Here is a 144,179-nt window from a genome sequence, read left to right as displayed (position 1 = left end):
AACACCTTTGGGGTCAAGGCCACGTCCCAGCTCCCCACCATCTCGGAATCCTCGAGCTGAGGCTGCCCTCTGAAGTGCTACTTTGCTGCAAGTCAGGGCCCCCTAGTTCAGCAGGAAGGCCTCCAGGCTGGCACTGCCCTCTCTTGGTTCCTAAGAAGTTGAGTCCTGTCTGCAGCAGGAGAGCAGGAGTTCCCTGGGGCCACAGCCCAGGTCTCCTGCCTCAGTAACTCCCTTAGCAATCCTCCCCTCCTCCCCACACACTCCTGGACCAGACACATAATAACCATTCAGTGGGACTTCCCTGGTGGTGCAGTGGTTAAGAATCCATCTGCCAATGCAGGGGACACGGGTCTGAGCCCTGGTCCGGGAAGATCCCACATGCCGCGGAGCAACTAAGCCTGTGTGCTCCAACTACTGTAGCCTGCGTGCCTAGAGCCCGTGCTCCACAAGAAGAGAAGCCACTGCCATGAGAAGCCCGCACACCGCAACGAAGAGTAGCCCCCGCTCGCCACAACTAGAGAAAGCCCACGTGCAGCCATGAAGACCTAACGCAGCCAAAAATAAATAAATAAACTAAATAAATGTATATAAATAAATAAAAGTAACCATTCAATGAACGCCTGGCTGAGTTTCTGACGTGATGGTGGCTGTGGAACTGTCTTCCAACTGCTGGCAGTAAGCCATAGAGTGAAGAGAGCTGATGACTACAGAACGTACGGGGAAGAAGCAGCAGTCGTGTAGTGGTTAAGAGCATGGACTCTGGACTGGAATGCCTGGGGAGAGGAGACTCTGCTACTCAGAAGCTGTGTGACCTTGGGCAAGTTACTTACCCTCTCTGTGCCTCACGTCCTCATCCATAAAATGGAAGGTGGCAATAGTATCTGTGTCATAGGGTTGCTCTGATTATTAGGTAAGTTACAACATGTGAAGTGGTTAACACATAGATTTTATGTAGCATGTTTATTCTTTCTATCTCCCTGAGGACTGATAAACTTAGATGGCTTTCTGTAGCCACTGTGCCACAGAAGGTCATGAAAGACTTGAGGTCATTGGTGCTCCCAATTTTATCACCTGTTACTTTGTATCAGGCCGTTTTTCTGATGTCTCTCCACCACCTACGTGCTGCACCAGCCGCCCTCACTCCCACTTCCCTGCTTTTGCGCAGGCTCTTGCACTATTCTCATCTCCCAGATCCCACCCATCCTTTAAGGGCCATGCTAAACCCTCCTCCTCTTGGAGGCCTCCCCTATTATTCTAGTCCTCATTGACAAACTCTTCTCTGAATTCCAGTGGGACTTAAAAAGAGAATCATATAACTTAGTCCTTGATTATGTTGCCTGACGTGTTTTCTCGCTAACTAGGATGACTGCTAATTTCTACAACAATAATAATAGCTATCATTTTTTGAATGCTCATGCCGGGTACTTTGATAAAGCACTTTACAAGGATTATTTTGTTTCATCCCCCCAACAATCCTATAAGGTAGACCTATTTTACAGATGAGAAAACCGAGGCTCGGAGAGGTGAAAAACTTGTCCAGAGTCGTGGAGGTGACAGTGACTGTGTCTTCAGCATTGGCATGTTCCGTAGTGCCTCCGTAGTACTGTGTCAGGTTCACTGTGGGGATAGACTAGCATTTGCCACAGTTCTCAAGTCTTTTTGGAATTCTAGAGCCAAGGCTTCTCCAAGACAAGACTCTGGCCATCAGAGTCACACTGGGGACTAGGTGCCCATGGAAGGGCTCCATTCCAGAGCTTCAACCTTCTCTTGCTTTCTTAACACTCACTTTGTAATGCTTTTAACTAGATGTGTGAGGACTGGAATAAACTCTAGCACATACTCAAAGAGCTGTTAGCTCCCTCTCACTCCTATTTCGTCTTTATTTTGTTAACAGACATTGTCAAACTAGCTATACACTGGCTTAGCCAAGAGGCAAACACTCATTCATCCACCCATATACATCCACCCGCCCACCCAGTCATGTATTGTTTTATCCATTCATTCACTACTTTCTGAGCGCCTGTTCTGCAATGACCACAGAGCGTTGTGGTGTTATGGAGAACAGAAAGATGAGTCAAAGGAGCTAAGCTGCCCCTCCAGAAATGAGGCCATATGTATAGATAACGCCTGCGCAAAGCAGAAAATTCTGTGTGCCTGATAAGATAGTATAAAGGGCTGTGAGAGGTCACAGGAGAGAGGAATCACTCCTGCTGGGGTGTCAAGAGGGGAAAATAAAAAGGTTTTCTTAGAGGAGGAAGTGTTTAAGGCAGGCCTTGAAAGATGCCCGGTTTGAGATCATGCAAAAACTAAAAGAGGGATCCTTGAAAGAGATAGCAACATGAGGGAAACTGGAGACATGGGGAAGCACTGGGTCTGTCTGGGGACAGCAAATACGGCTGAACCGAGGAGCTCATGACGTTGAGACTGGTTTGGGGCAGGAGGTCGGGGGCCAGATTTGTAGAGGCCTTGAACTTAGACTAGGGGATTCCGAATGTATTCTGTGGGCAACTAGGACTATGGAATGCTTAGAAACATTTTTTAAAACAAAGAAGTGACGGATCCAAGCAGTGCTTTGGGAAAATGAATCAGGCTGCAGGCTGGGAGATGGAACAGACAGGAAGAGGCGGTCCACAGAGAGACCAGCCAGGAAGTTATGGCAGTAGTTCAGGCAGGGGATTGTGAGGCTCTAGACTTGGGCCTGGGGCCGAAGATGGAAAGGGCCAAGTGGGAGGAATCCTAGAGGCAGAATGTGCAAAACAGAACTTGATCTGGAGACAGCCCCCCCGCCCCCACCCCTCACCGCTGGGGAGGGACAGGTAGCAGTGACAGGAGAAGGGGAAGCAATGAGTTCACTTCTTGCCAGTTGAGGCTGAGGTGGGGGCAGTAGCTGGCAACAGAAATTTGGGAGCCATTTGAGCTAGAGGTGGTAGTCTGCCCTATGAGGTTGCCAAGGGAGAAAGAAGGTCAAAAACCAGCATCCTGGGAAACGCTAGGGGACTAGAAGAAAAAGGGAGCCGGAGATGGCACGAAAGGGAGGGGGAAGACTAGATGGCCAGGTCCCTGAGGGGCTGGGAGTGTATCTAGTGATTCTTTGTATTTTCAGTAAAGGACCTAATACACAGTAAGTGTGCCATAAACATTGAGAAAGAGTTGCGGGGAGGGATAGGGGGGTTGAGAAAGGATGTCATGAAGCCAGGAGTCCATCGCCCAGAGAAGGCAAGACATGCAGAAAGGAGTGACAGCTCGCCAGTTTGGATGTCAAGCCCTGGTGGCTTCTGAGAGCATCTGCAGAGGAATAGTGAGGCCTCCTTGTTAGGGATGGGGGTGGGGAGAGGTGGCCAGGGTGTACAGGCAGGGGGAGAGGCACTTCCAAGAAGTGTGACAGAAGGGCAGGAGGGGGTTAGGGGTTTGCAGGAGATGAGCTTGGCTGAAGGATTTTTAGGAAAAGGGAGACCTGAACACGTTTGTAGGCAGTGGAGAGTGAAGAGTAGAGAAGAAGAAAGTGTGGCTGCAGGAGAGGGAGGGCACTTGAGGGGGGAAGGTCCCAGCAGGGGAAGGGGAGAGGGATTGGGTCCAGGCCCAAGTGAAGGACTACCTTTGGAAAGAAAGCCCGAGCTTCCCTGAAAGGAAAGGAAAGGGAAAGTTGGGTAACGACAATCTAGGGGCCTTAGGAGCGGGCCGATCGGGAGGCTTCTATTTTCCCAGGAAAAGTGAGAGATAAGGTCATGTACAGACCCTACAGGTGGGTTAGGCAGAGGCTGAAGAGAGTAGAAAGGACCGGAACAGTGGGGGGGGGGGGTGCGGGGGGGGGAGTGTGGCACGGGGGAGTGGGGGGAGAATGGAGAGCTTCTTCGTGTCCTGGAGCCTCAGGCTGAACCTGGAGGTGGCCCAGGCAACCTGCCCTCGAACACCAGTTGCGGGTGGGTACAGAGTGGGGTAATGACTGCCTCTCAGAGTGGTCACTGCCCAGGGAGGGAGAGGAGGGGTCCAGGATGAGCCAGGTCACAGGTTACAAGGTCTTGCACTGAGACCCCCACTCGCCCGTGCACGAACACTGTCCCACAGACGCAGCCACTCGGAAAGACGATTCAGAATAATGATGTCCCTGCTCTGTCCCCTGCCCCTTCTTCTGCACAGCTGGCCACAGCGCCGTGCCCATCCCCTGGGCTGGGTCTCCTCGCCTTCTGCCCTGAGCCACATTCCTTCAGGAACCTGCACCCCAGCGCCTGGTGTGTTAGAAAGCACGCTGCGGAAATTGTTAATGTCTTACCCTTCGAGGGACATGGCATTTTAATTTGGGGCTAACCCTGAGGAGTGAAGGTCTTACTCGTTAAATATTAAGCCAGCAGGGAAAATGTTTTGGGGTGGAGTAGGAGTGTGGGGTGGGGGGAGAGGGAGAGAGGGAGGGACGGAGGGGAGGGGGAAAAGGGGGAGGGAAAGAAAGGGAGAGTGTTTCTGCCTTCTCCCAAATCACATCACGCCCCGCAAACGCTTACTCCACCCACTCGTAGCCCCTCCCCCAAAGCCAATTTCCTCGCGCGTCCGCACCCGTGCACACCCCTCGTGCGCTCCCAGGCCCGGGCGGCCTCCCGTGGACGGACCGAGAGGGCAGACTGCAGCAGGAAGGGAGGACGCGAAGGGAGGAAAGGGAAAGAGCCGCGGAGGAAAGCCAGCCCAGGTGGCGGAAGGGCCTTCTCCGCTGCCCCGGCGGCGCCCAGTTCTTCCATCTCGGACCCACCCTCCCCCAGCTGTGCAGCCGCGCCTTATCTGAGCCCCCAGCCGGGCCCCACCTCACACCGCCCGCCCCGTCTCCATGGCAACTAGAGTCGCTCGGCCCTGATGATAAGGCCCGCCCACCCATTCCCATGGGCGCCGCTACAGGTAGGGGCTGAGCCGGCCTTGGCTCCCTGGGCTTGCGGAAATGAAGGCTCAGCCGGCAGAACCGCAGCCTGGTATCCTCCAGTCCAGCTTCCCAACCTGTTCTAAACCAACCATCACTTGCTCTGGGCCAGGGGCTTTCACCCATCCTCTCTAGCTTCACCAAAGCTCATGTCTCCCAATTAGGAGATGAAAATGTGGTTGAGAGATTGACCTGCCCCACGCCCCCCATGCCCCCCACGCCTCGGCCCATTGAAGCCAACCTGGAATTCCTACCCAGGTCTGTCTCAGGTCAAAGCCAATGAATGCTCTTTTCAATGGGTCCCCAAAGATCTCACTTTCATCTGAACTTGGGATTTGGGGTCCCGTGTGCTAACCTTATACCGTGGAGCCACCAGAATCCTGCTTCGTTGGACTGGCCTGTGGACAAGGAGCAGAGAGGCTGGGGGACGCGGGCTCTGTGCCCTGGGGCAGGGACAAGCCAGGCTGGAGGCCGGCCTTGCACATAGTAAACGAGTTGCGAAATGGCTGAGCTGGCCCTGTGGGCGGGGGTCAGGTGGGCAAGCATTCTGCCTCTCTCCGTTTTCACCAGTTTCATTCACAGTGGGCCAGCCTGCCTGTGCCTCCGGGTCCCGTCTTGCTCCTTCTGCTTTCCATTCCCTTTTTCTTTCCTTTCTTCATCTTTCTTCCCTTGGCTCTGCTTGCTTCCCTTTCACCCTCTCTCCCTCCCAGCCCCACCCCCGCAGTTACTGTGGCAACAACTCAATGCCAGAAATAAAGGCAGGATCCAGCTAGGTCACCAGTTCCCAAAACAGCATACTAGGGTGGAGAGGGGAAGGGTGGATGGGAGCAGACCAGCCCAACAGGGGAGGCCCCCGGCATACCCTGAGGGTGGGGTCTGTGTCTGTGTGTGCGTGGGGAGGGGGCACCCACAATCGCCCCCAAAATCGCCCCCAAAATCGCCCTGCTCCGGGCCGGTGGCTCATCAGAACATCTCTTAACCTCTGCCAAGCCTGCGCCTGCGCCTTTTCTGAGCCTGATGCAGCTCCCACTCCCCTCCTCTCATTTTATGCTTCTCCCGAACCCCCATTTTTAAGCCCTCCTCTATCTGCTAGGACTAGGGTTGGGGTTCCTCTAATGCTAACCCTGAACAGCACCCTCTCGCACTCTGGTGAAGCATCAGGCAGGGGCAGGTGGGCCCAGAAGCAGGGTCCCAGCCTGGGAACCCACCTGCTCAAGGCCCTGCTCCCCGTTTGCTTCTGATGACAGCAGGAGCGGGCCCGGGCGCCCCCTTCCTTCCTCCCTCCCCCCCCCCAATATGCATCTCGTCACACAGTTTCTCTTAGCACTCTCGCTTGGGTTTCTGTATCCTCTCTCTGCACACCCCTGAAGAAGGCCCTCTTTCTGCGTCCCCCCTCCCAGCCCCTCAGGCTTGCTTGGTCCTCAGCTTGTTCCTGCTCTGGTCTCTATTTATAGTTGGTCCTGTTGGCGGGTTGTGATGTCACTTGTACAAGTTGATTGATAGGGCTGGGGGAGATGCAAGGGAGATTGCCTCCCAAATTCAGCGTTCTGAATCCTGGGGGCGTCCCTATTCTGGTCATGACACACACGCGTAAGCTCTGATCGAGGAATTCCTCAGACCTGCACCCCGCCAGGTGGACAGGCTGGCCCCGGCGTTGGACATGTGGCCATAGCGAGGCCAGCAGCGCAGAGGCCAGCCTCCCCCGTGGGCACAGGCACTTCACCCACACAGGCAGCCCCTGCCGAAACATGGTTGCAGAACGCACGCCCCCGCTCTCCCAGTGAGGCACCCCCCACGCTGACACGCGGTGCCTTTGACACCCACTCACGCCACCCACCGATCCTCCCCTTGGCTCCGGTTCTTCACGCTCACAGCCACCCACCCCACGTGCTGACACCCCGTCCCCGGCACAGAGCGCCTACTCACCCATCCCGTGGGTGCTTCCTGGGCCCCACCCCTTCCCAAAGCAAGACTGCCTGCCTTCTCCTACACCTGTCCCTGCACCCCTGCCTCTGGCAAACTCGGCAACCCAGTGCCCTGGGAAAGAACCACCAGGTGTGCCTGCCCGGCAAAGGGCGCCTGGCCTGCCAGGCCAAGGGAGGGTCAGAGCTAGCAAGGGGGTGCCTCGATCCTTGGAGGCCTGCATGTCTGCTCGGCCCCCAGCGCCTGCAAGCACTTCAACAGTCGGCACCAAGAGCAGCGTGGTCAGGCCTGTGGCCATGCCCTGCCACCCAGCCTCATTCTGCATTTGATCCTCACCCCAGCCTGGCCAGCTGAGGGCTAGAAGGAGGCTCCTCAGGCCCCTCCCCGCAAGGAGCAGTCCCCACACCAATGGCATTCAGGCCTCTGAGTGAACTGCTCCCCCCCCCCCCCCCCCCCGCGACAAGAGCATCTGTGGCATGGTGGCGGGAGACGGGCAACGCCCCCTCCCCTTCCACCACTCAGCAAAAATGGCACAGCTCTCCAGCCTACTCAAGGCGGAGCCTCCACCCCCATCACTTGGACTTCTGACCAGCACAGCTAGGGGAAGGGGTCCCTGGGTGGCAGCATGTGACACCCCAGCCCCTCTTCCCCGAATCAGAAGGAGGTTGGGTCAGATCAAACCCAGCTAGTCCCAGGGTCCGGCCCATTCTCCCACTGAACAAGGGGCCATAGCTGACACCCCCACCCCCACCCCGGGACCCCTGCCACCACCCAGAGCCTCACTTCTAGGCGGGTGTTGTGGCCAAAGTGCCCACAGAGGGGAAGAGAGGCGGGAGACCCTGCCACCTACCTCTTCCCGGACAGGGTGGCCCAGATGCTCTGAGGCCCCAGGGTGGGGGCAGGGGCAGGCGCAGATCCTGGGGCTGCGGCTTTTCCTGAGAGCCCAGGTAACAGGCGGCTCTTCCAGGAACCCGGCGTGCTTTCCCAGAGCACAAATAACAAGAAAAACGCCGGCTTGCGGTGGGTGAGTGGGTGGGTAGCCGGCGAAGGAGGGGACTTACCCTTCTGGGCCCCCACCCCCTCGCCGCCACCCTGCTTCTCCGCCAGCCTGGCGCGCAATCCCAGGGCCGGGTGTGTGCGCCGGTGGGCAGGCCAGGCGGGGCGGGCGGGCGGCCAGGTGGGCGGGCCGCTGGCTCCCACCCACCCCTGCACCCTCCCCACCTCCAGCTGATAGCGTGCGGCCACTGGCCTGCGGGTGTGTGTTTGTGTGTCTGCTCTTCCACCTCGCTTGCTGCAGCTCAATCCATTTCAAACAAGAGGACCATTAACTGGGCATCATGACGAAGCAGAATCGGAAGCAGACTCTCGGCCAGCCGCTGGCCTTTTTCCCTTTCCCACACCCACCCCCAACTTTGCAACACACGCTCACACACACAGCCCCTCCAGCCTCCTAAACAGCCAGAGTTTGAGTCAGGGGGAAGGGGCTCTACTGATAACAGAGGGGTGACAACACCCGGTTTCCCCAAGCACCTGTATCTCCCACTCATCACCTACCAGCACCACAGAGGCCTCTGGGGTCCCTGCCTCCCTGGGGTGCTAAAGCGAATAGATGGTGAGGGGCAGGGGTGTGGGCTAGATGCCAGAATTGGTTACCCAAGGATTAACCCTCTCCTGGGGAGGACAGGATAGGAGGATTCGAGAAACCAGGTCCCCAGCACAAGAGACCGGGTTGGCCCTTGGGTAACCCAAATCCCCTGGGGACAGAGCACGGTGGTGGTGGTGGTGGTGGTGGTGGTGGTGGTGGTGGTGGTGGTGAGTGGGAAGGACCCCAAGCTCTCTCCAGGGCGGGGTCTTCAAAAGAGAAGCTCTCACCAGGTGATGTCCAGGTCCCAGCACTGAACTACAGGAATGTCTCTGGGAAAACCTCAACGACTCCAGGCCCCTGTCATTGGCCTTTTGGTTCCCTCTGGGCTTAGAGCAGAGCCTGGTTCATTTGTGACCCCCGGGAGCAGGGGAGGGAGCCCGGCCAGCTGACCCTGGCCCCAGCCCGGCCTCCTCTCCACCTCTGTGCAGACTTGCCTATCTAGGCAGCCCTTACTGTTGCCCTGGTAACCGCTGCCCACAGCTGGTCAGCTGATGGTATCAGCTGTCGTTGGGGAAATCTAGAATCTGGGGAGGGGGCTCTGGGGTATCTGAATGGAAAAACCACAGGGGGGAGGGTCTTGAGAGGACAAGTGAGAGTGTGCCCTGGGACCTCTTTCTCAAAGAGAAGAGGACCGGAGAGGGTGGGTAGGGACAGGAAGGGGGGAATGTGTCTGGGTTAGTGGGAGACAGAGATGAATCCTGAAGGATGGGCTCCAGAAAGAAAGGAGAAATGAAAAAGGCAGGTAGCTGAGTGGCTGAGGAAGAGTGGAAAGAATCTGGGCTTAGCTGCTGGACGTAGGCCAGAGGTGGGAGAGGGGCCTGTGGAAAGGTACTAGAAAGCCTGGGAGTGGGAGAGAAATGCAGGATCCATCGAACGATGAAAAAAAGGCCAGGAGATGATGCAGGAGGAGGTGCACTTTTGATGTGGCAGGAGCGGGCCACAGCCTTAGCAGAGGGGAACCAGGCCTCTCTGGACAACCAGGCCGGCCTCTCAGCTTTCGGTCCCTTCAACCCCACCCTTACTGCCCTGTCCCCACCCTAGTGCTGCACAGCCTCCCTCCCCCTCTCCAGGAGACCAAGTGCCAGGTAGCCCTTTAGGATTCCTGATTTTTCCCACTATCTCGGTTCCTTCCCTGTTTTCATGCGCCACCCACCCCCCAAGACCCCATTCCAGGATATTTGCCTTCTGGTGCAAGGGTCCCCAGAGGCAGGGCTGGAATGAGCGGTTGCCAGGAAGGACAGCTGTGGACAGGGGCCTGGAATGAGGTGGCTCAGGAGGAATGGGTGGGAGTCGCTGGGCTGGGAGGAGGGGAGCGTTCCTCAGGGAAACAAGCACTCTGGATAGAGTGGGGAAGCCTAGGGGAGAGGGCAGGGGGAGGGGGAAGGGAGGGGGTCTGCGGTACCTTCAAGGGCCTGGGGCGTGGGGCTCGGCAGCTTCCTCGGTGACATACACCTCCATCCCTCAGCGCATCTCCTCTCCGCCTCCCGTTGCCAAGACAACCTGCCGGCTCAGCCGAGGAGGCAGCGGCCGGCAGGGAGGGGGGAGGAGGCGGCTGTAGATCCTACAGCCTCATCTTCAGCAATGGAGGGAGGGGGCCTCGGTGCTGGGGGTGGGGGTGGGGGAGCTTCAGGAGCCAGGGCTCCCACTGAGCCCCCCCACCACCACTCTCCCGTTCCCTCTCCTTCCTTAACGCTCTGGGATTGGCTCCTGGGGCGGCCTCAGGAGAACCTTAATTCAGGGCCAGATAGCAGGTCGGTCTTGGGAGGCACTGGGCCACGTCCCCCATCCCAGAAAGCTCAGCGTGGAGTTGGGAAGAGTGATAGGAACAAGGGAGGGATGGCTTATGTTGAAGGGTCGGAGGGTGGTTTCTGGCAGGAAGGAGAGGCCCCGGGTGTGGCTAGGGTGGGCGTGTGGGCCATGGGCTGAGAAGGTCAAGAGCCTGGGACAGCGCTCTTCCAGTCCCGCGAGGCCCATTCCCAGTGCCCCTCACTCCATAGGCATGTCCTTCCAGGGGCGGGAGAACACCTTGGGCAAAACAGTCCCCCTCGAGCCAGCCCTGGGACCAAGGGGACTGCAGAGTTAGGGCTCCCTCTGTCGACCTGAGGCTTGGTAGCTGTCAAGGTCATTCCTTGCTGAGGGATCCTGGGGTGGGTGTGTGTGTGTGTGTGTGTGTGTTTGGAGCGGGTTGGGACGGGGGAGGGCACAGCCAGGCCAGAAGACCCTTCCCTCGCCTGCCAGGCTCTGCGCCCCCCCCATCTTTGGCCTCGCCCTATGAGGAGACTTACTCTGCCTCTAGGCCCCTCCTCCTGGGAAGACCCCAGGCTCCTCAAGGCCAGCTGAACAGTCGGTCTTCCCCCACTGCTTGCCTGCCACCCCAATAGGCTGGGAGGACAGGGGAGGCAAAAGCTTCCCCCCGGAAGCAGGCAACACTGAATACCAGGTGCCTGTGAGCCCAGGCCCTGGGGTGGGCTTCCTGGGCACGGCTTGGCCGCACCCAACCCAGCAGGCTGCTAACAGGACAAGCGTACCTTTAGGCTTGAGGATGGGCACGTGCGTCCACAGCAGGGGGCTGGGGTTCCTGCCCCTCTCAGGCGGGTGGTCCCAGGCCCAGGATACCTAGTTCTTGACTCTTTTCCCCAGCAAGGTCACTGCTGCCAGAAGTCCTGACCAGACGCTGGCCCTGCCGCCTGTCTTCTCCCCAGGGGCTGTGCGTAGGTTTCTCTGTCCTCTCTCCAGCTCACTCCAGTGCCCCTGCCCCGCCCCCTGCACCGACCTGCCCGGGAAGGTCTAAACATTAACTCCTGGAGAGGCTGACTGGGCACCTGTGCACCTAAGAAGGGACAGTGACAGAGAACTGGGCCAGCAGAACAACAGGAAAGACGAGGGCCTCCAAGTGACCCTTTCCCATCAGCTTGGATGACACGTCCCCCACCTCCGATCACTGGACTGTCTCACTACTGGACCCCAGAGCCTCAGCCCCAGCAGCTGCAGCACACCAGCCTCTCCCCCGAACCCTAACTCCACAATTGCGTCTGGCCCTCACTGTCTCCTCCTGTCACAGCAGAGACCCAGCTCTCCATAATGTGGCCCAATCCTTTCCTGCCACTTCTGGCTGCAAACCTTCAGGGCTAGCCAAGCCGATTGACTGCTCCCCTCCCTCTCCCACAACAGACGTCACATCTTCCTGCCTTGAAGCCCTTCTTCCCATGCTGTTTTCACTCTCAATATTGCCCCCTGGTGGGTCTTCTTTGCTGACGGAAATCCTGCTCCTATCTTCAAGGTCAAGCAAACCCAGCCCTTCCCAGTGCCCCTGCCCCACGTACATCCCAGACCCCACTGTGCCTGGCTGAGGAGTGGAGAATATCCCACTCGAGGTGTTAAAGACAGGTGAGAGGGCTTCCCTGGTGGCACAGTGGTTAAGAATCTGCCTGCCAATGCAGGGGACACGGGTTCGAGCCCTGGTCCGGGAAGATCCCACGTGCCGTGGAGCAACTAAGCCCGTGCCCCATGACTGCTGAGCCTGCGCTCTAGAGCCCGCGTGCCACAACTACTGAGCCCGCATGCCGCAACAACTGAAGCCCGAGGGCCTAGAGGACATGCTCCGCAACAAGAGAAGCCACCGCAATGAGAAGCCTGCGTGCGCACCGCAACGAAGAGTAGCCCCTGCTCGCCTCAACTAGAGAAAGCCCGCACGCAGCAACGAAGACCCAATGCAGCCAAAAAAAAAAAAAACCAGAGAGACAGGCGAGAATCTGGACTGTGATCTTGGAAGAGTTAACATCTCTGCATCTGAGCCTGCCCACACACAACATGGGAACAATCTCACCCCGCAAAATGAGGGGCTCCATGTGAGCACACCTTGCACGTTGCCTGGCACATCTCTGGAGCTCAGTACACAGCAGTGTCCTTATCTCCTCCCCTTTCACTCTTTGGGGATGTACCAAATGCTGCTTTGCTGTCTTAGGGGTAAGAGACAGATTTCCAAAAGTCCTCAAAAGAACTGCCTTTTTATGGGTTGATCCCCCCCGAATTAAATTTCAAGTGTCTTGAGAGCTTGACAGGGGATGACACACTATCTTGTCCATTTTTTAAATTAATTGAAGGGCTAGCATATGGTCATACCTTGTAGGGAATACACAAATATTTGGATTAACTGCTTAGGACCCCTCCTGCCCAAGTCCTCCTAAGGATGGAGCTTGGAGGCAGGATTCTGGCTTTTCATCCTACCTCTACCTTCAAGGACCACAGGGTGTTGGGTCAATGGCCAACGACTTCCTTCTGGGTCTTCAGTTGGTTTATTTCCTCAAGAAATACTTATTCTGTGTAACGTACTGTGCTGGGTGCTATGGGGGACGCAAAGACTGACTAGTTCTACATCTGAGGCCTTTGCTGTCCAGCGGAACCATGACACGATCATAGGTAAGTACAGTTCTGAACGAGCTGGGATTTGTGCCTTAAGGCCAGGGCAAGTCAATGACCGGAGGGGCTGGGGGCAGCAGAGACGGCCACTGCCCCTGGGAGAGTGAGGGGCGTCTGTAGAGCCGAGGACATGGGTGTAGTCTGGACGTGCCAGCATTCTGGAGAAGGGCGTGCAAGGCAGTGGGAAACTCATGAGCAAAGACGGGCCCAGCAGGAATTCCCTGGTAGTCCAGTGGTTAGGACTCCACGCTTCCACTGCAGAGGGCAGGGGTTTGATCCCTGGTTGGGGAACTAAGATCCCACAAGCCGCGTGGTGTGGCCAGGAAAAAAAAAAAAGATGGGCCCAGAGTGTCTTTTGGACTGCAAGGGTTGCAGTTTTTTTTTTGTTTGTTTGTTTTTTTGTGGTACGTGGGCCTCTCACTGTTGTGGCCTCTCCCGTTGCGGAGCACAGGCTCCGGACATGCAGGACCAGCGGCCATGGCTCACGGGCCCAGCGGCCATGGCTCACGGGCCCAGCCGCTCCACAGCATGTGGGATCCTCCCAGACCACGGCACGAAGCGGCACGAACCCGTGTCCCCTGCATCAGCAGGCGGACTCTCAACCACTGCACCACCAGGGAAGCCCCAATGGCTGCAGTTTTGCCAGCATTCTTGAGGGGAGCTGGAGGGACAGGGCTAGCGGGGGGCCTTGGCAGGACTGGGCAGGGGTTTGAAAGCCATGCTGAGTCTGTTAGTGATGGCGTGACTCGGGCAGAGCTGTGGTAAGGTAAGGTGAGCTGAACAAACTATGCGATGTGCTGAGGGGTGTGTGTGTGTGTGTGTGTGTGTCAGGAGGGAGAAAGACCGCTGCGAGAGCTACCGCATTCATTGAGACAGATCCCAGTGAGGTCCGGCCATGGTGCAGGGTTCCAGAGTTTGGAGGAGAAAGCAGTCGTGTGAAAGGGGGTGACAGCTGACATGCTGGTTTGCTCAGGGAGAGGAGAGAGTGACAGAGATCTCGGGGCACGTTTCTGTGAAGAGGGGCCAGGAAAGAGAAGAGTCCACGAGCCGGAGAGAAGGAAGAAAGGACCGCCTAGAGCAGGTGAGGGAGGAAAGAGCTTCAAGGACAGGTGGTCCTCGCAGCTGTCCAGGGCTGTGAGGCTGAGGCTGGGTGACTGGGAAGTCACAGCCAGCGGAGTCTGAGGGACGGGGTTGAATAGAGAGACGTGGCGGGGGCTAAAATGTGAATGGATTCCCGCCCCCTGCCACCGCCCCGACTTCCTGCTTCGGCTCCCCTCTGCCTCATCTGGCCGTTTGGAGGACAGGACAGGGAAGGCAGGATCTATATGTAGGCTATTCTTAGCCAGAGTTCTTGGTAATCCTAAACAGGCATAGGATTTGAGGCACGCTGATGCCGCCGCCGCCCTCCCCCTGTCACACCCTCCCTGAAACGGATGTGTTCAACTCACCCTAAGTCTTCCTGCACTGTGTCCATCCCTACCCGCACACCTGCTTGGAGCTTTAGGGCGCCCAGAAGCAACCAGGGTTGCTACAGCCATCAGAGGTCCACGGGAAGCCTCCTTCCTGCCACACACACAGATACTTTATATCCCGCCCCCCACCATCCCATTATTAGAGACCCATTCCTTTGCCTTCTTCCTTTTAGCATCTACGAAATCACCACCAGGTAGGAGGGAATGAGGTGAAGAGACTTGCCCAGAGCATGAAGAGGCACCCTGGGTACGGAGCCTGGAAGCACCAACAGCTGGGAGACCCAAGGCCGCAAGCGGGCGTCAGAGCTGCCGGGCTCGGGCTGGGGGTGGGGCAAGGGCCCCAGGCCTCCAGAGCGGCTTTCCTCTCTCACCCTTCCCCGTTCTCTGTCCCTCCCTGCCAGGTCTCACCTCAAAAAGCAAGAAAGGAAACAGTGAGGGCTTTCTGGAGCCGTCCCCCAGAGGCCTGTCTGTGCTGGGGAGGTCAAAGAGAGGGAGGGAGGGGCCGGAGAAAGGCAGAGAAGAAAGGGGAGGCGAGACAAAGGGCCCCATCCACCTTTGAAGCTGTCTCTAACCCGAGCCGGTGTGTGTGGGGGGGTGGGCCTGAGCTTTAAAGAATGTCTCAAATTCCTGCGGAAATCAGAGGGCTTGTAAGAGCTCCCCCTCCCCGGCACACCTCCTTCCCAGCCCCCCAAGTCCAGTCCTCCACACCTGGGGGCCCCGACCCCTTTGTCCTCAGGTAATTGCTGGGCGTTGCCCCTGCGTGGAAAATCCCATTGAACTCGCCAGTTATCAGCTGTAGCTCCAGACCACCCTCCCTACACTCCCCTCCCCTCCCCCGAAAACGACCCCCAACACGTTTCCCGCAGTCTTCAGCAGGATTAAGACTCTTTGTGATTGGGGGGGAGAGGAAAAAGCAACCTGGTGAAAAGTGATTATGACAAGCCGGAGGGAGAATGGCCTGGGGCCCGGGGACCTCCCTCTTGGCTGCCGCTGTCTAAATTGCCTCGAGTTGGGGGTGTCAGCCTTGGCTCCGGTCCTCACCCAGGGAGAGGTGAGTGACCCCCGCGCCCCCCAACTTGGACTACGCGCCACTCGCCTCCCCTTTTGACTAAACCAGACCCCCCCCAGCTTCCCATTCTTTCTTCATTTTTAGGCCACTGTTGGGAGAAATGGGGAGAAGAGATGTCGTTCATCCTCCTTTTTCTCTCTCCAAAATCCCCCTCCCCAACATTTTCTCAGAAAGAGGAAGGAGGGGAAACTGAGGCTGGGGGTCCGTGCGCAGAAGAGCGGGCTCAGTGAGGTGTTCCCCGTGAAAAGCAGAAGGAGGGGCGCTGCTAGGAAGGGGCTCCCCAGTGGACAAAACTAAAAGCCGCGGCAAAGGAGGAGAGAGGCGGGTTTTATGGCCTCTTAGTTCCACTCCCCAAATGCACACCTGGAGCCATCCGGAAAGCCCCCCCAGAGGAGCTCTGGCCGCGGAGGGGAGGGGGAGGGGGAGGGAAGAGGATTGCCCCTCCCCCACGCCCGCCCCCACGCCCCGGGCCGCCGCCTCTAATCGCCTTGTCCCCCCAGGTGTGGCCCCCGCCCCGCCCCCCCGGCGGGGACCTGGGCGCACTGTACGCGGTCTCGCCCTCCCTCCGCTTCCGCCCGTCCGCGCCTCCTCCCCGACCCGACCTCCTCACCGGAAAAAAGTAATCTGGCTCCCGGCGAGGAGGCTGCAGCGTCCGCGGCTGCCCGGCCCGCGGCCCCGGCCCCGGAGGCTCGGACCGGCCCCTGGATTGGGGTTTCTGCGCCCCAGCAGGTAGCACGGGACGCGCGGTGCCAGCCAGGAAACCTGAGCCCGCGGAGGAGGGGCGCGCCCCGGGCCGCCAGCCTCCCGCGGGGCGGAGGTGCGGGGCCTGCCGGGCCATCCCTTGCCGCTGCTCCTGCCCCCCTTGTCCCCTGCCCCTGCGGGGATGTGCGGGGCCCGGCCTGGCCTCCACCTGTCGCGCCACCCCCGGGCCTGCGCGCCGGCCTCCTCTTCTCTCGGAGGAGCAAGTTTGTCCCCTGTTCAGCTTTGCAGTTGTTCCCACCCCCCCACCCCCTTCAGATAACCCGTTTGCAGGAAAATGGTTTTATTCCGGGGCTGGGAGTTGGGGGAGAGGGTGCAGGCCTGGGTAGTGGAATGTGAAGAATGGCCAGCCCTCTTTTTTTTTTTTTTTTTCTCCCTCTTTTTTTCCTGAAACCAAAACAAAAGTCCCTTCCTACAGCCTCGCCAGGAGGAATTTGGAGGCTGGGGGGCAGACTGAGGGAGACAGGGGCAGCAGAGCTCGAGGAGAGCCACCTCCAGACCGTGTCTGCAGAGCCTTGAATCCGCTGACTTTGCCCACTCGGTTCAGGGGAGCCTGACCTCGGGTTATTCTACCTTACCCTTCTGGGGGGCCTGCCCCGCCCCCAGGGGGCCACACCAGGGTGGGGCCCTGAGGAGCCAGCCCTGGTTAGTGGCAGTCCTCCGCCTTTCCGGGCGGTGGGGGGGGGGACCTCTGATGCTCGGTGGTCCTCAGCATCCTCCTTGGGGGCTCTGGCTCCCCTGCCTCCACCCCAGCCCTGTCTTTGGATTAGGAAGGGAAGGGGATGGGAAGGCCCATGAGTGAGGGGCGGCTGCCCCCCCCCGGGGGGGGCGGTCCCTGACTATGTCAGGGGCTGTGGCCTCCGAGTGCGCTTGGTCCGGCGGGTGGGGGCTGAGCCCACAAACTCGAACTGCTTCTGCCTCTCGGCGTGGTTGGGGAAAGGCAGCTGGCCCTGGTAGAGGCGCTTGATGAAGTGAGCCTCTCGCTGGTTCTGGCGGCTGCGGGAGGCCTGGCGGGGCCGGCCCTGCCGCGTGAAGGCCATGAACCAGCCCTCATGCCGTGCATTCTGGAAGGCTGTGTAGTTGTTCTCCAGCACGATCTCTGTGAACACGCAGTCTTTGCTCTTCCCGCTGGGCTGCAGGGGGAGGAAAGGGAGTTTGTCCGCCTACCCTGGCTGGCTAGTCTGCCTTATGGACCTATGTTGTAGGACCGAGGAGGGAGCGACAGGGGCTGTGCGCCCAAGAATTCCTGCCCGGTGAGACGGGCATCCTTGTTGGCGAGGCAAAGGAGGGGGCAAGGAACAGGCTTTGTTGGAGTCAGATCTGAACTTGAATACAGCCTTGTCCTTTGGAGGTTGTACACCTTGAGCAAGGTATTTAGCCAGGCTGAGCCTCAGTTTACCCAGCTGTTTCATAAAGATCAAGGTAACTGTGCAGTTCAGTGCATACCCAGTGGGCACTCGTATATACAAGAACGTTCCTTGGTCTGCGTGAATGGTGTTGCTGGGTGGAGGGGAGGGACGCGACAGTCTGATGAAAAGAAGGGAAAACGTCTGTAGAACACCAACTGTGTAAAGGGCCAGGCAGCCACCCATCTGGCTCTATAGAGAATCTTGACACCGTGCCCATTTTACAGATGAGAAGGCTGAGACTTGACAAAAATAAGCAAATATTTGAAAGCAGCCAGAATCAGAAGCCAGGATTGGCTGATGCCAAAGGAAATGGAATTCTCCCTGCACAGCAACTCTGGACCCACGATTGTAGAGAGTGTAGCTAGTGGTTACGCTAGTAGGCAGTTAGCACGAATCTTGTTACTTGGAGCCCGGGGACCCCACGGACCTGAGGGGGCATGGCTTCCGGCCTCTCAACCCTGATCAGCCCTTAGCCCTCAACACAGAGGCTGTGACATGATGTAGGTGCTAAAATTCTTCCTCATTGACGCTGGGAAAGTACCTCATACATCAGAGCCAAGGATTCTTATGGATCAGCCAGTGTCCTCAGAGGGCTTCTAGACCCACAGGGACTGGAGAGACCAGAGAGAGGCCGAGTGGTGGGGTGAGAGCAGGAGAAGTCAGAGCCCTGGGTGCGGCCCAGCAGAGGGCGGTGGGATACTGTTGGGACCCTGCATGCCCCGACCCGGGAAGATGGATTCGTTCATTACTCCTTGCCCTCCAGGCCTCACCTTCCCGATGAGCTTGCCCCTCTTGTTCATACAGATGTATTTCTCGCTCTCAGCTCCCTTGATGCGCACCCGGCTTCCGAAGGTGTCTGTCTCCACTATGAGCTTGGCTGGGGAGGGGGGCGGGGGAGAAAGACCTCTGTCCCTCGGGGCTGCTGGCCCAGGGGTGTGCAGGGAACCCCTACCAGCCTGCCCTCTGAATTCAGGTGGGGGGCCCTCGGGGCCTCTCCTCCTAGAGGCTTCTCCCTGCTCTCCCCCTGCAGCCTCCACCCTGACCCTCTGGGGATGGACCAGGCAAGGCTGGGCAGGGGTGTGGGGGGCCTCCGGTGAGGGCTGGGCCTCACCAAACTTGTTGCCGTCCTCAGCGGTGGCGGAGATGCGACGCCCAGTGACCTGCACGTGTTTGCCGCTGGTCCGGCTGTAGAGCTGGTACTCGCGGATCTGCCGCCGGCTCAGCTGGTCGGTCATGGCACCCTGGTCCCTCACGTACTGGTTAAAATTAGGAGACGGGTGATTCTCCCCCTTTGCGGTTACCAAGGGAAAAATAGTGTCAATTTGCTTTGGGTGACACCACCGCAGGTCCATCCAGGGGAGGGGTGCGGAGGCGAGTGTGGTGGGGCAGGACATTTGCCCTGAGAAGTAGAGGTGCAGGGGGCATCTGGCCGTGACCTTCCCAGGCCAGTGTGTGAGCCAGTCATCGTGACTTGGCTCTTCGTCTGCTCTGGAGCACAGGACTGGTAGCTGCCCAGCTCAGGGGACACTTGGTGATACAGCTCAGGCCTGGAATCATGACTCTGGGAGCTGGAAGGAACATTCAAGCTGCTGGTCTAGGGAGGAAGTGCACAGGGCTGCACAGCTGATTAGTGACAGACGCCTGTCCTGCCTCTAGGACGGGAGCTTGTCTCCTCTCCAAAACTCCAGGGGCTTGGCTCTGTTAGCCAGGGTGACCAGATGTCTCTCCAGTCCTCCACAGTGGCCTCGAAGGAGCCCACGCCCGGCACATGCACACACACACGTGTGCACACTCATGCACACACATACATGCACACACAGCAGCTGGTCTGTTAGAGTCACTGCAGACCTTTTTGGGGGCTCTAAGACCCTTCTCTGTAGGCTCCTGCAGGGCCCCTGGAAGCATTTCTTTATAGCACTAACCAAGGACTCCTGAGCTCACGCCCATCTCCCCTGCCGCTCCCCCGGGTGCTCAGGGCCCTCAGAGAAGCCAGTGCCCCTTCCAGCGTTCCTCCCCCTCTAGGGATGTGGTGCTTCCTTAGCAGAGGGTGATGGAGGCGGTGGTGAGAGGTGCCCTCTGTGGTGGCCCAGTGGCTGCCCTGTGAGGCCACCTGCATGTGCCATAGTGTAACAGAGGCTTGTGGCCAGCCGGGGGTGATGTTACCGCCCACTGCTTCCCGGGGAGTGGAGAGGGGACGTTTCCACCCGCACACGGTACAAAGCCAGGACGAGTACCTTCTCCGGGCCTGGTGTCTCCTTACCCTTCTGCAGTGCTGAGTAGGAGAGAAACAGACCACTTCCTGCCCTCTCTCTCCAGCAAGGTGCAAACCGGGATGACGTTTCCCAGCTGCTGGTGACAGCCTCAGCTCTAGCAGTAAAAAGTTTCTCTCTCCACCTGGATCCTGCTGGCCTGTGCTGGGACAGCCTTTCCCTGCCCCAAATCCCTAAGTCCACCTTTATCCCAGGCCCAATCGCAACCATCTGGACAGAGCTAGACCCAGACCAGCATCTGTGAGAGGCCTTTCTCCTGGAGGGAGGGGTGGGAAGTATCAGCTTTGAGGAGTGGGGAGGTGAGGGAGCAGCTCCAGGCTGTCAGGGGTTAACCCTTCCTGGGTGTCACTGCCCAGGTCCGACCCCAGCTCATCCACAGCCAGGATTCCCAGCCTGTGAGGGCAGGGTCTGTCCACCCCACATCCCGCCCTGGGAAAACCTGAGGCCAGCATTTTGGGTGGGGGACCTGCCTCCCTGCCAGGGGGTGGGGTCCGGCCTGTCCCCAGCCCCCCGAGCCTCCTGGCCCAGGTTCAGGCCCTCCGCCCCTCTTGGCGGGCAGCCTCCTTCTGGCTGGCTGTTCCAGGTTGGGAGCAGAGAGGGCCCCCCCGAAGCCCCCTCCTCTACTCGTCCCCCTTCAAGCCCTGCACAAAAGCAGTCCCACGCCCCCCCCCAGCCCACAGCCCACAAGTCGCTCTCCCCGCGGGACCTTGCCTGTCCCTTTCATGTTCCCGCTGCAGGGGGACCTCCCCTTCCACTGCCGCAGACAGCTGCTTGTCAGACGGCCCCTCAAGCATGGCTGCGGTCCGGCCTGCCGGCCCCCCCTCCGAGGGGGGCGAGGGGGCACTTCAAGGGGGAAAGGACAGCTTTGCCACCTTCCCCGGGTCCTGAATGGGGCCTCAGCCAGGCCATAAACGCCGGCCAGCCGCACCATTGTGCTAATTCCCCCTCCAGAACAGGTTGGGCCCACCCCCAGACCCCTCCCGGCCAGGCTGGGGGCTTTCTTCTTGCTCTCCCTGGATGTGTGAAGCAAAAGGCCTGGAACGGGGGCTAGAGCAAAAGGGGGCAGGAAAGGGGGGGTTGTCTCTCTCTCTCTCTCCCTCCCACCCCCCCACTGCTTCAAAGGCAGCCCCTTTCCCTCTCCCAGAGAAAAGGCATTTACCTTCAAAAAAAGTCCCCACTGGCTATGAAGAGAAGCGGGCCTCTGGCCTGGGAAAGCCAAGGGATCTCTCCCCAGAGCGGTTCTGGACCAGTGCATTTTAATAGCTGCACTTTTATGGAGGATCACAAAAAGGGACCGAGCCTCACATAGGGGGCTGAGGCTGGGGCGGGGGGCGGGCGCTGACTTGGGGTGGGGGGTGTGGAGAAGCAAACCCTGAATCTCATCCCATACAAACCTCTTCGGGCTTGACCTCATTGCCCTGTAGGTAAGGAGTCGCCCACCCTGGCTGGGCATTCTGACGGCCCACGCGATCACCCAGGACCGCGACCCACAGGACCTCCGTGTTGGTGGGAGTGGGGTGGTGAGTGGAACAGACAGGCGGTTTCGCGTGGAAACCTGTCCTTTCAGGTACTTGCAAGTACAAGCCTCACCTGAGCCATCACCTCCGCCCTCTTCCGACCACTCCCGGGCTCCATCCCTCAGGCTTGGCTGCCCCATGCGCTTAGCCTTGGGGGGAACACAGTGTGGAGGGATGGAGGGGGCAGGAGAGACCCCAGGGCAACACGGGAGGGGTGTCAGAAGGAGGGCTGAAATAAAAACTTCCGTCAATCCCCCAATCTGCTGTAGCCCCTTCTCCTACCCCATCCCACCCCCCGGCCCAAACCTCAGAGTCTTCTGGACCCAGGGAGAGGCCAGGATCTGCCTCTGTCCACCGAAAGGAGACTGACCGCCCCCATCGGTAGGGTGGGAGGAACGGGGAAAAGCTAGTGGGGGGGCGCCCGCCTACCTGAGTTTGACAGCAGAGAATCAGCAGCTGCAGGCACCTGTGTGGGAGACGAGGCAGGCCCGGGTGTGGGTGCCAGCAGCCAGCCCGGGGGCACAAGAGGCACCCACCCCTGCCCCACGCGGTCCGTGTGCGAGTCCCAGGAAGGCTGGGTCTGCCCCCGAGGCTGGAAATGGCAAAAGACGGCAGGCAGTCCGAGAGGTAGCGCACTTACAGCGTGAGGCTGGGCAGCAGGCGGGCGGCTCCCATCGCCGGAGAGATTTCCTGGGGCCGTTGCCCTCCTGCCCCCAAAGTCAGGAGCAGATGTGGGCAGTCCCTGGGGGCAGAGTCCCAGAGAAGCCAAGGTCTCTCCAAGCCACAGGTTTTCAGTGGGGAGAGGAGAGAGAGGGGAGGAGGAGGAGAGAGGAGAGAAGGGAGGAGGGCGAGCGGGGAGGAGGGCGTAATTGGGAGACTGAGGTGTGAGGAGTCCACCTTCCTGGCCAGTGAGACTGCAAAGCAGCTGCTGGCGGGGGTCGGGGAGGGGGGTGCTGTCAGCCTCTCTCTGGGCTACCCCACGCAGAGGATGGAGCTGCTGGAGGCTTCTAGACCCAGAGGCTGGTTCCTGCCTTCTTACTGACCCTCACGGACCCGACGGCAGGGCCCCTCCTCCCCTCTCAGGGCAAGCTTCTCCTGCCCCACCTCCCCTAGGGTGAGCTGCAGGTATCATTCCAGGCCTGGGGTCGCTGGGTCTGGGTCTAGGGGTGGAAATTCCCAGCAGCAGCCTTAAAAGGAGGAGCCTCCCTCCAGGGGGCAGGAGGTGGGCTTGGCTAGGAGCGCAGCTTCCACTGCCTCAGTCATCCCTTGCTCCCCCTGTCTGCTGTCTGGCCACCGGGAAGGAGGGGTTAAGGCTGTCCCGACAGGCAGCAAACAGTAGGTGCCACAGCTTGGGGACCAGGGGTAGGGAGGCAGGTGCAGGTGGGGCTGTAGAGGGACCCCATGGCGTCCAGGAGAGCGGGTGCATTGGCACCAGCCGCTTTCCTCTGGGCCTTGGCAGTTTCCTCTGAGAGATGGGCACAGTAGTGCCTCGGGATGTTGGAGGACCCAGTGAGACGGCCGCACTGAGGCAGAAGTCAAAGGTATATGTTCTGGGCCTCACTTGTCATCCCGTCACGACAGCAGCCATCCCTAGAACCTCCGGGAGCTGGGAGGAACCCAGGGCCTCCTCCCTGCGGCCCCTCAGCAGCGGTCTGGGATGAAGTGCACATCGGCCTCTTCTTTTTCTAACCTCCGGTCCCACGCTGCTCTGTACCACACCAGGTATCACCCCATTCTGCAGAGGAGGAAACTGAGGCACACCGGTAGGTTGTTTGCTCAGGATCACCCAGCTAGTGAATGGCGTAGCCAGGTTTCCAAAGTCCATGCTCTTTCTCTCCCACACAGATTTCTTCTACTGTGCCCACGCCTGCCGGGCCCAGCATAGCGCCCACCCATGATGTCCTAATATTCCTGGTCCTGGAAACTGATGACCAGGAACTCTGCGCGGTTCCTTCCCCGCAGAAGGTGGCTGATGGTGACTGTGGAAGGGGGCTAGTGCTTAGCGGGGGAATCTCTGAGGGCAGCTCACACCTCAGCTCTGGGCTCCCTGGACGTCTCAGTGCCTCCAGGATGGGAAGAGAAGGGGAAATGCTGGCTGTGGATTTATTTACCTAAAGAGATGAGTGGGAGGGTGAAACTCTCACCTTCAGGCCTCCTTCTCACCTTCCTGAGCTAGATCAATCCACAAAGTTGTCTGCCACCCCTCCCCAGCCACCGACAAGCAGGGACACCTCCCACCCGGTCAAGCTCCACACTTGGCTCCCAGCTCCGCCCCAGGTGCCCCGCTGGGGGCTCAAGGGTGAGTTGAGCCTGAGCTGGCCTGGGGAATGCAGTGTTGGCTCCGGCCCGACCTTTGTAACTAGGGGTGTCCCGGGTTGGAATCAGTTGGAAAGAATGTCAAAACTGGAAGGGAGGGCTTCCCTGGTGGCGCCGTGGTTGAGAGTCCGCCTGCCGATGCAGGGGACGCGGGTTCGTGCCCCGGTCCGGGAAGATCCCACATGCTGTGGAGCGGCTGGGCCCGTGAGCCATGGGCGCTGAGCCTGCGCATCCGGAGCCTGTGCTCCGCAACGGGAGAGGCCACAACAGTGAGAGGCCCGCGTACGCACCCCCCGCCCCAAAAAAAACAAAACTGGAAGGGAATCTTAGAGATTCTTCATCCGGTCCAGCCTCCTCATTCACCAATGAGGTCCAGAGACGGTGTCACAGCTAGTTAGCAGCATCCTTGGAACAAGGTACCAATCATTTCCATTTTCCACATTCGCACCACCGTTTGGGGCCCCATTTAAACTCTCCCTCTTCCATGGAAACATCTGGAACTACCTCTCCACTGTGATCGGTGCTGGTTCTCTTCTCTGGGAAGACCTTGTCCTCATGCCCACATGCTCACCAGCTCCTAGCTCCCTGGTAGGGCATTCAAAGCTACCTCCTCCGGACCTCAGTCCCCAGGAGTCACAGGTAAGAGCAGAGAGGCATGGAGGAGACAGCTCAGGCTTGGGGTTCAGGGGTGGAGGGGTCAGCGGGGGGACGGAAGGCAGTGAGGAGAGGCAGGTGCGGGGAGCTCCATCTGGGCCCAAGGTCTCTGAGCCCGAGAACCTGGTTCCTATCAGTGGGGGAAGGGTCTGCTGTCACTGGCCAGCCCCCAGCCCAGCCTGGCTCTCCATGGTAACAGATGCCCACAGTCAAGCTTGGCCTTGGGGCTCAGACAGGGGGCTGGTGCCAGGGGACTCTGGGGCACAGCTGGGTAGTCTTTCTGCTCTTCGTCCCTTCCCATTCTGCACTTGCAGGCCTGGCTTTCTGGCTCCGTTTGCTCCTTTACCCCCATGGGAAGGCCGGTGGTGGGCCCCAAGTGGGGAGTGTTCCAGTCCCAGACTCTGAATTTTATCCCCATTCCCGGACCCCGGCCCTTACAGGCTATGTGACCTGTGGCAAGTCCCTTGACCTCTCTGGTCTCAGCTTCCTAATTTATGAGAAGGACATGGCCACTACTGATGCTGCCCAAACTGCCATCTTGTCAACTGAGAGGAAGGACACTTCCTGAAAAGTGTCAAGTGCCACAAGAACGAGGGAGAGGGGCAGAGACCCTCTTACGTGGTCCAGCCTCAGTTTGGCTAAACTTTGACTTTCTCCCCTCACCAGAGGGACCTGGGAGCGGGGGAGGGGGCGGTGGGGGGAGAAGGGTAGGGTTCATTACCATTTATGGGGGGGTGGCAGGAGGTGATAAGGGGAGTGAGGAGTAGCCAAGGCCGTGGTGGTTAATCCCATCCCACGGTGCCAAGTTCAACACCTCCCCCCACAAAGGGAGCGTCTCACGCCTGCTCCTAGCAGCCCAGCTTGTGCAGACCCAGAGTCCACCTGCATGCCGGCCACTTGTCACCACCTGCTTTGACTCCAGCCCACCTTTTTCCTGTTGACAAACAGAAGGGCTAGGGCTGGGGAAGGGTGAAGGGCAAAGAGCACTGTAGCAATGCGGACAGACCCCCCCCCATCTTTGCTATCTGATCCCCACCGCCTGCCGGCACGTGGAAATCAAATTGTCAGACGTCTAGCTGTTAAGTGCCCTTCTGTGCAGTCCTGCTGCGGAGCCAGAGAACAGGGGCGCTTGCCTGGGGCTGGCGGAGCGGAGCAGTACCTGCGACAACACAGACTTCGCTATAACTTGGCTCCGGAGCTGCCCCTCCCGGGCTCCAGTTATACCGTGGACTCAATTCTAACTCCCACTCTCAGTTTGAGGCTTCCTGGCACCCTCAAACTTCCACGTCCTCCTCTCACCCACAGGGTGGTTAAAAACAGGACCCTGGCGCCAGACTACATGGGTGTGAATCCTGGCTGTGTGACCTTGGGGGGGCAAGTTGTTTAACCTTTCTGTGCCTCAATTTCCACATCTGAGAAATGGGGCTAATAACACCTACCTCTAGGCATGGTTGTGAGGATTAAAGGTGTGAATCCATGGAGCGGCACCCAGCTCACAGCGTTACCACTGCAATCACATCAGCCTTCTTTCTGTCCAAACCTCTGTGCTTGTTCTGCCTCAGGCCCTTTGCACCCTCTGTTCCTGCTCCTAGGAATGTCCTTTTGCCAGCTCTACATGTAGCTGCCACTCCCTTTTTGTCTCCTCTGAAGGACCTTCTCAGATCCAACGAAACAGCACTTCCCGGGACTTCCCTGGTGGTCCAGTAGTTAGGACTCCGCACTTCCACTGCTGGGGGTGTGGGTTTGATCCCTGATTGGGGAACTAAGATCCCACAAGCCATGTGTCGTGGCCAAATCCTCCCCGCCCCCCCAAAAAAACCCACCATCACTTCCCCACCCTGGAAATTAGCCTGTTTTACGTCCTCCAAAGTGCTGGACAGTAATTGAAATTATGTTGTTGGCTCCTGTGTTTCCACTAGATTGTAGGCAACTTGAAGGGAGGACTTCGTCTTGCCCACCCTGTATCGCGGGCACATGAAGCCATGGTCAAGGCCCGCTGCCTACCTGGAACCAGACCTGAACTTGATGTCCCTTGTCACTCTGGGTGACTGAGGTCAGTAGCATGTTCTCCTTTGTTAGAGGGCAGGACAAAGCCCACATCTGCCTTGTGGGGTGTAGAAAGCAGAAGCAAGAATGCCAGCCCTGCCCTCCGCTACCTCTTCTGGCATCAAGAGAAGCTGAACGGGGGGACTCAGGCCTGCCTGGTGCCCTTGCCATGCAGGCGTTCAGAGATCTCCAACTTTCTGGGACCCATATCTGGGGGTCCTGGGGAGAGAGGGCAGGGCCACTTCAGGCCTGGCCAATGGGGGTGCTGGTTAGAGGCAGGGAGAAGCCCAGCAGAGGCCCTGCAAGTAGACCCCGAGGGGGGCGGCCACCTGCATGTCACTGTGGGTGAACCCAGCTTCAAAGTGGCTCTGCAGGCTGGGAGGGGCCAGAAGACCAGAGCCACGCGATGGGGCATTCACCCCCCTTCCAATCCTCTGCTGGCCTCACCCCAACAATTTACTGAACCCCGTTCCTGTGGCTCTGACTGCTGCCCTTGGGGAACGCTAGCCCAGGCGTTGAAAGTGTTCACCTGCCCACATCCTGGAAGAGAAACTGTATAGCTTCCAGGAAGCCTGCCTGTCTCCCCACTTGGGAGGTTTCCTCGAAGGTGCAGGCCTCCGGGCTTCTGCCTGACACAGATCACACCAGGGACGTCCCTGTGAGCAGCTCACCCCTAACAGGACGCAAGCCTGGGAGAGCAGGACTAGGCCCAGCCCTTGAGATGCAGACCCTCAGGCTGGTCCCTTCCTGGTAGGGGCGGCGGGCAGCTGTCACCCTTCAGTTCTGCATCTGGAGAGCCAGGCCCTGTCAGAAGGGAGTGTGGACGCAGGAAGACCCACCCCAGCTCTAGCTCCCTCCCTCAGGCCTGAGGGCTGAAGGTCGAAGCTGGGAAAGGGGCTGAGACACTTGGTCCTTCCCCCAAAGCTGGGGATGGGGGGGTGGGGGCGGGGCGGGGGTGGGTAGAGGGAGATAAAGAGCAGAACACAGCTGGCTGGCTGGCTGGCAGGCAGGCCAGGGTGTGCTGGCACGCGGCTGCCCTCTGCCGGGCTCACGGGCTCACTGCAGCCGGTAAGGACAGCTCCTCGGGAAGGGAGACACAGCCGCAACGAGGTCCTAGCAAAGCAAACTTTATTGTGGGTCTGAGCTCGGGGCTCTTCCCTCCAGGTCCTGCTGCAACCGAGAGTTGGGGTGAGGGGCTCTTGTGTCACCCCCAACACGTCCATCACATTCAGACTCAGCACGGTGGTCTCACGGGCCCTCCCTCCGTCACTGCGGCCAGGCCACGCCTGGCTCCTCATTTCTTGAATCCTGGCTTTTTAGGTCTGGGTGTGGTTTTGGCCTGTGAGAGAAGGGGTTGCTCCAGTGTCCCACCCGCCCCCCATCCTGGCACCTTCCCAGAGAACATCCCTCCCCCCCCAGGAGGACCAGCCCCTTCTTATCAGTACTCACCTTTCCCACAGGGCTCCTGTCTTTAGGACGGTATCTGGAACGGGGTGGGGGTGGGCAAGGAGTGGGGATGTGGGAAAGAGAGAGCTCAGTCTGATGCCAGTAGCACCGGGCCCGCCTACTAGTGCCCAGGCTGCAGAGCTGGGCCCTGGGCACTTCCGGGAAGCAGGGGGCTGTGACCTAGAGAGGTTTGCCTCTCCACCTGTCACCTGCCAGGGACCACTCTGACTCTTCTTTTATTTTTTAAATTTTTAAATTAAAATTATTTATTTATTTATTGGCCGCACCACACGGCATGCGGGATCTTAGTTCGCCGACCAGGGATTGAACACGTGCCCCCTGCAGTGGAAGCGCAGAGTCTTAACCACTGGACCGCCAGGGAAGTCCCTGACTCTCTCTTTTTAAACAAGATGTTTTTTCTTCTTAAGCTTCTATCTGCTTTCCTTGATTTGTGTATAAGACACAAATGTTTCTTATCATAAAAGTAACGTTAACCACATTGCACAAAACATAGCAAATAGAGAATTGCCTATACTTTTCTTTACCTCCTACTAATATTAACATTTTGTTTCCTTTCAGAACTTTTTTGATTGTGAAATAAAATGAAAATAATTTGGGACTTCCCTGGTGGTCCAGTGGTTAAGAATCCACCTTCCAATGCAGGGGACGTGATCCCTGGTCCGGGAACTAAGATCCCACATGCCGTGGGCTAATTAAGCCCGTGCGCGGCAACTACTGAGCACACGGGCCACACCTAGAGAGCCTGCACACCTCAACGAAGATCCCAACCGAGATCCCGCGTGCCGCAACTAAGACCCAATGCAGCCAAAAATTAAATAAATAAATATTAAAATGAAAATAATTTCATATCCTGCTCTTTGAATTCTAGAAACACTTTCCAGTTTGCTGTATTCTTCATGGGCATTATGTCACATGCCATTGAGAAGACGTGACATAGTTTAAGCAACTGGTATATTGATGGACATTTACAATGCTTCCACTTTATACTATTATTTGAATAATGCAGTGATAAGTTTCTTAGTGCATATATTTCCCTCATATCTTGGATGGGATTCTTTGGAAGGAACTGCCATAAGTGGGAGGAAGTCAGAAGATAAGAACTGTTAAATGCTTTTCAAAAAGACTGTGCCAACCGACAGACAGTGGCAGCACACCTGTGCACCTGTGCACCTGTGTCTCCGTGTACCACACACCTGCACACACATGTGCATCATCCTCTTCCAAGCACGATGTACCTCAACTAAAAGATTTTGGCTAATTTAATAGATAGAAAGAGTTACCTCACTGCCACCTCCTCTTTTTCCACCTTTTTTTTCTGGAAACCAAACACAAGCATTATTGGGAGTTGTGGCAAGGCCCAGGGGCAGAGCAGACTCCCGCCGGGCACCTGGCAGGTGTTGCCCCGGGCCTCGGCGCACTCAACTGGGGAGACCTGGTCCAGGTTTCTGAGGAGCCTTTGCGGGGGGGCGTCCCTCCCTCACCTTGGCAACGCTTGTGTGCTTCTGGGGCGCCAGCCTCTTGACTTGTTTGACAGGGGTCTCCTTCTCCAGGGACACATCTATGTCTTCGTCATCATCATCTTCTTCCTCTTCCTCCTCTTCTTCCTCCTCCTCCAGGTCCTCCTCCTCCCCCTCCTCTTCCTCCCAGGATTGGTCTAAAGTGGTCGCTGGATGGTGTGGGAGGGAGGCAGGGCCTCTGAGCCCAAGGGCCTCTGCCAGGCTCCCCTCCCCAGATCCACCTGCCCAAAGTGCGGCTGGCGGGGGTGGGGGTGGGGTGAGGGCTGAGGTCATGGCGGGAGGGCAGGGGAAGTGGTAAGCTGCAGCTCTGGCCAGGCCGGAGGGAGATGCACACTGGGAAGGAGAGTGTGAGGGGAAGGAGGGAGAGGGTGGGGACACAGCAGCCGAGGAGCTCAGGCCTCATCCTGAGGCAGGTGGAACCTGCCCGGGGTTTGGAGCAGGAGGGAACCCTGATGGAAGAGGCACCACTGGACAGAGAAGAAGGCAGTTAAAGGGCCGTCAAAAGAGTCAAAGGCACAGCGACTTGCCAGGGTCCATGTTACTGCTACAGCTCCATACTTCATAGCAGGTAACGTTTTGAGTGTGCTCTGGTACGAGGCGTTATGTTAAGTGCTTTTTCTGAATATGTCATTTATTCCTCACAACTAGGAGGAATACACTTGAAGATGGAACCAAGTATAACCCCACCCCCGTGTTATGGCTGGAGGGCTGCAGCCCACAGAGATGTGGCGGAGAGGTAAAGGAGAATTGGGGCTGGGACGCGTGCCCATGGCCTTCTGGTCCAGGCTCCTGGTGATTCTGTTGCCTTTGGGGATCTTCTCTAATAATTCAAGAATCCCTCAAGTGTTTGAGTACCTATTATGTCCTTGGCCCTGTGCTGAGCACTGTTCCGGCAGACCTTTCTTGGGTCCAAGCTTGGACTTACCATAACATTCCTGGCCACAGAGGAACACGGGTCCAGAGCCAGCCCGGAGCTGGAACGTGACAGGAGGAGAAAGCTCCAATCCCGCCAGGACGACCTGCAGGGGTAGGGGGTAGGGAGTAGGGGCAGGAGTAGAGAGGACAGGCTACTCGGGTCCGGTACCTGGCTGGGGGTAGGGGGGTGGGGGCTGGCCTCAGGCAGAAATACTCAGTTTATTCCCTCCCCTCGACCACACATGCTTCAGGGCTTCCCTGGACCTCTCTGCACTCTCAGCCCCCTGGACCTTCCCGCTGAGGTGGACTATGTTGGAGAAGAACATGGATCTGATAATCTCATTCCTGCCAAGATCACAGATGGTCTTCCAACCTGAGGTGCAGCCGTTAAATAGTCTGATAGCTATGGACTGAACTGTGTCCCCTCAAATTCTTACATTGAAGCCCCTAACCTCCAATGTGCTGGTATCTGGGGATGGAGCCTTTGGGACCGTAACTAGGGTTAGTTGAGGTCACGAAGGTGGGGCCCTTGTGATGGGATTCATGCCCTTAGAAGACGAGACCAGACAGTTTGCTTTCTCTCTAGGCCATGTGAGGACACAAAAAGAAGGTAGCCATCTGCAAGCCAGGAGGAGGGCCCTTACCAAAACCCGACCGTGCTGGCACCCTGATCTCAGACTTCTAGCCTCCAGAACTGTGAGGAAGAAATGTCTGTTGTTTAAACCACTCACTCCATGGTATTTTGTTATGTCAGCCCAAGCTGACTAAGGCATTGATCAAATGAGAAAAGCAGATGCAAAGTTGTATTACAGTCTTCCTATTGTCTTATAAGTAATGTGTGAATATTCAATATTCATAGGAGTAAAGTTAGAAATATATTACAGTGCTAACCATCATTTTCAGTGGACAGTACCCCATTTATTTTCTTTACACTTTTCCAAACTTTGCAAATTTTCTAGAGTAACAATGATGATACTTAAATTTCTTGAGTTCTTACCATGTGCCAGGCCCCATGCTACACATTTTACCTGCTTTATCTCATTTAAATCTTCACAAGAAGTCCACAAAGGAGGTGTTGTTATTTTACAGAGGAGGAAACTGAGGCTTAGAGAGATTAACTTAGAGTTTCTGGTTCAAAGAGGAAGCAGGTAAGTGAAAACTGATCACAAACACCTATAAATGCTGGATAAAATGTAATTCAATGTTTTTACTGATTGGTTGAATGCTAAGACAGAAAGAAGTGTCCCTGTGCATCAGAAAGAAGAGCAGCCTGTGCAGAGGCTTATGCCACCGCTGAAGGGAGGACGTCCTTGAAAACAGCAAGGACTTTGGGTTGTGACACTCATGTGGACAGGAGACAAACCCTTGAGGAGGGGACCTTCAAAGGGCTACATCTCAGTAAAAAGCCCCACGGTGAGGGTTGAGGAGAAGGGACTGAAGAACCCTCAGCCATCTAACTAGAAAGGACCCACCATCAAAGGAGGGAAACAAGAACATGCGGGTGAGATGACAGAGTCTCCTATGAGAAGCTAACAGCTGTGGTTGTACCTCTCACAGCAAATCTGAATTTACTCGGTGGGCAGTGCCAAGCCAAGAGATCTGTATAAAATCCCAGGCTTGCGATATTCCTGGGGCAAATGGCAGATGCAAACACAAAACTGGTCTCTAGGGACACTCTGAATTCTTTTCACACAGAATTCTTTCACAAAACAGAACCAAACCAAACTGGAAGAGGAGCTCACCACCTAAAACTACAAAAGACACAAGAAACAACCCTGCTAGAGTCTGGCAGCAGAACGAAACAAAATGTACAACCAGGAACCTGAAATAAGAGAATAACAACCGGGCTGCCCTGGTGGCGCAGTGGTTGAGAGTCTGCCTGCCAATGCAGGGTACACGGGTTTGTGCCCCGGTCCGGGAAGATCCCACATGCCGCAGGGCGGCTGGGCTCATGAGCCACGGCCGCTGAGCCTGCGCGTCCGGAGCCTGTGCTCCGCAACAGCAGAGGCCACAACAGTGAGCAGCCCGCGTACCGCAAAAAAAAAAAAAAAAAAAAGAGAATAACCACCTAAACCACATGAAATGTTTGATGAAGATCAAATAAATATAAAGTAGGAATCAAAATAATAACGAGGTATTACAAAAAATAAAAAGAACCAAAGGCAGCTTCTAGACATCAAAAACATTAGCATTGAAGTAAAGTGAACAAATGGTTAAAAAGCAGTGAAGCAGCTGAAGGAAGAATCAGTAAATTGGAGAAGTGCTGGGAAGAAATTACCCAGTATGAAGCACAGAGAGAAATGAACAAAATATGAGAGAGAAGCTGGACGTGGAGGTCAGGTGAGAAGGTCCAACATGCATCCAATCAGAGGTAGGGACTGGAGAGAATGGAGTCAGTGTTCCAAGTGGTAACGACCAAGAGTTCCCCAGAAATGATCCAAGACAGATCCTCATATGCAGGAAACCTCAGCCCTGAACAGATAAATAAAAATAAATCCACACCTGAACATACTATGGTGAAATGACGGATGAGAACAAAGAGATGAGCTTAAAGTCAACCAGAGAGGCCAGATTTCCAAAAAAGGAACAATAACCAGGCAGACTGAGGATTTCAACAGCAACATCAGGAATCAGAAAGAGGTCAGGAATCAGACCTCTTACCTAGAAGTATATACACAGACAAACTATCGTGAAGGAATGAGGGTAAAAGAAAGATATTTCTGAGCAAAGCCCAAGTAAGTTTACTACTCCCAGGTCTACAAAAGGATGTTCAAGAAGATGGCAATTAAATTGAGAAGTAGGTGCAAGAAGCAGTGATGAGCAAAAAAAATTGGTAAAAATAAATAAATAAATAAATAAATAAATAAAGACCTAAGGAAACATTGCCGTAAAATAAAACAACACTAGTCATGACTAGCGTTGAGCTGGTTTAAAACAAGTTGGAGCTAAAATGCTACACGATGAGAATATGTATGTTAAAATGAAAGTAATTAGAATCCCCTGGTTTGGGAGGAAGAAAACATTAATTTTCGACTTTGATCATGCATGATTGTTAAAAAATTAAGGAGAACAAATAAAGATTAGAATGAGATTCTACAGCTTCTAAACCAGTAGAAGAGAAAAGGGGAAAAGAAACTTTAATTAATCTAATAAAAGACAGGAGAACTAGAAAAAAGAAACAAAAAAATTTAAAAGGCAAGGAAAATAGAAGCACAAAGTACATGCTACAAGTAAATCCAAGTATATTAGCAAGTCACAATCAATATAAACAGACTATACTGGCTGGATTGATTAAAACAAGGTCTAGCTACATACTGCTCCTAAGAAACCTTATAAGGACAGAGAAATGTGGGAGTAAAGAGATGGAAATATACATACCAGGTGCAGCAGAGGCTTCCAGTTGCTTATCCAATAGCCGTTCTTTCCTTGCATAATAACAGCACCCTGATGTTACTGAAATACTATACCCAGCCAAAAACTGCAGTCTTCAGTTTCCTTTGCAGTTGTGACTATGTTACTAATTTCTGGATCAATGAGCTATAAGCAGAATTTGGAAGGTGGTACTTGTGGGAAGACTCCTTAAAAGGTGGACAGAGAACTGAGAGAAGTCCCTGTGGTCTTCCCTTGCTGCTTCTTTCCTATTACATTAATTGTAGAAGTGAGGGCTGGAGCTGCAGCAGCCTTCCTGGACTGTAAGGTGATCTTGAGGATGGTAGATCTGCACTAAAGACAGGAGAAAGATACGAGGAGACTTGGTCTTTGGTGACCATGGAGTCATCTCATCAGCTCTGGACTGCCCATCTCTGGACTTCTATGCAAGACAGAAATAAATCTTAAGCCCCTGTAGTTGGGTCTCTGTTACGGCAGCCACACATGACTAAAATGAAAATGAAGCTAGTTGTACTATCTGGTGAGTGATGTTGATAATGGGGGAGGCTATGTATGTGTAGGGGTAGGTGGTATATGGGAAATCTCTGTAACTTCCTCTCGATCTTATTGTAAGCCTAAAACTGCTCTTAAAAAATAAAGTCCTTAAAAAATGAAGCTAGTAGTGTTTGTTAGGATTAGGTTTGGTAATAAGTGACAGAAAACTCCACAACAGTGGCTTACACAGGTAGAAACTCACTTCTTCATCACATAAACCAAGTCCACACATAAGCTGTGGGTATACCACTCCTCAATCACCAGGAATCCAGGCTCTTTGTACCGTGTTGCTCTACCATTCTCAATACACAGCTCCCACCTCGCCCAGGATGGCTGCTCTTGTTCTAGTCATCACATCTACACTCCAGGAAGGGACAAAAAAGTGGCCACATGATTTCTCTTTAAGGACACTTTGCAGATGTTGTAGATCCCACTTCTGCTTACATCGCATTGGCCAGAACTTCATGGTTATGCCAAACTTAGAGGGAATATAGTTTTTATTCTCAGTAGCCTTGTGACCAGCTAAAAGTCATGAATCCATTACTAAAGAATAAAGGAATAATGGAGATTGAGGGACATCTGGGAAACAAATTAGTATCAGATGATATAGGCTTCAATTCAATAAGTATCTTAGGGATAAAAAAGGTCACCACATAATGAAAAAAATTAGACAAGGAAGATATTTACAGTTATACAAGGAAAGTAAAAATTTTACAAGAAAGCTAAACCTGTAAATTATATACATCAACAACACAGTCTGAACATACATAAAGCTATAGCCACAGTAATCAAGACAGTGTGATTTTAGAGGGATAGACATATAGATTGACAGAACAGAAGACCTAGAAATAGACACACACAAATACTTGCAACTGATTTTTGACAAAGGTGCAAACTCAAATAAATGGAGGAAGTTTTTTCAACAAATGGAGCTGGAGCAATTGGACGTCCATAGGCAAAGAAATGAACCTTCACCTAAACCTCATAGCTTATACAAGAGTGAACTCAAAATGGATCATGGACTTAAGTGTAAAACATACAACTATACGACTTTTGGACAAAAAACATAGAAAACCTTCATGATCTCAGACTAGGCAATGTGTTCTTAGACTTAACATCGAAAGTCATAAAAGGAAGAATACAATGGACCTCATCAAAATTAAAAACTTTTGTGCCATAGAAGCTCATGTGCAGAGGATGAAAAGACAAGTTATAAACTGGGGAGAAAATATTTGCAAGCCATATTTTGACAAAGAACTAGTGTCTAGAATATATAAAAAATTAAATTCAACAGTAACAAAACAATCCAATTAGAAAATGAGCAAAAGACATGAACATTTAACTGAACATACATATGGCAAAAACCTCATGAAAAGATGTTCAACATCATTAGCCATCACGAAAATGCAAACTAAAAGCACAATGAGACATCACTACACACACATTAGAATGGCTAAAATAAAAGAGAGAGTGACAACATGAAATGTCAATGAGGATGCAAAGCAACTTGATCACTTATGCATCGCTGATAGAAGTGCAAAATGGTACAGCCATTTCAGAAGACAGGAAATGAGTAAGGATACGGAAGACTCGAACAAAACCATCAACCAACTTGATACAATTGACATTTACAGAGCAATACAACCCAACCATGGGAGAACACACATTCTTCAAGGGTGAATGAAATAGTCACCAAGATAGAACATATTATGGGCCATAAAGCAAGTCACAACACTGTTTGGACTGAAATCATATAAAGCATATTTTCAGACCATAATGAAATTAAAATAGAAATCAATTAAAGAAAGAATTAGAAAATCTATATTTGGACATTAAAAAGCAAACATACTTCTAAGTACTGCAGGGATTGAAGAATAAAACCAGAAAATAATTTGAACTGAATGAAAATGAATATAGTACTTATCAGAATTTGTGGGATGAAGCTAGAAAGATGCTTAGAAGGAAATCATAGCATGAAATGCTTATATCTGAAAAAGGTGTAAAAAATCAATAATATAAGACTATGCCTTAAGAAACTAGAAAAAGATCAGACTGAAACCAAACTAAACAGAAGAGAGGAATAAAGAACAGCTCAATTACATACAAAGTGGAAAAACAATAGAGAAAGACTGATGAAACCAAAACTTGGTTTTTGAGAAAGATTGATACAACCGTTAAACCTCTAGCCATACTGGACTCGGTAAAAAGGAGAGAAGACACAAATTACCAACATCAGGAACAAAAGAGCAAACTTTAATACAGGAAAGGATTAGGGAATAATATGAACAACTTTATGCCAGAAAAGTTGACAATTTAGATGAAACAGAAAAATTCCTTAAAAACCACAAACATAAAGCTCCCTAAACAAAATAAACCAAATAGTCTTATATCCATTAAATAAATTTAACTTGTAGTTAACCAGATTGCTTCACAGGTGAATTCTACCAAAACATTTAAGAAAAAGACAAAACAAAACAAATTTACATGAATTCTTCCAGAAAATAGAACATCTTCCTTTTCATTTTATGAGGCCCAGAATTACTTTATGCTAAAGTCAGACAAAAACATGACAAGAAAACCATAGACTAATGTTGCTTATAACATAGACAAAAATATCCTTAATAAAATAGTAGCAAATGGAATCCAGCAATATATAAAAAGGTAATACATTATAATTGAATGGGGCTTATACCAAGAATGCACAGTGGGTTTAAAATTTGAAAAAAATCAATGAATGTAATTTGCCACATAACAAAATAAAGGAGAAAAAAATCACCTCACTATATGCAGAAAAGAATTCTTTGACAAAATTCAACACCCACTCATGATAAAATATCTCAGCAAACTAGGAATAGAAGGGAACATCCTCAAACTTAATATAGGACATCGACAAAAATCCTTCATCTGTCTTAATGGTAAAAGACTAAATACTTTCCCTCTGGTAAAAGGCAATGATAGTCCTGCTCTTACAACTTTTACTCAGCATTGTACTTGATGTCCTAGTCAGTGAAGTAAGACAAGAAAAAGAAACGAAAGCATACAGATAGAAAATTAAGATGTTAAACTGACTTTATTCACAGATGACATGAATAAATACATAGCAAATTCTGTGGAATCAACGGAAAGCTGCTAGGACTAATATGCAAATTTAGCAAGGTTAGATAATACAAAAACCAATTATATAACTATATACTAGTACTGAATAATGATAAAATAAAACTTTAAAATAGCATTTTTGTACCTTATCCCATATAAAAAGATTAACTGAAAATGGCTCATAGATTTACATACAAGAACTAAAACTTTAAAACTAGTAGAAGAAGACACAGGAGTAAATCTTCATGACCTTGTGTTAGGCAATTGTTTCTAAGATTCAACACTAGGAGCAGAAGCAACAAAAGAAAACACATATAAACGGGACTATATGAAAACAAAAAACTTTGTGCTGCAAATGATATCATCAAGAAAGTAAAAAGACAACCCAGGGAAAGGGGGCTAACTATTTGCAAATAAGCTGATAAGAGGCTTGTATGTAAAACAAAGAACTCATACAAGTCAATAGTAAAAAGACAAATATTAAAATACATCAGACTCAAACACAGTTTTACAAAATGAGTAAAGATTTGAACAGAAAATTCTCCAGCAATTCCCTGGCAGTCCCGTGGTTAGAACTCCATGCTTTCACTGCCAAGGGTGCGGGTTCAATCCCTGGTCAGAGAACTAAGATCCTGTAAGCCACGCAGCCAAAAAAGAAAAAAACAGAAAGAAAGAAAATTCTCCAAAAAAGATATACAAATAGCCAATAAGCACATAAAGAGATGCTCAACATCATTAGTCATTAGGGAAACGCAAATCAAAACTACAGTGAGCTACCACTTCATACCCACTAAGATGACTAATCAAAACCAAAGACAAAAATAAGTGTTGGTGAGGATGTGGAGAAATTGGAATACCCAAACATTGCTGGTGAGATTGTAAAATGGTGTGACCACTTTGTAAAACAATATGGCAGTTCCTCAAAATGTTATATATATGAAGCTACCATATGACCCAGCAATTGCACTTCCAGGTATACGCTCAAGAGAAATAAAAACTTATGTTCAGGACTTCCCTGGTGGCGCAGTGGTTAAGAATCCGCCTGCCAATGCAGGGGACATGGGTTCAAGCCCTGGTCTGGGAAGATCCCACATGCCGCAGAGCGACTAAGCCCATGAGCCACAACTACTGAAGCCCACATGCCTAGAGCCCATGCTCCACAACAAGAGAAGCCACCGCAATGAGAAGCCCGTGCACCGCAATGAAGAGTAGCCCCCGCTCGCCGCAACTAGAGAAAGCCTGCATGCAGCAACGAAGACCCAACACAGCCAGAAATAAATAAATAAATAAAATATTTTAAAAAACTTATGTTCATACAAAAATTTGTACATTAATGTTAATAACAGCATTCCTAATAGCCAAGTGGTAGAAACAATCCAAATGTCCACCAACGGAACAGATAAACAAAATATGGTATATCAATACAATGGAATATTATTTGTCAATAAAAAGGAGTCAAGTACCGATACATGCAACAACATGGATAAACCTTAAAAACATTATGCTAAGTGAAAGAAAGCAGTCACAAAAGGCCATACAGTTTATGATTCCATTTATATGATTTGCCAGAATAGGCAAATCTATAGACATAAAGTAAAGTAGTGGTTGCCTAAGGCTGGGGGTAAGTGAATGTGGGAAATGGGAAGTGACCACTGGTAGGTATGGAGTTTCTTTTTGGGTTGATGAAAATGTCCTAAACTTAGACTGTGATTGTTGCACAACTCTGAATTTACTGAAAATCACTGAATTATATACTCTAATGAGTGAAGCTTATGGTATGTGAATTTTCTTCCAATAAATATGCTAATCTCATTTTTAATAGCACCCCAAATCATGAAATATGTAGGGGTAAACTTTACAAAGTACGTAGGGGACCAGGACCCTGAAAACTACAAAACATTCCTGGGAAAAGCTAAAGATGTAAACAAATGGAGAAATATATCATGTTCAATTATCGATGACTCAAAATTGTCAAGATGGCAATTCCCCCCAAAGTAATGTATAGATTCAATACAATCTCAATCAAAATCCCACCAGACTGATTTTTAAAGAAAGCTGGTTCTGAAACTTATATGGAAATGCTAAGGACCTAGACTTGTCAACCCAATTTTGGAAAAGAATAACAAAATTGGAGGACTCACACGATCTAATTTTAAGACTTACTATAAAAGCACAATAATCAAATTAGTCTGGTATGGAATGAGGGTAAACATAAATCAATGAAACAGAATAGTGTATAGACATATATGCATACACATATGGTCAACCAATTTTTGGCAAATGCCAAGGTAATTGTATCACTGAAAGAGCAGTCTTTTCAAAGAATGGTACTGGAGCACTGGATATCAATTTGGAAAAAAATGTCTTTCTATCCTCACTTCATACCATACAAGAAACTTATCTTGAAACGGATCATAGACTTAAATATAAGAGCTAAAACAATAGCATTTCTAGGAGAAAACATAAAAGAAAACCTTTGTGACCTTAGTTTAGGCAATGATTTCTTAGGACACCAAAAGGATGAACCATAAGAGAAAAAAACGTTAAGTTGAACTTTATCAAAACTAAAAACTTGTGCTCTTCAAAAAACATTATTACAAAAATGAAAAGGCAAGCCACACATTAGGAGAAAATATTTGTAATAAAGGACTTATATCCAAAATATATTAAAAAACTCCTACAAGTCAATAAGAATAACTCAATTATTTAAAAATGGGCAGTAAAATAGATAGCTAGTGGGAAGCTGCCGCATAGCACAGGTAGATCAGCTTGGTGGTTTGTGACCACCTAGAGGGGTGGGATAGGGAGGGTGGGAGGGAGGGAGATGCAAGAGGGAAGAGATATGGGAACATATGTATAACTGATTCACTTTGCTATAAAGCAGAAACTAACACACCATTGTAAAGCAATTATACTCCAATAAAGATGTTAAAAAAATGGGCAAAACATCTAAATAGGTATTTTGCAGAAGAAGATATACAAAAGACCAAAAACCAAATAAGAAGATGGTTAATATCACCAACCCTCAAGGAAAAATAAAAACCACAATGAGGTGCCACCGTATATGTACTGGATTGGCTAAAATTAAGAAGACTGACAATGCCGAGTGTTGGTGAGGATGTGCACCAACTGGAATTCTCATAGATTGCTGGTAGAAATGCAGAATGGTAGAGCAATTTGGAAAATAGTTTAGCAGTTTTTTTTTTTTTTTTTTTTTTTTGCAGTACACGGGCCTCTCACCGCTGTGGCCTCTCCCGTTACGGAGCACAAGCTCCGGATGCGCAGGCTCAGCGGCCATGGCTCACGGGCCCAGCTGCTCCGTGGCATGTGGGATCTTCCCGGACCGGGGCACGAACCTGTGTCCCCTGCATTGGCAGGCGGACTCTCAACGACTGTGCCACCTGGGAAGCCCTAGTTTACCAGTTTTGTATAAAGTTTAACATATGCTTACTATGTAATCCAGCAATATCACTCCTAGGTATTTACCTAAGAGAAATGAAAAGACGTCTATACAAATACACTCAAACGTTCCTAGCAGCTTTACTGACAACAGTCCAAAAACTGGAAACTACCCAAAATGTTCATATGTCCATTAACAGGTGAATGGACAAATTTTATATAAATTGTAGAGCGGCATATTACTCAGATATAAAAAAGGAGCATATTACCGTTTTATCAACAACAGGGATAAATCTCAAAAGCATTACGCTAAGTGAAAAAAGCCAGCACAAGAGACTACATGTTGTATGGTTCCATTTAAATGAAATTATAGAAAAGGCAAAACTATAGTGACAGAAAGTAGATCAATGGTTGCCAGAGGCAGTGGTAGGTGGAAGGAACTCACTGCATGAGGCATGAGGAACTGGGGGCAGGGCGGTGGAAATTCTCTACCTTGATGTTGGTGGCTATTGCACAATTTGTCAAAGGCATCGAGCTGCACACTTAACACTAGTGAATCTTACTGTATATAAATTATATCTCAATACAGCTAATAAAAAAACTGACTCAAAGAAATAGAAACATCTGAGAAGATCTAAACCTATTAAATAAATCACAATAGTTTAAAAATCAAACCAGTCCCACACAGTTCATTCACTTATTTACTCACTCCTTCATTATATATTGAGTTCCTACAACATACCAGACACAGTATAGGGGCTGTATGGATAATGCAGCAAAGCAGGCAAAATCCTTGCTCTCTTGGAGTCTATATCCTGGTTGGGGGGAAAAGACAATGCACAAATGAAACCTGATGTCAGTAATGGGTCCTATGGGGGAAAAAGTGATCATGCGTGGGGTAGAAATGGGGATGCTGTTTGTGGCCAGGGAAGACCCTTCAATGAGATGACATTTGAACAAAGACCAGATTGATGTCCGGGGCAAGTGTGTCCCTGGCATGGGGAACAGGAAATACAAAGACTCCAAGGAGGGGGTATGTTTGGAATTTTCAGGATACTGTCAAGGAAGCCCATGTGGTTTAAGCAGGGTCAGGGTGGGGAGAGTAGCAAAGGATGAGGTCAGAGAGCTTGCTGAGGGCCAGGACATAAAGGATCTCAAATCTCATTCTAAATGAAATGCGAAGCCATTGAGCACATTGAGTGTTCTAGCAGAGAATCAACAGAATTTGACCTTTGCTTAAAAGGATCTTTTTGGCAGCTGTGTATGGAATGGACCAGAGGCCAGGAAACCTTTTCTGTAAAGGGCATGTAAAATGTATGGTCTCAGGCTTCCCTGGTGGTGCAGTGGTTAGGAATCCGCCTGCCAGTGTAGGGGACATGGGTTTGAGCCCTGGCCTGGGAGGATCCCACATGCCACGGAGCAACCAGGCCCGTGCGCCACAACTACTGAGCCTGTGCTCTGGAGCCCATGAGCCACAACTACTGAGCCTGTGCTCTAGAGCCCATGCTCCATGACAAGAGAAGCCACTGCAATGAGAAGCCCGCGCACTGCAACGAAGAGCGGCCCCCGCTTGCTGCAACTAGAGAAAGCCTGCGTGCAGCTACGAAGACCCAATGCAGCCAAAAATAAATAAACTAATTAATTAATTAATTAAAAAATCTAAACAGAAGCATAACCAAAATTTAGAATTTCAAAGGATCTTAGAACAACATATGCCTCAATTAAAACACTGTATTAAAAAAAAAGTATGGTCTCTGTGGAGACTACTCAGCTCTGCTGTTACTGAGTGAACGTAGCCATGGATAACATATAAATAAATGGGTGTGGCTGTGTTTCCAGACAGCTCTATTTACAAAAACAGGCAGTGGTCTGGACTTAATCCTGTAGTTTGTCAACCCCTGGAATTGACTAAAGGGGACCAATGATGAAGGCAGATATATCTCTTAGGAGGCCCTGTAATAAACCTGAGCAAGAGGTGATGGTCACCTGGACCAGAGTGTAGCAGGGAGGTGGTGAGATGTGGTTAGATGAAGGTAGAGCCAACAGGATTTGCTGGTGGGTCAGATATGGGGTGTTAGAGAAAGAGGGCTTTGTCCTGGCTAATTGGAGGAATAGCTATTTACTGGGAGAGGATCAGGTCTGGGGATGGGGGAAGAGATTATAGATAGAAATCAAGAATTTGGATTTAGACATGCTAAGTCTGGAATATCTATTAGATATCTGTTAAACGTTTTGAGTTGGACAGAGGATGTGGAGCACAACAGAGAGGCTGGGTTTACAGAATAAATGTCAGAGTCTTCATTTGTATAGGTGGTCTTTAAAACTATGGGAATGGATGAGATTTAGGGAGATCCCATAGATAGAGAAAAAAAAACAGGTTTGAGGGCAGTTTTACAGATCAGCCTCCCAGGTCTTTAAGGGCAGATAATCCTGGTCTCATATTCACTGTTCTGCTGCATGGAAGGAGGGAACATGCCATGCCTCGGTTCATGAGGCTAATATGCCTTGACATCCAAATAAGATATGGAATTTATAGGCCAACCTCACTTATGAGTATGTAAGTTTAAAAAAAAAGTCTTATTAACAAAGCAAATCTAGAAGTTTATAATACAATCAGTAATGTTTATCTCAGGAATGCAAAGTTGGTTGAATATTATTCTATTAGTATAACTTACCACATTAACAGATTAAAGAAGAGAGAGCCCCTGATAATATGAATAGGAAAGCATTTGATAACCATTTCGATAATCATGATTAAAAAGAAGAAAATTCAATTTTTCAAAGTAGAGTAGGATTAGATGGAGACTTCCTTAACCTGACAAAGGGTATCTACCAAACACTTCATACTTAATGGAGAAACATTAGAAGCATTCATTTTTAAAAAATCAGGTATGGGGACTTCCCTGGTGGCGCAGTGGTTACGAATCTGCCTGCCAATGCAGGGGACACGGGTTCGAGCCCTAGTCAGGGAAGATCCTACATGCCGCAGAGGAACTAAGCCCGTGTGCTGCAACTACTGAACCTGCGCTCTAGAGCCCGTGAGCCACAACTACTGAGCCCACGTGCCACAACTACTGAAGCCCGTACGCCTAGAGGACATGCTCTGCAGCAAGAGAAGCCACTGCAGTGAGAAGCCCGTGCACTGCAACGAAGAGTAGCCCCCGCGTGCCGCAACTAGGGAAAGCCCGCACACAGCAACGAAGACCCAACGCAGCCAAAAATAAATAAATAAATAAATCAGGAATGAAACGAGGACATCTACCATTATCATTTTATCCAATATTATACTGGAGGTCCTAGCCAGTGTACCTGGATTTAAAAGAAAACAACAACAACAACACAAAGACTGCCATTACTCACAAAGAAGATCTGTATAGAAAACTCAAAATAAATTATTAGAGTGAGACTTTCTGGATACACAAGCAGTATGTAAATCATCAACACTGTCTGGTCTCCATCAGTAAACAGCTGAAAAATGTGATTTGGAGAGAGGTTATTTAACTTGCCCAAAGTCACACGGCTAGTAAAGAGTGGACTAGAAGGGAGTTCCCTGGCGGCTCAGTGGTTAGGACTCAGCCGGCCCCCTCCCCGCCACCAAAAAAAAAAAAAAAATTGTGGACTAGGATGGAAACGGGGCTCCCTGCCTCCTGGGTCCAAGCTTTTAGTCCTGGGCTATATGCCTCTCTAGCACTGGCTGTACTTGTGCAGGAGCCTGTACCCCACCTTTGGGTCCGTCCCCACGCAGCGGGTGAGGCTTGAGCAGGGCCTCCTAGGGCTGGAGCCAGGGTGTCCTAGGCCCGCAGGGAAAGGCTCACCATGGGGAGAACGGAGGCCCGAAGAGAGGCCAGGGTGATGGGCTTCCTCCTTCTGTCGTCCTGGCTTGCTGGGGGCAGGATCTCCACGAGGTTCATCTCCTCTTTGGCTTTCTCCCCCAGGCAAATCTGAGAGGGGTAGAACACGAGCAGGGCTCCTCCTCAGCCAGAGGGCGGAGGAGGTAAACCCTGCTCCAGCTGCGGGCACCGGACAATCCCACCTGCTCCTCTGTGGTGTCCAAGTCCCTCCCTGCTCCGTCTTTCCTCCCCTCCTTGGGGCCGGGGGGTACCCACCGTACTGAGCAACAGCGTACAGTCCTGCTTCCCCACCTTCTGGGGTCTGAAGGTCCAAGTCGGCTTCTCCTGGCTCAGCTCACAGCCTGCGAAGGGAGACGGAGGGCGGAAGGCGTGGCGTGGCGTGGGGCGGGCCGGCTCCAGGGAGGCGCGCCTCTCTGCCTCCAGCCCTAACCCCCCCCACCCCCGCCCCCCGTGACGCACCCCCAGCCCCCCGGGTGCTCCGAGAACAGCGTGGAGCCTCACTCACCCCAGAGCAAGGTCAGTGTCGCCTTTTCGGAGGTGCTGCTAGTGCGGCTGCGATTCATGATGCGGGGCGGAGGTCGAGCAGCTGCGAGGAAGGGCGCGTTACAACCCCCGGCCGACAAGGCAGCCCACACCCGAGCTGGGGACACCCCGGCGGAGCGCTCCGCCAAGGGACGGTGCTTAGGTCGCCCAGAGCGGGAGAGGTGAGCGAGGGGCCCGGCTGCCCCGCCGGCCCTCCCAGCACCCCGGGGGTGCAGCGCCGGGCAGCCGCGGGCAAGGCGGCTCGGTGCCCGGTCTCACGTCCACTTGGCCCCGGGGCCCGGCCCTCTCGCAACCCCCCCTCCGCCTCACCGTCGCTACTCCGCGGGCGAGGCTCACGCCATAGGCTCCTCCTCGGATCGCTTCCTTCTTGGGCTCCCTCCCTCCGGCCTCATCCCGGCCTCACCTGAGGGCCGGCCGCCCACAGCGGGCGGTTATGAAGCCTGGGAAGGGGCCACGGGAGGTGTCTCATCAGCCCCTTTCCGTTCTTCCACTCTTACCTCCTCTTCGCTCCTCAGAAGCACCTGGAGAGCTCGTTAAAAAAACACAAAGCGCTAGGCCTCACCCACCTCCATCGTTTCCCACGGGGAGGTCTGGGTGGGACCCAGAGAATTAGCATTTCTAACAGGTGCCCAGGTGAGGCGGACGCTACTGGTCCAGGACCGCACCGTGAGAACCACGGTCCTGACCAATAGGGGCTGACTGAGGCCTGCTGCCGGAGCCCGCCCAGCGCCCAGCGTGGAGACGCTTTGCTACCAGGTAGGATCCAGCGCAACCTTGTCGGCCCTTCGGGCTCATTGCCTTTCTTCTTTCTTCGTGTCCTTTCCCTACCCTCTAAGTGTGGGCCTTTTCCCAGGCCCAGAGGGCCTGACCCTCAGGGCTGTGGTCCTCGGAGAGGAAGAGCGCTGTTTCCAGAAGGATGACTTCTCCCAAGGCTAGGAAGGGGTGGAATACACCACGGGGCGCTGCGAGTGACCTTACGAGGGCCAGTCATTTCACAAACAGCAGTTCACACAGCACAGTGATGCCCTTAAATGTTTGTTTGGGTGGGGGGTAGTGAAGAGGCGGAAGGTTTTCAGCTGACCACCAACCTCAAGCAACACCTCTGTTTGGGAGACAGAAATAACCAGGAATCTCTCTCATTGCGTTCGTATCCATCATTCCCATCCTGGAAACTTCTCACCTGCATATAAGGTTCACTGATTTTCAACAAAGGTGTCAAGGGAAAGGATAGTCTTTTCCAAAAATGGTGCTGGAGGAACTGGATTTATCTTTCTGCAACCCTGATTGGAGCTTCTGCTGTGCAGGAATCAGTTTTTTTTTTTTTTTCCTTTTTAAAATACCAACTTTATTGAGCAATAATTCAGATACAAAAACGTACCAGTTTAAAGTGTATAATTTGAATTTTGACAGATGTATACACCATGTGGCCATCACCACAGCCAAGTTACAATTTCTGTTACTCCCCCAAATTTTCTCGTTTCCCTTTGCAGTCAATATCTTCCCCTTACTGTCTACTTGGCATCAGACACTTACCTGTTTTCTGACACTGTAGATTAGTACAGACTGTTCTAGAAGTTCATATAAGTAGAATCATACAGGGTCTTTTGGTGTGCCCTCTTTTGCTGAGCAGAATGTGTTTGAGATTTATTTATCTCAATTGTTGTTGTATCAGTAGTTTGTTTGTATTGTTTATGTATCAGTAGTTTGTTTCTGTTTATTGTTGAGTAGTACTCCACAACTTGTATATCCAGATACCTGCTTGTCAGTTTTATGTGTCAGCTTGGCTAGGCTATTGCACCCAGTTATTCAATCAAACTGAGGGTGTGGCTGACACCTTCTATTTGGCAGTTGCTATTGAAGGTATTTTGTAGATGTGATTAACATCTACAGTCAGTTGCCTTTATGTAAAGATTACCTTCAATACCATGGGTGGGTCTGATCCAATCAGTTGAAAGGCCTTAAGAGCAGAACTGAAGTTTCCCTGAAGATGTTTTGCCTGTGGTCTGCAGCTTCAGCTCCTGCCAGAGAGCTTCCAGCCTGCTCTTCCTGACAACCTGTCCTACCGACCTCAGACTTGCCTAGCCACCTCTCATGATTGCATTAGCCAATTCCTTGTGCTACAGGTATCCAACACCTGTTGATGGATATTTGGGTGGTTTCCAGTTGTGGAATATTATGAATAAAAATGCTATGAACATTTGAGAGCAAGTCTTTGCGTGGATATATGTTTTAGTTTTTCTAGGATAAATACCTAGGAGTGGAATTGCTGGATCATTTGGTGTGCATTAAACTTTATGTGAAACTGTAAAACTATTAAAAAAATTCCTGTACCAGTTTGCATTTCTACCAGAAATGTATGAAACTTCCAGTTACTCTACATCTTTGTCAGCACTTGGCATTGTCAGTCTTCTTAATTTTAGCCATTCTAGTGGATGTATATAGTGACATGTGGTTTTTATTTATCTTTTTTTGATGACAAATGATGTTGAGTATTTTTTCAAATGTTTATTGGTCATTTGTGTATCTTCTTTTGCAAAAATACCTGTTCAAATATTTTGTTCATTTTAAAATTGAGTTATTCTTATTGAATTGTGGTTCTTTATATATATATTTGGATGCCTGTTCTGTGTCAAGTATACATATTCCAAAGATTTTTCACTCCCGTCTATGGCTTGTCTTTTCATTAAAAAAAATGGTATCATTTGGAGAGGAGAAATTTAAAAATTTGATGAAGTCAAATACTTCTTTCTTTTATGCCTTATGCTTTTGGTATTTTAAGAAATCTTTGCTTAACCCATTAAAATTTTTCCTGTTTCCTTCTAGAAGCCTTGTAGTTTTAGCTTTTACTTTTACAACTGTGATCCATTTGAAGTTAATTTTTGTGCATAGTGTCTGGTAAGGGTCGAGGTTCCTTTTTTTCCTCCTAAGTGGTTATCTAATTTCTCTAGCACCATTTTTAGAAAAGACTATTCTTTCTTTATTGAACTACCTTGGCATTTTTGTCAGAAATCAATTAACCATATATGTTGGTCTATTTCTGGATTTTATTCTGTTACATTGGTCTGTCTACCCTAGTGCTGATACCACACTGTCTTGACTACTGTAGCATTATAGTAAATCTTGAAATCAGGTAGTTGAGTCCTCCAACTCTGTTCTTCTATTTCAAAACTGTTTTGGCTCGTCCAGATTCCTTGCATTTTCATATAAATTTTAGAATCAGCTTGCCAGTTTCTAAAAAAAAAAAAAGCCTTCTGGGATTTTTACTGGGATCCTGTTGCATGCATAGTTCAATTTGGGGGAGAATTGTCATCCTGATTTCGAGACATCCAATGCATGAACACGTTGTAATCTCTTCATTTATTTAGATCTTTAATTTTCTCAGCGATGTTTTACAGATTTTAGTGTTCAGATCCAGCACATCTCTTGTTAAATTTATTCCTATGTATTTCATGTTTTCAGATGCTATAGAAAATAGTATATACTTCAAAATTTCATGTCCTAATAGTTTTAGTATATAGAAATACAGTTGGTTTTCATATACTGACCTTGTACTCTGATTTTGCTAAATTCATTTATTAGTTCCACTAGCTTTTTTGTACCCCAAATCACGACATCTGTGAATAAAGACAGTTTTAATTCTTCCTTTTTGATCTGTGTGCCTTTTATTTGTATATTTATTTATTTTTGTGCCTATTTGCTCTCGTTAGGAACTCAGGTACAATGTTGAATAGAAGTGGTAACAGTGGGCGTCCTTTCCTTGTTTTCCATCTTAGGGGAAACATTCAGTCTTTTGCCTTTAAGTATGTTGTTGGTGGTAGGTTTTTCATGGATGTCTTTAAGAATGTTTCTTTCTAATCCTAGTTTGCTGAGAATTTTTTAAAATCATGAATGAGTATTGAATTTTGCCATATGCTTTTTCCTTATCTATTGAGAGGACCAACTTTTTTGCCTTTGTTTATATGGTGAATTACAGTTACTGATTTTTTGAATGTTTTAAACCAACCTGGCATTTCTAGGATCAATCCCACTTGGTCATGATGTATTATGTTTTTATATATATTCCTGGATTTGATTTGTTTACATTTTGTTAAGTATTTTTGCATTCACGTTCATGAGGACATCAGCCTGAATTTTTTTTTTTCCTTCTATAATGTCTTTGGTTTTGGTATCAGGGAGTCCTTGTTTCATAAAATGATTGGGAGTGTTCCCTCTTCTATTTTCTGATTTTTTGTTGAACTCCAGGTGCTCTGCTTGCAAAAGCAGAAGCATACTACAGTTGAATCATACTACAATCCACTTTCCTCTACCCTCCCAAAGTCCTGTTGATTCCACCCCTCGACCCCAGTATTTCCCAGCTCTCTCTCCACAGCCCTCGTCTTGGTTCAAATCTTTATTAATCACTAGTTGGTGAGTTAAAGATTGGTCACTAGGGCCTCCCTGGTGGCGCAGTGGTTGAGAGTCCGCCTGCCGATGCAGGGGATACGGGTTCGTGCCCCGGTCTGGGAGGATCCCATATGCCGCGGAGCGGCTGGGCCCGTGAGCCATGGCCGCTGGGCCTGCGCGTCCGGAGCCTGTGCTCCGCGGCGGGAGAGGCCACAACAGTGAGAGGCCCACATAACGCAAAAAGGAGAAAAAAAAAAAAAAAAAAAAAAAAGATTGGTCACTAGGCTGCTTTCAAACTTAATGGCTTTTAGGATCAAATCCCAACCTCTTGTGCCCCACCCTTCATCCAGACACGTAGAGGATCGCACTCTCCCTCCGGTCATGCTGTTTTTGCAGCTCCTAAAACGGTACAAGATGTTTCATGCCTCAGGGTTTTTGCGCTGCTTGAGTGTTCTTCCCTGTCTTCTTCCGATTAGCTCGTTCCTGCGTTAACGCTCCTCTTGGTGGCTCCTCAGTTATCCCAGAGCAAACAGAGCGCGCAATGATCAACCTTTTCAGCTTGTTTGCGCACTCCACTGAGTTCTTCCCATCCAGGGATCAAGTCCTTGAACAGAGCCTCTGTGACTATCACCGTGGATACCCCCACCGGGCACACGGCCCAACTCTGGCCTTGCCCAAGAACGCCCCGGCAACCACAGAGGACAACAGCCTTCCTTCCAGCTGCCGCCACGGCCGGCCGGCCGGCCGGCGCGGGAAGGAGTCATGACTGCGCCTGCGCACAGCGGCGGAAGTGGGGTGAGCGTCGACGCAGGAGAGGGCGCGCCTGGGAGAGGGCCTGTGTGCGCAGGCGCGGCGGGAACGGAAGGAACGCGGCGGGAACGGAAGGAACGCGGCGGGAACGGAAGGAACGCTCCGAAACACGTCCGGGGCGCGGAGGCTCGTCAGGAAGTTGTGCCGGGTTGAGGGTGAGTGCCTTCTCTTTCTTTCACAGGGCGTGCGGCTGGTGTCAGAGGCTTCTGCGCTTTTCCTTTTGGTAGAGGCCTGTGGTAACGATGTGAATTTAACCCACTCAACGCAGGCAGCCCGGGGCTCGCTCTGCAGGGGCTTCACCCAAATGAAGGTGCGGTTACTCTCCAACTCCCACTTCCCATCTTCTGCAGACTCTCCCACCCCCCAGATACACATCCTTTCATTCATTATGATCTTTTCCGTGTGGCCCCGGCTCCTAAGGAGCACGTTTTGGTTGCTGGGACGAGGAGGGAGTGGGGTTAGCAATAACTCAGATAAACCCGTGAGACTTAGGGACAGTAGGGGGAGACTTCACAGAGGAAGTGGGACTCTACTTTGGGTTTGAAAAGGTGAGCAAAGGGCAAGAAAGTTTAGACCGAGAGGAGAGGGCCCTGCAGACGGGGTTAAAGGCACGAGGTAGGATGTGGAGGAAGAGTGGCAGCGGCCTAGTTGGGTGGAAGCGTTCTCCTGCACCCAACTCGGCTGGGAGTTTATGACTTGTTTGCTTTGTGACATGTCCCAGACTGCAAGGTATTAAAGGGTGGGGAACTGGTTTCCTGGTAAATAGAAATGATAATGGCCTGTTATATACTTAAACTGAAAAGTGGTTTCATTTCCACTAATTTTCCAGGTGAACTTAATTCAGCCTTGAGGAGGCTTTACTTTCACTGCAGTGTCATCAGTCTTTGGAGGTGTGGTGTGGGTTCTGACGTGGAAGGTACTGCTCTTCCCTTTGCCCACCCTTTCACTACTATCAGACGCTGAAGAGTGGCCCCTCCGAGCTTTACATAAGGCCAAATCCATTGTCCAGTTAATCAGTTTTTATCCTGGGTTTGGTTGTCCTCCAGACCTTGAATCCAGATATGCATGGACTTGCTTAATTTGTTATCCAATAGCAGGGTTAGGAGATTCCGCACTTGTCACTCTTCATTCTTTTGTAACCCGATAATGGGATGGTTTGGGCCATACAGGCGATGCTGTTACACTTAACATTTATTATGAGTTGTCTGTCTTATGATTGTCAAGCAGAATTTAAAGTATAACTGTGTACGGTGCTTGTATAAGTATTGTTCACTACACTGTTTTGGAATCAGTTTGTACTGTTGAGGGATCTTACACAGAACAGTGGCAATGAATTTGCCTTGCAAATGATGTTTTTTGCTTTTCTGTTTAGTTTCCTTTTCTGTTGCTGACCCTCAAAAAGATATCTGGCTTATAGTGGATGCTGATGAATGAACAGACAGCAGCAGTCAGGCAGCCCTGAGAACCATAAGGGTTTTCTGAGGAAGGGGGCATATTCCAAGCTTGATGTCATCCTCCATTCTGATCATTTGATGTCCCACTGTCTGGCAGCTGATTTGTTTAGTGACCCATTGACCTGAAATACACAAAAGTGGCTGACCAGTGAATTCCAGGGTATCTAAGAAACCCAAAATAGATGTGATGGACCCAGGAGACACGCTACGGAGGCAAGAATCCTCTTAGACATTATTTACCACCTAATTGGTTGTTGTATTAATTATGGCTGGTGAGTACATTTTTATCCATTCAAATTTACTTTAAAAATATTTAAAGAACTAGGACTTTAAAATAGTTACAGTCATTTACATTTTTCCAGGCCCTGTTAATCAGTTACGGCTTTTGCAGTTTCCCTGTAATTATCTCTGCTTTCCTTTTCTGCTTTGGCACTTGGGGAGCTTCACATGGCAACTTAACATTTGTAGATCTAGCTAAAAATCTTGGGTGGAGGGAGGGTTGGCTGGTGGTAGATAGGATATAGAGAGGTGTTTTGGCTCTCTAGTTAATTCATCTTACCCCATGACCATGGATATTTTGAAAAGTGGTCTGTTTTTCAACTTGGTTGAAACTTCATAAGGTATTAGAATATTTTTCCACTTGCGGGGAAGAAAACAAGTTCTGAAGAATAAGTTTGTGTTTGCAGAATACAAAACTATTATTTCTTAGTAGGTTGTCATTTGTCATTAGAAAAATTATACTTGGCTGAAAGTCCTTGCTTCTTGAAATCTAAAAACCTAAAATTTGATCCTTCATCCTTTGTTTGATTTATACTTTAGTGGGAATAAATAACCCTATTTGTTGGCAGAGCCAGCAAACCAATATGTACATACATACATAATACAGTTTAATAATCTGCAGTCAAGACTTTAGGTGTTTTGTCAATGTACACTTTGTGTCTGGAAACACTGTCAAAAGACACTTGACTTGATGCCCAGGATAGCCTAGAAAGTAATAAACTCATGCTTCAACTGACTAAAACCTCCACAAGATTTCTTGAGGAAACCAAAGTTTAAAGATAACTGGCTTTCACACTTACTAGGTTGAGTCATGTGAAATTGCTGGTAACTGATCAGAAAGAAAGGCTATTTTCTGGGTAACCCTCTTATAACTGTCAATTAAGAAAGGAGCAGCTTCACTGTTTCAAAAGTTTGATGTGGTTGGGGAAGATTTTACCTATGGCAGTTAGTCATGACTGGACTGTGCTTAGGGCTGCACTGAAGAGACACCATCTCTGGTGAGTTTCTTCTGAAATTGTTTTTGTGGAAGGAAAGGGAGGGGTATGGGGTTTTGCTGGTCAATCAGCAGCTCAGGATAGTTGAGGGAGAGGGTTTCTTTAAGTACCCGTGAGAAAGTTATTTTTTTGTCTTATTTACTGCAGAGTTAGAATTCCAGGTCACTGGAACATGTGACTGGTGTGTTGTACATATTAATGCAGGCTGACCATTTTCTATTAGGTTTAGAGATAGACTTGGCTAAGATGAATCAATTCTATTTGCCTTCCAGCTATTAGAATACATTTCTGGGGGGGGGGCTGTGAAATAACTTTGGGCCAGAGACCGAAACAGCAGACAAAGGTAGCAGTATGTCTAGTGGACAAGAGTGGCTCTCTGGATAGAGTCTGTGATTATTGATTACAACTCTGCATTAAGGTACAGGTAGGTATCGCAGAACCTTAATACTTTTCAATGTTCCTGGCAACTAAATTCTTTAACACCTAGGTACTACATAGCATGGGGGATGAGAAACAGTGCCTGTTCATGGTAGTGTTCTTCATTTGACAGTTCTGGCTCATGAGGTCTGCCAAGTATTTTAGGGGATAACACTTATCCTTGAACTTGTCAGGTTCTAATGAGTGAAACCCAGCCCACATTAAGGAGCATAGGTCAGAACATTAACTAAACTGGGATTTCTGCAATTATCACTTCTTTCTTGGTTACCACCTGGAAGCTCGTAAAGTGGCTTCACTTTTATAACTGTGGACCCAGCGTATTTTTTATATACAGATATATATCAACTAAACGAATCCTATTTTTAAACGACATTGAGTCAGACTTAGTCCAATGAGAAGCTAATTTCACAAGGTTGAGGGGTGCCTGTCACCCACTGGCTTTTAGGAATGCATGTTTCAAACATCTTCATGAGTTCAGAGTGAGACATGTCCCTGCAGACACACTAGACTTGATTGCTGAAACCAGGTCAGTAGAAACCATTGAAGTTTATTGGCGGTCACAATGCTTACACTGTATGCAGCAAACACCCTTACAAGTCTATCCGCAACCTGATCACGCAAGAAAGGATTCACCACACAGTCGCCAGAGGAGAAGGAAAAAAAAAATTAACAGGCTTGTTTCTGGGGTAGAGGAGAGAAATAAAAAAAAAACCTAATTGATGAGTGTCCCATGGGCAAGAGCTGAACTAGAGATGCGTACAACTAGCAGCAACAATTGTGGAAAAAGTACAAGGCAAATAGCTTTCTCCATTAATTTTCCTCCGTAGGTTAATTTTTTTAATATTCAAAACATTTATTATGGTTTTCATTTTATAAAAATGTATATTTTTAAAGGGGTGGGAAAATGTTAAATACTTCATGCTAGGTAGACCTTGTTATTAAGAACCCCTCCGCTGTAGTAACTTCCTCCAGTTCATACATTCACGAGTGCAGGGTACATATATAAATATCCACACGCACACATCCACACACACTGCCTCGAGGGCTGGGGAAGACTAAAAGTTGTTGGCCACACACGACTGGGCCTCTGGTGGACTCATCCAAATTGCTCAACAGGAGAGCAACTGGCTCAACTCCTTCTCTCTGGTCTCCACTTCTGCAGAGACCAAGAACCCTAAATCATAGAGTTACATCTGGCTTTTAAAAGCAAGAGGCGTATGTCTGAGGATGGGGATAAGCAAAGTGGGAAAGAGGATGAAGCTAAGAACACCAAACACTTTTAGCTGGAGTTGTCTGTCACCGCAAGAGGCCAAGGGACCTAGGGCAGCATCTAGGCTGAAGGGGGAGGGATGGTGCTCCGCATGGCTTCGAGTTCCTAATAACAAGGGTGATACAGTAACAGGAAGTGATAATTTGGGGGGCAAGGAAAGGGTAATAAGAAAAAATATACATTTGGAATTTTTACTTTTTTTTTCTTTTTTTTTTTTTTGCCTCTCTACACTGTGTCACTAAATATATCTCTGCACGTTCACACATCCTCGTCCAGTAAAGCTTCAGGCCACCAGAATACACATTTTTTCCTCACTCGCATACATAACCCCTCACATCAGCATTGGTGCACTAGACTCTGTAAAAATTTTTCAGTCACACTTTGTTTTTAAACTTGAGTCAATATAAACCTTGTTCAAAATGTTATGAAAAAATGTACATGTTTATACAAGGCAGGTTGTGACAGGACACTGGGGTTCTTTCCCCGTGGGCGGCCCCAGGAGGAGGGGACTGGAGTCTCACACATTTGTGTCTCTATCTCCTCCCACCACCCTTCCCACCCAATCCCCCAGGAACCAGCAGCGCCCTGCCCCCCTAGTGAGTGCACTCACACCCCTATTCCCTGGGGAAGAAGCTAGTTGACCTTTGCCATTTTCCCCACACCCCTGGAGGAGGGGGCCAGGATCAGCCAGGCCCTCTCCGTTGTAATTGTTCGCCCCTCTGGGCCAGACCAAAGGGACGCTGCTCTGTACAGGTAGAGTCCAAGAAGGTGTCAGCTCATCATATCATTGCTATTCACGCCGTAAGTGGAATTCTTCATTGAGTCGTTGACTTCTCGACGGAATGCTGACAGATTCTGGGTGAACCTACAGAGAGGATGCATGTAGGTTGGGGGAGCAGGGTGGAAGGGAAAGATCTTTGCCTAAAATGTTTCTAGCAGACAAGTAAGTGGCTACTGAGAGGCAGAACGTATGAATCGGTTCTGTTTCTAAGGTCAGTTAATCTCAGTCTTAAGACTTTAAGGGAAAGTTGGGCTAGTTTTGCACCCCTTTCTACCTGACAACTTCATGGCAGGCCTCGAGATCTGGTCAAATCTGGGGCTCTGAGGATCACCTTGGGTTCATGGCAGCACAAAAGGAATCTCACTGACAGAGACGGGAAGTAACCCTCACGAAGTGAGGGCTGGGAGAGGATGAAGCTGTCTCATTTCTTAATGCCAAGAGACCTGTGCTGTCCAGTATGGCAGCCATTAGCCACACGTGGCTGTAGACCACTTGAACTGTGCTCAGTGCACCTGAGGAACTGAATCCAATTAAAAGAAATGTAAAATTCAGTTCCCCAATCGCACCTTAATTAAATTGCCATATTTCAAATTAATTAAAATGAAAGAAAATTTAAATATCAATTTAGAAAAACCTGATGTTCAATTCAGTTATTGGACAACTTCTAAGTATGTTTGGAACAACTTGAGTATGGGAATCTAATTGCAACTGTAAGTTTTATGAAATCTAAATACAAATCAAGTATTTGCGATGAAAATGTAGCATATGAATTGAGATGCCCTGTTAAGTGTAAAATACACAGGATCTTGAAGACTTAGTACAATAAAAAGAATCTTAAAATTCTCAATTTAAAAATATTGATTACACATGGACATGATATTATTTTGGATACATGGGTTAAATAAAATATATTAAAATGAATGCTGTCTGTTTCTTTTTTACCCTTTTTAGTTGTGGCAACTAGAAAATTTAAAATTACTTTTCTGTTGGGCAGCACTGCTTTAGACGGGCTCTAAAAGACTTAAGGAGTCTCCCTCAGTTCAGTGACTTGAAAAGTAACACTTGCCTAGGGCTTCTTGCCAGAGCCTTCTACACTCACCTGTCTCTGTTTTTCGTTAGAAGATTTCGCTCAATGCCTTCCATCAGGTTTTCGAAACACAGATGCATAGCCTGCTGCTTCTCTGGTGGCTGGCTGTTCACGATACTGTTCCTTAGGTCAGAAAAATACTGTAGGGCAAAGTGGGGGGGGGCAGTAAGGAGAGAAGATGGGGAAAGGCTGACTAGCCCTCCATCATCTGCAGAATGGAAGGAGTGTTCTCCTCCAAGAAATGGAATATCTATTAAAATTGGATACTTGTTTTTTTTTTTTTAAAGTTCAAGCAAGCACCTGTAGGATAATAATCTTTATCTTACTTAAAAACCTAGAATTTTAAATTTGTAAATGCTATGAGGGTCATCTGATCCAGATTCTTCTTTTATAGGAATCTCTAGACTTATTTATGTCTGTTTATGGCAGAGCTGGAACTAGAACTTAGGCCTCAGGTGCTGTGACCTCTAGGTATCTTCTCTCCTGGTCACACCTCCTCGTCCTTTCCCTTTTGTCTGAACTGCCACAGGTGCTGACTTCTAACCGTTAAGCGATTATACGCTGTTCAGAGCATGAATAGGCCATGCTCAGAAAATGGGCCCTTTCCCTCTTTCACCACTGTGGGGTGCCCTGGACACCAGGAAGCTGTTCTCTCACCTTTTCGTTAAGCAGTATCAAGCCGAGCAGGGGTCGGGACATAGACCACTGGTTCCTGCAGTCCTCGAAGATGATGATGTTCAGCACCGTGGACAGCATCTGGAAATGGAGAGTCGGAGGCGGTGAGCTAGTGTTTGGCTGCTCGAGGGGAATCACAGATTCCAGACAGAGGCGCTTATTAGCTTGAAGGCCTTTTCTGTCTAGAGTAAACCAGACGAATATTTCGTGAAGCTTCATTTAAATCTTCTATTACAAGGTAAGTTTTGTTTCTAAGATATTTCCTTTCTTGTTCTTTAAATTGGTTTGAAAATTCAATTAAAAATGGGCCTTTCCAGTTAACCCAGAGTTCTGTGGGTAATGGGATGGGTCAAGTAAATGATTAGAATAGGCAAAATCACCTTGCACTATAGCTCCTGGGATCTTTTCTCAGAAGAGAGAGCTTTACAGCATTTTGGGGATGTTCACTACTCCTTTAGAGAACAACGTAGACAAAGATGAGATTGGTTAAAATATTACTGCCTAAAAGTCTGCTTCCAGGGCCTCCCTGGTGGCGCAAGTGGTTGAGAGTCCGCCTGCCGATGCAGGGGATGCGGGTTCGTGCCCCGGTCTGGGAGGATCCCATATGCCGCGGAGCGGCTGGGCCTGTGAGCCATGGCCGCTGGGCCTGCGCGTCCGGAGCCTGTGCTCCGCAACGGGAGAGGCCACAGCAGTGAGAGGCCCACATACCGCAAAAAGAAAAAAAAAAAAAAAAAAAGTCTGCTTCCATTGATTCTTTTTCCTTATGTATTTTTTAAAATTTTATTTATTTATTTTTGGCTGCGTTGGGTCTTCGTTGCTGTGTGTGGGCTTTCTCTAGTTGCAGTGAGCGGGGGCTACTCTTTGTTGCAGTGGCGGGCTTCTCATTGCAATGGCTTCTCTTGTTTTGGAGCACGGGCTGTAGGCGCACGGGCTTCAGTAGTTGTGGCTCATGGGCTTCAGTAGCTGTGGCTCGCGGGCTCTAGAGTGCAGGCTCAGTAGTTGTGGCGCACGGGCTTAGTTGCTCCGCAGCATGTGGGATCCTCCTGGACCAGGGCTCGAACCCGTGTCCCCTGCGTTGGCAGGCGGATTCTTAATCACTGCACCACCAGGGAAGCCCTCCTTATGTATTTTTATCTGGTATATTCCTGCAAATCTTATTTTTGAAAAGATGTTGTATACAAATAAAATAATGGTAAGCATATGGTTTGATCTCCATGTGGTCAGTTATCTCTTTTTGTCCTGCACTCTTTTTTTTTTGCCCCGGTACGCGGGCCTCTCACTGCTGTGGCCTCACCCGTTGCGCAGCACAGGCTCCGGACGCGCAGGCTCAGCGGCCATGGCTCACGGGCCCAGCTGCTCCGCGGCACGTGGGATCCTCCCGGACCGGGGCACAAACCCACGTCCCCTGCATCGGCAGGCAGACTCTCAACCACTGTGCCACCAGGGAAGCCCCTCTTTTTTTTTTTTTTTTAAATTGAAAGCAAAGGTGGTACAATCGCCACGAGGATTGCGGGGATCTTAGTTCCCCAACCAGGGAACGAGCCCACGCCCTTGGCAGTTAAAGCTTGGACTCCTAACCACTGGACCGCCAGGGAATTCCCTGTCCTGCACTCTTGTTTCTGTTTTGCAAGTGGCAGTACAAGTTTTACAGCTGGATACTGCTAACTCAGGCTCCATTTACAGCAATGGATGAGCAAAGTCACTGTCACGGGAGGACAGTGCTCATGGGACAGGCCCAAGGCATGGGGGTTAGTGTGACACTCGGAGAAGAATTCAGAATTTGATTTTTTCAGATTTTCTATATCCATATCCAATGATTACTCAGGTAACTGAAAATCCACTGCAATTTTAAGGTGTAAAATTCACCTTGGCAGCATGAACCAGGTGAGATGTTAGTCAGACTCTTCATCTTGCTTGGCCTCTCCTCTCTCACAGAGAGGTCCTCCCACCGTGGGACCCCCACACTGCCTCCTAGCCCTCATGCTCCTTACCTGCTGGATCATCTCTGGATGCTGCTGCATGATATGCAGAAAGCGGTCACTCTCCTGGTTCAGGGGCGTCGTCCTCTTCTTGGTGCTACGTGAAAGCTGCTTGAAGAGGTATGTCACAATGTGGTCCAGGCAGGAGCAGCAGCCTGTGCATACCATGGTGTCTGGAAGAAAGACGGGCAGGGGTGGAATAGAGCAGGGATACTGAGCTGCTTATGGTGACTTGGGTGAACATGAGTTGCCCTTAGCTGAGATCCCACAGAGGGCCCCAGTCAGAACTGTGGTCAGTGCAGCCAAGACCACGGCTTGGGATGCTGCCTATTAACCTCTCACCCTCATCATACAGCAAGGTCCAATTCTGAGTCTGAAAATAAGCCTGTCATAATAGATAATAATATAAACAATATTGAAATTATTGACCCAATATGATGTGGATTTATGTCTTCTGCTTCATAAAAAATATCAAATAGCTTACAATATAGCAAGTACTTTTATTGTGCCAGACATTGTGCTAAGGACTTTATAGGTTATCATCTCTATTTTATCCTCTTGAGAACTCCAGGAGGTAGGTGTTCCATTTTACCAATGAGTAAACTGAAGTTTGGAGAGGTTATGTGACTTGCCTCAAGGTCACACTGCTAGTCACTGGAAGAGCTGTGATTAGAATCCAAGTCTGAGGTGTGAGCCTACACTCTGAGTTACCTGGGTGATTGTCACTAAACCCAGCTTCATACAGCCTATCAACACCTACAGTTTGTTAGAGTGGGGCGCTGTAATATTTGTTTATCTATAGCATCTCCGGGGGAGTGTGTGGTGGGAAGCTGCAGACCTGTCTGTTCATGTTATTAAGGGGACACGGCAGCACAGCCTGCAGACAGAGCTGACTAGGTGAGGCACAGGCCACAGGACTAAAATAGTAAAGCATGCCGCTTCCGTTCATGCAGAGGTCCCTCTGTTTTCAAGAAGCTAAAAAACAGCCTTCCAAAGCAGGGTCTGATACCCTGGCTGGACTGTTCTAGATACGGCTACGCCCCCTGCTGGAGGTAAGTGCGTATCAAAGAAGTGGCCCAGAGCAGAGGTGTGGCTAACTCACCACAGTAGACAATCCAAAAGTCATTCTCTGTGCATTTGCAATATGTCGTGATTATTTTGCAGTTGACTTCATCTTCCTATTTATGTTTTGCTCAGCCTAAGATAAAAAGGTACTGTATTCTCTGAACACATACACACTGACTAAGACTGCTGGAACGCAGCTTGGTAACAAAATGGTTGACAAGAACCAGGTAGAATCGGATGAAAAAACTTACGGAGCTAGCTGTGTAAAACCTTCCACTGCCCTAAGGATAGAACCCAAACGTACTGATATGGCTTAAGGGCAGCCTTTGTGATCTCCAGATTTGCCCCTGCTTCTCTCCCTCCAGCTTCACTTCATTCCTCCTCTTCTCTTCACAAGTGTGCCAGCCATCTGGATTTCCTGGGTTTTTTTTTGCCAACAGGTGCTAGTGCTCGCTGTTCCTGCTGCTAGGAAGCTTCTTCCTCCACTAATCTGATAATGCCGGTTCGGCTGTTAGGTTTACGCTTTGAATGCCAGCTCTTTCAGCCAGCCTTGCAGGACCCTACCTCCTCAAAGCCGGGAGTTTAGGTATTCTTCCTGAGCCCTCCCACAGCACTCCGTACTTAGCCTACTGCTGTGTGTACGTAAGTGAAGGTGGTAAACAGGCAGTTGTCTGTTTCATCTACCAGATAAGAAGCTCCTAAAGGACAAGGACTGATGACTGTACCCTTAGTGCCAACCATAGTGCCTGGTCCGTAGGAGGGCATCACTAAGTATTTGCTGCGTGAGAACGTACCCATGAATTATACACTCTGTTGTTAGGGTGCGCTCCCCAAAGCAGTAATCCTTTTGGATGCTGGGGCAAGACTCTCCCTTCTGTTTAGTTAAGTGGTAAAAACCAACCAACCAACTCACCCGCCCACCCACCCGGGTGCTTACCAAGTGCAGTAAGTCCTTCAGAAATGGAAGAGAGAATATACATGATGACATGAGGTTCCAGGCTTGCAATAAAGTTCATGTGGTCCTGGGTCAGGACTTCCAGTAGTGAATAGTAAGACTGGCTGAGCTTGGGGTAATCCTGTGGGAGAAGGAGGATGAAAATCAGCTTAGCTGCTGTGTACCTTAGCACGTGTGGAGCAAGATCTTCAATAAAATAGCTTAGCTCCCTTCAGACGGGAAGACAGAAGACCTAGGTGGAGCCAGCTTCAGAGAAACATTCAATCATGGTCTCAGCAGGAAAAAAAAAAAAAAAGACTGACATGATGTAGGGCTCAGACCCTGTCAACAAAGCTTAGGGCTTACCAGGAGGTCGCTGTGGGGAATAGAGAGAAGCAGCTTGATGAAGGTCTGTAGAGCATTGTCCAGGGCATCATCCCCATAGAGACGGAAGACTCCAAAATTGACGTAACTCCCACTGAGAGCGGCCTTCAGCATGGAGAAGCAGATGGAGATGCCCTTGAGCTTCAGTGCGTAGACCTGATCCTTCGGGACCTCTCCTAGTGTCAGGATGCGATTGCCTGAGTAGACAAGACACATATTTACTCAATCATGTGGTAACTGACAGTTCACACACCGCCTCAAATCCTCTTGGCACCAGCTGGCGCTGTGACACGAGCGTATGAGACCCATGCTGCAGAGTGTGGTGACTGAGCTGGAACTCACTTCCAGGGTTCTGCTCCTCGTAAGCACTTACCATACATTGTTATCATCTTGCTGGTTTCTCTGAAGAGTAAGATGCCGTTGGGGGAAGAGACATCAAACTGGAGTCGCTGGGATCTGAGCAGAGAACACAGAGGAGACAAAGTCGGAGGTATGTTGCTGGAAGACTAGGCTACTTCAGGCTCTCCCCTGAGTACGTTAGGTGATACTTTTTGCACGAAGACATGCAGATTACTTATCCTAATGTGAAATAACCAAGTTAACCCAAGATAACCAGTGACGTAGCTTGTATCTTGAAGACCAACATACTAGATTCAAGTTCTGCTGCTCAAACTGAAAACATTTAAAAGAAACAAAGAATATGAGGCAGTAGATAAAATTATTCTCTTAAAATTCTCAATTTGCTTGAAGTTTAGCTTTTATCGCAGTCACTTCTTGGTCGTACTAACTCACAGCCCTTCAGACTTTAATCTACATTCACCTTTACGGCTTCAGTAGCAACTGAAGGAGGGGTATGGGCATCGCGTCCACTTTAGAAGAGGAAAAGCTGTAAAGGGACTGAGAATGTTACAAGGGGAGTGAGGTCAGGAGGGCAAACAATGTCAACAACCGGAGTTTTGGGTTCCTGACTGTACCCTAGACCAGAGCTCCTCCTCCTTGGTGTGTTCTACTGCTTAAGGAGCGTCACGGACCTCGTGGCTGGTAAGGTCTCAAACCCAGAAGTCCTCTTGATTCTTTCTTCCTCCCTTCCCTACACAGAATCCATCAAGAGCCAGCTCTACGATATGCCCTGAACCCACCCGTCTCCTGTGTGGTCCTTCTGCTTCCACTCTTGCCCCTGTAGTCTCATTCTCCACGTGTAGCTAGAATGACACCTTTTACTAACGTCATGATATCGTTTTAATTCCTGCTTAGTATACTCCGGTAGCTTCCCGTGTCATGAGAGTACACGCCGTTCTTCACCACTGCTGGACTGAGTCCCCACACGATCTGCCTGACTCGTCACCTACCTTGGCCTCCCCTCCTCCACCAGGCTCAGCCAGTGGCATTCTGCTGTCTCAAGTCCCAACAAGCTCATCGCATCTTGGGACCTCTGCAGTTGTTTTCTGTTTAGAATGCGTTTCCCCCTTATCCTTGCAGGGATACCAGAATCTTTCTGCTCATTCATATTACCTTCTCTGAGAGGCCTTCTCTCCTTCCAATTCCCCTCTGTTTTATTACCTTATTTAACTTTTTTCATAGCACGTACCACTGTCTGAAATTATCTTCCACACTTTTTTTTTTTTTTACTGTCTGTCATCCCCCCAGAATGCAACATCTAAGTGGGCAGAGGTTTTGTCTGGCACAATCGATATGAAAGTGCCTAAGTGGCAAAGAGTAGATGTTCTTAAATGTCTATTTTATAAATGAATAAGTCTTAACTATAAGCCTCATGGGAGGCTATAGCTTCTATGAATATTACCCACTTCTTCACTAAGACAGTTTTAAAAATTATTAATTCTCAGGGTGCCTTAAGAGGCAGATACAGACCGGAAATTCTAGTGAAGTCAAGGTGCTAGAATTTTCTTTCCTTTCCATCCCTAAGTTGCTGGGCAAATCTAAAATGTGGTATTTTGGAAATCTTTCTCACTTTCAAGATAAAGCTTTACCAGTCCAGCTGTAATCTGCCTAACAAATCCCTTTCTGCAGAAAGAGTTCTGACACGTCTGCCTCCCTCTCAGTAGTCTCTAGGAAATGTGAACTGTGGAATGTGATGGACGTGGCACCATCACTAAATGTTAACTTTTATACACGTGGGCAGGGAAATCAGAATTTTGGTTGCCAAATTCACTTCTCTTAAGAGCGGCTGTCTTGAGACTCTTTTTAAAGTGACTTATTTCCTGCATGCAGCTATGGCTTTGTGTGGTTGGGGACACCCTTCTTTCAAACAAATAAAAACATACACTGTAATCTTCTAGAGGTTTTCAAATTTTGATAGCAGTGAATCTTAATATCTTCCACAATCTGCTGTAAACACTAGATAAAGCAAATTATCTTAGGGATCTCTCAGATAAAAGGGCAGCTGTACCCTTTGAAAATCTCCCTGCTTACCTATTATGAACCAATTCAGCCATTAGCTTGAGCACAGGTGTGGTACAGGCTGGATCATGGTACCATAGCTCAATTGCCCGCTGGAGAATTGGCATGTAGGATGGGTAGCTGTAAATGAAAAGCTAAGGAAGAATTCTGAATCCAGAAAGGTACAGAATTTAAAATAATTTCTCAGCACCGGTCAAGCACAAACTGCCAAATTATAGTTCTCTAATTTCCTGTCTCTTGCTTGCTAATCTTAAGAGTCTTTCTAACCAGAAGATGCTAAAGTGATTGTGTGTCCTTTAACTTGTAATAGGCATCTAACGACACATTGTAATTTACATAATGCCTTTCTTCTGAGGAGCACAATATATTTCATATTGTTCTATCCTCTTACCACTTCTGTAATGTGACAGGGAAGCAGCTAGTTCCTTTACATAACTATCTGAGAAACAGAGGCACTTAGATTTGAAGTGATTTGTTCAAGGTTATGAAGTTAGTAAGGTCAGACTTTCTAATTCCTAGTACAGCTATCTTTTTTTAGTAGATTGAAATGTCTCTCTTTTCTAAGTGTAGCAAAATTCACATACAACAATTCCACAGGCATTTATATAACTGGGACCCAAAAGAGAAACTGAGAAGCCACCTCACTCATTTCCCAATCTCAGTGACCAAAGCAGGCGGCATCATATTATTGGACCACTGGGGGATGACAGCTTACAAGACATATGGCAGGCCTTCTGGGTAACTCTTCACCTTTTTTTGCCTCACAACTCCTTCCCCCCACCTTCCCTGATGACTTCATCACCCATTCACACTCCAGTCAAGGCTTGCTGTGGTACGCTCCTAGTTTGAGTTAGGATACATCCATTCAAACAGCATCATGAAGCTGGTCTTGGCATTGAAGGCGAAAGCTATCCCTCTCAGGTCTCTTACTAGGCCAACTAGAGTTCGCTGTAGTAGAAGGCAAAAATATGTTAAGATACAAGAAAAACCAAACCTATAACCACCTGATGGGGATTTCACATATCTGTAATCAAATTCTTCCTCCCATCATTCAACAAATATACTCCTTCCCAAATATTCTCAATCGATCTCTTCCATACTAGAATGGAATCTTTTCACTTGGAAAATTAGTTTTGGAAGCTTTTTATACCAAGAGAAAGGGATGGTTCCTGGCCCATCATGGCAAAAATAGAGGCTGATGAAATTTTAAGACATTAATGTGATAAATCATATGTAAAAAGTAGAAAAGCAAAAAAGCTTATTCAAGAAGAGGTAGGGGGAAAAAAGGCAAAAAAGTACATACAAGAAGAGGGAGAAGAAGCATATTCCTAAAGGTCTGGTCCACATCTAACTACAAAGGTGCCAGTGCCACAGGAATGCAAATGCAGACTCCGCCAGAAGCAAGACAAGAGTCTACAGGCATCTGCCCTTTGGTTGGGGGGTCTGGAAATTAGACTGATGTGCTGGACCTTGGACCTATAAAGTACTAATACTATACTTTTAGAGAAAAAGAGTGAGACCCAATGAGGTTAAATAATTTGCCCATAGTTGTGCTGGCAGGTAGCAAGAGGGCCAGGATTAGGACTTACAACACCAAGACTCCAAATCCAGTGCTCTCTTTCTCAGTAGAACTTTTACTAGTGGGCTCTGAACAGCAATATAACCGCTTTCAAAAGCTAACAATCATCAGTAGGCACAGTTGGGTATCCTGACTCATTTATCAAAAATGTCTGTACTTCTGCTAACAGTCTGCTTTAAGCAAACAGTTCTATTCCTGAACAGATAACATAAGCTCAATTTTAAGTCTAAGACATGGGCAATCTAAAAGACTTGTTATATGAGGCATGACAAAGATATGGCGATGGTTGTAGTTCATGGCCAAGGTGGTTCTTTCATTAATTTTACTTGTTTTTTGATGGGGGAAAGGGCTGATGTTCACTGATATCCCTCACTTATCCTTGACAGTGGTTGATACTCTATCCTGTTATTGATCTGTTCCACATTAACCTCAGCTTGGAATGGTACCCATCTCGGACCCCAGAACGCTGGAGTAAAGAGGAGAGAGTTGGGCAAATGGTGTTGCTCTCTGACTTACCTGCTAATCTGGAGAGAGAAAACTAAGAGGCTTTCGAAAGATGAAAAAGGAGAATTTTAGAGTGTCAGGTAAAGTCTGGCACTTTGGGGGGCAATACCCCTGGGCTATTTGGTGGGTCTAAAATTCAGTATCAGGGTCATTATGAACACTGCAAAAAAGTCCTACAAATATTAATAGTCTAGTGTTTTCTGGTTTGGGTACAGAGATCTATAGGTAAAGAGAGCAGGTGTGCATGAAGTAAAAAGATGAGGAAAGCAAAAAACCAAGAAATGACCATTCTGACAGCCAGAAATTAATAACTAAAGGTAACTTTAAAATTCCATTTGGATGGAAATTCACAAACCCTTCTAAATGACTCATGGGTCAAAGAAGACTTGTGGATTCTGGAGACCTGTTCCACAACAATATGAATATACTTAATGCTACTAAACCATTCACTTAAAAATGGCTAAGACAGTAAGTTTTATGTGTTTTTTATGCCAATTAAAAAAACCAAAACCAAAACCAAAACACACTTGTGGAATAATATACCTAGAGGGATATTTATAGCTTTAAATGATTACATCAGGAAAGAAGGGCTGGAAAGTTAAGAAGTTACAACCACAGAATAACACCAAGGAAGAAGCATGAAGATAGAGATGAAGAGTAGAAATGAATGAAATACAAAGCACAGATAAAACGGAGCGAAAACAAAGCAAAAAGTGACAAATCTCTGGCAAGACATCTAGAAAAAAGAGAGAAAGCACTAATAAGCAGTACTGAAAATGAAAAGGGGGCATAACTAAATATACAACAGAGATTAAAAAGGCAATGAGAAAACATATAAAATAACTTGATGCTAATACATTTAAAAACTTAGATAAAAAATCCTAAGGGCTGTTTAAGAACACACTTTAACATAAAAATAGAGTTTATAAACTTACACTGGTTCTATTTCAAAATCCTTGAAGTCCAAGAGATTGCGTAAAAAGCTAAATTAGTGGAAAGTTTACGGAGAAGCACTATTTTCTGCAGTGCCACCCAATCTGGTCTCTCTCAGGGACTGCCCTCAACCCGAAGCTGTTCAATCAGTGGGGGAAGGACTCACCTTTGCCTCTTGCTCGTTGAAACTATTAGTACTAAACATCTGGGCCACAGCCTCAAATGCTGCTGTGAGCGGCAGCATGAACTGCTCATACTGATCTTCATCTTCTCCTGCAAGGAAAACAACCCGGGGTGTGACCCCAGTACAAAAAAATGCAAGGCTGTGTATGCATGGAAAATAAGATGGTATGACAGATGCGCAGACCCAAGGATAATTCAGAGGGTGTCCCTTGATAATCCCGATAGGTACTAGTAGCAATTTCAGAATAAAATGTATGTATAGAAATAATTTTTAAACTAGAAAAATCGTCATGGCAGAAATCACCTAGTCCAGGGATGCCCCAATTTTTTCAACACTAAGATTCAATATCGGAGATTCTGATGTGTACAACGTACTGTGTTGCTTATGTTTCCTTAACTGAGAACTATAGTCAGTTGAGAAAGGACTGAGGCTGGGGTATGAGAACTAGATGAGATTTGAACTTGAATCAGGTGCTTGTGGAGGCCCTTCTTTTTATACCTTTCTTTTTGTTTTTTTAAGTAATCTTTCGTAAATATAGAAGGTTTTATAATGTAATTTTAGTAGGATTAAATTTAAATAGCTAAAAAATTATGATACTATTAAGCTTCAGTTTATAAGTTGAGCCCAAACTGCTAATATCACAACCAGAGCCAGAAAGGCACTTAAGCCCTCCTGGTTCACATGTGCCAGTGAAGTGGGTACTGAGGAGTGCTGGCCGTCTCAGGTGGGTTGCACCTCAATGTGGGAGGAGGGGATTATCTGGCCAACAAGATGCATTTAGGAATTCTCAATTCTCAATTCCCTTATTTCATAGATGAGAATTATGAATAGAATCTTAGAACCGCTGCACATCAAATGAAAACTTCAGGCTTATACTGTTTTTCTCTTCCAGTTACAGGGACCATGATAGCATGATCTGTTCTTGGTGAAATCAGACTGTTATTTCAGATAGTTTTGTTACCGTTGAAACAACAAAAAAACCTCCCCCACATCTAGTTTTCTAGCCTCAAGTGAAAATTTAGAACCATGCCAGATTACTTCACGAGCCTCTAGGATTTATTGCAGTACCTAAATCCACCATGAGGAGACGCCCAAGTGCTGTGTAGAAGGTAGTTCGACACCGCATGTCTGTCAGGTTGGACTGATTGTTAATACCCAAAAATGAAAAGTGCTCGCTCTATTGAAAAAAAGAAAACAAGTTAAAAAGATAAAAACATGGGTCAGAGGTAGAATGCAAGCCAGTAATTTCGAATTACTGAGCCCTTTCAAGCTAATGGCTCTATTATCATTCCTTAAGGGTATAAGGGGTATTAAAATAAAAAAAAAAAAAAAACTCCTGTTATTGTTACCCACAACTAACTTATCTCCGTATGAGTAACAGTCGGTGACTTCACCATAACTCAGGTTATCTGGATCCCAAACAGCAGCTCTCACGACAGTAAGTGTAACCTGGCGGTGTGACAGGAGTCAGGGCACAGCCTTTGACGGCAGCAGTGCCGAGGAGCTCAACTTAAACATCTCCCTTGTTTGCTGAGAGAGTGTGTGTGGCTGGAGAGCAGAACCAGGAAGAGGGGCTCAGCCACTCACCGTGTGATTGTTCAGCATGAACTGTACCGCACTCAGCTTCACTAGTTTCCTTACACTACTGTATGTAAAGACAAAGGAAGAGGGTCAAGGAAAGTGTGATGCAAACTAAGAATCTTTAATGCAGGATGAGCACTTCCTAGGTTAGAGTCCTATGAATTCCATACCCAGCTATCTTATTTTTCTTAACCATCTGAGTATGACACTGCCAAATGGGAAAAACAGGTGTTCTCTTCTAAGCAGCATTTAACTGATCAGTGAGAGAATACCCATACCAAAGTCCTATCTGTAAGAAAAGAGATAAAACCCAGCAGTTTCCCCCAAGAATCATGATATCCTCGAGTAGCTTTTCTCAGTGGGGCTTCTAAGAGAGAATTAAGCCCTAAAGCCCACGTCAGGCATCCACTGTGTGGTGAATTAACCTCTCTCCTATGCATTTAGAATGAGATGAGCTATGTACGATCTTTGGGAGAACTCAGAAAAAAGTCACTCAGATCATTTTTATAGGGTTTACTTCTCTTGCAGATCCCTGGTTGTGAAAGGCCGTCTTAGAGCAATTCAACCTTTATAGCAGACTGAGTCCAAGTCAAGAGGAAGTGTAGTGGCTACTTTGATTGCAAAGTTTATAATCAGGCAGCTTCTGCCTATAAGCTGATAGAAAAATTCAGATGGACTCTAATGCCACCTATGCTAAAACCTTGGCTACAAAGAGTGTGGACCTATCAGACAGACCTGTTGGGTGTTTCTGGATCTTAGAGATAGCCAGGAATAAATCTGTGGTAGACTATTAGCTTGTTAGTTGGCTCATTTTTTAGGGTCTGGAATTATTCCTGGATTCTGTTTGGGTATTGCCTTTGGTTCCTAGGAGAATGGAAGATTCTTAAGTACACATACAGCTAAATTAAAAGAGAAATGGAGGAGGCCATGATTTCTAAGATTGCGGCTCTCCACAGTTCCTGTTTTGCCCAGAAGCCAGCTTAGAAAAGGATATCCAATGGAGAGGTCATTGAGAAGCTGTAGTGTCTTGGAGGTGATTGGTTCACAACGGCCCCAGTACTTCAGGTTGGTGATGCTGGAGGACAAAAAGAAAAAAAAAGCAGGAGATACTTTTGATACGTCTGGTATCTTTGAGAGTTGGGAGAAGAAGAAAATCATCCATCAAGAATCACCACACATCTGCATCACCAATTCACAGACATCACAACCACAAAAAATGGGTATAAAATCTCCGTACTTACATTTGGTTGACTAGAAAAATTATCCTTCAGATAATCTTCACTACTTGGTTCCAAAGCTACACTGGCCCATACCCAGGCCCTTGGAATTCTGGGGCACTCCAGGGCTGATTTCTGCAGCAAGGGTAAGAGATTTCTGCGGCAGTGATAACATGCAGACGTATGCAATTCTGCACCTGCACCATCCACTGTCAGCTGCAGAATTCTAGTAGCCCTTGCTTCTGGATTCTTGGCTGGCAGAGTCCTTTAGACCCCCTTTGCTTTTTTCATCTTAAATGATTAACCAGCTCATGGATACGAGTGTTTAGGATTGGGATGGTTGGAAGGAGGCAGAACGTCACATTGCACACAGCCCTGGGTAATATATTTATGTGGCTCCTAGTGTGTGCTTTGATAAATTGAGCTCCTAAAAAGGGGGAAATGTAAACAAAGGGGCATAACTTAAAAAACAAACAAACAAACAAAAAACCCCAAAAAAGGGCCAATCAGGAGCTCCAACTTTGATGACAATCCAAACAATAGCACTAGATGTTGGAGATTCAAGACTCTCAAAGGGTGTTACGCTTCTTGAGAGGAGTAAAGCCTGTTTTAGAGTGGCGCTCTGCTCCTGGGGGCACACCTCGTGGAAGTCAGTGCCAGAAAGTGAAAGCCCGCTCTGGGCATCCTGGCAGCCGGGTGATCTGGTGAGGAGCTGAGCCCCAATCGCTGGGGAGGAAGGTCTGTTTTGCTAATGCCATGGCAGGGCTTCACCCGGGATTCCAGAAGCTGTAGATGAGATTCCGTGTGAACAAAATGAAATCCTTGCCTGTACAAGCCTGGAATGCTCTGGGGCCGGGCCATATCTCTAAGCACAGCTTGTCACACACTCAAATGCACAGTTTTCTGACGCAAACGATCAATGCTGGAATACCAAGGCACTGGCAGCACAATGCCAAGATCACATTTTACAGTTGCAACAGGATTGCAAGGGACTCTTGCTGATGGCAAGCCAAAACACTTACATTTTTCCTATGAAGACGCTTAGGACCATGGTCTCATCATTCAAGCCCAGAACTTCTGAGAGTCGGCGGTACAGCTGGTGGTGTGTTTAGGGAAGAGAAAGTAACCAGAAAATACGGATTAGAAAAATCATATCCCAGTATTGTTTTCGTCCTCATTCAGGAGGCTAAGATATAAGAAGAAAACGGACAACAATGCTGGGGAAGTCTTTACTGAAGGAATGAGCTAGTTTCTAAGTATTACTAAATACTGGATAGATGCTGTGAGTTATCTTCAGCCCTGAAATTACAAAAAGACTGTCAAAACCTTTTGTTGCTCTGAACATCACCTCATGTACAGAGACTGAGAATTGCCAATTTGGGGGAGACCAACAGATGTTTTGACTGGTCATTTATTAAACACATCAAGTACTAGAAAAATGGACCCAATTCTTTGATGAGTCTCCCCAAATTCTACAGACCAAGAGGAACTATTTGGTTTATCCCGATACATAAAATCTGGAGATTGTATCTAAGCTGCTCTCTGTCATTTCTCTTAATCAGAAATGCCACAACCAGAAGTGAGAACTAAATGGAGCCAACTGAGAGTCTGTTACCTTAGAGGATTTCTGCACCTGGTCCCCAATGTAGATCTTACGAAACTGTTCAAAAAAGCTCAGCATGGCCAATTCTAGTTTCTCGTTACCCGCCTGAGCCAAGCGAGAGTCTGTTAGGTTCATCAGCTGGAGCACCCTAGAGGTGGAAGAGCAATGATTCTCTCAACAGCAGGATATCCTGGTCCCTGCAGAAAACCAACCTCCCCTGAAATAGGCACACGTCCCCTCTCCTCACCCATCCTATTGGAAAGGTATTCTCTGCAGGCTCTAAGCTCCACTGAGGGAACAAAATTCTCCATTTCTGCCCTACAGGAACCTCAGCCGAGGAGTATGAATGACCAGTTACGTGTTTAAAACTTCCAGTCGCCTGAGAGGCAGAACTCATAATTGCTTAAAAATAGTGGGAAAAACACTAGTACCAGGGTAATGGTCATCCTTGAAACTTCTGTGAGACCTTGAGTAAAGCAATTTATTTTCTGAGCCCCACTTTCCTCATTTATAAAATGAGGTCGATTGGACTAAATACCAGTGGCTCTCAATCTTTTTTCTCATGGAGCCATAAAAGGAAAGGATACACATGAAGGACGATGTTCACAGGCAGATAACCCTTCCAGGGACCAAGAACAGATATGCTACCTGTGACTTTATCCCTCTTCCCTGCACCCATCCCCTCAAAAGAAAGCATACTGGAATGCTGGGATGAATAAGAATGATGCGATTACAAGTGAGTCATTTGGCATTTTGATAGTGTGAAAATAGGTAAACTATTTGTGACATCATGAGTGAACTGGACTCATTCATCGTGTTGGAACACTCAAGTTGAGAACCAGTATATGAGACACTGTCTAAATTCAATCTATATTATGACACACAGTATCACAGCAGGCTACAGAATCAGAAAGGTATTGGATTTCATCTTTATTAAATCTTTGATCAACTCTTCAAAAAATGCCAGTGTGATATGCCGTGGAGACTTGAGTCAGGATTAAGGCCCCTAAGGGCAGATGGGCATCTGATAGATAAAGTGGGGGTGGAAAGAGACAAATGGGGATTTTCAGAATAAGAATAAAAATTATGGATTGAAACGTCTGGGGACCAATACATTCTAAGGCATCATGTTAAAATGTGTTTATCCCTAAGGAGAGCATCTGAAAGTTTAGAACCCTTCAGGGTAGCAGTTCTCTGCAAGGTAACAAAACCACTTTCATAAAAATACTAAAACATTATTTGCCCTTTCACTCGCATTCTCACATGAGGGTGCAGTGGGGTTTTCTAGAGGCTATAAGACGTGTGATATCACAACAGACTGAATGCAGAAGCAGAGAGGAGAATCCAGCTGACTTCTACTATGCCAGACATTAAAACAAAGCCGGTTTTCTCATTCACTTCTTCTGAAAAAAGTTATTAAAAACAACATGTTGACATGAAATGGGCTTGTTACGTTTAAACGAATTCATAAATATTTTAAAAACTTCTCAGTTTTATTTTCTAATACGGTAAGTATCGATAGATATAGCTTACATAAACAGAAGCTCTTTGAGGGCCTCCATACTTTTTAAGAAGGTAGAGTCCTGAAGAAAAGGTTTGAGAACCTCTGCAGGCTATTAAACAGTCCTGCCTTTTTATTTCTATGTTAAGTGAAGTTTCAGAAATCACTAGATGCTCATTTATAGGTTTTTAGTAAGATTAGAATCACAGACACAAAGTAACTTGAGATCCTGTACGAGGGAAAGTGTGTGGTCAAGAGATTTGAAAGGCTGTAGAAATTCTGTAATTCCATCTTTGGGGATAGTTGAAGACCCACAGTTTCCTATTAGACTTACCCTGGTAAGGCCAAAGCAGTCCACATTTCATTAACTCTGAGATGCTGCACTTAAACAGAACCAACAGCTACTCTCCACTCTGTATCCAGTATGCTTAATTCTATATCCATCGTTTCCTTTGCTGAATTACTGCAGATGGTTTTTTAGTAAGGACTGTAGGCATAGTTGTTGCTGTACTTAATAAAAGCTTTGAATTTGAACTTGTAACAGTTCTTCATGGGCAAGCAGCTTCATAAGATTATATTTATATTCTATAAATGGGGCGAAATGCACTAACAGAAGTATGTCAAGTTCCCTGGTCTCATGACCCAAAAGGGGGTGGGAGGGTCATAGCAGTGAAATAGGAAGCCTCCGTGGGAGCACTTACCGACAGACAAGCTCACCGTCCATAGCATCTTGCTCATCAGTGCTGGCAAAAGAGACCCGGCCACCAATCACTGCACCAATGATATAAACCAGCCACGTCAGCCTTCCTGCGACAGGAAGAAGACCCATTAGTGTCACCACCAGTGATCATTTCGTGAGGAAATTCCACACTGTGAGGTTCATTTCTTACTATGAGCTTCCTTAATCTCAAGAAACTGAGAAAGTCATAAAGTTTAACTTTTCTTCCAGAGAATAGCTACTACTCTGCTCTGGTAAGGGTGACGCCAAGGGCGAAATTCATTAGATAACCAAGGCTCCCCTATCGGACAGGGTCGTTATTTTTACAGTGCAGTGCTTTCTTAAAGTTAAACATACCCGCTGCAGGTACGATTTCAGGTGCTCCTCCCTAGTTCCCTGTGGCATTTATTATCAAATATTCTTTTGTGTATATGGAGCTAACTGATGATGGAAGAATTCTGGGGGGAAAGGTGAAAGAGAGGTAGCAACGAGCGAAAGCGTGCTGACAGCACCTTCTGCCAGGCCCAGTCCACTGTCCACTCACCCTCCTGCACTGCAATGTCCATGGGGCTGGCGCTGGCACTCTGGAGCAGCTCCTGATAGGACTGGGCAGACTGGTCAAACAACTGCACGAGGAGCGCACACGTCTTCTCGTATTCACAGCGCCCGATTGTAGACAGCTGGTCCAACTGCTGCTGGACCAGACCTGTATCCTCCAGGGGATCTTCCAGTCCATCTCTACTCCCAAGGGAAGAAGGAAGGCGCCCTCTTAAAATATGCCTACTGATTTCTCCGTCGCAGCAGTTCTCCTTCTCCATGTATCCACCCCATGCAGTTGTAGAGGCCCACATCCCAACCCCACTTTTTACCAAGGAAGGAAAGTTAAGAACAGGTGGAAGGCAGGTGTCTCAACCTAGCATCAGTCTCCCGTAGGTATGCTCTGCCCATTGGTGTCCAGTCTTCCAATTCCCAGTCGCTTAACATTTGTCTGCCACGATCCTCTCAGTCCTATGCTTCTCACCCCTAAAAAAGCTCTTGGTTTTCAGCCTCTTGTTTGTTCCTGACTATAGTGAACGTTGTGACTACAAGTAACCTGTCCCTTGTGTGAGGTCATTGTGACCAGATGTGTTTTGGAATTCAGAAATCTTCAGATTTTAGGGAGGCACTATGATGCTTCTACCATGTAATATGAACCCTCCCTGGGCTGTGGCATGTCAAATACAATATTCCTGTAGCCAAATATATAAGTATTATGAATAGTCACACAAAGTAGAATTTTTTTTTTTTTTTTTTTTTTGCAGTATGTGGGCCTCTCACTGTTGTGGCCTCTCCCGTCGCGGAGCACAGGCTCAGGACGCGCAGGCTCAGCGGCCATGGCTCACGGGCCCAGCCGCTCCGCGGCACGTGGGATCTTCCTGGACCGGGGCACGAACCCACGTCCCCTGCATCGGCAGGCAGACTCTCAACCACTGCGCCACCAGGGAAGCCCCGAAGTAGAATTTTAAAAAAATGACTATAAATGGTCTCATATCAGCACATCTCAAGTTTTGCCACCAAATGAGTTTTGTGCCAAACTTATGAGAAAAATTAATTTTCACATCTTAAATTTCAGAAATGCAGATGAGGCACTGTGGCTCTATACCAGGCCTTGCCTTATCTACTGGTTCCTAGACTTGAAAGTCTTACCATAAGTTCGCCATGTACTGTTACATCATCGTATGACAACCCAGCAGCAGCACCACCACGGCAGCAAGCAGTTCAGAGCTGTGCGTTTACCACGACCCACACATGAGGCTGGGACACAGTAATTTAATCCTCATTACAACTGTGCCCAAGAGTACACAGCTATTAACCGGCTATGTGGGCCCAGAGCCCATACATGTAACCCTCCCAAGCATGGCCTTGCTGAAACTAGCTGAGTCCTCAGGAATAGAAACTATTGCAGCTAACAGAACAGTGCTTTCCAACGGGCGGGCTTCACAAATACTCAGATTTTGAAATGATTCAAGTCATAAACAGTTGAGACTATAATTCTTATGACAGTTAAATGTACTTGATTCTGAGCAAATTAAGAATCTGAGTTAAAAAAAAAACAAAAACACCCTAAACCTTCAGAGTCCAAGTAAATTCCCCTGAGAAATAGCCAATGAAAAAAGTATACAAGATAGGTCCCTACACAAAGAATAACCTCATTCTTGTTTTTTTTTTGGCCACGCCATGCAGCAGGTGGGATCTCAGTTCCCCGACCAGGGATCGAACCCATGCCCCCTGCAGGAAACTCGGAGTCTTAAACCATTGGGCCGCCAGGAAGTCCCTAGAATAACTCCATCTCATATAGGTCATTTCTAAAGGGTCTGACATTTCTTTACTATAGATTTCTGGTCCAGTTAGTAGTCAAGGAAGACAGAAACCATGTGTCAGTATAATGCAGTCAGTGACCGGCTGCCTGGAGTTCTTACATCTTCTAGTAAGCTCTGGATTGTGTAGCTTATTTATCTGCTTATTTCTTTAGAAGTTCACATTAAGCACCTATATTTTACACATTATACTTGTTGTCATCTATAGCTTATCAATGCTTCTCTCATGTTTAAAGGAAATCAGTGGCAAGGACAAACGTTATACTGATATACTCTGTATTCGAAGCTACTGCTATGGTTGACGAAGGGACACGAATAGGATATTAAAGAGAAGGACTCTTCTTCTGGACTTCATGCTCTCCTCAGCTATTGTGCTAACGTGAAAAAAATGCCCATTATGGTGGTAGCTCCCCTATGACTCATATCAGGTACGCTTTTGCCAACCGGGTGTCTGATCTTCTGGCAAGTCGGACGCCAGGCCACCTGTGGGGACAGAGGGAGGCTGCCCCAGTGTCCTTACCTCAGTATGATGTGCACAGATTCCAAACGGGATGTGATGTAGGCTTTGGTGACCTCAGGAGTGTAAGTCTCCAGCATGTGGGGCTCTGTGGCTTTCACGTATGGCACGGAGGCTGCCAGCCGCTGCCACAGGCTCAGGAGATAGTGCACGCTATTTGGGGCAAATTCCCAGTGCTGAGGAAAACCAAGAGAGTAGGAGGCATAGTTCTCATTTTTGTGCGTAATACATTAGTCCCATGCCATCTAACACCAAAGATAAAGACTTTTCTTAAAAAAAAAAAAAAGAGAGAGAGAGAATGAGGATAAACTTTGATGGGCTTTGCTCTGTGCACGGCAGCTAGTCTCATGTGTTTAGTGGTATTTCAGAGATTAAACATCCAGTGAGAAGAGCTGTTCTGAGCTGGCTGAGTAACTGGCTCTCATCAGTAGCACGAGCATCTCGTGGAGAGCTTGTTAGAAACAGAGACGCCAAGGCTCCAACCTGGACCTAGTGAACCAGAAATTATGCGGGTAGGACCCAAGCACCTGCATTTCTCATCAAGCTGCCCAGATGATTCTGATGCAAGCCATCGCCTGTGAGAACCACGGCCTACACATGACTAAGAAAGAGAGGGCGCCGAGTCTCTCTTCACTCTTCTGCCCAGCTCCCTGTTCCAGTCTTGCCTTTTCTGGGGGACTACAAGGGAAGTCTCCCAGTCTTGAATCTAAGTATTATTCTTGCAGTTCCCTCATGCTCCTCTATCCACACTGCTTGCACTTTTGTAATGTGAACGAGTAGCTGCAATAGTAACCACTCTGTGCAGGGCTGCCCTATACTTACATTCGCTTCTGCCGAGGGAAAAAGAAATTCTTACAAGGTTAAATAAAACCAATGAGTAAGAGAAGAGGTTCCAACGTTTAGGAAGAAAGGGACAAGCAATCAAAGACAAACCTGTAGGCTGGTCACTGTGAAGTTAGCTATCAATCGGATGACCTCAGGGTAGTTTTCCACCTTTACTAGTTCTCCCAGTTGATAGTTACTCTTCAATCGGGCCAGTAGTCTGCAAAACTCATGGTAATTGTTTGGGTCTGATAAACTCTGGTGACAGCACAGGGAGGAAAATAAAATGTAAAATGTGATTCATTATTCTTCTTCCCGAATGACATCTGGGATGATGGCATGAGGAGAGGGGGGAATCTGCTGCAGGTCATCATTCAGAATGACACATCTGTATAATGTTTAAAAGCAATTTTTTTAAAAGTCACTTTTAAAAGGGATTATTACATCTATTATCTCATCTGTCCATAATAATCATCCTGTGAGATGGGGTTATTAGCCTCAACTGGAAGAGTCCGAAACAGAAGCCCAGAAGGACAACACTACTTGCCCAGGGCTGTAAAGTTGATTAACGGCAGAAAACGGGCACGATCTAAGATGTGACTGGTCTGTTTGCTTCCCACCAATCAAATGAAAAGTAATGAGATTTTTATTTTCACATCTGTTAAATCTGTCATTAAGCACAACTAAACTACAGTGGCAAAGTTACACAAATATTTCATATATTATATCATCTTTGCTACAATAAACGTACTCCTATATTAGTATGTTTATGTATTTTATTATATACTTATATCAAACACTTTTCATCTGTTTGCATACTACACCAGCATACTTGTTTCCTTACATATGTCCTCCTCTATTAGAGGAGGGCAGGTTTTGTTTTGCTCACCACTGAATCCCTGGCACATGGTAGGTGGCTCCATACAATTTGTTGATAGAATAAATGAATTTTTAAAAAGAGGGAGACAACAGAGTATATTTAAAAGTGAACTGTTTTTATGATATTTTCTAGTGTGGAGAAGAAATACTTAAAAAAAAGAGGTGTTAGCTGAGTCTTTGGGACGGAAAAAGACAAAAGGGCAACTGAGTTATGGAATGAACATCTGAACGAGAAATAGCTCCCCTCCCACCTAAATGTAGCCCTATACACTTAGGTAAATAATGTACATTCAAAAAAATGGAAATGAAAACAAAAAACACATTTTAGATTCTTAATTTCTTTGGGAAAAATGACTAGCTCTATCCTTATTTTCCTTCAAAGTGATCCCTTCCCTAAAAGAATGCCATTTGCAGCAACATGGGTGGACCTAGAGATTGTCATACTGAGTGAAGTAAGTCAGACAAGGAAAGACAAATATCGTATGATATCGCTTACATGTGGAATCTAAAAAAAAAGGGTACAAATGAACTTATTTACAAAACGGAAGTAAAGTCACGGATGTAGAAAACAAACTCATGGTTACCAGGGGATAAGAGGGGGAGGGATAAATTGGGAGACTGGGGTTGATATATACACACTACTGTATATAAAATAGGTAAGTAATAAGAACCTGCTGTATAGCACAGGGAACTCTACTCAATACCTTGTAATGGACTATGTGGGAAAAGAATCTAAAAAAAAAGAGTGGATATATGTATATGTATAACTGATTCACCTTGCTGTACACCTGAAACTAACACAACATTGTAAATCAACTATACTCCAATAAAAATGAACAACAACAAAAGGGGATCCCTTCCCACAATTCCTACATTCCTGAAACTAGAGGATACAAGCTCCTCTTCTGGGTAAGTATTATTTAGATCTACAAATATACACTCACTTAAGTCTTCTGAAGGATGACAGACTGAACTGTTTTCTCTGATTTCTGCTAAGTGTGACCTCTAGATTGATTTTTCTTTGGAGCCATAACAGATAGGCATATACTAATCATACACACATATACACACACAAGTAAAAATAATTTCTCAAAAACCTTACCTGTGGGTTTTCCAGTATTCGTTTAACACCATCAACAAGGTGAGAGAGAAACTTGGCCCTCTCTGCATTGTTAAACAGGGATCTTCTAACTGAGGCAATCTGTACTAAGCACGATAATACCTAAAGCAGGGCACAACCCAAACACAAATGATCAAAAAGACTGTATAGCTATTTTCATTACCCATTCCCCTGCTGTAAATATTCTTCTTTACATATAGCACTAATGCTGTTCTTTCAACCCCTGCTACCATTATAATGATATAAAAAAAAAGATCAAGGGGGATGTAGCTTAGGATATCTGAAACAGCTTTATTAAAAGAAACGTAAAAAGAGCATCAGATCCAGGTTGCTTGTAACAACTAGTTAAATCCATAGTTTGGAAATTCATCTACATTTTATTCTTTGACCACCCTGATGGCTTCTTTGATTTGTGTTTAAGATATATATTGAAAGCTTGAAAATACCAAGCAATTCATAGTTTAAATAATGCTTTAGATTTAGGTTTTTTTTTTGTTTTACTAAGGCCTTTTGGCTAATCAGCCTTTGCTATGTACTGCTATAATGAAATAACCAAGTCAGATCTGTGCCCTAAAGAAAACAGGTTTTAAAATGAAAACATTTTCCCCTTTCCCCACTGTGCTAGGTATTTACATTCTGTTTGCCCCTCCAGATCTATTTTCTGCCCTTCTCCTCCCTGTCTCTGCTCCCTGGGAGGCTGACCTCTGCTGACTAACAACAGCCAAGTTCCCTTGCCTTCTTGCTTCTCATTGGCTTCAACCACTGGAAAGTACCAGCAGGAGATCAAGGGCAGGAAGAAAGAGGAGCCCCCTCCCCACCCCCAGCTGGGCCATGGTTGGCAGAGTTTCTCTACCTCTGGTGAACAGCCCTCCCCTGAGTCACAGCCTCAGCTCTCTCCAGGGTTTCTTCCCCTTGCCCCTTGAGGCTGCCCACTATTGCTAGCCCCAGGGGGTGTACATCACCACCCCTTGTTGGATTCCCTTAATTTTGCCCACCCCTTTACCAACAGTCCTTTCATTCATTACCCTTCTTAAGTGTGTTACCTTTTCCTGAAGTAAACTTAACGATACAAAAAACACGAACTCATGTTTCTGCTAAAGTGAAGGTCCACATTAATTTGGAAAAGTGCTATTACCAGGAAAGTAGTCTACTGCAGAAAAACTACGCAAAACACCCACTTACTTTACTGTATTTTCTTTGCATGTTTTGTACAATGGTATTTTATACCAACAATCTGAAATATCAGACCAACGCCTTTTAGGACCTGAATGAATTTTGAGATTTGAGGAGGTTAATTATTGCTTTAAAGGAGAAATGCAGCATTCCCAAGAGGTTTCAAATGTTATTCAGGATAAGTATGCAAATATGCCTTCCCAATACAGCTTCCATTTAGCACTTATGTAACATATGCTTGAGGGATTTTCAGAAATTTTCTTAGTCTTGACAATCTTCAAATAGGCAATATAAGGTGAATTCCCCACATTCTAGCCTGTGGCAATTTGAGGGATAGTAAAAAGCCAGATACAAAGGGGAGACCAAAAGAGCTTGACATCTGCAGCAATCTGTCATTAATGACAGGAACAACTATTTTTGGCCACACTGCGTGGCTTGCGGGATCTTAGTTCCCCAACCAGGGACTGAACCCGGGCCCCTGCAGTGAAAGCGTGAATTCCTAACCACTGGACCGCCAAGGAATTCCCAGGAACAATTTAGAAGGAATTAAGACTTTACTGTGAGAGCCTTTAGGTGACAAGCTTTATCTCAAAAGGCTAGACAACTAACCCTAGTATTTCTATGCTTTACTTCTATGATTTTGTACAACAGAATGAACATAAGGCTTATTCACCAATTGCTACGTTCTAGAAATAGAAACTGTGGTCCTGACTCACCAGAGGTGAAAACGAAGGAGGGATGGAATGATACAGGTCAAAAAACAGTTGCAGAGTTGAAGAATCTAAGAACGCTGAAAGACAAAAGAGCACTTTACTGAGTACGTCTGCACAATGCAGCTGGCACACTCCGGTGCGGGGAGCATATCTTCCTGATTTCTTATCTTACAGAATGTTTATTTCATTTGAAAGTGATAAGCTAATAGGGGCTTTTTGTTTTCCGTTCTTTTTTTTTTTTTTTTTTAAGCACTTGTTTTTAGCTCCTCTAAGAAATGGATTCATTCTTCTGATCCTCAAACAACTTAAGACAATCAGAACTCTGTTCATAGCAAGAATTTTTATCCTTAGGAATACAATACCAAGCATAAGCACAAGTTCTTTTATTTGATTTTGTTTTTAAAGTTAGAAATTCCCTCAAATGAGTAAGATATCAGAAGTCTCTAGGTGATTAACATAAGGTCAAACTCACATCCGCCAGGAACCCAGTAATTAAAGAGTTCTCCCTGGCTGGGGGATCCTCCAACAGCCTCTCTCTGACTTTAAAAAGACCCATACTGACATCCTAAGTTTTCTCTCAGAGCAAGCAGGGGATTTGCCAGGGGTTCCTGAGACCACCCTGCAGACTCCAGGTAGAGTGGAGAGGCAACCTGTTTCAGAGGGTGTGACTGTATTACCTGATCGCCAGCTGGTGGGAATCTGTACCGTGCACAGGTCATCTGAGGACTCATCAGTAGAAGTGCCGATGAAATCAAAGTTTAGGCAGTTATGAGTGAGTTTGAGCAGTTGCATCAGCAAGCCATGCTGACTTTCATCATTCAAGTTCAGATTCTTTCCAGAAGCCTGTAAAAATGACCACATATGAGCCCCAAACAATCACTCCTCTCTTCCAAGCTTGCCACCAGACTTACGAGGAGGCCGCTAAGCCAGAAAAGGAGGGTGGTATTCCAACACAGTCAAGTGACGTTTCTCTCCCAAAAGATGCTGCACTTCCATCACCTTCAAAGTCCTTCCATCACTATGAAACTCCTAGCTCCTTATTTACTATTAAAACATATTTACTATAAAAACATGAAGCTGGGGGCTTCCCTGGTGGCGCAGTGGTTGAGAGTCCGCCTGCCGATGCAGGGGACACGGGTTCGTGCCCTGGTCCAGGAAGATCCCACATGCCACGGAGTGGCTGGGCCTGTGAGCCATGGCCGCTAAGCCTGCGCGTCCGGAGCCTGTGCTCCGCAACGGGAGAGGCCCCAACAGTGAGAGGCCCGCATACCGCAAAAAAAATAAATAAATAAAATAAAATCACAAAAAACCATGAAGCTCGTATTTAAAGAAATTCCCCCTTTGACACTTACTCTTTATATGCTGTTGGCATCGTGGCCACAGTGAATTCTGAAGCAGTATGGGATGTTTGGTTACTTTATTTGAATTTTAGATTTTTTTTTTTTTTTTTGTGGTACGCGGGCCTCTCACTGCTGTGGCCTCTCCCATTGTGGAGCACAGGCTCCGGACGCGCAGGCTCAGCGGCCATGGCTCACGGGCCCAGCCGCTCGGCGGCATGTGGGATCTTCCCGGACCGGGGCACGAACCCGTGTCCCCTGCATCGGCAGGCGGACTCTCAACCACTGCGCCACCAGGGAAGCCCTGAATTTTAGATCCTTATCATTTCTAGACAGGGCTGGACTAAACTCTGGAGGGAGTTCTAGTAAATTTTACACCCCGCCCTATCTTCCTTCCTCTTTTTAACATTACCATCGCCAGCATCAAGAAAAATCTTTCAGACCACAATCAAAACAAAATCACCACTGAATTTTATTTATTCATCAGAGCAGTGTACCGGCCTATAGCTCAATAGTGGTCCAGAGCTACGGTGACTATGAGATTCAAATATCTACCAGCTGTGACCTCAGTGACTGGCTGGCTCATTGTTTTTGACAGAATCAGTATTAGAGGAGGTTTCAAGGCTCAGTTTTCTCAAAAGCTTTTTCCCTCTGGAAACAGCTTTTGCGAGGCAGCTTGTGAGCTACGACAGCTTTTGCGAGGCAGCTTGCCCAAACTGAGAATTTTTTGGGAATTCTGAAGTAAAACTAGGTAACTGAAGGAAAAGAGGGACATCATTAACTGGGACAAAAGAAAAATCCAAACTTGCTTCTAATCGTACAATTGAGACATACTGGAAAATGAGAACAAGAACAAGAAAACAAACAAACAAAAAACCCCCAAACGAACACAAAGCCAGAGGCTAATTCCATTTGGCTTTCTATAGCGACGAAGCATCCAAACATGGTTATACATGTGTAGAACTCACAAGTTAACATTTCTTCCTTAGTTCAAGTCTATCAATAAATGAAATACAACTTTCTATTTTAAAACTGGTGATTTCCTTCTGTGATACTGTCTACGCCTTCAGGTTATGAAATCTAAGTGGACGTTAAAAATTCAACATCTGCTTTTCCTTACAGATGTTGCTTGTTTATTTGCTGCCTGTAACTCAGCAGGGGACAGGGAAGCCAGCCTAGTTTTAGTATGCTAACAATGTAGTCTGAGACGGCTTTCAAAGCACTGAGAATCCAAACACCATAAAGTGAAGATGCTTTTACTCCACATAGGAAGATCTTATGTGGATATAAAAAAAGCCAACAAGAAAAACCTCAAACTTTGTGGTAAACTAGTTCCTTTAAAATAGGAGCATGGGATAAGTGTTCACATACTGCTCTTTACCTAGGGGAACAGATGTGAAATAGGGAAATCACAATTCTTTCTTACAGTTTGGTAAGTTTCTTCCACAGCTCGGACATATGTATTACGTGAGACATGACGATGATTAAAGAGATGCATAAACTCTCGTGGGGTCATAACAAGTCCCCACTTATTCTCATCCTTTCAAAAGGACCTGTGAAGCAGGTCCCAACATACAATCTCACCTGTTTTAGCAGATTGCAGGAAAGAGTGAAGATATCAAATAACGATGAATCTCGGAAAGAAGAGGCTATTTTTCTGTGCTTGGTTAAAGGATGGGTGGTGTCTGCCTGTGCAGAAAAACAAACCAACGCAAGTTTTAGAATTAGTTGCAAAGAAAAAAATTTTCTTGTAGACTTCAAGTAAACTAGAAGGATTTTCAGTAAGACCAACATAAATAACAAAATACATTTTAAACATTTAAGTTACTGTTAGACCATATTTAGTGAGAGAATGCAGATGACAATAAGCTGCTAATAACAGCTAGCCAGGATATCATGTCTCTACTGCATACAGAGGGAAGACAGAAGGAGAGGTGAGTATCTCCACTGCAGTTTTAATTTCCTCTGCACTCAGGGAGGTAAAATTTAACAAACTGTTGGAAGACATTGCTAATAATTTCTATCATGTTGTATTGTGGCTTAGTCTCAAAACCAGACAGTAGCAAGGCTTGGGTTTTGGTAAACAATCCAGTCAGGGCTGAAGTTACTACAAAATTTCTAAAACAGTCATTGACTAACAGCCGTGAACTTAGGATAGACGATAGCCTGTAATACTCTCTTCCTTCTCTAACGTATTTCAACGTGCAGTCTATACCACAGAAGTGAGTACTCAAGTTAAGTGGTTGTATTCGTCTCTCATTTACTCCTCTGTTCTTGTCTTTTCGTCATATTTTAAAGGTTTTTGTGGTCAAGGATTAAGTCTTTTACTTCTTTAGTAGGCCCTCTATTTCTGACACATAGTAGGTACTCAATGAGTGCAATAAAGGAATTTCAAGGTTGCCTAGAGTAATTTCAGTCCAACCATTTACTGTAAGCTTAAATCTCTTCTATATATTGTTTAGTTCAACCAGGAGGGAGTTCATTTTGCTTTTGGCACATTAAAGAAAAAATGCAGCAAGATTTCTGATAGACAACCAAGTTATGGAATGCCCCCTTAATTTTATTTCTAAGTTCAAATAGGAATGGTAACAGAAATATGCTTTCTGATATAAATGACAACCAAAAAAAAAAAAAAAAGCCAATAGAAAACTAAGTTACATAGAGGTTCAAAGTGTTCTGATTTTTGCTTCCGTGTCACTGTGTTATCATAAATGTCTTGGATAAAAAGGTGATGCTAGATTATATACCAGATGCTATATATAATCTGTTATACTGATCATAATACAGAGAATAATTACATCTTAAGTATGTCACACACATTTCTATTATTTTCTTAAAAAAGACAAAATTTCGAAGATTTAAAAAATACCGACACTGATGGATTTTCTGGAACCAAGCTTCAAAGGGGAGAGCATTAACCCCACAATCTCTGTACTTAAGTCAACGCATGCTCTCTTACTACAAGGGTAATAGTGGGTAAATAATAAGTTAGTTGCTAAGAGCACAGGCTCTGTAATAAGCCTATATGGGGTTTGAATTCATATACTGTTGCCAGGTAACTGTGACACTGTAGGCAAATTATTCAACCTTTATGAGCCTCAGTTTCCTTATCTAGGAAATGGGATAACCAGAGTCCCTATCTCACAGGACTATTGTGAGAATAAAATTAGTATAAGTAAAGTGCTTAGAACAGTGCCTGTCACATAGAAATCACTCAAAAGTGTGAGCTATTATTTCGATAATTACCAACCGCAATGGGGATTGCATGTGACAGAGAACACAAGATGGACTCCAGATTTTAACGGACTATAAGCTAGTGCATTTAAAATAGTACCAACTCACAGTTAAAATTTCTCAGGGTTAATAGAAATGTCTGCATAAATACAAGCAGTAGCAACGATGCCAATGTAATTAATAGCTGACAACTGAAGGGTGAGATGTTACAATTAATATTAATTCTGGCCTGTTCAATAATTATAACATTTTAGCTGGATACAAAAGTAAATGACTAAAAAATAATAGCCAGAGCCAAAGAAAGCCACTGGTGTTTCCTCTGTAGTAATCTGTGACATCAATGACTATTTAAAAAAATTACCTGGTATTTAGCAGAATGTTTCGTGCATTCTGAAAAGACTATCAGCAAAATCTTTAATAACAGCTCATGAGAACTGATTTTTGAATCTTTACCAACACATTAATTTATACAGCGGAAGGGGCACCACCAATGATGCTGGTTTCCTAAGTTCTGACTTAGGACCGTTGCTCTCATCTCTAACAATGAACATTAATACCACTGAGGAAAGCTGAGATGAGAGGAAAAAATATTCCGGAGACAGAAGGGGATCTGGATATTAAGAGTGAGGCAGACTGCACTTACAGAGGGAAACCCAACGGAACTAGTTTGTTTCAAAAGGGCATTAATCACTTACCGCAAAAGCACACAACTGCCAAAAAAGATCATCCCACACACAGCAGAAAACACCAATACTAAGAAAAAATATGGCACTTACTTCAATGAGGAAGGCTGTAGCACTTACTTGGTTAATTTCATTGGTTAGCTGAGATAAAATTGTGACACCAATGATGCAGTATTCAACACTATCCTGGTTTAAAACAAAAAAGGCAGAAAGAGTTGGCCTGTGCAGCTTGATTTCAGCATTTGGAATGCAGTCATACTCTTGAAATAACAGAGTCCTGTGCTGCTATTAAAACTGCCTAGACAACGTAGCAAGAAACTGTGGTTTAAAACTTCTGCTTTGCAGGACGTAAAATCTAACCTGCCATAAAAGAAGACTGCTAAATCTGACTTCATCAAAATTGAAACCCTTTGTATTTTAAAAATACCCTTAAGTATCATACCATACATATCACAGAAAGAGAAACTAGCAAATCACATTTAAGATAAACGATGAACGTGTAAGATAATTTACAAAGAGACTGTATACAAAAAAGGGCAAAGAACCCGCCCGATAAAAAAATGTACGTAAGATATAAACAGGAAGTTCACAGAAAAACAAAAATAAGTAGTAAATCAGCATATGAAAATTTGTTCTGTCTCATCTGTAACTCAAATGCTGAGCTACCAATTCTTTCTACCTACCAAACTGGAAAAATAAAGCTGAGGTCACAGGGTGGAGGTACAGGGAAATAGGCATTCTTTTAATTGTTGCAGGGAACAACTTTTTTTGGAGGGCAATTTGGAAATATCCTTGCAAACCCAAAATACACACATCCCTCTGATTGAATAATTCAAAGGCTGGGAATTCACACTATAAACACACTTAACTCAAAGTATAAAAAGATATATATATATATACACACATGCACACTAGGATATTCACTGAAGTATTTATTTAAGTCAAGATATAGATACTAACTAAATGCCCACCTATAAAAGTTAAATGAATTATGGTATTTTAAACTGGAATGGTATGTAAGCATTAGAAAGAATGAAGCAGGTTTTGTGCTGACATCTAAACATGTAAAGCCGAGACACATGAAGAGTTAAAAAGACACAGAAGAATATATACCAAGTAATTCCACTTATAGATCAATATGTAAGTAAGCATATATTGCTTCACCCATTTTTATTCCATCAAACACATAAATCATACCTGTAAAAACCTTGTGACATCTGTGATTGCATTTCTGAAGACATAGTCATCCTTCTGACAGTCAAACCAGCCCAGTTTTGTGATTCTGGCATATAACTGAATAAGTGCTTGTGTCACGAAAGTAGCCAACTTTGGCCGAGTGGCAAGGTAGTTGAGCACATAGTTCCCTATAAAACAAAAGTAATCTATGTTGTAGAAGGCTCTGCCAGGGGAGGGTGTACATCTTTAAATGTCTAAGAAGTGGTCAATTTAAACTATTTACCCTAAACTTCCCTAATTATTCACACTATTGAGAAATGGGACTTGGAATTTAAGATTCATAGGCTTTCCAACTCAGAATATACAACGTGTCACAATGAAGAATCTGAGGTAAGGCAGCCTTGAATCTATCCCTCGATGGTTAAATAGCATGGTCTGCACAGAATTCAAAATCCTTAACAATGTTTTTCTTAGTTATTAGTGACAGTAAAGACTGAATGAAAGAAACCTTCTGAAAACCGAAGGGATAATGCAGGCTTTACCTAGAAACAATTATATCGGGTCCTCTTCACTTTTAAGCCCAAATTCTGGAAAGAAACTGGATTCTAGATATTCTGTATGCTTAGCAAGTTCAGAACATTATCAGACAAGCAACATAAATGTAACTATTACTAGAACATCACTCAACTAATTTCTTTAAGAGAAAAAAGATAACTCTCTACTTACGAATATCTATTCGTTGTTCCAATGGTAGAGGGTTATTTGTGCGCGATACAAGCTTTGTAAGGCATGTAGCTGCCAGTAACTGGGAGTAAGATGACTGTGAAAAGAGGGGGGAAAGGACTTAGAATTCAATTTTATTGAGTTAGTCAGTCATAAAGTTTTTAACTTGGAGATCTGTTCTCAAATTCAAGAAAATTAATCGGCTTTGCTATACTTAATCCTCAGGATTTTAAAGGGTCACATACTAAGGAAAAATGAGCCCCACAAAGCATAAGTGCTCATTAAGCCGATTTCAGTCATGAACAAAGGGCAGGATAAAGTGAATGGCTGATCAAACTGAACCTAATACAGGTATCTTTATCACTTTGAGAGGGCAGAAGTTAGAGGGGCTCTTCTCAGAAAAGAAGCTAAATCTCTTCTTTCATTTAAGTCAAGAAATCTTCTCCCTCCAACAGCCTTGTTATAATGATGTTTCAAAAAGTTTCACCTCATAATACTCCTATAGTATGGCATTAGAAAGAGGGGAAAAAAGAAAAAGAAGACAAGAAGTAGTTTTAGAAGGAACCACCACATTATGCTGGGTAGTTAATCCCCCCATTGTATCTTCCCATCAGCACAACTATCAATCAGCTACAGCTTTGGGGAATGTATATGCTAGTTTTAGTAGTAAATTCCTAACAATTATTTATGAGAAAGAAAAATTATGCCCTAGGCAATGGAATAGCATTATCATTCTCAAGTGTGGATTTTAATGAATTTTAACCTTATGGAGAATCAGAGTATTCTATCTGATCATAATGTATAAGGAGGAGCCGTGTGCAAATTCAGATTCCCCCATGTGGCTATATTATATAATGTCACATAACAGGGACAGACTCAGAATCATCAAAACAATTTAATCAAGGGTTAAACATAATTTCCCATGAAACTATAAGTCCTTAAGACAGTAGGCTATCCATAGGCATTACATCATCCCATCAGTTATAAAAATAACTTAAGTTTATGGAAAAAATCTATAAAAGTGACTTTGACATCTGATTTTTTTTTTTACATCTTTTTTGGAGTATAATTGCTTTGCAATGGTGTGTTAGTTTCTGCTTTATAACAAAGTGTATCAGTTATACATATACATATGTGCCCATATCTCTTCCCTCTTGCGTCTCCCTCCCCCCTACCCTCCCTATCCCACTCCCCCAGGCGGTCACAAAGCACCGAGCTGATCTCCCTGTGCTATGCAGCTGCTTCCCACTAGCTATCTACCTTACGTTTGGTAGTGTATATATGTCCATGCCTCTCTCTCGCTTTGTCACATCTTACCCTTCCCGCTCCCCATATCCTTGAGTCCATTCTCTAGTAGGTCTGTGTCTTTATTCCTGTATTATCCCTAGGTTCTTCATGATATTTTTTTTCTTAAATTCCATATATATGTGTCAGCATACGATATTTGTCTTTCTCTTTCTGACTTACTTCACTCTGTATGACAGACTCTAGGTCTATCCACCTCATTACAAATAGCTCAATTTCGTTTCTTTTTATGGCCGAGTAATATTCCATTGTATATATGTGCCACATCTTCTTTATCCATTCATCCGATGATGGACACTTAGGTTGTTTCCATCTCCGGGCTATTGTAAATAGAGCTGCAATGAACATTTTGGTACATGACTCTTTTTGAATTATGGTTTTCTCAGGGTATATGCCCAGTAGTGGGATTGCTGGGTCATATGGTAGTTCTATTTGTAGTTTTTTAAGGCACCTCCATACTGTTCTCCATAGTGGCTGTACCAATTCACATTCCCACCAACAGTGCAAGAGGGTTCCCTTTTCTCCACACCCTCTCCAGCATTTACTGTTTGTAGATTTTTTGATGATGGCCATTCTAACTGGTGTGAGATGATATCCCATTGTAGTTTTGATTTGCATTTCTCTAATGATTAATGATGTTGAGCATTCTTTCATGTGTTTGTTGGCAATCTGTATATCTTCTTTGGAGAAATGTCTATTTAGGTCTTCTGCCCATTTTTGGATTGGGTTATTTGTTTTTTTGTTATTGAGCTGCATGAGCTGCTTATAAATTTTGGAGATTAATCCTTTGTCAGTTGCTTCATTTGCAAATATTTTCTCCCATTCTGAGGGCTGTCTTTTGGTCTTGTTTATGGTTTCCTTTGCTGTGCAAAAGCTTTGAAGTTTCATTAGGTCCCATTTGTTTATCTTTGTTTTTATTTCCATTTCTCTAGGAGGTGGGTCCAAAAGGATCTTGCTGTGATTTATGTCATAGAGTGTTCTGCCTATGTCTTCCTCTAAGAGTTTGATAGTGTCTGGCCTTACATTTAGGTCTTTAATCCATTTTGAGCTCATTTTTGTGTATGGTGTTAGAGAGTGATCTAATCTCATACTTTTACATGTAGCTGTCCAGTTTTCCCAGCACCACTTATTGAAGAGGCTGTCCTTTCTCCACTGTACATTCCTGCCTCCTTTATCAAAGATAAGGTGACCATATGTGTGTGGGTTTATCTCTGGGCTTTCTATCCTGTTCCATTGACCTATCTTTCTGTTTTTGTGCCAGTACCATACTGTCTTGATTACTGTAGCTTTGTAGTATAGTCTGAAGTCAGGGAGCCTGATTCCTCCAGCTCCGTTTTTCGTTCTCAAGATTGCTTTGGCTATTCGGGGTCTTTTGTGTTTCCATACAAATTGTGAAATTTTTTGCTCTAGTTCTGTGAAAAATGCCAGTGGTAGTTTGATAGGGATTGCATTGAATCTATAGATTGTTTTGGGTAGTAGAGTCATTTTCACAATGTTGATTCTTCCAATCCAAGAACATGGTATATCTCTCCATCTATTTGTATCATCTTTAATTTCTTTCATCAGTGTCTTATAATTTTCTGCATACAGGTCTTTTGTCTCCTTAGGTAGGTTTATTCCTAGATATTTTATTCTTTTTGTTGCAATGGTAAATGGGAGTGTTTTCTTGATTTCTCTTTCAGATTTTTCATCATTAGTGTATAGGAATGCCAGAGATTTCTGTGCATTAATTTTGTATCCTGCTACTTTACCAAATTCATTGATTTGCTCTAGTAGTTTTCTGGTAGCATCTTTAGGATTCTCTATGTATAGTATCATGTCATCTGCAATCAGTGACAGTTTTACTTCTTCTTTTCCAATTTGGATTCCTTTTATTTCCTTTTCTTCTGATTGCTGTGGCTAAAACTTCCAAAACTATGTTGAATAAGAGTGGTGAGAGTGGGCAACCTTGTCTTGTTCCTGATCTTAGTGGAAATGGTTTCAGTTTTTCACCATTGAGGACGATGTTGGCTGTGGGTTTGTCATATACGGCCTTTATTATGTTGAGGAAAGCTCCCTCTATGCCTACTTTCCGCAGGGTTTTTATCATAAATGGGTGTTGAATTTTGTTGAAAGCTTTCTCTGCATCTATTGAGATGATCATATGGTTTTTCTCCTTCAGTTTGTTAATATGGTGTATCACGTTGATTGATTTGCATATATTGAAGAATCCTTGCATTCCTGGAATAAACCCCACTTGATCATGGTGTATGACATGTGATTTTTATTCAACACCCTTGAACATGGTTTAAACTGACTAAAGCAGGTGTGTCAAATCACTAATAATGCAAGAGAGGCTACTATAACTACAGAACATAGTGTATATCTATACACTATATAACATGTAAATGGTTTCTGCATATAATTCCAATAAATCTGCTAAGTCACTAAGAAGTCAATAGAGATTAAAAAGGAAGAACCCACTATAATTACGTGTTTTCAGTATTGCACCAACCCTGTTTTATTCCAGCCTGTTGACTGACAACATGAGGAACTGGAGTTAACAGTGTCACAAATGACACTGTGGGGCTCCAGTGGGAGTCAAATGAGAGCTAGCTGTGCATCTCCCACAGTACAAATCCAAGTGGATCAATCCTAGAACCAAGGGATTGAAAAGAAATACAAAAAAATCTGAAAATAGAACAGAGCCCTACACAGTCTCTGACCATGACTGTAATCTTGTAAGCTTGGGAAAAGAGTTAGCTCCCTCAGCTACTAAAGGATATTATTTAGCCAACTATAATTTGTTCAGTTTACTGCATAAATTCTGTAACACTACTAATGCAAATTCAAAAATGAAGTCATCTAGAATTCTATACTCTCAACAAATTAACTGCTTTCCTCCTTTTCACATTTCCTTTTAGTCTTCAGCAGAGTGTTGGCTCCTGGTCTAGCTGGGATTCTAACTGTCTTGATGCCCTTTCATGATACCCTGATTGGATGCTTACCCTTCCTAAGACCTCCATCTTGCCCAAAATATTAACTTAATCAAGTCATGTCTCATTAAAAGCATTATTGATCATTGCATGCCTTTTTTTTTTTTTTTTTTTTTGCGGTACGCGGGCCTCTGTCGTGGCCTCTCCCGTTGTGGAGCACAGGCTCTGGACGCGCAAGCTCAGCGGCCATGGCTCACGGGCCCCGCCTCTCTGTGGTATGTGGCATCTTCCTGGACCGGGGCACGAACCCGTGTCCCCTGCATCGGCAGGCGGAGTCTCAACCACTGCGCCACCAGGGAAGCTCTGCATGCCATTTTTAAGCTGGAAGAGGTTCTAATGCCATTTTTAAGCTGGAAGAGGTTCTAATTCCATTTTAAAAACTGTAACTTAGTGTGATTTTCATTGTCGAGGTAATTTCTTCCCCTACACTTCTAAGACAAGAAGCAGCTGTGGTACAGGGGTAGGGATCTTACAAGGTGACATGAACTTTGTGGATAAGAAATGTCAATTATATACAACCCTGTCTTCTTTGTAAAGGATACGAAGTGGTACTTAAGTGTAAAAAACAGAAAAAGAGTCCCAGAAATTTGATTCAAGACGAAAAATTACAGGACAAAAATATACACTCAATGAGATTTTCCCTGATGAGTCTGTAAGGTCTTTTTTGCCAACCTGGCAGTTCTGGTACATTTTTAAAGTGAAATTAACAAGGCAGAGGTACCTAGAAAAATCAAGGAACAGAAGTTATCCCAATCCACCCCTAAACTCAGAACCAGAATATATTTTCCTAAACCTGGTACCCTTTAGGATTTTTCAAATCTTACGTACACTTCCTCTTTCGAGGAGTAGCTGGCACTTGCTCAGGCAATCAGGGCTGTTGGTGAATTCAACCAAGGCTTTCTCTGCCTGGAGTCGAGTGGTTGTATCTGTTGTTTCATACAGCTGTTTGCACAGATTCTCTAGTTGGGCCAGGCTCTGGAAAAGATCAGTCAAAAAAGAAATCAGTCGAGCCTACTATATACACAAGGTACTGTGCTCGAAATGACTGGATAAAGATAAATAATAATCAATGAAGACAGACTTGCTTCCCAACATGGAGGAGAATCTGGGTGACCTTCAATAAAAACCATTTACAGCCTTCTTTATTTGATGCTTTAGAAAACAAAATGATAGAATGCCTAAAATATCTATATACTTTTTCAGTCATTCCCTTAAAGATCAATCACAAATGACATATTTTTCTCCTTGCAGATACCCATCCTAAGCTTTTCCAAAAGGTTTTCAAATAAAAATTCAGAATTTACTTGCTCCGCCATCCATTTCAAGATTATGAATACTAGAGTCATCGCTGTAAAATTAAGCACATAAACACACAATGTAAGCATCACACAGATCTTTACACACGTTTAAGCATTCTCCCTTTGCCTAGTAGTTATCAGTTTACAGTTATGTGTATGCACAACGATGGCCAACATCTATGAGAAAGCTTCCGAATGCAAGTACGTACCTTCCTCCCCGGATCCCTCATGTCTAAAGTTCAGCGATTCTCTTCTGTTGCACTTTAAACTCTTGCTTTGGATCCAAATTTAAAACGCAGGGTCAAAATAAATTCAACCCTAGCATGTGCTCAGAGATAAGACATGGGAAACGCCCCCAAACAAACCCTTCTCTCCAAATCTTGAACCAGTTCCAGGGAGGCAGGAAGGAGATGGATATGTGCTTTGGTCCAAACCCCAAAGGGATGCAAATCCACCTCCACTTAATGTGTTCAAAAGCAAAGAGGAAAGGAATGTGTAAGGGTTCATGTGACTGTCGCCTTTCACTGACTAGAGAGAAGGGCAAACATCTGCTAGTTTTCAAAGGGCCAGTCTGGACTTTAGGAAGAAATTCTGAGCCTATTTTCTACAGCAGCCAGCAAGATCTGGTTTAAGTAGTTTGAAGGATCCTACTATTAGAAAAGACAATTCTGACAAGAACAAAAAAAATAATAATAATAATTAGACAAACCAACCTGTGTAAATACCCTAAAATACATTACACAGTCTGCCCAAGGCTTTTCATTATCACTTTATTTCATTATGCTGTGGCTTTATAAATCACAGCTTTTCTACTAAGTAGTAAAGCCCTTAGGGCAGGATACCTATTTTATTCAATCTGATTAATAGATTTCAAACATTAACCTAAAGAAAACAAGAAAGACAAATACTGACCCACTAAGATCATCAGTCTCACTTCAGGGAGCCCTCTACAAACCGCCCACCTCCACTCCAAAACAAGATAAACAAACCACCCTTCAAAACATCTTGGGACTATGATTAGGCTCCTGTTTAATCTGTCCCTCTCTGACTTCCAGAGGTCCCCCTTAATACCCTCCTCAATTCAAAAGCACAGAGAAAACTGTACTTGCAAAGCCAGATCTCAAGTAATGAAAGTTCTATAAGCAATAGCTGATTTTTTTCATACAGCATATAAATACAAGGAATAGAGAATAAGGCTAATTAACTACATTTATTCCATAAAACACATGTGAAAGTCAGTGTTACGCCTGCCAGTACTGGCCAAACATCCAGTGGATCAGTTTAATTATAAATCCCCACATTCCTAAGCAAGGGATTAAATCTCTTTCACAACGTTTTTGTTTCAACCCAGCAGGCTGGTTCCCCTCTCCCCCCCATGAAATGACTAACTTAAAAGGGGACAAATTATTTTCAAAATAGGTAACACAGAGGACATCAACAGAAAGATACCCTAACTGAAACTGAAAGGTAGCTATAAAATCTGGTATTAGGTGTCAGGGAGGAGCAGCAGCCTCCTAACCTCCACAGCTACCACGCACTACAGAGAGCTTCCCAATATCCTCAACAGACACTCCCTAAAGAGTCAGGTTGCTTAAGGTATAATGACTCTCCTTGAAGTCTCATCAATCAGTTCCGTAGCTCCCCCAGTGCAACTCTTGTTTGTGTTTATTACAACAAAGTTGTTCACAAGATGATGGCTAAGCATCTGTCACCGGTAGTTCCTTACTGCTAAAAACCTACATGCAGGTTATGGTGGGCTTTTTGGTTGTTGCTTTGTTTTGATTTGCTTTAATTTAGCAGACAAAAACATACTGCAGGGTAAGTCTGGTAATGAGTTCTCAGCTCAGGAAACAAGACCGTTTAAAAAACAAAAGAATAATTTGACCATTTACACAAACAGTTTGGAGAACCGAAGCTCTATTTCTTTGTTTCCAGAAGGACAAATGGGAAACAATCTTGTTTTCCCAAACAACTAGTGAAAACATCTAAAAACCAAGTCATTTTATTTGGGTTGCCGGTACTACGCATCGAAGGAGAGGGGAATGAGACATTTACATTTCTGTTCTCTTGGATCCTAATGTTTCGAAAGCAAATCTACTAGATTACTTTGAATCACCTTTTTTGGGGACCCAGAATAAAACAATTTATCCTACAATGTTTGATTAGCTGTTGAAACTAGTTATTTCACATTTAGCAGCAAACACACCACCGTGTTTCCCCTTTGATGCAGTCCCTTCTTCCATTCAACCAGTTCTTTTTTTTTTTTGTTTTTTTTTTTTTTTTTTTTGCTGTACGCGGGCCTCTCACTGCTGTGGCCTCTCCCGTTGCGGAGCACAGGCTCCGGACACACAGGCTCCGCGGCCATGGCTCGCGGGCCCAGCTGCTCCGCGGCATGTGGGATCTTCCGGGATCGGGGCACGAACCCTAGTCCCCTGCATCGGCAGGCGGACTCTCAACCACTGCGCCACCAGGGAAGCCCCTAACCAGTTCTTAATAAGGACATCTATTACACGATGCCGGTTCAGTCACAGAAGAGCCTCCAGAGAAGAGTGTCTATTTTCTATTCCTGAGGCTGCCAAATTGATAATCCACAGAGAAACGTCCATCTGGTCCCACTGGAACATGAAAGCATGTCTGGGTGAAATACTTAACAAAACTGGAAAGTGATCTTCAACTAGCAAAGCACTACTTTAGTACAAGAAACTCAAGAGAGTCAAACCTCCAAACCTAAACCACCTGGATTTCACCAACAGTAGTTACCATGAAGGTATTAAATGAATATATCTTCCTTAATATTTAGCAACAATGTTATTTTATACAGTTTTTTAAGTCTGGATAGAGAAAATGCAGCTCAATTACTCTCATTTCAATATAAGGTGCAACCAGTGGAGACTACAGACCTCAGAATTTAATGATTTAGCTGAAGAGTTGCCTGTACATTACAGGAAAATGAAGACTTTGTTTCTGCATTAGATGTTATACTACACCAAAAAGCAGAATACCTTGGAATTTATTTTAATTTGTCACATATTGCTTTAAAAAGCCCGACAGTATATACTCTTAGCCTCACTGCTTGGAAAAAAAAAATCCACTTGGAGATTTCCAATCAGACACCAGGATACTCGCTTTTAGGAAGGATATGATGACATTCCCAATAATGCTGAGTAGTGAACTAGAAAACAAGCATAACCCTTGGATGACTAGGTTCTCTACAAAGTACATCCTTGACTTGACAGCCACCCAAACCACCTGAAATGATCAGAAGCACCACCCTATTACAAAGTGAAAAGTACAGGTTCAATCCAGAGAAGTTCTCATGAAGAATATATAGTCAGAATTATCAATTTGGTAGCTGAATTTTCATGATTAGGATGCCTGAAATATAAAAAGAATTGCTGAAAAATCAAGCCACTTCCAACCTGTTCATAAACTCTATTAATTTAGATCTTCTTTAGTTGGAATTTTTCTGTGTATTCAGAAAAAACTGTGTTGGGTAAATTAAAAGATGCATACTGAACCTGCCAGAAAATGAACGATTTAAGAGGTGTATAAGGCTAATAAAACTGATATACTAATTAAAATTTATTTTTTATCTATTCAGTAAGGCGTTCCTATTGTCAATAATGAATATCCAATTATCATAGATAATGTTTTTTAAAACTCCTAAAAATCCAGTGACAACTATTGTTAGGTTAAAAAAGCAAGTGGTGGGTGTAGTGGTTAAGCATCCGCCTGTCAATGCAGGGGACACGGGTTCGAGCCCTGGTCCCAGAAGATCCCACATGCCGCGGAGCAACAAAGCCCATGCGCCACAACTACCGAGCCTCCGCTCGAGAGCCCGCGAGCCACAACTATTGAGCCCACGTGCCACAACTCCTGAAGCCTGCACGCCTAGAGCCCATGCTCCGCAACAAGAGAAGCCACGGCAATGAGAAGCCCACGCACCGCAATGAAGAGTAGCCTCTGCTCGCCGCAACTTGAGAAAGCCAGTGTGCAGCAACAAAGACCCAACACAGCCAAAAATAAATTAAAAATAAATAAATTTATATGTATAAAAAAGCAAGTAGCAGAGAAAGACAAATATATGATATCGCTTATATATGGAATCTAAAAAAATGGTACAAATGAACTTATTTACAAAACAGAAATACAGTGACAGATGTAAAAAACAAACTTAGGGTTACCAGGGGGGAAAGTAGAGGGGATAAAAGTGAGAGATTGGGATTGACATATACACACTATTATATATAAAATAGATAACTAATAAGGACCTACTGTATAGCACAGGAAACTCTACTCAGTACTCTGTAATGACCGATATGGGAAAAGAATCTAAAAAAGAGTGGATATATGTATATGTATAACTGATTCACTTTGCTGTATAGCAGAAACTAACACAACAGTGTAAATCAACTATACTCTAATTAAAAAAAAGCAAGTGGCAAAATAGTATGTAGAGTATATCATTTGTGATATATGTTAGCAAATTCATACAGGAAAATCTGGATGAAAACACAGCAACAATTATCTCTGGGAACTTAGGTTATGGGAGACTTTTAATTTCTATCATGTATTTCCATAACTTTAAAATTTTTGACCACAACCAGATATTACTTGTAAGCAGGAAAAAACCCCAACAATTATATAGATAAATATTTTTTAAAAGGAAAAATTTAAGCTACCTTCTTTTTCTAAATTAACTCCTCTAATTAGTAATATATTACTAATTAACAGATGATTGTTTCCAATCAGAATTCATAAAACAAATCCATGAAACCAAAAAGGCAATATATTCTAATAGCTGAAGTTTAAAAAAGTTATGTCTGTGTTTATTACTACTTTTATTTTGTTCTTTCTTACTAATAATAAATGCTGATAGTTTAAATGGGCTGAAAAGAACATGCCACGCAAGGTTTCTTCTTGTTTATAAAGTTATGTAGAAGGCAATCTTGGCCAAAGCCATTTTAGTTTTATACATATATCAGCAGATCTCTAAGATGTTAGCAACTGCAGTGGAGTCAATTGGGAGGGGGGGAATATTCTCATCTTTTGAATGAGAACATTTATATAGGCAGACTATTTATTTTTAAAAAGTCAAAAAAAAAAGTTTATAAAGCCAGTGCAAAAGACCTGAATCTGTACTTTACAAGAGAATATCCAAAGGGCCAATAAGTGAAAGGTGCTCAACTCGATAATCATCAGGAAATGTAAATCCAAACCACAAGGAGATATCCATTAGAATGACTAAAATGAAAAGGCCAACATCCAGCACTGGTTAGGATGCTGGAACTGTCACACCGTGCTAGTGGAGTCGGAATTGGTTCAAACACACTGGAAAACTGGCAGGATCTATTAAAGCTAAACATATAAATATCCTATGACCCAGCTATTCCACTCCTATGTATATACCCAACAGAGATACGTGCTAAGTTCACCAAAACACTTGTATAGGAATGTTCATGGCAGCACTAAATGTAATAGTTCCCAAACGTGAAAGCCAAATGTCCACCAATAGTAATATGGATAAATGTGTCATTCCTTAATTTGGGTGCTGATTACAGAGGCACATCCATTTTGAGAAAATTCATTGAGTTGTACATTTATAATTTGTGTATTTTTCTATAAGTATGTTATACTTCAATAAGTTTTTAAGCAAGACGGAAGAATGACACAGTTCTCCCCAAATTCTTCAGGTATTTACTCTCATCTCTTTCTTTCTGATGCTAATGGAAAAGAAGTTCATCAATAACTGACAATTGCACATTAGGTTTAGAATGCTTTAGTTTTACACCAATTCCTGCTTTTAAAACTGTAACTCCCATTATTTGCTCAGGAAATAAATAAGGTAAGATTTTTGGATGCATGTGGGGACATTCTATTTCTGAGGGTACTAAGAGGGTGAGTAAAGCTTTTTGGCTGCAGATGCTATGTAATGTCTACTGTCGTAAAGCAAGATAAAATACGTATTTTCAGCAGGTGATAATGCAGTGCCAGAGCCTTGCGTGCATTAGATAAGAAGAGCAAGTCTGCTAACATATGAGACTGCAAAATTCTACACTTAACTTCAAAATACGTATTAATCCTAACTTGTAATAAACACATATGATGTTTGCACTGTGGGTAACACATAGCCAAAACACATGTAAACAAATTATTTCATGAGGTAAACAGCCAGACTAACTGTGCCTGGCTTATTGACTTATAAATTTAACTCAAGAGTTTCCATTTAACATGTCACTAGAACCCAGTTTTGGTTCCTTCTCATAGTCACTAATGGTGCAGAGAAATGAAAGCTGCAGTATAAGCTGAATCCTCTAAAGCACAGGTTTCAAACTGGTAGCCTCAAACTGGCCCACAGACATTTTTGTTTTTCGTCTTACAGCGTGGTTTTAAAGTCTGACATAGTTGCCAATATTTCATAATGATATCTGGTTTTCTAGCTTCCCATGAAAAATTAGAAGATCTGATTACACTGGACCTGCATTTTCAAGTGTCACTAATCAAATGACAGTAAGAGCACAGTGCTTCCCAGGGGGCAGGCTCTCTCTCGTTGACTCAGTTCCTAAGCGTCTGGCCCCTGTAGACAGCGGAGTTTTCTCCACCTGCTGTAATGCAGTTTTGTCTCATATCAGTGGTTCACTCCTGGATGTCAAAGTTAAAAGTAGTGAGCATGTCGTATTACAATAGATTTTGACTTAACTTTGGGTACTAACTCTTTATCAAACTTGGTTAAAACAATCTATTGAGTACACGGGGCTACATAAAGCTTAGGCAAAGAATTAGCTCGAGAGTTAAGCAATGTGGATACTGGTCTTAGTAACTAACGGTGTGACTTTGGGCAAGTTTATTTCCTAGAGCTTCAGTTTTCTCATGGGTAAAGTAAGTCGATTTTATTATGTTATTTAACAAAGATACTCCCAGTTCTAAACTCTATACTTTTTTTTTTTTTTTTTGCGGTACGCGGGCCTCTCACTGCTGTGGCCTCTCCCGTTGCGGAGCACAGGCTCCGGACGCGCAGGCTCAGCGGCCATGGCTCACGGGCCCAGCCGCTCCGCGGCATGTGGGATCCTCCCAGACCGGGGCACGAACCCGTGTCCCCTGCATCGGCAGGCGGACTCTCAACCACTGTGCCACCAGGGAAGCCCCTAAATTCTATACTTTTTAATTATACAAGTAAATCAGATTTAAAAGTAAGCAAATATTAAAATTGAAAAGATCATGAAAACAATCAGGCAAATATTTTTAAAAGAGAGAATTCAACAAAAAATAAATCAGGTGGGGGCTTCCCTGGTGTCGCAGTGGTTGAGAGTCCGCCTGCGGATGCAGGGGACACGGGTTCGTGCGCCGGTCCGGGAGGATCCCACATGCCGCGGAGCGGCTGGGCCCGTGAGCCATGGCCGCTGAGCCTGCGCGTCCGGAGCCTGTGCTCCGCAACGGGACAGGCCACAACAGTGAGAGGCCCGCATAAAGCAAAAAAAAAAAAAAAAAAAAATCAGGTGAACACTCCCACACATCCCTCTAACTCACAAACAACTCCCGTGACCTAGCAGCAGGAACAAGGATCCTTTTGGAGTGGAGGTTCAGTACAATCTGAGTTAAGACCTCAGATGTCAGGCAAATCCCCACTCCCCTATTTACTAGCTGTGGGAGTGTGAATAAGTTACTCAAATCTTTCAAACTAGTTTTCATTTCTTTTAAGTAGAAATAATATCTATTTCACAAATCAGTGTAAAAGTCAATGAGGTAAGTTATGTAAACTTAATTACTGCGTTTATTACTTGCTCATATGGCATACACTGGCTACTAACAGCTGGAGAACAACAGCTTTTTTAAGCACGTGCATAAATGCATATAAAAGCTGCAGTTTCTTCTAGAGGGGTTATAAATACCTTTCCCTGCAGGGCTAGGGGACAGGATATACAATTGACCCTTATTGTTTATGGGTCCCCTATTTGCAAATTTACCTACCTGCTAAAATTTATTTGTAATCCCCAAATCAAAACTCTCAGCAATTGTGCAGTCATTTGTGGACACGCACAGAATGGTGAAAATTTTGAGTGGCCAGACACACATGTTCCCAGGTGAGGTGGAACAAGGCAATGCTTTGTGTTCTTGCTTCAGCTCTCATACTGCAAACAATGAGAGTATAAGTGTCCTTTTTGTAGTTTATTTAATGCCACGTAGTTTTTGCAGTTTTGTGCTTTTTGTTGCTGATTTTGCCATTTAAAGTGGCCCCAAGCACAGTGCTGCAGTGCTGTCTAGTGCTCCTAAGCTCAAGAAGGCTGTGTGAAAAAACGTGTTCGATAAGCTTCATTCAGGTGTGTTAAAAAGGTGTCTGTAAATAGAAATACAAATAAAACAAGGTTATAGGTTGCCTGATGAAAATGTGACCAGAGGTTGGCAGGAACTTAACCCTATATATCCTATAGGAGAAAGGGTTCAGCATTTGCTAATTCAGTGTTCTCAGTGGCTTTATAGAACAAACTACCATAAATAATGAGGATCAGTTGTATTTCCACCCATTTCCAGTACTGGGTGGTATTCAGTACATATTTCCCCATAGAAACAGAACTACATTACCATTGTTATAGGCATTTGTTCAAAGAGAGGTATTTATTAACTTACATAACTGTAACCCTCAAACTCTTGCAGATGACTCAAATGTTTAAGTGACCATTTATACTATTTAGGTACTGTGATTTTAGTAAATGAGCACTAACGCACACACTGCATGGAAAGGACAAGAGTGTTTGGCACACAGTAGAAGTTTCATAAAAATGTCTTGCATAAACTCTTAAAAAGCTTCTAAAGGGGTTTGGATTAAAATGGCAGACTGACAACATATCTAATCTTGTTCCTTTCCCAAACCCAACTAAAATAACACTAAAGGGATTAAAAAAAATCATAATCCCACAAGGATTATGACAGGAGACAGGACAACAGCTGCAAAATTTTGGAATATAGAAAAATCAGCAGTAGCTGACTTAACCGACTCAAGAAAGCCAAATATCTTGCCAGTGGTGAAAAAAACCTGAAAGCCAACCTGACTTACACTCCATGCTCAGATGTTAAGGTGAAGTGGGGTGGCCGAAGCAAGGAAGAACAGCGTAAAAGTGTTTTTGAGAAGTTAAGATTCCCAGATACCTTCCCTTACTCGATGCCTCTGAATAACTGCCCCTCTTCCTCTGGACTGGGGGACACCAAGCCAGTCAAAAGCACCTTTGACGACATGGGCACCAGACAGTTTACAGGTCGAACAGCAGCCACATACACATCAAATGCTGCTGAGCCTTCCCTTACTGGGCTCCTTCCACCCAGAAATGCCTGTGTCCAAACTGTACTCCCTCGTCAGGAGTTTGGAAAATCTTCCCCTGAGAATCTCATTAGTCACAAAGGAAATACCTAAAGATACACTGATATGGGGGTTACCCAACAAAAGACACAATTGGATTACCGTACTGTGATGCCTCAAGCAGACAAGCCTCACTTCCACATTTAGAGCTTCCAGTCAGCTTTGTAGTCTCTCAATCTTGATTATGAGGAAATAATCAAGGATTACCAGAAATGTGAAGAAAGCCTTTAACATGGAAGATAGTGTTAAAAAACAAAACAGGCCTAAAATGGAATTGTTTATGGTTGGTCAAAAAAAGAGACTAAATTATAGTTTCGGCTCTCCCAGAAATGGAATCTTAAACCAGTCAATCAGGAATTGCCTGACTAGCACTAGTTAGGTAACCTGCCTGACAGACCCCTGCCATCCCCTAAAGGAAAGCAACTCTGCAATAACTAACCTGCTTTTTTGCTTAGTGTGACTCCCTTGTTCCCACTTCTTTCCCACCTAAAGTCTTTTATTTTGTACAGCTCCTCGGACCTTTCTATATGCTAGATTGGATGCTGCCTGATTGGAATCGATTTTTGCTCAAATAAGCTCTTAAAATTTTTAACATGCCTCAGTTTCTCTTTTAACAATAGCAATCAAAACAAACACATAAAAAGCAACCTGGAACAAACAGAGACCATGCAGGGAGAAGGAAACTTGAAAAAAGGAAAAAAGATACAGGGAGTAAAAAAGACAAAAATATTATCAAGCTCACCCAAGAGAGAAAACATACTGCAACTGTGGAATAAGAACAGGGTGCTCTAAAAAAGAAACATTCAAGGAACATAAAAAAGAGATCTTAGAAATTAATAATATAATAGCAGAGACAAAATATTCCATCAGAGGTCTGGAAAATAAAGTCTCTCAGAAAATAGAGCAAAAGAACTGAGATGGAAAGTAAGACAGCAAAGATAAAAATCAGAGGCCAGGTTCTGGAGGTCCAACATCTAATTAACCGGCGTTCCAGAGAGAGAGAACAGAGAATAGAGAAGGAGAGGAAAATATCAACAAAATAATTCAAGGAAACTTCCTAGAGCTGAAGAACATCAGTTGCCAGAAGGAAAGGGTCTACCAAAGCCCAGCATAATAAATGAAAATCAAGCCATTCCCAAGGCACACTGCTGTGAAATCTGAGAAACCTGAGGACAAAAAGAAGATTCTATAAGCTGCCCAGGCGGGTGGGGAGATGGGTGATGGGAACAAAAACCAAAACCAAAACCAAAACCCAAGCCAGGTAAACACATAAATGATCATCAATCAGATGGCTCTGGGCAGCACAAAAGCAACACTCAGCCACAAGCCAACAGAACAATGTCTGCAAGATTCTGAAAGGAAAGGATCAACACAGAATGTTTACCTAGTTAAACAAGTAATCAAGTGGGAGGGCAGAACAAAGCTATCTCAGGCACCTAAGGCCACAAGAATTTATCACCCATTCTTCTATTAAAGAATGTGCATCACACCAAAATAAGAGTAATACCATAAAAAGGTATAAGCATGGAGTGCAGCAAATGGGAACTCCAACACGGGAGAGTGATATCGAGGGAATTCTGGGAGGATGGTGAAGGGAGATACTAGGATGACAACTGAGCTACCCATGGAGAGCAACGAGGCCTTAATCAAGCAAAGTGGCTCAAGGGACAAGTCATGCTGAGGACGTCATCACCAAGATCCCTGCTGCCATTGAGGACAGAATTCTCATGTGAAGGCGATTTCACCTAAATCCATGTTGAAGTTTAGCTCACAGAAAAGCCCTTAACTGACAAAGTAAGCATTCTCCATTAAACTTTGGCAAGTTTTTTTATAGAGCTATGAAATCATTTTAAACTAACATTCTAAGGACAAAGGCAGTTGTGCAACATAAAAGATAGCTTTGAAATGAATACTGCACAGTATGGTTACTTACAGCATTTAAAAGCTGTAATAGACTCCAGGCACAAAAACTTTGCATCCTATGATTTATAAATGGAGTTCCAGTACGAAAAAAAAAAAAAAGAACATACTTGGTTTTTGCCACCTTCACTTCCTTTATAAAAAAGGCTGTTTGTCTCTCAGATGCCTTTTATGGAACTTGATTTTGCCATGCTGACAGTATTAAAAGACCAAAACAATGTACTTTGCTATGAAAATGGCTGAGTAAGAGAGTAGATTATGAAGGCCAAGTAGATCACCTCAGAAAAGGAAGCCAACACCCAGCCATGTGGGAACCCAAATTTGCAGTCTGAAACAATCATACTTGTAAATAAGCTTTTCTGCTACATTATCATTTCCCTAAAACCTCAATTTTAAAAGCAGGTCTATGCAGGGAGAAAAATCCTGTAATAGTTCAATACTCTTGTTAAGAGTGTTAAATCACATCTCTCACAATTTCAATTGGAATGACACTGTCTACTGATAATATATTTTTCCTTACAAATTTAGTAATTTTTTTTTTCTTTACCACATAGCAAGTATGGTCAAACAAGTGACTTCTAAAGGTCAGAAAGTGATGGCTTATTGGTTAAGTATTAAAGGGACCAAAATGGGAGAGTTGTATAGTCTTTCACTTCATTTAGTCCTGTTTCCAAGAGCTATTTGTCTTTGAGTTCTTTACCATTTAAGCTACACTGTAGAGGGATACTGTTGGGTCAGTGTGTATTTATTATTTCAATTTTATGTTCTTAATATCAATACGGTACAAGATCCAAACTTTAGAGTACTGGGGATATTTTATGCAGAATCATATTAAAATATTAGAAGTGCCATTAAATACATATAATAGAGCAAAGAAAGTGATCAGGCACACAATCATCAATTATCTGATGCCCCCAATCATTAAGCTTCATGACTATGTTTTCCGATGACTAAATAAAAAGAATTTCAGGTTCAAGCACTATACTTGTTTTATTAATAGCACAGCCAAATAAATGCAACTGGCTGGGAGAGTATTCAAACAACTTCAGGAATCTTAGGGTTTCCCCCATTCATTCATTCATTCATTCATTCATTCATTTATTTATTTATTAATTTATTTATTTCTGGCTGCGTTGGGTCTTTGTTCCTGCGCATGGGCTTTCTCTAGTTGTGGTGAGCAGGGGCTACTTTTCATTGTGGTGCATGGGCTTTCATTGTGGTGGCTTCTCTTGTTGCAGAGCACAGGCTCTAGGTGTGAGGGTTTCAGTAGTTGCAGCACGTGGGCTCAGTAGTTGTGGCTCACGGGCTCTAGAGCACAGGCTCAGTAGTTGTGGCTCACGGGCTTAGCTGCTCCGCGGCATGTGGGATCTTCCCCGACCAGGGCTCGAACCCGTGTCCCCTGAATCGGCAGGTGGACTCTCAACCACTGCACCACCAGGGAAGTCCCTCCCCCCTTCTTTTAATGTTACTAGTTCTTTCAGTTTCCATGGCTGATAGAATTGCAGTTACAAACAGAATTTAATTTGCTTAAGAGAATGAAAAGACCAGCCAGACTGGTAGGCAATCTTTGCAAAACATAAATCTGAGAAAAGATTGGTATCCAAAATATACAAAGAACTCTTAAAACTCTACAGTAACAACCCAATTAAAAATCTGGCAAAGGATCTGAACAGACACCTCACCAAAGTAGATGGCAAATAAGCATATGAAAAGATGCTTAACATTGTACATTATCAGGGAAATGCAAATTAAAACAACAGTGAGGGCTTCCCTGGTGGCGCAGTGGTTGAGAGTCCACCTGCCGATTCAGGGGACACAGGTTCGTGCCCTGGTCCGGGAAGATCCCACATGCTGCGGAGCGGCTGGGCCCGTGAGCCATGGCCGCTGAGTCTGTGCTCTGCAACGGGAGAGGCCACAACAGTGAGAGGCCCGCGTACCACAAAAAAACACAACAAAACAAACAAACAAACAAACAAAAGAAACAAATCTCAACAGTGAGATACTACAATACACCTAAGAGAATGGCTAAAAAAAAAACACTGAAAACACCAATTATTGGTGAGGATGTGGAGCAACAGGAACTCTCAACTCATTGCTGATGGGAATGCAAAATGGTACAGCCACTTGGTATGACAGTTTGGCAGTTTCTTACAAAACTAAACATACTCTTACCATAGCATCCAGCAATTGAGCTGCTTGATATTTACCCAAATGAGTTGAAAACTTATGTCTACAGACAAAACCCTGCTCATGAGTGTTCACAGCAAGTTTATTCAGAACTGCCAATGCTTGGAAGCCACCAAGATGTCCTTCAACAGGTGCATGGAAAAATAAACTGTGGTCCATCCAGCAAATGGGATATTAACCATTGCTAAAAAGAAATGAGCTATCAAGCTGCAAAAAGACATGGAGGAACCTTAAATGCATTATTACTAAGTGAAAGAAGCCACTCTGAAAAGGCTACATACTGTATGATTCCAACCATGCACATTTCTGGAAAAGGCAAAACTACAGAAACAGCAAAAAGAACAGTGGGTGCCAAGAGTTGGAAGGGGAAGAAGGGGTGAAGAGCCCAGAGGATGTTTAGGGAAGAGAAACTCCTCTGTATGATAGTTTAAGGATGAATACATGCCCTTACACATGTGTCAAAACCCACAGAACATACAACACAGAGTGTACTTCAGTTAGTACAACAATAATGTACCAGTACTGGCGCATCAATCGTAATACAGCACAGGAATGCAAGATGTTAGTAACAGAGGAAACTGTCTTGAGGCTAAGGAGGTATATGGGAACTCTGCACAGTCCGCTCACTTTTTCTGTAAACTTAAAACTGCTCTAAAAAGTAAAGTATATTACAAAATACAGTCCATTAAAAACAAATCTAATATGTCAATTTATAAAAATTCCTACTCTTCTTCCCCAGATTTTATCGTAATATTGTCTAGTTTACTAACCAATGTTCTATAATAAAACATGCCATTTCATATCTTAGCTTTCACCCTGCTGGTCCACTGGACAGGGCAATAAAACGGTTAAAATTCTCTAGTTTAATATATAGGCATTATAACACTATCATTCAGAGATGATGTAATTGACAGTGGTTCTCTGAAGATATAAATTAGAATCCATACTGTATCTATCTGGTATAAAATACTCTTCTGCTAGAGGATGTATACAGGAAAAATCTTCAAAAGTTAGATTTATACGGTCATTTCAAAGTAATGCTCATGTTTAAATAACTTGCTGTTTACTCATCTAAATCATCCCTCACCACTCAAAAATATGTCTATATGGGAAAGGTCAGCAAAATGTAACTTGCTTTGCCTTATGAGCCTTCTATTTTATACAGTATCTCTGGTGTTCTGCCCTCCTTCAAAAATAGGAATACAATTCTGGTGCACGTTGACAATCGAAAATATCTTCTCTGTAAGTTTCTTCAGCTTAATCATGCGCTTGTCTTCATTTTTTTAAAAAAGCACACCACCACACAAAGAACAGAGTTTACAGTAAATTTTAGCAGATTTGTTGCCACATATGCAACTAACAAAACGTGCAACAGCAAAAAACTAGTGTGTGCAACATACCAATAAAGTTACTTTTTTTTTTTTTTTTTTTTTTTTTCTTTTTGCGGTATGCGGGCCTCTCACTGTTGTGGCCTCTCCCGTTGCGGAGCACAGGCTCCGGATGCGCAGGCCCAGCGGCCATGGATCACGGGCCCAGCCGCTCCGCGGCATATGGGATCCTCCCAGACCGGGGCACGAACCCGTATCCCCTGCATCGGCAGGCGGACTCTTAACCACTGCGCCACCAGGGAGGCCCATAAAGTTACTTTTGAACAGCCCTAATGTCTTCATTCACAAACTTGTAAGAAATGACTACAGGTATTTTACCATCTCTCTCACATCCTGAGTTAAATTCTTAGAAAAGAAAGAGGCCAAATGCACTTGATATTCTAGAAGAGAAGAGACATCTGCTAAACAGGTCGCTAATACCAAGGAGGAACTTTCTAACAATGTAGGGATGGTACTGGATGATCTTTACTTAAATTTGTTGAGACTGGGTTAGGTTGATAATCACTCCTATCTTTAATTATGATGTCTCCATCATCCCAGTAGGGATTCCCACTGTTTAAACAGCACAGGATCTTTTCTTTCACAGTCAACATAACCACAGTACTCATATTTAACTATACTCATAATTAATATACGACCTTACTCTAAGTTCTAGTACCACAAATACCATACTCCTTAAAAGTAATTTTCCAAAAATACTGGGCTGACAACATGAGGCTCTGAAAAAACATCAGCAGTAGCTGGAGACCCTCAATAACAAAACAGCTGATAACACACCTATATGGTTACAGGCTTCTCCAAGTGTGACCAGATACTGACAAGCTGCATCAATGTTTTAACTAAATAGACAGAATGGCGGACAATGAAAAGAAAGGATGGTTTTAACTGGTGGTGTGCATGCGTGTGTGTGTGTGAAATAGCATATAAAGATATGAATAATTGTTTTTTTTAAGATTTTTTATTGAAGTAACAGTGAGTTATAACGTTATGTAAGTTTCATGTATACATTATATTTCTACTTCTGTATACCCTACAGCGTGCTCACCACAAACTTAGTTTCCACCCATCACCATACAGTTGATCCCCTTTACTCATTTTGCCCTCCTCACCCTGACCTCCTTTCTAGTAACCTCTACTCTGTTCACTGTATCTACATTTAGTTGGTGGTTTTATGTGCAGCTCTGCTTTAGATTACTTATGTGACACTGAAAGTTCCCTAAGTCTTGAAGGTCTCTATTCCACCATATAGGAAACAGGGGCATTCATTTGACAACAAATATCTGAGCACCACTCTAAATGCTTGAAACATATCAGTGAAAAAACAAAGACACCTGCCCTCTCGGAGCCGACATTACAGTGAGGGAAGACAAATCATAATAAACAGAATGAATGAATTATAGGGTATGTTAGAAGGTGGTAAATACTACGCGAAAAAAACAGAACAAGGTGACGAATAAGAGAGTATATATGGGGATGGGGGCAGGATGCAGCATGCAATAGGGTAGTTAAGGTAGGTCTCATAGGTGAAAAAATGAAATAACACATTTAGAAAGGGAGGGAGTTGACCAAAGAGGTAAGCACATCTACTTATGACTCTTCACAAGGATTCGCTATGAATAAGACGATATACAGGAAGTCCTCAAAGGGAAAGACTATCATTTTTCTGGGTACCGGTTATGTGTTAATCCCTGTGCTATACATTAATACGTGTCTCATTTTCTATAAAAATTTAAGGCAGAATATTAAAATCCCATTGGAAGTTATTCTCATTTTTAAAAAAGTAAAAGGTAAATGTAAATTTTAGGAGTTAAAGAAAGAGTACTGAAAAAGAAATAGGGATAAATGTGTATATACTATATGTAATATATTTAATTCATCCTTCTAATGCTGTTTTTGAAATTAACAATGGTATATTGCAAGATACTTCAAATTGAATTCAGCCAAAGAAAGTCCATGTAACATTTGCAAACTGATCAAGATAACATGAAATAAACTGACGATCCATCAGCTGAAATGAAAACATAGAAATAATCCCAGAAAGAGACACGTAACCTAAACTTCTCAACATAACCTCACTAACAAATTTTACTTATTTGATGGGGAGAACAATTTACTCTTCTCTTTAGGAGAACAAAAATCAGCTCATATAATTTAGGAACATGATATATTCCTTCGATGAATGGTACTAATGATAATTAAATCTTCAGACAAGTGTTTCTTTGAAAATGTCCTTAAAAGCCTGTGAAGCAAATAAGATTAAAGAAACTACTTGTAAGGAAATGAAATAATTTTAGGTCCATTCAGCCCACTGGATTCTGAAATATTTCAGGGTAGGGCTGTGAACTAAGTCAAAAACAAACCTACCTACCTAATATGTTTGCTTTTTTTTTTTTTTTTTTTTTTTTGCGGTATGCAGGTCTCTCACTGTTGTGGCCTATCCTGTTGCGGAGCACAGGCTCCGGACACACAGGCTCAGCGGCCATGGCTCACAGGCCTAGCCACTCTGCGGCATGTGGGATCTTCCCGGACTGGGGCACGAACCCGTGTCCCCTGCATCAGCAGGTGGACTCTCAACCACTGTGCCACCAGAGAAGCTGTCTTTTTTTTTTTAAAACCTCAAACCAAACCTAGATCCCAGTAAAAATGATCTTAAAAATATATTCTGGAACTTCCATCTGTTCCTACTTTGGTAATTAGGTTAAAAGCAAAGTGCTCATAACTATATTTCTTCAGAAACTTAAGATTTCCCAAACTGCAATAAACTACAAGTGCTACCTGTATTTCCCTACCAAAAATAATCAACGGTGCTCAGTAAAGTTTAGAATCGAACAATAAATGAGAGTGAGACTTGAAGACGCTGAGGTAGAACAGTTTTTAAAAAGGTTGCCCTTGGCATGACAGCTTTACCTGGCCCCTGGCAGTTAGAGCAGCCACTGCAACACCTTGGTTGTTACAAGACTGAAAGAAAAGTCAGGGAGCGTTTAGCCTTTAAAGCTACAGTGAACACTACTACCTTTTTGCCACATTGCTCCCCCCAACTCCGCACCCCCATCACATTGCTTTTAACCAATTATGGTACAATTAGTGCAGAAAAATAACTTTCTTCTGAGTGGTGATGATGATGGGAGAAGTATCACACATAGTACAAATCTAAGTTATTTGTCAGTTTCATGTTATTCAATAATGTAGGTGTGGGAGAAAGGCAGCTAAGCAGCAACTGTCTCTGGGCAGGCAAGGAGCTAAAGATGATACCCGGGTGAGCCTTTGATGGCTGCTGGAGCAACAACTGAATCCCAAGGAGCAAAAGTTAGTTAAGCCAGGAAGATCTGTGTTACAGGAGGAAGTAACACAAGTCACTTAATTATATATGTGGAAACTAAACCTTGCAGAGTGAGAATAATAGACTAATTTTGTCTATAATGTTAATTTCTGGAACTACTGTGTCAATTTGTATAATTCAACAGTGAAATAGAAACCAGGAGGGCATTATAGAATTTTGAACAGAGATATTAACAAACCTTTAGAAAATTAGTTTGATCTCAGGACCCCTAATTTGCTACATAAAGCCCCAGGCCCAGGCAAGTGTCAATATTTCCTGGTGATGACTCAAAGTACGGATGAGACCACACATTCAGTACCTATATGCTTTAGTGTACTAACTGGCTTTTAAAAGGATGCTTGGAGGAGCCAAATGGTTTCTCTGAAATAATCCAACATCTACCTCTCATTTGAGAATGTGTCATTACCAAAGCCTGTGACATCTTCTGGTGTGTAAAATATTAAATAAATCTAGGAAGATTTTGGCACAGATGTTTTTGATAGGATGTAGAATCCTGGCCTGCGGATACTTGTCTTTCTGGAGAAGGCAAACTAAAAAAAACAGCAACAACCCAGAAAAGCTCAACTCTTCCCTTTTTTTTGGTTTGTTTTTGTTTTTTTTTTGCGGTACGCGGGCTTCTCACTGTTGTGGCCTCTCCCGTTGCGGAGCACAGGCTCCGGATGCGCAGGCTCAGCAGCCATAGCTCACGGGCCTAGCCGCTCTGCGGCATGTGGGATCTTCCCGGACCGGGGCACGAACCCGTGTCCCCTGCATCGGCAGGCGGACTCTCAACCACTGCGCCACCAGGGAAGCCCTATGTTTGTTATTTTTGAGTTCTGAGAGCATGTTGGAATATAACTCACAGGCGATATTCAATAAATGCATACTGAATGGATGTCCTTATCTAAGTTGCTAATAAAAGTACTGAACAGGATAAGCCCATGGTCAGAGCCCTGAGCCATAACAGAGACCCTGTTCCTAGCTGTCAATGACTCGTTTAGCATGCTTGCGTATGGCCATTCAACTAGTTATTCAATGACTGAACAAATATTTGAGACTGTATTAAATTTTACATTTCAGCCAATTACCTAACGTCTATGAGGATATCCTGAAAGATTTTATCTAGTGCTTTGCTGCAATCCAGATATATTCTGTCTATAGCATTTCCCTTTTCTACTAGCCTTATTGACTCATCTTAAATCCTTCATGAAGCCATTCTAAACATTCAGATCATACTGATTTCTTTAGTACAACTCTGAACTCAGCAACACACATTTTTACACTTCAACTAATGCTGCCTATTTATTAACTGTTTAATGAGTTTATAACTTATCTTCCCACGATATTTAACAGTATTGTTCATATAGCAAAGTGTCAATAAATAATTACTTTTTATAGCAGAATGCCTTTTAAATGTATGATATTTGGGGAGAAAAGGAGAACTCATCTCTAGTCCCACCCTCACTGGAGGAAAAATTGTAGGAAAGAAATAGGATTTTGTATTTAGTTACCCTCAAGGGAAGTAAATAAAGAATGTTGTATATGTTTAATAAAATTACTCACCCTTTAATACTACTAAAATCTGCTTTTATATCCTTAAAATCTTATTTCTTCAAACAGCAGAGCAACAAACACTTGTGAAAGAAATGTATTCAGTTACAGCAACCCAAAGAGTGAGGGCCTATACACTTTACAGATGATGTGAAATAGAATATTTTGAAACATACTGTCAACCACTGTAGCATATTAACACTCCAGTCCTAAATATTTTATCCAATTGATGATGCCCCAAAAGGAACTTCCATAAATTATCAAGTACTTAATTACTGACAAGCCTAGGAAAGCCACATTGTGTGCCAATTCTTGAAAACACAAGAAGTTAAATTTTCATATCTTTCTCAAAAAATGACAAAGACGAGTGCTGAATATTACAGCCAGTGAGAATCCACAAAGTTTTCCAGTTCAGTGTTTCTCTATGATTCATGGACCTCTGGGGGTTACTGAGACTCTCTCAGGAGTTCTATAAGATCCAAGCTATCTTCATAATAATACTAGGACATTATTTACCTTTTTCACTGTATTGACATTTGCACAAATGGTGCACAAAGGCAATGGTGGATAAAATTGCTGGTAACTTAGTACAAACCAAGGCAGTGGCATCAGAGTGTACTAGTAGTCATTGTATTCATATTCTTCACTGCCACACACTTATTGGGAAAAAAAAAAAGACAGTTTCACTTAAGAACATCCTTGATGGAGGGAACAGAAAAATTATTATTTTTATGAAATCTCAACCTTGAGGGCACTTTAAAAAATATTCTATGTGATGAATGAGAAGTATGCATAAAACATTTCTCCTGCATACCAATGGGTTTTCACATAACAGAGCAAGGAAAGTTCAGATCCGGTTTCAGATTCCACACTGCAACTAATCTCCATGAAACTACTACTTGTCAAAGAAGCATCCAAGAAGAATATCCATAATTATCTGAAAAGGTTATTAAAATATTCCTCCCTTTTCCAACTACTTACCTGTGTGAGGCTGCATTTTTTTTAATACATTTCAACCAAAACAATGTATGTAGAAGTAAATATGAGAATCTGGGTGTACTCTATTAAACAAGGCATTAAAGAGATTTAGAAATAAATACAGAACAATGCTACTTTACTAAATTTTTGTGTTTTGGGACATTTTTTCATAAAAATGTTTATAACTCATACAACTCAATAGCAAAAAACCGAACAATCCGTTTTAAAAATGGGTAGAGGACCTGAATAGACATTTTCCCAAAGAAGACATACAGATGGCCAACAGACACGTGAAAAGATGCTCAACATCACTAATCATCAGGGAAATGCAAATCAAAACCACAATGAGATATCACCTCACACCTGTTAGAATGGCTATTATCTAAATAAATAAATAAATAAATAAATAAATAGCAAGTGAGGTTGTGGAGAGGATGAGGAGAAAGGGGAACCCTTCTTCACTGTTGATAAGAATGTAAGTTGGTACAACCACTATGGAAAACAGTGTGGAGGCTCCTTAAAAAATTAAAAATAAAACTACCATATGATCCAGCAACTCCACTTCTGGATATTTAACCGAAGAAAACAGAAATACTAAATTGAAAAACTATATGCACCCTCATGTTCTCTGCAGCATTATTTACAAAATATGATACACACACACACACAGGAATACTACTCAGCTACAAAAAAGAATGAAATCTTGCCATTTGCGACAACATGGATGGACACTGAGGGCATTACGCTGGGTGAAATAAGCCAGATAGAGAAAGACAAATACCGTATCATCTCACTTATATGTGGAATCTAAAACAAAGATAGAAAGAAACAAACAAACAACAAAAAAAATGCCAAGCTCATAGATACAGAGGACATACTGGTGGTTGCCAGAGGCTGGGGGTGGGTGAAATGGGTAAAGGGAGTCAAAAGGCACAAACTTCCAGTTCGTATATGGTGACAGATGTTAACTAGACTTATTGTGGTGATCATTTCACAATATACACAATATATCATTATGTTGTACACTTGAAACTATATATAATGTATGTCAATTATACTTTAATAAAAATTTTTAAATGTTTACAACGAGTTATGATTATTGTATTAAATGAAATAAACACACTCTAAAAATTCTGCTTTAATTTCTAATCTGATAAATATAAGCCACATAAATAAAAGCTCTTTGTAGTCCTCAATAATCTTAGTGTCAAGTGGTCCTGAGACCAAAATATCTGACAACTAACTGCTCCTGCAGTTGACAGAAAGCATCATTTTGGGAAGTCCTGTTCCACTTTCATGCAGGACTTACAAACTACCTCGTTTATCTTACTTACCAAGAAATACTTAGGATTACTATTTGCTACTTGTACATCTTCTCCAACATTGCGATGATGACCTAATAAACTACTCTAAGGTGAACACCAGTCACGTCCAGAAATAGAACTTTGCCAACCACCCCAGAAGCCCCATCCCAATCACACCTTCCTTCTCCTGCTGTTATGTACCATTATCCTGCTTTTACATTAATCAATCCCTTGCCATTTTCCTTTTTTTGTTAATTCCCTAGACACTACAGTTTAGTTCTCCCCATTAAAAAAAAAATTTGGTGTCTTCTAGGTCTCTTTCAATCCACAGGGTTCCCCAGCTTCCCTTTCGTTTACATATAATGTGTCTACTGAAGAACCCAGCTGCTCTATAGAACAGGAATCTATAGAGTTCCCCAGGTTTGGGTTTTGCCAATTGCATATTCTTGGTGCAGTTCAGCATGTTCCTGTTCCTTGGTATTTCCGAAAAACTGACAGATGGATCCAGAGACTGGATTAGACTCAGGCTCTGTCCCCCTTTGGCAAGACGACAGGAGGCACATAACACCTAATTATCTCTCTTTTGTGATGTTAGGAGCCACTGATAATTACTGCCACTGTCAGTGGGGATTATAAAATGGTGATACTTTAATTCTACAATTTCTTTTTCACTTATTAGTTGGAATACATTTATAAAGTGATTCTACCCCTCATCTACTATTTGGTTATCTACTGGCTCCATTCACTTAGAAAAGGCAGGGGTAATACTTGATTCTTTTCCTTTACCAGTTTTCAAGATAATGAATTGGTTTCCTATCACCCTCTGAAGGTGACCAATTATTTTTATTATTACTTTTAAAATACGATTAAGAATTAATGGACTTAAACATATTTGATTAACTTCTCTGCCAAATTTTCAAACAGCACATTCTGGCCACCAAGGGCTAGATTTAACTATAGATTTAGCTGTGTAAAGATCAGCTTCACATCTGAAAAGGTCTACCTCCATTAGCAAAGACATTTTAGTTATGGAAAAGGCTGGTAACTAATAACTTCTCAAATATATGACAAAATTCAGGGTACATTTAAAAATATGATTTTCTTAACACAAATGCTAAGATAAGTTCAGACAAAATATAAAAGATTAGGAAATGTTTGCTAATTATATTTTTAAAAATTCTTCAGTGACTTCTTGGTTTTCAGAATAAAGTTAAATCTCATTAACTTAGTTCATAAGGCATGTCATGATTTGGTCTCTTTAGCCTAATATTTTGCCACTCTGTCACACTTAATCTTTTTGCGTAGTATAAATTAAAAAAAAAAAGTTGTCTGTTTTGGTGATGCTGTTTGCCTGATACAATGTTGAAAAATTATTCATAAATATCTAAAGACAGTTCACATTACAATTATTTTATAAGAATCTGACTCAACTTTCGCATAAAAAATACGGCTCAATTGTTGGAAGTAATTTCTCTAAAGCAAATTTTAAAATCTGAAAATAAGTTACTGCTTGAAAATCATGCGCACATTCTACAGGAAAATCTATGTCTTTCTAGTTACAAAGAATATATACGAACAAAATAATAATCAAAAGGGCAAAAAATGAAATTTCATTTTATTATCAATTTGAAGTTTCCAAAAGGGAGAAAATATTTTTCATGTTCCCAGTGAGCAAAATTATGTAAATAAAAAGTTTGTTTTCACCAAAATGACACAGGAATAAGACTTTCCCAAAAATTATTTTCACACTGCAGGGCAATTATCTTAAAAAATTTCAAGTTTAATAAGAGACTTAAAATGCCCATGCTCCTCATTCTCATTAAGTACACACAAGACCTCAGTGATTACATAAACCAGTGTTCTTCAATTTGGGATCCTCAGATTTAGTCTCAGTTGTCCATAAGTGCTCTAGGAGAATTTTAGTGATGTACTTTCCCTTTTAAGATTGTTTTTAAAATAATATAAGCCTATTTTGGATCATCTGCCTAACCACCTTAATATCAAGTACTACCTCATGATTTTGGTGCTCATGTACTTAATTAAGGATATACTTGGGTCAAGCAGTTCTACTTGAATAATTGAGGGCTAATAAAAAAGGAGCAGAGGTAGGCTTAATATGTAAATGATGCCTTCTACCAACTGAAGGCCAAGGTACAGTATGAATGAATGTTTCCTCTGCAGAAAAATGGAGGGAGAACTGGGTCATCCAAAGGCCCACAACAGTACCGGCATGTTGAACTCAAAACAGAACTTAGAGAAACTTCTTAATGGGTATAGAGTTTCTTTTTGGGGTGATGAAAATGTCCCGGAATTAGACAGTGCTAATGGTTGAACAACACTGTGAATATACTGGAAGCCACTGAATTATATATTTTCAAAATGGTAGATTTTCTATTATGTGATTTTTACCTCAATAAAAAAGAATTTAGAGCACAGCACTTGGCATTATAGACATCATCACCTAGCACGGTAAATGTATGTTGCCAATTTGGATGTAACTGGTCTTAAGGTTTGTTTTAAATTTGTAAAATCGTTTACAGTTGCATAAGAGTGATAACTCTGTGAAATTTATGTCTAGTTTTATGTTTATTCCTATTTGTTACATTAAAACAGGTTAAAACAGATATATTGATTTATATACTAAATTAATACTGGGGATCTGTGAGACACAATTTGCCTTTGAAAAAATGGCTATATATTAAGAAAGCTTTAGAAAAACTGATATGTAAGACTCATAAACATTATCCATACCTTATTTCTCTGAAGCTTTAGTAATAAAACAGTTTAATAAAAATGGGAACTTAATACAAATTTTCTATCTTCTTTAGAAATTAATCCAAGACCTTTCAAGATTCTCATTTATCCATGTGTCATTTCTATTTGCAAAAACTGAATACCAATTTGAACACAGTAGTTGTTCAACAAATACACATTGCTTTAAGAAAGAGGAACAAAGATACCAAGAATCAGGCAATGAGAAACAGAAATGCAGGTTTCTGTGTTGGTCCAGGGTACTTCAGTTTCTGCTTGATCCGCTACAATTAAACAGAGTTACTAGTCAATAACTTCCAGTGATTTTAGTGAGCCTTTTAGTAATTAATCAACTCAAAAAAGGAATACCTTCCCTGTTCTGACAACTGGTAGGCTGTTTCAGATCGGGACCCTGCAGTGAAAGGAACAGCGATGGGAATAGGAAGGAAACGGCTAAGAGCTACTTCTGAATGCTAAGGAATTAGACAAGCACAGCTTGAAAAGTATACTAAGCTCAGATCCTGTGGAGTCAGGCAGCAAAATAGCAGACACAAGGCTTTCCTATTATACGAGTACTAAGATGTTTAATCTTGGTAGTAGAGAGATCAAAAGTAACTTCTGCCAACAAATCAAGATGTTTTAAAAAGCAGATCGTTTAATGACAAGTGTATTTTGGAAGTACATTTAATAAGCCCAAATAAGATTCATTCATTCATCCATTCAACCAATAAGAATTTGTGTATGCTTTATGGTGGTAATTTATAATCTACCAATAATTATATATAGATGTCAATCTAAAATTTTCCTAGCCATATTGAAAATCCCATAAAATATTTAAGTTTAAAATTTTTGGAGCCCTTATTGTGTAGGCATTTAAAAATATAGTCCAATTTTGAAACTCATAGATTTGGTTTTTTTTAAATAGGAAAATACACTTTTAATGCTATATTGATTCCAATTTTACGTATTACAAAGACTGGATGAAAATACAACAAAATGTTAACAGTGTTTATATCTAGATTGTGGGACTATGGATGACCTAAAATTTTTCTTTTTTATATTCTTCTGGTTTTTCACATTACCGTGAAATTAGAAATTTTAATTTTTTTCTTAAAAAATTGTTCCTTTTCTTTTTTTAATATGATTTTTAAAAATTGAAGTATAGTTGCTTTACAATATTGTATTAGTTTCAGGTGTACAGCACAGTGATTCAGTATTTTTGCAGGTTATATTACATTACAGGTTATTACAAGATAATGGCTATAATCCCCTGTGCTATACAGTATACCCTTGTTGCTTATCTATTTTATTTTATTTATTAAAAAAAATTTTTTAAGCTTATTTGTGTTATATACAGAAGTTTGTATTTGTTAATCCCATACCCCTAATTGTCCCTACCCCTTCCCCTCTGGTAGCCACAAGTTTGTTTCCGTGAGTCTGTTTCTGTTTCGCATATACATTCATTTGTATTATATTTTAGATTCCACATATAAGTGATATCATATAGTATTTGTCTTTCTCTGTCTGATTTATTTCTCTAAGCACAATATTCTCTAGGTCCACCCATGTTGCTGCAAATGGCAGTATATCATTCTTTTTTATGACTGGAAACTCATAGATTTGATTAGTCAAAGCCTGAGCCTATCAAGAGTGACCCAAAGGTTGATGACAGAGTAAGTTTTCTATTTTGCTGAGGCTGGTATGTAGTAGCTAGGCACTTACGTAGGTAGCAAGTAGCCTAGTTCACTGCTCAACAGTGACCTCTTAACTCCCACTTCATCCTCAAAACCACCCGATATGAAGTAGATACTATTCCCCCTTTTCGAATGAAAAAACAGAAACAGAAAAGTCTTCCTACAGAGCAGTGAGTGTTTCACACTGGCTACTTAACAGAATTACATGGATAAAAGACACAAATAAAAGACATTCCAGTTTGTGAACTGCCAAGTTAAACAAAACAAAAAGAATTTTTTAACTGAATAACTTGTAAGAGTACTTCAGTATGCAAATGTATACCATGAATTTCTAAGAGAGAAATATGTAAGCTTCCTAACTTCTAAGGCCACATAAACCTTTTGTGTGTGTAGAACAGGTGACAGACCAACGAGCCATGAAATAACTTAAGACATGCTGCTACTGTGGTCTCACAAAACTTGAAGATTCATGGAAGTTTGGGAGTTAAGCTTTTGAGACTATTACAGAATACGTATGATTCAATCATTATAGTATTGTTGGTCTGGACAGGCATCATTCACAATCATTCTCTACAGAACTGAAATCTAGTGACCTGGATGTTATGAAGGATTGTAGATTCTGAGAGTCAAACAGCCTCTGTGAAACAAAAGGGCAAAAATCAATTACTCTGTTGATTATATCTTCTGGGCTTAAAGGGAAGTCATGGTGGAAGAAATAAGTACCAGTGGTCCCTAAATGACTGCTAATCAGAATCACTTGGGGGGGCTATTAAAAAAATTAAACTGCCACAATCAAGATTTTGATTCAGCAGGTTGAGGTGGGGTCCCAGGTGATTCTAATAAAGGTAGTGTTAGAAAACAGAGGGAAGAGATTAGAGAGCTTGGCTTTCAGGAGGACAGAACAGAAGGGGAGACGCCTCCAGCTGCCACCTCAGAAGGAAATCAAGAAACATTAGGTCATGGACCACGACCATTAAAACTCGGTAACCTGGGCCTCCCTGGTGGCGCAAGTGGTTGAGAGTCCGCCTGCCGATGCAGGGGATACGGGTTCGTGCCCCGGTCTGGGAGGATCCCATATGCCGCGGAGCGGCTGGGCCCGTGAGCCATGGCCGCTGAGCCTGCGCGTCCGGAGCCTGCGCGTCCGGAGCCTGTGCTCCGCAACGGGGGAGGCCACAACGGTGAGAGGCCCGCATACCGAAAAAAAAAAAAAACTCGGTAACCTTTGGAGCTTTACTGTACAGTGTATATTGCAGGACTGTATGACTGGAATAGTTCAGATTTGGGTTCCTACTCCATAACCTACTAAGTGTGTGAAACTGGGCAAGTTATTTAATCTCTCTGCCTGCTTCCTCATCTATAAAATGAAAATAACAACATATACCTGATTGTGTTGTGAGGTTTAAATCAGATAATATATAAAAGCACTTAGCAAAGTGCCTGATATATGATAAGAGCTCAATATATACCGTTATTATAGTTACTCCTGGTCAGTCTTCAAGTAGTGGTTAGGAGTAAAACTGTTAGAAAAAAAGGCCCTATGACACTGTTTCAGGGGGATATAAGCCATAAAAATGTTTGGGAAAAGAAAACCCTAATGGACAGAAAAGATGGGGGCAACATGAAACATGAAAATGAAATCACAAAAATGAAAGCAGACTGAGTCCCTGGGGTTTGCAGAAACTGGAGAGAGAAAAATCCTGCCCATACATACTCTTCATAGGGACTGCAGGGGCATGAGAGGGGCCCCGGATTTATTTAGAAGGAAGTCCCAATACCCCAGACAACACCTACATATAAGAAAACTAAAGCTCCGACGATTAAAATTATTTGCCCAAGGTTACGCTGCCATTAAATAAATTAAAATTTAGGTGTTGCTTCAAATCCAATGCTCTTTCCACTAAACCATATTTCCTGAAAAAATAAATTCCTTTTTAAATCCTAAAGAAGCAAAAGACCAAGCTATTTACTAAAAACAAATATACATTCCAATAAATACATGAGTTTCTACTATCTGTATTTAGTAGAAAAGAGGGAGTTTTGGCAAGAGACCTAGACTTGGAGCATAATACTAGAATTTTAATCCTGGCTCTCACTGATTTGGGCAAAAAGCTCAATTTCCAATTATTTTGCTTGTCCGGAGGAAGCTTGCACCTTGATATAGAAATCAAAAGAAATAGTGCATCTAAAAATACTTTGTAAATGAGGTTCATACTTCTGGTTCTGGCAATATGGCCAACCAGTTAGCTTCAAACCTTCCTGACACAAACATCTAGAGCTGCTATTTAAATAAGACAAAAATCATTTTAAATGTGTGGCTGTGGTAACTAAAGAGTAGGGGGAATCAATGAGGGCCAAAAACTAAGAGAGAACTAAAAACCAGAGAAGTAAGCATGAAAGATAACCTGTGACTGTCCTGGTGCAGATGCGGGGTAGGGTGTTGGTTTTCGGTCTTGGTAATCTAGGGGCTTACGTTTTGACATCTGTGCAAGGAAAACAGATGCTCTGGGCCTGCACTGGGTCCAAGTTGGAAACGAGTCCCCAAGGATTCTTGATTCGTACTAGTAAATAAAATATCTCAGAGAGAAGGTAGACTCAAAAAAATAAAAGATATAAAATATAAGTTTAAAATCTGCCCACTGTATAGGGACAATAAGGAAGCGTGTCTATCTTAATCTGGACTCCGGGTAAAAGGAAAAAAATCTCCTAAGAATCTGTAACCAAGGACTGGTGTCGAACTCTGGTTCAGGAAATCACAGGTCAAGAAAGTAACATATAAATTGACCTTGGGCCAATGATACTTCTTGACGGGTGGAGTTAAATATAAAACCTCTCCACTAGAGGGCACCTCTGATCCAGGCCACACAAGATTTCCACAGACAACTCTCTATTCCAGTTTATCTCATAATCTAAGACTGAAAACATGAAGACAGCAAGAATCAGCAGACCAACAGAAGAATTAAACCTGTAAGAAATTCACATAAGATAACATGACAGAGATGAGTACAGATGTTGAAATAATCAAAACCTTAAGAGAACAAGACAGGGCCTCCCTGGTGGCGCAGTGGTTGAGAGTCCGCCTGCCGATGCAGGGGACGCGGGTTTGTGCCCCGATCCCGGAGGATCCCACATGCCGCGGAGCGGCTGGGCCCGCGAGCCATGGCTGCGGGGCCTGTGTGTCCGGAGCCTGTGCTCCGCAGCGGGAGAGGCCACAGCAGTGAGAGGCCCGCGTACAGCAAAAAAAAAAAAAAAAAAAAGAGAGAACAAGACACTTGAAAAAAAGAAGAGGGAGATTTGAATAAAGACGAAATAAAACTTTGGAAAATATAAGCCAATTAAATCAAAAGGTTCAGTAGATGAGTTAAACAGCTGAAAAATCACAGCTGAAGAATGAGTTAGTGAACTAAAAGAGAAATCTGTGGAAATTATGCAGACTAGAAAAAAAAGACATGAAATATGAGTGGTTAAGACATACAGGAGACAGAACAAGAAGATCCAACATATGTCTAAAAAGGTTTCCAGAAGGGAAGATAGAGAATGCAAAAGGCAACATTCAGAGAATTTTCCTGAACTGATGAAAACTAGAAATCCCCAATTTCAAGAAATATAACATGTATCAAACAGAATCAATAAATATCAACCCATCCCACTTTGCAGTAAAACAAAGAGGAGAAGATCTTAGATCTTAAATAGAGTGAGCACATAATTTATTTTCCAAACTGGGACACTTTTTTTTTCTGAGACAAATGTTAAACCAGATGGGATCCCAAGACAATAGGAGTAAAGAATTGGGACTGTTCCAGACTATATATCCCAGCCAAGACATACAGTAATCTTACTAAAGAAACGATAAGGAGACTGACAGAATACCTGGCAACAAAAGATGGAAGACAATGGAATAATCTCTTCAATGGGTGAGAGAAGGTGACAGTATTGTATTTCTATACTTCTATTTCTAGCTACACTATCTTCCAAAAGTGAGAGCTAAATAAAAACATTTTCAGACAAAAGCAGACTGAGCTTCTTATTCAAATTGCTGAAATAATTACTAAAAGATGCACATATCAGAAAGGAGGAAATTCACTTAGAAAGCACAGAAATTTAAAAAAATAACAATTCTATGGACATTATGTGAATTAGAAAACTTTGATAAAATGAAAAATCTTAGAAAATTACAACTTACCTGAAAAGATTTACTGCCCCACTGCAAAAAACGTTTATGTAAATGCTATCAAACATTTAAGTACTAATACCAATCTTATTTAAATTGCTCTACAAAAGAAACAAAGGGAGGGAGGAGGGAGGGATGAAAGAAAAATAGGAAAGCTCCTCACCTGAGTCTAAGGCTAGTATAATCTTGATACCAAAACCAGACAATGGAAGAGCAAGGTATGACAAAAGAAAATTATAGGCCAATTTTCATTTATGAAGTTACAAAAATCCTAAATAAAATATTAGCAACCCAAATTGAATATAATAAATTTGACCAGCTGATCCTAAAATTCATGTGGAAGAGAAAAAGGGCCAAGAATAATGGAGAATATTTTGAAGAAGAACAAGTTTGGGAGAACTTGCCTTACCAGAGACCCAAATTTATTATAAAGCTACATCGATTAAGAGTATGGTATAGGCAGAGGGACAGAGAAACAGATCAATGAAACAGACAGAACCAAAAGAAAACTTGTTGTATCACAGTCATGGTAATACACATCAGTGGAGAAAAGCTGAGTGGACTACACAATAAACAAGGTTGAGAAAAGCCACATGGGAAAAAGTGAAATTAGATCTCTACCCTAAAATGAATTTCAATGGATAAAATGAAAAGTATAATAAAAATGTGAGTTTTTACTTTTTCATGAAAATAGCAATATATTCAGAATAGAATGATTTAATCAAAGGACATTAAATATTCTTGGAGAAAACAGTTTGATTTTTGATGAATACCAGAATAAATGCTCCAGCTAGTTGGAACTAAGGTTACAAGGTTATATATGTATAACACAATAAGGTATACACACACACACACACACACACACACACACACAATATACCAAAACACAACTTTTAACGTATATACAACTATTATAGTTCTTAGAGATAACACATTATCTTGGGGAAAAAGGTATTTTATTCAAAAGACAGTCCCCATTTACTAACACAAATATGCTTATTTTAGTCATATCATTTCTCATAACTCTAATAAATACCCAAACTGAAAACATAGGAAGGAAAAAAAATCACACAGATAATCACGATCTCCTTTGTGGTGTGCTCCCTTCTTGCCATTACAACTTCCACCCTGGCAACTAAAAATCAGAACTGGAACACTACACAGTTTCACTCCTTGCTCTTTTCATTTAATTTATAGAATGAGCATTCTAATAAATCATTTAAATCTCTGAAAATCTGATCTGAATACCTGCAAAGCAATCCATCATATGCTAGGGCTTGCTAATCTCTGTAGTGTCATCTTTCCTGGTTCACTAAGCTGCAGCCAGGATGATCTCTTCCAGTTCTGTGAGGGGAGGTCTTCCAGACCTCAGGGCCTTTAAACATGCCGTTTCTTTTTGTCTGGTACACTGTCCCCTTCCTCTCCCTAATATGCCCACCCAAAAATTAAAATAAGAAATCACTCTCAAAAGATTTCAATACAAACTTTTTCCTTCGTATCACTTATCACAAACTGTAAATATATATTTATTGGTACAATTTCTGAGTATCTATCTCTGAGCAAGTACCATGCCTATTTTCTTCACTGCTTTATCTCTAGTATTTAGTACAGTGCCTGCCCCATAGAAATGAAATACACAATTAAAAAAAAATTTTCTTGTCTAAACCTATTCTTGTCTAATAAACCTTCCTTAAGCATGATGACTTGTAATTTTTCTTTAATTCTGCTAATTGTATAACAAAATTAAGATTTTAATGGTTGGGATAGTTAAAATTCTTGCATTATCTCTAAAAAACAATAATATACAGCTAGTTATCCTCCAAAAAGAGGGCATATGAATTTTAAAAATTTTTATCATCACACTCTAAGATTCTTTTTAGCTTAAAAATTATGTGATTCTAATCCCATTTCATTAACCTGGTAACACTATTATTCTCATTACCATGGACATGTAATACAATTATAGCATTCATAAATGAAACATTAAATACTCAGTTGTAGCTAAACAAAAATGGGAAAAACCAAAAACCAAAAAACAGTACACTTGGTGGAGACATGTTTACTGGCTTTAAAATGCTTTCTTAAATAAAATGTAATATTAAATAGGAAGCAAGCTACTATTGTACATCATTAAAATAGTTGTCTATTTAAACCAGGCGTCAGGGCAGTATTCCAATCTTAAACAAACCTGTACATGTGATTGGGGAACTCATGATTGATATAATCCTGAATCCTTGAATTACAGGAACTTTTCAAAACAGCACATCAACTATTAAACAACAGTAATGAGGATAACATCATAAGGAGACATTTTAATAGTTTTCTAATACCTCAGAATGTCATATACACCTATAAGTGTAGCAGTAAAGTAGTACAGTATATCACATGCCAATTAATACTTTCTTGCCCTACAGAAAAGCGTCTTTGGTTCTCTAAGTCAATGGGTATATCAAATACACAATATACAATGTGTATAAGCCGACTTTCCTTAAATTCTCCCATTTGTATGTTATTTCTTTATACTTGTGTATTACAGGTATCAAGAATGAACAGTCTGTTTGTATCAAGAATGAACAGCCTGTAATTTCTGAGCCACACTGAGATTTAATATTCTGAGATATTAAGACAGCATCTCCTCTGGCCTATTGACTAGCAGTCTAACTATTGTTAAAAAATGTTTAAAAGCTTGTTAGTAAGAATGAAAGAAATTTAAGAAATGAAGGGATAAAGAGAAAAGAGAGTTTCTACTGGCCTAAAAATTCAGAAGAAAGCTTCTCAACTCTCCTTATCTCTTTTCCCTTGAGAAAACCCCAAACACCGTATGTACTCCTTTAGAAGACTCAACAAAGAAGCATAAGAAGCTCAAAACAGAATATTAAAGGAAGAAAGATAAAGGTAATCACAAATACTTAATTTTGGAACCCTGAACTTTGATTCAGAGAAGCAAGAATTTAGAGTTCCATATTTACCCTCTGGTAAAAAAAAAGTAAAAAAGAGTTTTTGAGTAAATGTTTCCTAAGATGTTTTGGCATACACGCCCCGTACATGCCAGTTTTCTGATTTTCTGGAATTCTAAATAATTTTTCCCTTAACAGTTTTGTAAAGTATCATTTGCCTTTTAAGTTTACACTATTATACGGTCTATGAAAAATGTTTTCCAAGAACTCATCAAGTCACCAAATAAGGAAGACCAGGCAAGCTGTGAAATAGAAGATTTAGGAGAATCCTCTAATAGAAGAAATCACGAGTTTTTAAAAAGAAGTCTTTTCTGGATACCCCTCAAACACTAGTTCTGAAAGGGAATAAAGAAAAACGAATCTGGTTTTCCAAAAGATAAAAATGGGATGGGGAGACAAAACAGACCAAGGGCTATAGATTTACTTCAAGATCAAGCAGATTTAGTTTTAACTGCCTTAACAATAAAGAAACCTTTAAGACATATTGATGGCCAGAGTTGTCAACACTGTAAGGTTTACTCAAACTCCTTGGAATATGACCTCTTTTTCGCATTACATGCATGCCAATTTCACTGCTGATTGTCAAAAGCCTTTTACTCCTGCTGCTGTTAATGTAATATGAGGCTGTTTCAGAAAACAAACTAGAATAAAACATCAGGGTTTCACTCAAGTTTTACAGTTGCTGTAAGACTTAATAAGAAATATGATAGGTGTATATTGTGAGCAGCTAACATTTTACATATTTACAATATCTGAAGGCTACTGAAATGAACTTTCACTATGAAAACATGAGTTCCAACCCAAGTTGACAACAAGTAAGCAAATACCTACTGGACATGTCCACTCAAGTGTTTAACAGCACCTCAAAATCTGTATATTCAAGACTGACCTTACTATCTTTTCAACATCCTGTTCATTCATTTGCTCTCAACGTTGCTGCCCAGAAACGTGGGAGCCTGCCTTCTCACTTCACACATTCAACTGTTAACCCAACCCCATAGTGTAACCTCCTTAACATCAATCTCCTATTCTCCATCCTTACAGCTAAATTATGTTAGTTCAAGTCCCAATTATTTCTTGCACAGACTACTGCTTCATTTCCCTACTGTGTCTACATCCAATCAATCTTTTATACCATCACCACAGTGATGTGATTATTCTGTCACTTCTACTTAAAAACCTTCAACTACACATCTACTGTACACATTCCTTATTAAGATATAACAGGGTCTTCATGTTCTGCTCTCTCCTACCATTAGAGTCTCATTTCTTACCTTGCTCCGCTTTACTCCCTATACAGCTGAAATATTTCATTGCTTTCACTTTCCTGGAATGTTCCATGAACATATATAGCTTTGCTTATGGTATTCTCTCTGCCTGGTATACGCTTACCAACTGGGAGAAAGAATACCATACCATGTCTTTTTAGATCTGGCTTAGGCATTCACTACTTTAAGAAGCCTTTCCTGGCTCTCCAAAGGAGGACTAACATTTATGTCTCATTATGTTCTATGCATACATGTGTCACATCACCTATATCACTCTATAGTCCCTGTTGGTATACATTTCTAGCTATTCAGGTCCTTGAGCACTGATGCTGTACCTCACTCGTTACACATTTCCTTGTATCTACATACAAGAACATCACTAGAATACTACCAGTGATGTTATACTACATGCTACTTTCTTACTGTTAGCTGGTGCATTTATCTTCTTACTTCAGCAAAACATTTCTAGGTTGTACTATACTGACATGACTGAACAGTCACCAAAAACTTATGAACACTTCTAGTCACGTTAAGAACAAGATAATTCATCCAGTATAATAATTACATTTTTTGGGCTAAAAAAGAGGATGACTATTTGATAATATATTTACTGACCATCACTTCAGTATTTAGAATTGGTTATGCCTGCCTCCAAGAGTAGAACCACAAAAAACAGTTTTCACTGATGTGAAGGAAAGCCTTTAAATACAACCTTAAAATAGGCCATCTCAACCATTTTAATTTAGAATATTTCTGGGTTATTTTCAAAGCTAACTCTATAATTATGAAATACTTTAGGCTCAATAATATTTTAAAATTAGTAGCTGAAGGGAACCAGAATTGCTACTATATCAAGACTTAGCACCTTGAATAAGTGATGTAATGGCTTAATACCTTCCTCAATATTCTCCCTCCATCTTATCTGTGAAATGGTTACAAATACACGGGGATTTTAGAAGGTCTGTTTTTGCAAAGTGCTTTGAGGGAGAATACGTTTAGGGTACTTTTTAGAAGTCCTTAAAACACTACTTCCTATGGGTACTTTTTAGAAGTCCTTAAAACACTACTTTCTATGGGTTCTTTTTAGAAGTCCTTAAAACACTACTTCCTATCAGTAGAATTCTGAATTTCTTTTATGATTTGACTGCTTCCTCTCACTCCCTTGGCTAAGAGAACAAACATATCATAGGTTCATAGCATAAACAGTAAGTAAGTAATCTTAAGTAAATTATTTAATATATCCATTTATATTCACATACCTGGGAGAATGAGGATTTAGCTTATTTTTATAGGCACACAGGAAAGCAATTCTATAACCTATGTTCCACCTCTGCGTCCAATCTCTGGTTTTGTGGCAAATTTTTATTATTCTAGAGTAGCACTGTCCAAAAGAAATTTCCATGATAATGGAAAGATGTTATACCTGCATTGTGCAATATGGCAGTCACCATGTGACTACTGGACACTTGAAATGTGAGTGAAGAACTTAATTTTTTATTTAAATTAAAATAGCAAAATGTAGCTACTGGTTGCCATTTTGGACAGTGCAGTATAAATGCCACAGTCAACAAAATGGATCAAGTCTGATTTGGTTCCTGTCAAATTGGGCTTGGGTTAGAACCATACTGGGCTAGTCCTCTCCCCACTCAGAAGTCAGGCAATAGATGTGAGGGGATAACCCCCAGGAGTCTGCAAACTTTTTCTGTAGAAGGCCAGATAGTAAATATTTTAGGCTTTGTGGGCCAGTAGGCCAAACGGTCTCTGTTGCAACTATTCAACTCTGCCATTGTAACACAGAAGTAGCCATACACAATGAATGTGTAAAGGAGCTCGCATGGTTGTGTTCCATTACAACTATTTATGAATTAAAAAAATCAGAATTTTATGTAATTATCATGTGTTGTGGAATATTATTCTCTTTTAAATTTTTTTCAACCATTTAAAAATGTAAAAACTGTTCTTAGTTTTTAGGCCATACAAAAACAGTTTGTAGGGCCAAACCACCAGCCTGGTTTGCGAACCTCTGAGATACAAGAAAGGTCAGTGAGCGCAGGAAGAGACAGTCAACACTGTTAGTCATCAAGGAAATGCCAACTAAAATCGCAGTAAGGTCCCACAAGAATGGCAATACCAAAGGCTGGTGAAGATATGGAGTCCTTGTAACTGTTCTACACTGCTGGTGAGAGAGTAAAATGGTACAATCACTTTGGAAAATTGACAGTTTCTTTAAAAAGTTAAACATACCATAGGGCCCAGTCATCCTACTCCAAGTACTTAACTCAAGAGAAAAGAAAATCTGTGTCTACACAAAGACTTCCATATGAATACTCATAGTCCCTTTATCCACAGGGACTAAAAACTGGAAACCCACCCCCCACTCCAAGGGGTGAATGGATACATAAAGGGTGGTACTTCATACCATGGAACACTACTCAGCAATAAAAAGTAACCAACTACTAATACTATGCAACCACCTGAATGAATCTCCAAATCACTGTGTTGAGCAAAACAAGTAAAAAACCAGAGTACATAGTAAGTTCATTACATAAAATTCTAGGATATACAAATTAATTTACAATGACAAAAAGCAGATCAGGATTGTTGGGGGCTGAGGGTTCAGGGAGGGGTAGACTGCAGCTAGGAGGAAATGTTCTGTATTTTGATTGTGGTGAAACAGTCACAGGTATATATTTGTCAAATTGTACACTTTAAATGGATGCTGTTTACTGTACACATAAAGGTGATTTAAAGAAAGTCTTGATTCCACCGGCATCAGATTTACTCACAGCCATCTCTGTGAACTGATATATTCACTTTTGTAAGTGCTGTTTAAATTTGAAGAGATGAGTAAGGGAGGGATAGATAAGTTACTCTGAAGTCTCACACTATCACAGCGGATGGGATCTGCAGGGCACATTAATGGTAACCTATATCAAAGAGCTTTGAAGGGACAGGTTTTAGGAATTCCGTGAATTGAAATCTTTCCTGTTCACAACATCCTGATCTCCCTCTTTGGAACATGTATTTTAAGTCAGACTAAAATGTAAGATTCCAAGAATTAGTAAATAATGCTTTATGTTAAAACAAGCTTTATTTGTTAACACCTCTGAGGTACTGTCCTTATTTAAAAACAACAACAAAACAAAACAACAACAATAACGAACCTGTTGCTCAGATTCAATTTGTTTAAAAACATTTGTTATATGTCTTACGAAGGCTTGATGAAACTTGCTCAACTCTGGAATGACATTATCAATTCAAAATATTAAAAGGAAAGAAAACAAGGTCCCATTTTCTAGCAAGTTTTACTCATTCTTTTAAATTCTAGACTAGTTTTATTTATTTATTTTTTTTTGCGGTTCGTGGGCCTCTCACTGTTGTGGCCTCTCTCGTTGCGGGGCACAGGCTCCGGACGCGCAGGCTCAGCGGCCATGGCTCACGGGCCCAGCCGCTCCGCGGCACCTGGGATCTTCCCGGACCGGGGCACGAACCCGTGTCCCCTGCATCGGCAGGCGGACTCTCAACCACTGCGCCACCAGGAAAGCCCTAGACTAGTGTTTGACAAGACCTTACAGCGACTTGTCAGATGGGTCAATGACAAGTTAATGATAAAAAAAAAAAAGTCACCCACTAACACAAAATAAATAATATTTTAAATAATTTATGGCTATATATTGGGCAAAATTGGGATGGAGTTTGTTTTTTTTTTAACTGAGTACAGATATGTGAAATGCAAGTATGGCTTCCCAGATTCTTTTCAGAGCAAATGGTGTTACAGGTTCCTAGAGTCAAATTAAACGTCATGCTTGACCTTAGACAATGTCCTTTTGGAAGAGAGAAATAAAATACCAAAATTCAGGAATTAGTGGAGGTGACTCAGTTAAAAAAAAAAAAAAAAGAGATTTAAAATGATTTGCCAAACTTAGGACACAAGCTTTCAAAACTCTGCAAACAATACTAAATACACTTGGAAAAAATCCTTTAAAAAACCCTGCTTTTCCCATTTCTGACCTTAAATACACCCCATTTAATCATAAAATTGACTCAAATTTTAGGGCATATGTCTAGCATAGCTCTCAATTCTTTCTGAGACTACACACTTCAAATATAATTTCTTATCATACAAAATAGAAATGAGATCAGCTTTTGTGACCAACATACATTCATACACTTAAAACTTCTAAAAGGCCACCACAGCTGTAGGATCACAACTTCCTGATGTAGTACAAGGGATATTCTATTCATCTAATTGTTTTCCAAGGTATTTATAGGAAAGCATTTTGACTGCTTTTCATCTAACTAGTTTCTCTCTAAGAGAGGCTTAAACCCAGGGACTTTTAAGTGAGAATCATTTTTCAGTCTACAAGCAACAACATCTGACTAATAATGTTAATTTCTTGGCCCACAGAAAATGCCCTTCACTACTTACTGTACAACTAAGAGAGCTCTTTACTTATTATTTGGGGTATATCAGAGCTCAATTTGTGAGATGTCCTACAGACTCTTAGTACCACCCCCCCAAAAAAAACAACCACCTCTGAGAGTTAAGAAATTGGGAGGTGGGATAGAGGAAGGCATATTTAAGATAGAAGAAATGGAAATACTAGCATGAGCATAAATATTTTAGGAAAATTTATGACAATGTACACATGAATTGACAACACGGTGGTTTACTTGGGAGAGAATGGTAAGGAATGACAACTGGAAATGCCAGCCACAATGCTGGAAGTATAAGGGACTTCAGAGATCACGTAATCCATTCAAGGAGACTAAATGAATTGCCCAGTTAAATGGCATAATACAAATAAAGGGGCTTAGCATGGTGCTGGCACATAACAGATGTTGCATAAATGTTACTGTCACCCTTTCATCTACCCCCAACCAAGGTCCCCCACCAGTAAGTTGTACAATAACGACCACCACAACTGTCACCTAAATCTTCCAACAGTTCTCCAGTCTTCTGGAGACACTAGGTCCTTTCATCAACCTATTTCAAGGAACATTCCATTACTATTATCTCTATGATACCTACCTTATAGACTGGCTGTGAGCATTAAATGACATCATGTAAAATGGCAAGCAGCTAAAAGTCCCATAAATGCTAGCATGAAGTTTCCAACGCTGCCTTCTCTCAAACACATCTTTTCCATTTATGACGGTAGGAGCATGTGTGTATGTGTGTCTTCGTGTGCGTGTGCACAAACATGTATGAAGGAGTGAAGAGCGAGGGATGCAAATATCAGATATACTTAAGACCCAATTTTTGACAATTCCCCTCTTTTCCGCAAGATTTTGAGATGACTCCTGGGTACCAATCTCATTCCATTGAGAATTCCCTGTCACAGTGAGTCACTATAAGTGTGGGGCGTGAACTCAGATGTACTGGAATGGAGGAAAAAGGTGATGGGAGCAATAGTCCCTTCATTCAGAGACATGCTGACAAAAACCAATGTCTCACTACAAATTCACAACTCAACCCAGGCTCGTTATCTCTCCAATTAACATGCAACACCCCTGAAAGTAGGACATTACATCTTGTACTTTCTTGCATGTGTCTAAGAACAGGCCATCAGATGCTTAATAATCATTGTTTTTAATCATCCTCAAGAATTCAATATTTAAAAATTCAGCCTGCATGTAACTCTCCAGGAATACATAGTGAGACCGAGAACTAGCCTTTCACACAGGTCAAAAGAGAAAGGCTTGTAAATCAGTTTCTCAGTAAAATGTGGTAAGCATTTCATCTAAAAAGGAATGTATCTTTAAACTCGAGTTCTAAAGTTCATGAATGGCCTGAAACTGTAGGCAAATCTTTGTGTAGGTATACTTTCCCTCCTTAGAGAGCACACAGCTTCCACTACATTCTAAAAAAAAAAAAAAAAAAAAACCCAACTCCCCCCAAAGCTGAAGGACCACTGCTCTATACAGCTTCTCCCCTGGCTCTGAAGTTCAAGCTCTCATGGACAGGCCTTCCTCAGCTGGACTCCTAAAAGCATACTTAAAAATCAAATGACAGGATAGTACAATAGTTACCCTCAGGCAGAAGGATCTATGAGTAGTTGTCGGGGGCGGGGGGGGGCAACCAGAGGGACTTCTGAGGCACTGAAAATATTGTGGATTTCGGTGTTGGTTAGAAGAGCGTTCACTTGGGTTTTTTTTTTTTTTTTTTTTTTTTTGGCAGCGCTGTGCGGTTTGTGGGGTCTTAGTTCCCTGACCAGGGATCGAACCTGGTCCCTAGGCAGGAAAAGTGTGGAGTCTTAACCACTGGACCACCAGGAATTCCCAAGAGTGTTCACTTTGTGAAAATTCATCAGGCTGAACAGTTATGATTTTTGCACCTGTCCGAAGGTATACTTCAATAAGAGGTTAAAAAAAAACAGTAACAAAGATGGGTCACTTATACATAGCGGAAATCATTACATAATGTAAAAAAGAAGTCCTTAAAAATTATGTCCTAGGAAGGGTCCATGTGGTGAAGAGCTGAAACCTCCAGACAACAGCCAGTGAGGCACTGTGGCCCCTACAGCCCATCTGCCTGCAAGTAACTAACTGATGATGCCTGCCAGTGAGCATGTGGGTGAGCTTGGAAACAGGTTCTCCATCCTCAGCCAAGCCTTGAGAAGGACTGCAGGCCTGGCTCACAGCTTGAGGGCAAATGAAAGACCCTGAACTAGAACCATCTAGTTAAGCCACTCCCGGATTCCTGACTCAGAATACCTGTGAGATAATATATGTTTGGTGTTAAAAAAAAAAAAAATGATGCAACATCCAAATACTATCTTCCTTACGTATACTAAAGTGAGCGAAGTGGCCTCAGTAGTTGTACCTACAGAGACATCAGCTTATCGGTTTAAACTGGCAACTTTCCCTTCTCGAAGGGCTGTGGTACAATACTGGTTTCAAAACCCAACTAAGAAAAAAGAAAATACAGCTGGTGGTTATGAATATCAATTTCTGGATCAAATGGAAGTTAATATATCTGTAAGATACAGACCAGGGATCTTCTTAATGCTCCTTTCTTCTACCTCCATCCAAACAGAGATTCCATTACAGTAATATATTTTGCTTTATTGCATAAGTGTTTGAATGATACTACATGCATATATACAACCCTTAATTTTTCTGAAGGTTTTTCTCACGAGAGGAAGTAACACTAAATCAGAATTATCAAGTACATATAAATATGTTCTTTTAAAATACAGACATATTATTATAAATCCACAGAAGAGGTAGCTGGGGTGAGTGAGGGGACGTAGCTATTTCATATCATCCAACACAAACGTAGCATGCTTTGAAATCAATGTATTAAGTTCTTGTATCCATTTGACTTCTGAAGCCTGCCCAACACAGCATTAGAATTTGACACTTCAGCAGTCAGGCTCCAGTATCTTTCTCAGCCTGGAATCCTTTGCAGTGCCCAGCACAGCAAAGGGCCTTGCACACATTGAACTTTATGGTATTAGCTTAACTGAAAGAAAGTTAGAAAAGTAACTGTTTTTTCTTTTTTTCCCATTAAAAATTTTCGAAAGTTGTACAGAATTCTCTTCTCAAAATGAACCACGGGTAGATCCTCTCATGTTTCCTTGCATATTTTTAAAAGCTAAAAAGACAACTATCTTTTGCTCTCATCAGGCTAAACTTCTGCACTCTGTTAAATTTTAACCTGCCAGTTTAAATGATTCTTCTTGACTCTCTAGAGTTACACTGGTGGTCAATATTTAAACAAATATGACTATCTGAAAATTGTATTTTCTGTTACTACACAGTCATAATATAGAGCCCAGTAAATAATACTGTAAGATTGTAGGTAAGGCCCAGCATAACAACATAATAAATCCAACGGAACTCCACAGTTATCCTTCATTTAATATATTTACATATAATTATATGTTAAATATACTTAATATACAATTATTATATACGCTTTCCTTTTCCTCTCAAGAGCCTGAATATAGCTAGCACTATTAAAGCTAACACCTGATCCTTCTTAATTTTTTCATTACCACTGTACACTAAGCCATCTTCATTTCCTAACAATAAGTAGTCAGCAAGTGGAAACACTGAATCCTCATTATCTTATCTAACTTTAGATATTTAAAAAAAAAAAGGAAGGAGGAGTGTTCATTTTATGAAGATAAACACAAATGAGTTTGATTTTTTTTTTTACAGTTAATCACTGCCTCTATGGTGGGTGTTAAAGTCATCTAAGACCAAGAATAAGAAACTCATCACAACAAGGAGATTCTTTCTTACAAGTCTCTCTTCTTAAGAGGCTTGACTATGAACCAACAGAGCTAAAAGACACGAATATTACAATTTTCCCATTACTACCATTTTGTGACTTCCATTAAACACTTATCAGAAGAGATGCTCAGGACTCCAGCCTGAGAATCACATGACACTTGCTTAGTGTCAATAGAAAAAAAACAAAACAAAAAAAACTGCTCACCCTGGTGGTTCAGACAAGCACTAGATACATAATGAGTCAACTATTTAGTATTACGCATGAAACTTTCAAATAATCAGTCTTAAACCTTTGATACGCTCCTTTTTAAACTTCATGTTCCAATAGTGTTTTCAGAAAAATATTCCCCCTCAACGCACTTCAGATTTGTCTTTAATCTTTTCATTTATTTACTCTTTCCACACAGGGGAGAATCTATCTTTTTCTTGGGAAGGTTTTCCGCTACAATAAGGTACCACGTTAAACTTTCCGAGTATCCAATACTAAAAGTAATCTAGTGTTCTAACAAAGAAAAGCAATATGCCCCATTCTATTTAAGGAGAAAAAACTCTCGCAAACTTACTCTGTTGTTATAAAGACCACTAATTTAGAGAGTAACATACTACAACTCTCCAAAGTCAAACAAAACAATGGACTGGCAGAGTCCTCTTTGTTTTGAAAAATTAATAAATTCTTACTTTGGTAGATTTTTATTTTGGGATGGGTGGGAGAAAAATCCCCTTACTAAAAATAAGGCAGACCCTCCTTTGAGACATAATTGCTATGAAGACTGCTTTGACCCATCTTGACTTTCCTCTGGTGAGGAATGACAACCTTTTTTTCAAAAGGTGGGAGAGATCACATTAAGAGAAACTTCTTTGCAAGAGATAAAACAGATGTATATTCATAAAAGTACACGGACTTCCTCTGCCTTCCAAAGCATCATTCAGAAAGGCTATCTATTCAAACCATGTTCTGGAATGCTCACAGTACAATACTGGTTTCAAAACCCAACCAAGAAAAAAGAAAATACAGCTGGTGGTTATGAATATCAATTTCTGGATCAAATGGAAGTTAATTTATCTGTAAGATACAGACCAGGGATCTTCTTAATGCTCCTTTCTCCTACCTCCATCCAAATAGAGATTCCATTACAGTAGTATATTTTGTTTTATTGCGTAAGTGTTCTTTTTCCCCCAATAGATAAGAGCACGGGACCCAAAGTCAAAAGCCTTTGATCCACTTTAGCCTTACCTTAAGCAAATCTCATATCAGTTCTGTGCTTTGGTTTGTTTCTTCAAAATGACAGAAGTAGTTCTTGCCTATCTACTCTTTTAGAATGGAAGAATTAAAAAAATCCTTCACGCTTTAGAAATGGCTGCTATTATTATTACTATCACCTTGTACCAAGTTTTACTGGTACTTCTGAATTAGGCCATGATACTGGCTTTGAAACACAAATCCTGTGGTCTTCCATCTGTGGTTACGGTTTTTGATATAATTCGGTTCTGATAACCTCACACTTCTAAGATTTACTCTACTGATCCCTGGCCTGAGAATTTATTTAGTCCCTTCTCTCCCAAGTAATTGGTAGAAGTCACACCATCCACCTCCTTGTCGACATAATGTGAGGAATAAGATCATCCTCTTTACTCGAGGAATGATAACTATACAGTATGCAAAATAAGGCGACACTTGTTATCCTTTTTTCTTTCTACTTCCCACAACACAAAACCTCTGCTAGAAAATCCGAAGGTTTCTGACAACAGATTTGTAACAATAACTGTCATAAAAATATCAGATCTAAAGCACAGAGAGGAAAAACTTTATCTAGTTTGCAAGAAATAACCCTGAGTCCTACAGCTACTATTAGGTTCGGTATGGGTTGTCCCTTCCTAGGGCCTGTGCCGTGTCTTTGAAGAAAAGTGGCCTGGGCCCAAAGCACGCCTGGGGCAGCCCTGGAGCCCGATCAAGACCCTCCAGAGCAACGTCTGCACCCAACGTTGCATCTCTCGTTTCAGACACACCCCCTCCACCCCGTGTTTCAGAGGAGGTGTGGGCACTCAACTCCTTCACTGGGGATAGGGGCACCGGAGGGAGGGCGGGCCCAGGCCTGAGCACCCATTTTGGAGGACGGGGGAGCTGGGCCCTGCAGGCGGTGCGATCAGCAGTGGGGGAGTGTAGGACGCATCCGTGGGAGGGGGGAGGAGGCCGGAGGGGGGGTCTCTTGTACTCGGGGGCGTGAAGAGGAAGGCGGCGGGAAAAACTCGGTAGAGCGAGGTTTGTCAGTGCGAGGTGTTCTTTTTGTTATCTGTTTAGGGCTGGCGGGTGTGATGGGGAACTTCCCCTCAGGACAGAGTCGGCAAGGGGTCTCCCTCCCCTCCCCGTCTTGCGGGGCACTGAGGACTTGCGAGAGGCCTCCCTCCAGTGGGAGGACAGTCACTGATAAGCGATGTAGGCTGTGCCAGCTGGGGCGCCGATCCCTGAACCTCCAGCCCGGCGCGAGAGGCGTGGGACGGGGTGGGAGGGGATGGAGGAGGCCCCCGGCCCAGGAGGCGGGAAAGGCCCCAGAGCTCCGGGACGGGCGGCGGCTCCGGAGCCCCGAGTGGCAGCGGCGCGGGCCCGGTGAGCCTCGAGCCGGCCCGAGCCCCTTGGGCTGCGTGCGACCCCACTCCCCACTCTCCGTGGCCGCCCCCTCCCCCGCGGCTCCTCTCACCTGCACATGATCCGCCATTTTGCTCCATTCATGCTCCTCTCCGGCCCCCCTCCCCCCCAGCGCGCACCTCGGCCGGGCCGCCGCCGCCGCCGCCGTCGCCGCTGCGCCTGCGCGCTGGGGGCTCGTCGCGCTGCGCTCGCGGCGTAGCACCGCCCGGCTGCGTAGGCCCGGGCGGCCGGGGCCGCGGTTGGAGAATGCGCAGCGCCGTTGGGATGGCGTAAAGGCGCGGCAACGTCAGCGGCCCGGAGACGCTGCGGGCGGGTGGAGGAAGGAGCGGACCGAGGGGCGCGAGGGGAGGGGGCCGGGGGAACAAAGCTTTGTTTACATGGTTTTTAAAGGGGCCGTGCTCGCTCCGGCGGGCGGGCGAGAGCGGCAGCGGGAGTTGGCGCTGCCTTAGCTCATCGGCTTCGCGAGGGCTCCTCGAGGGGCCGGGACCTGTCCCCGCCCAGACCCCTGCACCTGGCGGATTCCTCTCTTCCCGAGTGTCCTCACGACGTGCCCCCGGACGCTCCCTACCGCTCTGCGGCCGCGCCACTGCTGTAACACCACACCCCCAGGGGGGTCTTCCGGTGCGCCCACCGCCCCAAACCCCCGCCTGGGACGCCGGCATTATGCTTTACACTGCCGACGGTGGCCGAATTTGTTTGTGTCTTTCTGCTCCAGTGGACAGGAGCCACTGCTCTCTGATGCTGGGTTTTACCAGCAATCCAAATCTTCTTGTTTCCATTTCTATCCTTTTCTCCACGATGAACATTCATGGAAGTAGCCGCCAAAGAGTGGTGATGTTGGAAACGTGCAGAAGACACGGTTGCGATCTTCCGTAATAGGTTGTTACCTTAACCAGCAGTCTAGGCTGCCTCCTGAGAGGGGTCAGAAGCTGGGGGAGGTGGTGGTGGGGAGTGATAAAGGAGTTTTAGAACCCCTGGCTCAGTCTGAGTGGGGAAGCCATCCCTCTAGGTCAGGTCAGGTAAGGCTCTGCCTGCTGAGGCCAATTCCAGCCTTTCCCACTAGGAATGATCCGTGTTAGATAATGCCGGATCCCGTTTTCAGTTGGATTCCACTCTGGCTTCCAATCATGGCCCCCAGATTAGATTTTAGCTGGATTCTGAGAGTGTTGGTTGTCTGAAATTTGTATTGACTAGGGGCCACCACGTGCGATGGAACAGATTATAGTAGTGAATGACACACAGTTTCTGTTGTGGATCGAGAGGACTGGTACTCAGCATTCATATCAAGCTTCGTCCTCCTCCGAGTGTATCTTCCTGATTTGCAGAGGTAGGACACCTAAAAACTACATTACCCAGACTTCCTTGCAGCTAGGGTTCTGTATGCAAGTTCGGCTCCGCCAATTAGATTCACTCAGAGAAGACTTTGGAGGCAGAGCTTTTGACTGTGGCTTTTGGCAGGCCTAGTCCCTGAGATGTGGGATTTTTCTGGTTTTGTTTTTCAAAAACTTTCCAATGTCCAATCCTTAGCTCCCTGAGGGTAGAGAGCAGGGGTGGTGGGTCAGGTGCTTCCTTGGTATCTTCTTGACGTGACGATTGCAGTGGCAGTCTTCGAATTCCCTACTTGCCTGATTGGGTAGAAAATAGCAGCTCCCTGTGGGCCAGGCCCAAATCCCACCCACCCCCCACCAAAACACTCCCCTACACCTGTTTCTCTCCCTCTATCTTCCCTTTCTCAGTAAACAATACCGTCATTCACCCAGTCGCTCAAACTAAAAACCCAGGAGTTGCCCTGATTACTTAGTGTTTCAAAAGTGCCCCCATATCCAATCCACTTGCAAGTCCTGTTGAATCTATATCCGGTACATACCCAAATCTGGCCACTCTTCTTCATCACCACTGCTAGCACCCTGATCCAGGCCACCATCACATTTATCCTGGGCTCTGATAATAGAGTCCTTTCTTTCCCTGCTTCCTGTCTTGCCCCATGATACTCCATTTTCCCTATAGCTGCAGAACATCCTTTTAAAATCATAAATCAGATCATTCACAGCCCTGCTTAAAAATCCTCAAGTGGCCTCCCATTACATTTAGAGTACATTCCAAATCTTTGCTACAGCCCAAGAGGCCATGTGATGGGACCCTCTCTCCGTGTCCCCTCTGGCTCACAATGCTCTGGTCATTCTGCCTTTCTTGCACTTCCTCACATCCAGCTGTACCTGCCTCAGGGCCTTTGCCCTTGAAGGAACTTCTGCCTGGAATGTTTTGCCCTCAGATGTTTAAGTGGCTGGTCCCCTCTTATCACTGATGTCTTAGTTCAGTTGTTATCTCCTCCGAGAAGCTTTTCTCACCGGCTCTATTGAAAGTTGTCCCCGACCCCTTCCCTGTCATACTTACAGCACTGATCACTGTCTGTACAAAACTATTTAGTTACATATTTATTCTTTTCGTTGTCTGAGTCTTCAACTAGAAAAGAACCACGATGAAAACAGGGATTCTATATATATCTTGTTTATGCTCTGTGCCTCCTACCTCTGCACAGAGTAGATGCTCAAAAAAACCCAAAAAAACCAAAAAACAAAAAAAACCAAAACCAAAACTTTTGAGTTAATTAAATTCTTCCTATCTCAGTCTCATTCTAGGGTGCATTTGGGGTCTTATGAGAACATAAAGAATTGGAAGTGTTATGTCAATGTTAAGTAACATTATTATTATGTTAATAATGATATACTTAGTGGAGAAAGGGTGAGGACTGGGAATGAAACTCAAGAGACTGGTCCTTCCTCCCCACGGTCAGGAACCACTGGGGTGGGAGGAGGCAGGGATGGAATCTTTCATGAACCCCGCTCACATTTTTTCTGTGCTCAGTCCTCCATCCTTCTCAGGAACCCCCCAGCTCCTTGCCCATTCTATACCTTCTTTCCTGTTGTGTGTCCAGAGCTGCTCCTTGGGTAGCTGCACCCCCCCATTCATCCCGGGGTGGGGGTGTGTGTGCCTAATCTCCAGACCTGTCCAAGGAATCAGTCTCTTCTGCTCCTTCCGTTCTTGCCTCCAATGACAAGCCCAGAAGCCCTTTTGTATTAAAGATTTAGTTGCTAATCACTGGTGAGTATAGTAACAAAAAGTTACCAAGTTCCTTCAGCTGTGATCTCTTGATCTGTATGGTTCCTAACTCCTGCTGAGAGAAACCTTTGTAAAGGAAAGGATCCTGGTGGCGAATACTGAGGCACAAATGAGGTGGGGGGAGGTGTCCCTTTCTTTCCAATAAGAGCCATGAGGAGCCAAGGCGCCCGCCCCCCCACCCCGGGCCTCAATATAAACCACTGGGACCCTTTCCTTTTTGCTGCTTTCTCTCCCTATCATTGGTGCCTGGGTAACCTAAGGGCCTCTGGTTCTCTGCCCCTCTGCTGTGTCTTGCAGCTATCTCTTCTGGGTCCCTGCTCACAGGGTTTGCCTGTGGCCAGACAGAAGGTTACTGGGGTTAGTACTTCCTATGTGGGGTTCCCACAAGTCCTGCTAGGAAAAGTGGGTGTTGCTCTGAGTTCACTCCTGCTGCAGACAACAGCCACAGGAAGAGAACTTTTCTAGCTCCCACGGGCAAGGGATGGCATGCGGGGTGTCTGAAATTCCTGGGGCTCAGGCCTCCAGGTTTAAATAGTTTCCAAGTAATCTGGCAAGCTCGGGTGCCCCCCTGCGGTTCTGAGTGGAATGTGTCCAATCGACCTCGGTGTGTGGGAGATGATCAGAGTGGTGGGGGGAACATCCTCTGTTGTCTTGCTCCTCAAACTCAGGTCTGGTCCACCCACCAGCAGCATCAGCATCTCACTCCACACCTACTGCATCAGAATCTGCACTCTTAACAAGATTTGCACATTGAAGTTTGAAAGGCACTGCTCTGGCAGCCCCCAGGATGGCCCTAAGAAAAAAAAAGAAAAGCCTTTCTTTTCTCACTCCATAAGGAGATGCTGAGTCCACCACACACCATGCAGCCCCCAGGTAATGTTGCCTCCCCTAAGGGACTAGAGAAATGGAACAGGCCACCCATTTCCATACTCCTAACCACTTCCCAAGGAGCTTTTCCCACACGGACATCCTTGGTTCCCCCTTGGTCTCTGGATTCACCTGTTCAAACCCAGTCAGCTGGGCTGAGTGCCGTGAGCTTTACGTGACTCAGTCCTCTCCTCCCAGAGCTCATAACATGTATCTTTTAGAGCTGTTTTGGTAAAGCACATGGCATGTACAGCAGAAGGTCTGAGCGGTAT

General features: G+C 44.4%; 4 protein-coding genes across 7 annotated transcripts in view; all 4 read right to left on the bottom strand.

Annotated features, from left to right (window-relative positions):
• Positions 1 to 7,905, bottom strand: part of DMTN (dematin actin binding protein) — a 19,523-nt gene extending 11,618 nt beyond the window's left edge. The window contains exon 1 of the mRNA XM_060101327.1: positions 7,674 to 7,905. The gene's annotated coding sequence lies outside the window, so the exon portion shown is untranslated. The remainder of the gene's footprint in view (positions 1 to 7,673) is intronic.
• A 9,121-nt stretch (positions 7,906 to 17,026) lies between these two features.
• On the bottom strand, positions 17,027 to 22,058 carry FGF17 (fibroblast growth factor 17). Of its 2 annotated transcripts, none has more exons than XM_060101764.1 (5): positions 22,024 to 22,058; positions 21,813 to 21,849; positions 18,708 to 18,885; positions 18,367 to 18,473; positions 17,027 to 17,320 (listed from the first exon to the last, which is right to left on the bottom strand). In XM_060101764.1, exons 1-5 carry the CDS (start codon positions 22,056 to 22,058, stop codon positions 17,027 to 17,029), a joined length of 651 nt encoding a protein of 216 aa, XP_059957747.1. The 2 variants fall into 2 exon arrangements, with proteins under 2 accessions (XP_059957747.1, XP_059957749.1); XM_060101766.1 differs by having other exon boundaries at positions 18,708 to 18,852.
• A 5,452-nt stretch (positions 22,059 to 27,510) lies between these two features.
• On the bottom strand, positions 27,511 to 45,384 carry NPM2 (nucleophosmin/nucleoplasmin 2). Of its 2 annotated transcripts, XM_060101324.1 has the most exons (8): positions 45,074 to 45,384; positions 44,824 to 44,909; positions 44,533 to 44,658; positions 30,309 to 30,402; positions 29,348 to 29,532; positions 29,147 to 29,181; positions 27,849 to 27,882; positions 27,511 to 27,738 (listed from the first exon to the last, which is right to left on the bottom strand). In XM_060101324.1, the coding sequence occupies exons 1-8, from the start codon at positions 45,129 to 45,131 to the stop codon at positions 27,694 to 27,696; spliced, it is 663 nt and encodes a 220-aa protein (XP_059957307.1). In that variant the 5' UTR covers positions 45,132 to 45,384; the 3' UTR covers positions 27,511 to 27,693. The 2 variants fall into 2 exon arrangements, with proteins under 2 accessions (XP_059957307.1, XP_059957308.1); XM_060101325.1 differs by lacking the exon at positions 29,147 to 29,181.
• Positions 45,385 to 53,997: 8,613 nt separating this feature from the next.
• Positions 53,998 to 140,070, bottom strand: XPO7 (exportin 7). 2 transcript variants are annotated; one of them, XM_060102497.1, is made up of 28 exons: positions 139,973 to 140,070; positions 93,726 to 93,872; positions 88,621 to 88,714; positions 87,916 to 88,082; positions 86,839 to 86,904; positions 84,386 to 84,490; positions 82,142 to 82,307; positions 81,468 to 81,541; positions 79,561 to 79,680; positions 77,691 to 77,837; positions 76,761 to 76,933; positions 74,428 to 74,621; positions 73,867 to 73,972; positions 71,677 to 71,812; positions 71,084 to 71,157; positions 69,839 to 69,919; positions 68,851 to 68,914; positions 68,332 to 68,440; positions 67,246 to 67,352; positions 64,923 to 65,011; positions 64,076 to 64,183; positions 62,019 to 62,101; positions 61,628 to 61,842; positions 61,265 to 61,403; positions 59,275 to 59,435; positions 57,266 to 57,364; positions 56,621 to 56,748; positions 53,998 to 55,605 (listed from the first exon to the last, which is right to left on the bottom strand). In XM_060102497.1, exons 1-28 carry the CDS (start codon positions 139,988 to 139,990, stop codon positions 55,512 to 55,514), a joined length of 3,264 nt encoding a protein of 1,087 aa, XP_059958480.1. In that variant the 5' UTR covers positions 139,991 to 140,070; the 3' UTR covers positions 53,998 to 55,511. The 2 variants fall into 2 exon arrangements, with proteins under 2 accessions (XP_059958480.1, XP_059958481.1); XM_060102498.1 differs by having other exon boundaries at positions 55,518 to 55,605; positions 56,621 to 56,731.
• Between the last annotated feature and the right edge of the window lie 4,109 nt (positions 140,071 to 144,179).

The sequence above is a fragment of the Mesoplodon densirostris genome, chromosome 6 (genome assembly GCF_025265405.1).
Source record: "Mesoplodon densirostris isolate mMesDen1 chromosome 6, mMesDen1 primary haplotype, whole genome shotgun sequence".
NCBI classification, from domain to species: Eukaryota; Metazoa; Chordata; class Mammalia; order Artiodactyla; family Ziphiidae; genus Mesoplodon; species Mesoplodon densirostris.
The sequence above is the reverse complement of the archived record's forward strand: the minus strand, read 5'-3'. Positions and strand labels throughout refer to the sequence as shown.

Coding starts and splice junctions, on each gene's coding strand:
- FGF17 (XM_060101764.1), bottom strand. CDS start 22,058: ATGGGAGCCGCCCGCCTGCTGCCCAGCCTCACGCT. Junction 18,886..21,812: donor TTCTCTGCTGTCAAACTCAG/GTAGGCGGGCGC, acceptor GTAACCGCAAAG/GGGGAGAATCACCCGTCTCC. Junction 17,321..18,366: donor GGGGCAAGCTCATCGGGAAG/GTGAGGCCTGGA, acceptor CTCCCCCTGCAG/CCCAGCGGGAAGAGCAAAGA.
- NPM2 (XM_060101324.1), bottom strand. CDS start 45,131: ATGAATCGCAGCCGCACTAGCAGCACCTCCGAAAAGGCGACACTGACC. Junction 29,182..29,347: donor AGCACACAAGCGTTGCCAAG/GTGAGGGAGGGA, acceptor TTTGGTTTCCAG/AAAAAAAAGGTGGAAAAAGA. Junction 27,739..27,848: donor ACAGGAGCCCTGTGGGAAAG/GTGAGTACTGAT, acceptor CTTCTCTCACAG/GCCAAAACCACACCCAGACC.
- XPO7 (XM_060102497.1), bottom strand. Junction 81,542..82,141: donor TCCCACCAGCTGGCGATCAG/GTAATACAGTCA, acceptor TTTGTCTTTCAG/CGTTCTTAGATTCTTCAACT. Junction 71,813..73,866: donor GACGGTGAGCTTGTCTGTCG/GTAAGTGCTCCC, acceptor TTCCACCTCTAG/GGTGCTCCAGCTGATGAACC.